Genomic DNA, 143437 nt, shown 5'->3' with positions numbered 1-143437 from the left:
GAATCATATGGTTCTATGATTCTATGTCTCTTAATGAGATGGAAGAGCAGAAACCTGGATTAGTAAAGATAAATCTATGACTTTTTCAGAACCTTTTTTTTTTTTTTAACCGTGAATGAGTCACCATTTAAAAACTCTACAGTGCTCACAGCAGAAGATCTGGATCTGAATGGTGCTACTTATTAGGGAAATCAGCTTATTAGCTGCAATCAGGGAAGTTAATAAGATCTAGAAGAAATGGATTGGGCTGTATATCCATGTAAGCAATACCAAACTAGAACATCTACATAATCTGTAAAAATATTAAAAAAGATGCACTCACTAACTCAGTGAGGGTAGCTCTGAGTTTCCTTGGTTTCCACAGGCAAGAAAAGTAAAAAGTTGAAATTATCTATAATTTTTATAAGCAGACACACACATATTATTTTAAATCCCCACAGGATATTTCACTGCTTTTAAGTGACTCACAATAAATCTCACTTGTTTCTGTTGAAACAAATGAATTAGCAGTGGAAAATAAATTGTTCTTTTTATTGCATCACAGACATTTTTTCTGACTGAACAAGAGCGCATGATTTCCCTATTTCAGTGGCAACAGACCCCATTCTGGTCATGTCTTTCTCTATGAAATGTCAACCGGTGATGTAGTGTAGCAGCCTTGTTGGATTTTGCACACAGTGAGGCAAGAATATGCAGAATCAATGACCCAAAGATGACCTCATCTCCAAGTAGATGAAAAAATGAATTGTAATGAAGCTCAAAATGCTGATCTCTATAAGTTCCTAAAATCTCTATAGCCTGTGGCGCTGCTCAGAATTACCCTCTGTGTGAAGAAAGACTGAAAAAGATATAATTGGGGCTGGGTTATTTACAATTAAATGAGTTTGTGTTTTTGCAGAATGATTCATTATACTAGAAAGCATTCATTTTTTATTTGCAGACTGTATAGGTCTAATCTGTTTGCCCTGCACATTAGCTGTTTGAATACCAATGGTGTGATGTGCTTTACTGTTGTAGTGTCGGACAACACTGATTTCATTCAAGGGAGAACAGCTGAAAAAAACAGTAAAGAAGATTTAAAAGAGACTGCAATTCTTGCTGTGTCATCTGTAGTTCTTGCCATCTACCTAATATTTCTGGTTTGTTTTTGTGTGGCTTTTAGAAAATGCAGAATGCAAAAATGGTAAGTTTTCCAGTCATGAGCTGTGTCCATGCTATTTAGATCCCTTTACTGCACCTTTGAGTTCTCTGCAAGCTGGAAGCAGACATGATAGTAGGACTCAGGCTGTGTAATATCCTGTTAGTTACTATGTCGTACATTTTTTGAAAGATGCTCTCAATGACACCCCTAATCCCCAGTAATGAGAGGGCTGTAAGTTTTTGGATAATGAAGTAAGGCTCTACTCTAAATGTAGAATTAAAAAACTATGTTAGAACGTGGTAAGCACTAGGAGAGGCTGCACATGCAAATGAAAAGGAAATGCAGAAATTATAACAAAATATAAATTACATTACTTCCAAGAGCCTATGCACTAAACTGTGGTAAGATGAGATTTTCCTCTTGTATCAGTTGAAATCTTGAAAAAAATAAAATTCAGTAAAGCTAAAATTCAGTCATTTATTATCCATATATATATATTTGTGGTATCTGTTAAGTTTCCACTGAATCCCTCTAGTCAGAATCATAGCATCACAGAATCATAGAATGGCCTGGGTTGAAAAGGACCACAATGATCATTCAGTTCCAACCCCCTTCTGTGTAGAGTCACCAACCATCAGACCAGGCTGCCCAAAGCCACATCCAGCCTGGCCTTGAATGCCTCCAGGGATTCAACCTCCTTGGGCAAGAATAACATAATTATTTTTGTTCTGTGACTCAGGAATACTTGTCGTACCTTTGGACGCTCATCTGAACAGCAGAGATCGGCAGAAGGTGGGATGAATGCAGATGGCTCACACAGGAAATGCTCAGACTCAGAAACTGTACCTCTTATGCACTCAGTTGATGAGCTATTCACTGCTGTTGCATCCAATCGCAGTAGAACCTCTTTGTCTGAAGACTCAAATTAAAAGTGAAATTGAATATAATCTTAGTGCCAGCCACCGACAAGCTTTAAGAGCTGGCTTATGAGCAACTATGATTCTGGAAATACTGCTTGTGATTCACTGAGTGTGTAACTCAGTATTTCCTGACAGCATGGAATAAATTTTATGTTCTAATAGGAGATGTGGGCAGCTGAAACTGTCCTGACACGAATTCAGCCACCATCAGTGTCTCATGATGAACAGGGCTGGAGTGATGCAATCTCTAAAAAGTACTTATTTTCTGAATAAATATTTTCTGAGCTAAAATTAATGAACAGGATTTTGGAAAAAGAAGTATCCTTTCTTTGGAAAAGATAGAAAAGTATGTGTGCACTTGGAATGTTTTTGCATTAGCAGCTGTGTATTCTGTTTCTATGTATACCATAACATGCAGGCTCAGACAACAGCGAGGCAGATATTCTTGTTAGAAAAAGAAGATCTCTTGGCGTATCTTTCTAATAGAGTTTTTCTACTGTATTTTTCTCTTTCTCCTCTCTTCTGCCATAACATCACACTTCGCCACCCCTACCCAACAGCAGCAATACAGCTGTTGACACTACTGACATGAGGAAGAAAAGTGCTGTGACCCAGAGGTCAGAAGTAGAGGCAGATTCTGCAGAAAACTTCTGTTGAGAAATTTCAAGAACTGGAGCATGAAAAACTGGGTTTCCAGGTCTCTAAATGCAACTGGTTTAGAAAAACTGCTTGGCTGCGGACTTCTGAAGCAAGCTGAAAATGCAGGAATCTTTTGATTAATTTTTGTGATCTTTCATATACAAGAAATTATACATTTTGAAATTATTTCTGTCCCACAATATTGAAATACAAAGTAGTTATGCAATTTCTTCTTTCTGGCATCTAGTTATTAATAGATTTATTTTTTCCAGCCACATCACTAGCCAGCAGGTGGCTGTTAACAGCCCATTTCCAGTTAGTTTCTTCATTCTTTTTATTGTTAGTACTTCATGTTTTCAGCATTTTGAAGTTGTCCTCGGCCATCTGAAATTAAAGTTGCCTTGGGGATAGCACTCAAGCTCATTCGATCTCTATGTGGAAAAGAGTGCAGAACAGCATATAAAAGTGATGGTGCTTTCACAGAATCATAGAAGTTGCAAAAGACATCCAAGATCACTTAGTTATCCCATCACCACCATGGCCACTAAACCATGTCCCTCAGTGCCATATTTCCCTTTTCTTGAACACCTGCAGGGACCACGACTCCCACCTCCCTGGGCAGCCTGTTCCAATGCCTCTCTGCTCCTTCTGAGATTTTTCCCAATATCCTACATATGTTGACTTGATTTCCCAAACTAAACTTGTTTCTGATACTGCTAGCCGTCTCATGAATGTGTTCATGAGATTAGAATGCTGGCTTTCCTAATGGAAGAATTTCGTGGGGAGAAGTTGCACGCAGGCATTTCTTCTTTTTAAATTCTCTACTACCTCTGATTATGTTCCTGATAATTTCAAACTGGAGGTAACACTTAACTGTAAATGGTTACCTGCACATTCTATGTCACATCCAGCTCCACTTGTCTGGAATGCTTTTCTTCTTCCCCAAGCATAAACTTACCCTGAGTATGAGCTTGAGAAGTGTATTAATAGGGAAAGATTAAGGATGTAGTAGTATCAAAAGCAACAAAAGAGCTGAAGACACTGTCAGTTTATGTGTAGAAGTAGGCAGGTGTAAATCAGTAGGGATATACAAAGGATATTAGGATGTGAGATATTTGGAATAATGATTGTTGGGAGTTGGGAGTATTATGTTCTTGATTATAGATAAAGACACTTTGGGGCTATGGAATAGCTATTGTAGGTGACACTGAGATGTCTCCTCTTAAAAATAGGTGCAGTGTTGAAGAAACTATCAGGGTGGAATACAGTGAATTTGCAAATAATCTGTTCCATGATGGTTCCCTGGGCAACATGATCTGCAGCCTTAGGTGTTAGCAACACCAGGGGAGCTGAATGCAGACTAGAGGAGAAACAGCTCTGAAGGTGGAGTGGACTAGAAACAATGTCACGAGGCTCCACGATGACAGTGCAGAGATGGGAACTCAGTGGTCCTATGGAAGTGATAAACTGCATGGCTATTAGTTTGAGCCAGTAGGAGTTCTTCTTGGATTCTGTTGTTGTTGTTGTTGTTGAAAACACATCCCTGGGTGAACTTTCCTCATTATTCATTGTAATATACCAAAGCACACATCCATCCCACACCTCTGCAGACAGTGCATGTATCATTGGCAATCCAAATTGCCAGTCTGTTGCTTCAGTAAACAGCACTGTTCACTAATCTAGCCATGAGAGCCTATCTGATTGCAACTAGATGAGTTGGGCATTAATAGTTCATATACTGAATTCAGCCAGACTTACAGTGCTAAACTGGGCATCTCTCAGGATGTAATCCCAGCTGCCTATAGCCCAGCTGGAATCAGGACAAGCTGGAATGCAAGGGGGTTTATTTTCCACCAAGCCTTTTGACCCTTTAATGCAACATGGAGGAAACATGTTCTGGTGTAACGTGCTGTGTAAGGCAGAACAACCCACTAACAGGTAAGCCAATGCTTACCATGCCTCTTTTTGTCTAACCTACAGACTAGATCTTTCTGGCAGGCAGATACCATTGTTTTCAAAGCCCTCCAGTAAAGTATTTTACAAGATCATAAGCAACCTGCAAAAGGGATAAAATAAGGAAAAGTAAGTCCTGCTTGTATATAACAAGTAGCAATTTATAATTGTGCAGTAAAATCAGTAAAAGAAATGCAAATAGAAAAACAAGTAATGTATATCCCCAATAACGTAGTATATTCTTCTGTCCTACGCTTTGTGATGATTTCTGGATGGCTGCTTCACATAGCATCAAAAACTTAAAAATATATGCTCATTTTTTGAAGTTAGGCAAACAGTGTCAAACTGGACAATGAAAGAACAATATTATTCCTTGTATCTTACAAGTATCAGCAGACTCTTCAAGCAGATAATTCCTACCACCTTACTTTTATGTTCAAATAGCAGTCATAGTAACTAATTGGTGAGAATACTGGATTGACATCTGCTTGCACGTTTCCATTGTCACACTGAGCTTCGCTTTTTTTTTTTTGAATCAAGATGTATATGAAATACTGCTATAAGATACTGACTTTGCTCTCAGTAGCTCTTGGTACGTATTTAAGATGGCAACAGGTGATGCACTACAGTAGATGTAACATATACATTTTGTCTATGTGACTAGAAAAAAGAATACCCTGCATATGAGACAGCAGATTTTATGACTCCAGTCAATTCTTCTACAGCCTGTGAAGGCAGGGATTACTATGTGATGATACCTGTAGTAAAATATCACTGTATTGTATACAGCTAGAGCTACACAGCACACCACATCTTGTTCTCCATCAGGCTGAGTTTTGGTTTTCTTTAATAAAATCATTTTTGAATGAAGCTTTGCTCCTGTCTTAAGCAGCTTCTTCAGCAGAGCAGTCAATGCCTGCATAGGTGAACTTCTCATATAGGGTGGTATTCACATAAGTCTGGAAAGGAAGTAAACAGAAAGAGTGTGACACAAAATGCATTTCTCAGTAATCCTAAACGATACTATTGATGGCCTAATTTTTATCTAGGGATTTGTTCTTACCTTTCTTTCTTCCAGCATCCTGTTCAGTGACACCAGTATCTGAGCAAATGATGGTCTTTCGTAAGGTTTTTCCCTCCAGCACTGTCTCATTAGGTCATACCTTTAAAATTGAACACCAACACATGCTGGTTTAGACACATAGGTGAAAGCTATGAGTTCATGTTTTTTGGAAAATTGTACACGTTCCATTAAAAAGAAGCCCACTTCTGCACTCAAAAAAAAAAAGAAAAAAGAAAAAAAAAAAAGAAGTAACTTTTATGTTTTTTTAACAATTCTGCGATTAGTTTATTTCAGACATTCTCTCCTGTAGCAGATGTGTTACTCTTCTTGTTTTGTTTGCTCAGGGAACTTACACTTCATCATCACAGTTGAGAGGCTTTTCCAGTCTGTACCCTTGAGGCAGTTTTTCATAGAGTTCTGCACAGGTCATTCCACAATATGGTGTTCCACCTGAAGCAGATTCAAAACATTGTTCTGATGCTATTTTTTTTATGAAAGAAAATATAATTTCGTAACGGAAATGAAAAGCAATGTCTAACTCTTATCCATATCTAAAACAAATCCATTAGTTCACTTAGTAAGGAAATCTGATAATAAATTAGACCAGAATTGTTGTCAGCCCAGTGTGCAGTGTGCACCTTTAACAGTTTGTACCTCTTGGCCAGCAGATCACATGGCACACTCAGACACAAATGGAAAAGTCTGTGTGGCAGTCAGAGGCTACGTCACTTACATCACGAATAGAGATATGAAAAAAAAACCCTCTAAATTTGGCTAATGATAAAAAATTTTCTTCAGCAGTGCTGGAATAGGAGACGTGGCAAAAACAAAAAAAAAAGAATCTGGATTTAAAACTCAGGCTGAGCAAAAGGTGCTCAGCAGCCTTATAGCATTTGGAATTAGGACTACTGATCATGTGATGTGCTAAATTTTGTGTTTAGGTTTGGCCTCTGTTTTGCAGTGCCATGAAAATATGGTCATTTAGACTATACCCGGGCTGAAAATGTGACAGCTGTATTTTCAAGCACACTGAAGCTAACTACAATTCTGTTAAACAAAACAGAATAGAAATTAAATGTGCTGCAAAGCAAGAAGCTTTAAGCAGGCTGAGTGGATGGAGTTGGCTCATCCCATGTGGGTTTATGTGTGCAGAACAAAATTTGTATGCTTACCTAAGCTAACAATTTCCCATAACAGGACACCATATGACCATCTGCAACAAAGAAATACTATTGAGTGCCACCAGAATACAAGATGTCATATATTAAGTTGGTAGATGGTTTTGCTAAGATACAGATAAGATAAGGAAGTGTGATTCATTCTTTCTATTATTTTTTCTTACTAATTTTTGTAAAATGATGGAGTTTGTGGAATCAGAATGCATGGAATCAGTGAAATTAATTCCCTATAAGTCCACCAGCTGGAGTCCTTTTCTAGACTGAAAAGCTCTCAGCATATAGTACTGATACAAATTGCTCTGCTGTGTATCTGTTCTGGTTGCCTGACTAAAATGCTGAGTCTGAATCTCTAGAGGAATCATCAGTTTTTCATTTCAGGTGGGAAATGTACCTCTGTTAGTAACCCAAATCGAATCAGTTTCTTGCAGGATTTATTTTTTTCTTGCCATTTGCTTGCTTATGCTGGTACAGCATGAATTCTTTGATTAGATGTCACTGTCCTCACTATCAGACTTTCTTTGATACTGAAAAAATCTTTAATTAAAAAGGACCCCTTAAAACATACTTACACATCACTGTTAGTGGTGTAGACACTGTAATTCAATGATTCAATTGCCATCCATCTCACTGGAAGTCGTCCCTGGAAATTATTTCATGGCAGTTAGTTTTTGGGTGGTTGAAACTATAATACAGAATCACAGAGTTGTAGCATAGTTTGGGTTGGAAGAGACTTTTAAAGATCATCTAGTTCACCCCACCCTGCCACTATGTTTATTAGGCATCATCTTCTTCCACATCATTCAAAGCACTAGCTCTGGACAGCTGTTTTGTCAGCTCACAGATCCCAGTGTGCTGTTTTTTACCATCTTGTTAACTCTGGCCTTGTTAAGTAGAATTAGACTAATTTGCCCCAGCCAGATAAATTCTGGAAAAAAAAAAAAAATTATAGTGTTCAGATATCTACATATCCATACACTGGAAGTAGATTCTCTGTATTTCTGTAGTGCAATTGGATTAAATCTCATGATTGTCTACAAAATTGGTTATTTTGCTGTAATCCACATTCACAGAAATAATTTTCAACTATATTGTATGTAACAAAAACCTGGTATAGAGTTGATTTACAAGTAATGTATGTATATTAATAGTTAATAGAAATCTTTATACATATCAGTGTGTACATTTATATATATATAAACAAATAACATATCAAGTAACTATGAGTTTGCATTTTTCTTTATGTGAAACTAGAAAATAAGAAACAAAACAAAAAATGGAAACAACAGATTATACTCATACTTGATCCTTACCATGGTTTTCTTGACATAAACTTCTTGACCCCTGGATAAGCCAAAGTCAGCTATTTTCGCAACATAATTTTCTCCAACCAGGATGTTTCTTGCTGCCAAATCTCGATGAATAAACTAAAATTTAGAAAACAGAAGTCACCGCAGTATCTGTGAGTTTATGCTTGTTATTTCAATGCTGTACTGAAAATTTATAAACATTCAGAGTAGAAATGAAAACTAAAACAAATAGCTTCACGTGGCACTACCAGAACATTTTAAGCTTTATCTAAAAATTAAAGCAGTTAGGTTCCAAGTCATTTCTGAGTTTTAATGCTTCTTTCACAATTCCTAGTGGCAAAGTATTTCACAGGGCTGAGTGAGCACAACAAAATAATAGTCATTCAGTGGGTGCTGTACTAGCCAAAATTAAATTTTGATTTAATTTTTGATTAATTTTGATTTCATTAAGATGAGTAGTTCCTGAAAAATGAGTACTGTGCTTTCAGTTGGTAAAACATTTAGGACTGACCTGTTTCTGGCTCAGGTAGTCCATCCCCCTTGCAACATCTGCTGCAAAATGGAGAAGCTGCTGAGAGGAAAGTGTAGATGCAGTGCTGTTGGCAATAGCAAATGCTGGATCGGTCTCTAGCACCCTGCTTTTACGAAGGAAGTCCAGTAGATTCCCATGGGGGGCATACTCAATAGCAAGATAAAGATATCCTAGTGAAAATTCAGATAGTTAGCATATCACACAGTAAAAGTTGGACAGCAATAATATTTGGACACTTACACTACTGTATATTAAAAGGAAATAAATCAGATTGGAGGAAATCAGACTGTACTGTGCTGGGTTTGTTTTTTTTTTTTTAAATTGATTTTTAAATCAATTAAATCAGTGTATTCAAGAGTCTCTTACCCCGATGTTCACATGCTCCCAGAAGATTTATGATGTTGGGATGATGACCAAGTTTACAAAGGACTTCGAGTTCTCCAGCAAAGTCTCTGTGGTCATCTTTTGAAGCATACTCTGAAAATCAAATCAGCATGCATTTATGTTTTCGTTTGAACTGAATTTACGACTATTATTAATTATGAGGACCCTGGGCTGCTTGGGGCACTATTGCTTCATCTCTAACAGAAAAAGGAAAATTCTACGATACATCAATATTTATTTACAAGAATACAAGTTTTCAAAGGAAAAAATAAAAGGAGAGAACTTAATGTCTGTAGCAACCATCTACCAAGAATGAAAGCATCTTAACACATTACATCTAGTTTCCCTTATTTGAGAATGTAGAAGTAATAGCAGATCATACTGCAACTAGTCGCCTATGAATCTTTCCTTTGTGCTCTCTGAATTGTTCCTACCTGCACGCAGACCTTGTCATCATATTTAAGAATGTCTTCCAGTTTGCCTAGATTGTGATCTAGTGAATTGTAAGAAAATACATACATTCTTGCAGTATTCTGTGTGTTGTAGTTCTCTCCAAAACAATGCAGTAATGACTGATGAATACAAAGAAATTAAGTCTCATAATGTATTATGCATAGATACATAGATGTGGTCATCTGTGAGTGAATAAAGCAAGCAAGACAACCACGTGCTGTGACCAAAGGCTAACTCTGTGCTCCTGCCTAGCCAAAGCATGTTTTATTGGTTCCTCCTTTGAAAATAAACACACAGATGAAGTTTATACTAACCAGTGAATTGCAAAATACGTAATAGTTAATGATATTAACATTGAAAGAAGAACCTAGGCCAACTTGTCAGAGCAGAAATTGAGTCTTTGGCAGAAACAGTTCCTGACCTAGGAACAGCCATTACGTCATTAGTAATTTTGAATATTTATTTTAGTGTTAAGAGAATGCTACTAAGCACTTCTGAAGAGAGAGAAACCTCTGAAGCGAACAACCAAGAGAAGTCTGTAGTCTCAGAGTCTTTGAGATTTACTACCTTTCATCCTTTTAATTGCAGCATCCATGCGTAAGCCATCTTTCTTAATTCGTGCTTTCAAGACTTGCCCAAAGTTACCTTCCCCAATCACATCTTGAAATTTGATGTCATTCCATTCAAGAACTGGGTAAATAGTGGGATCTGGGCTGTTTTTGGCTTTCCTGCTCAGAGTGAGAGTACCTGAGTTAAACTGTACAGCTGGCTCTTCCCTCTGTAACAGAATAAAGCAAACGACAATGGTTTCTTCTTTATGGAGAAATCCTCAAATGCATGTGTGCTCACTCATGTACTCACACACACAGCCTGATTCATCTCTTGCCAACACACAAATGAGTGCATTGGAAAATTACTGCATCAAGCACATCCCAAATAGTTGGGATCCTAATTTATGTGTAATAAATATTATAGCTTGGCCCACTGAACAATTTTACAATTAATGGAGATGAAGGAGATGAACAAAAATATACTGACCTTAGAACCAATTCTAAGCCTCAGTAGGGTTTATCTATTTACCAAATTTGACTAAATTCTGTGGTAACCAAGCTCAGCAGTAAGACTGAGGAAAGAGGATGCAGGGAAATGAAAAAGAGAGGAAATGATCCACCTCCGTACTTGAGACATCTTTACTTCAGCCACACGTGCCCACAAAACATTCTGGAGAATTTTCAAGACAAGGAGTAATTGCATGGAGACACAGGTCATCTTTTTGAATATGCTCCCTGATTCTGTTTTTAGAAAATGAACTGCGTAGGTCCTTTTGAAGGAATTCTTTAGCCCAGCTTCATTCTCCTTCATGGATTACCCTCTAAAGCGGGAGATGTTGCTGAGAAGCAGCAGAGAGTACAGCAGGGTGCAAGCATACAGAGAGAGAGAAAGAGAGAGCATAAACTCCAGCATTTTCCTCAGAATTGCCAGAACTGTGATGCTACCATTGTTCAATCCCTGTGCTGCCTCCAGCTCAAAAAACCTTGGCAGAAATATCACTGATGCTAAAATCCAGGGCTAAAGATTTTGTAGTTTCAAAACAGGAGAAGCTCCTTCATTCTGCCTGGCTTGTTATTTGTGATACACAGGTAAGGAGACAGAAATGAAAAGGATAAACTGTGTCCATCTTTTTTCAAGTCAGGTTGTAATTAAGCTTGCTTTAGCTCTCTGTCACTATAAAAAAAAATACAGGAAGAGCACTAATTGCACACACAACAAGAAGATTGTATTTGAAAAGACTAAAAAAAAGTAAGTGGAAAAAAAAAAACAAACAACAAAAAACAAGGAAAAAGATGATGCCAAAATAAGTAGCCACACTGACTCAGGAAAACAAGAAACCCACCACTACATTTTGGAAAGCCTGAGCCATTCTGCGCTGGAAGTTGGCTCGCTTCAACTGCAGCATGATGAGAAAGGCCAGGAGAATTGTTACACAGGTCATTCCTGCAGAGCCAAGGATAGCAATGAGCAGCATTTTACCTCCTTTTGATTCATATGGAGCTGTAGAAGAAGCACATAAAGAGTTTATCATTTCCAGCTAATCCTGAAACAGCCATGAGCAACAACATATAGGTAAATACTCTCATCTTATAAACAGTATAAAGACAGAGTTACAACCCATTTGTTTAACAACGTCACAGACACTGTATTGTCCAATTTTCAGGTGTACAAGCACCTGCAGGTTGTGCTGAGTGCAAGCAGAGCGGTGCGGAGGTCACATTCAGTGATCTAATTTGTGAGCTGTTGGGCACTCTCTAGTGAATACATAGAAATGCTTTATGTTGTCACCTCACCAACACCACAGTGAACTGAGAAGAAAATCCCAACGTCGCTGTGTTGTGTGTCAAAATTAAGATAAAAAGGAAACTAAAACAGTATGACTTTGCTTTAGCTAACTGGCCCTGTTTTTTTGTGCATGTCCAGCATGCTAGAATTACCAACCTTTCATTTCTGGAAGAGTCTTCAATTCAAAGGATGTGTTTGGGTTGCTCAAGCCGACGTTGTTCTGAGCATTAATCTGAACCTGGTACACAGTGTTTGGCTCCAGGCCTTTGAGATGGTACTGGGTAATGGTGGAGTTCTTAATGATAATGTCGATGTGATTGTACTCAGCCTTGCCGTAAATTTTGTAGCTGATGATGATAGAGGAGATGGAATGGCCCTCGGCAGTTGTCCAAGAAATGACTGAGGATGTGTCTGTGGTGTTAGAAAACTTGATGTTGTATGGTGCAGGAGGTATTCCTGTGAACAAACACAGAAATGTTGGAGTGAATTTCCACCTCTTTCACCTTTTCTCACTAGGACAAACATTTTGCTCAGTGCTTTTGTTGTGCTAAACAAAAGATAAACTTTGTTGACAAGCTATTGTAACTGAAGGCAACTCTTTTATAAACTTCATGCAGTCATCCATGTTGCAGTACTCCGTCCTTCCAGCAGAGGATTTCATACAACTGTAAGGTATTTAAGTGCATTGTATCTTCTTTTTTTTCCTTAAATGCTGACTCTTTCCTCATTGACACAGCTCAATTACAATGCCAGAATGGTTTTTTGTTTGTTTGCTTGTTTGTTTGAATTAAAAAGGAGCTTGGACTATGGGACTGAATATGTTCATCATTAAAAGAAGAAAGAAATGCTAAACGTGCTAAAAGTATGAACAAGAATGTACAAGAATGAAACACATTGAGATTAAGAAGATGTGGATTCCTTAGCTTTTCATTTCTTTTCCTTTTCTCCTTCTTCTTTTCTGTATTCCTTTTTGTATTCCTTCTTCCTGTTTGTACTACTTCTCTGTAAGAGTGGTTGGGCACTGGAATGGGCTGCCCAGGGAGGTGGTGGAGTCACCAACCCTGGAGGCGTTTAAGGAATGTTTGGATGTTGTTTTGAGTGATATGGTTTAGTGAGGACTATTGGTGATATGTGGATGGTTGGACTGGATGATCTTGTAGGTCTTTTCCAACCTTGGTGTTTCTGTGATTTTTTGGCAGAGAAAGGGTAAATTTTCATCAGTTCCTGGTAATTGTCAAGGTAAGAATTTCTTTGGACATTGAACTGTCTTCATTATAATAATAAAAACAACCACAACAAGTGGTCATTGGGAAATGAGTGTTACCAGAACAAAGGATATCATTTAGTGTTGTCAATAAGAAGCAGTCATTCTGATTGCTGGGGGAATCTGGAAGAACTGACCAAAAAGAAGTGAATCGGCTACTTACTGTCACTGAAAGTCCATGCATACAGGTAGTTGCTCCATTCTCCTTGGGACCTGGTGTTTACCCGTACCCTACACATGTATTGCTGTCTGGGCTCAAGATCTTTAATGATCAGAGTGGACATGTTTCCTGGCACTTGGGTGATAACACTGCTCTCATCACCATTGCCATTCACACTCTTCCTTTCCACTTCAACACGAATGTCATCATCTGTCCTCAGAGTTAAGGGATGCCAGGACAAATTCAATGATGTCGTACTTTTTGGAAGGAGTGTGAGACCTTCAGGTGGTGGAAGACCTTGGAGAAGAGAGACAAGGAACATTTCATGTCTGGCGTATGCATACTAAAATATGGGTACCATTAATTCCTAACCACTTGCCTTAGCTTAGAGTGACAAAAGGCAATACTTAATTTTTAATCTAAGCTGATTAAGGAAAAGGAACGATCCAGTAGAATCACGAGGAAGGGCAGGCACACAATACAAGAGAATTCTATCTCCAATTCTGCTGCTCGTAGTATGCAAATGTTCCTTTCTCGATCCCTCTATATCTAAATAAGGGAGAATAACTCTGTCTGATACACAAGTGCTCTTCTTCACCTGTGATTTTTTTATTTTATATTTTTTGCTTTGCTGACGTTATTTAAAAAAGTTTTATATATTTTTCACAACTAGCTGCTCTTCCTCAAAGGAAAGTGCACATCAGGGAGCAGACCACAGAGATAACCACCTGAAATAGGCCTTTTCTGAAAAAGGACGATGACTTACCCAGCGCAGCTGTTGTGAAGCTTGCCTGTGGTCCAGGATGGCCCTCCCCACCCTCCCCTTGCCGACTCAGCTGAACACAGAACTGATATTCTGTCCTTGGCTCCAGATTGTCCAGTCTTTTGGTTGAGCCCTTAACTAAGAGGCAAAAAGAGAAAGGAAGAGTGAAGCTGAAAAATGTTAAAGAAGAAAATATCCCTGAATAACTAAACACAGATACTAAGATATTCAGGCTCCTCTTTTGTTCCTGACCTACAAAAATGAACTACATAGGAATATGTAATATATATATTTTTTAATGTAGGAAGTGTAATCCCACTGACTGTTTCTGATCCAGCCAAAGGAATGTTTCCATCCATCCTTCCTTTGCCTCAAAGCAAGACTGGCTCCTTAGGCAGTTTGCATTGTGTAGGCAGATCTTTGTTTATCATGAACTAGTATAACAGTTTACTTGTTGAAGTTCCTGTAATGCTTCCTGTAATATTTTAGACCTTGCCTAAAGTATTAGAGTGTCCATGTCACTCACAAGCGGGCTTCATCTTACCCATACAATTCCTGATCAATATTTAGGTAAGATATCTGTCTCACTGGTGGGCATAATAGACATTAAGGAAGACAGCAGAGGCTGAGGACAGCTCCATATGCCTCACTCCTTTTGAAAACCTGGTATTTGCACAGATTTCAGGAGCTGAGTCCAGCAATGTTCACTGTCTTATGGCAGGAGAGGGGAATATTTTGGTTGCTGAAAACTCACTGAACGTACACTTTCAATCACTCTTGGTGTATCACACTCACATTAGCACTGTACAGTACTGTTACATACAGTCACATGGCCAGTGACAAAAGATTTAACCTATCTGGTTTGTAGAATCTTTTGAATCTATGTTAAGAGCAGGTGTAAGTCATGTTTTAGTATGTAGTTGAAGTTTGTGGTTGAAGGAATTAGAGACCCTTACCTTCCACTGACATCCAGGACTGATAACGCTTTGCTGGCTTGTACAGAAGTTTTGTTGACACCACAGGTCCATCTCCAGTATGTAGCTCAGCATTGATATCAATGATGAGGAAATTATGTCCACTGTTTGTCAGCCTTGGGGCATATTGTGGCACAGGAGGAACTGAGAAAGAATGCAAATATTAAACCAGACTTTCAATTCCTGCATTAAACTGGTATTTTCCTACAGAAAAATGGGAAATGCTCATCCAAATTCTAAGTAGACATGAGTTTAGACCCTAAACCTGATGGTTTAGGTCTTTAAAAAAAAACAACTTGGGTGTTCTTTTAACCCTAATGATCATGTTTTAATTTTCCCCGTGCACTCAATTAGGATGCTGTGCATGCCAGGATTCTGTCTATATTCTGTCTGTAAGACATTAATTCGGATACCTTCCTACAGTGCAAGAATGGAACTCTCTGCCATGTTAGAGTTTAAGCTTGCTTTAAGGATAGAAAGGCAAAGAGATTTGTGAAGATTTTTGCTCTTACCTTTAACTGTAACATGAAATGCTTTCTCTGCCATTCCCGCTACCGTCTGCACACTGCAGACCCAGGTTCCTGTGTCACGTGGCAGGACTCGACTAATTGTAAACATAGCTTCAGAGCGATTACTGGTGACAATGAGGGAAGGCTGAAATGACAAAAGACATGGGCCTGAAAAATGTGCGCATTAGTGAATGCTCCCATTCCACCTTTCTCAGAGTTTAGGAACTCTCTCTAGGGTTTAGTGACGACAACTGTGAGGCCCTATAGAGCTCATCTCCATAGTTTCATATGCACTTCAGACAATGAGTTCTACTCCTGTGATTCAGGAAGCTCACATGGTGACAGTGGAGTTTGATCATGTGCCTCATTTTCTTCTCTTTAAATCAAAGGCGTTATTGTTCCTTCCTTGCATCTTCAATACACACTGTGGAGTCAATAACTGAAAAGTTATAAATAATTATTCTAAAACGTAATTAGAAACTTGAAAAGTAAATAATCAAGTTAATATTTCAGAGACAGTGATTAATTACTATTCTATTAAGTAATAAATTTTTCATTTTTACCGGTTGAACCACAGTTGAAGAGTGTAATTAAAATTAACTTACTACTACATATTTCAAAGTACATTTTACTTTTTTAGCAAAAATTAAGATCTCCTTCACATTTTCAAGAATTTCATTATGCTCTTATTTTTTGAGCTGTTCCTAGTCTATGTGAGATCCATTCATCTGTATTACTTCTTTTTATTATTTTTATTTGGTTGGCTTGTTGTTTTTTTTTTGCTAGCCCACATGGATCACAGCAATGTTTTAAATATTTTGAAACAGGAACATGGCAAATAAAGAACAGTAAGCAATAATCAATGTGATCATCTCAGAATGCTGACATTTCTCAACATGTCTGAAAAGCATAGCGTGCATTAATTACAGATGAAGTCAGTACAAATACCAGAAATAATTGGAAGCAATTAATCAAGAGCTTACCCTTAGGACAGTTCCATCGTGCTTCAAAAGTTTAAATTCTTCAGATTTCGGAAGTGGCATTCCAGTAGCTATGCAAAAGGGCTTGAATTCTACACCAGAGTTGAGTTCCACAGGGTCTAGTAAGTTTTCTATCTGAGGTGAAAGGTCTGCAGAGCCTACAGAAGATACACAGTACTTTAATGTCATCCTTCAAGCAGAAGCAGCAAACATATTTTGGCATATAATGCACATATACTCTGGGCAGCATAGATATCTGGTTCTTCCTTCACTTACCTAAGGACAAAGGCAACCAAGGTGAAAGCTGTTATATCAAAGTAAATATGGAAGAAGAAACAACCTTTGTATTCATTCATTTCCTCTCCCTTCCCCTCTATTTGTTGCTCTTTCTGATATTCAAAGAACAGCACACACTAGTTATGATAAAATCAAGGACACATTTTGTAACAAGTAACTCCATTTTATCTTTTCATAAGAGCAGCTGGATCACAACTGTGTGGTTTAGCTGGTTGGATCATGGATCTTTTTTCTCTGCTTGTTTTTGTTCTTGAATGCTTTTAGATAGCAGATTTGCTGCTTTATTTATCAGGCATAAATAATAGTTGCTGAATGCATTTTATAAAATACTGTATGCCAACCCTGCCTGAATCCAAAGAGATTCTGTGATGTATACTCAGCTTGTAACTCTGTGTAAGAGAGACAAGGTAGCTTTAAATACCAAGGTTGTCATGGTGTCTCATCAATTACAGACCATGACTCAGGTGATAAAGAAGTGCATGTAGCTGAAGAAGGGGCATATAATGGTAAAGTAGCATGAACCTATTCAAAAATCATACATGTAGGATGTGCAAGTCCTTTCACTAACTGATACTAGGTTCAGAATCAATGTCTATAGAGTAAAGATTGCAAGTCTACCTCTAAAGAAAGCAAGTCACAGAATCACAAGGTGGGTCCAATCTCTGCTCAAACAGGGATGCCTAGATCAGGGTGTCCCTGCTGTTCAGGTGTCCAGCTGTCTTTTGGAGGTCTCCAATGAGAAGACTCGATAACCCTTCTGGGCAGCCTATGCCAGTGCTTCATCATCCACACAGAAAAGAAGTGCTTTCTGATGTTCAGAAGGAATCTCTGTTTTTCAGTTTGTGCCCACTGCCTCCTATCTTGTCAGTGGGCAACGCTGGAAAGAGCCTGGAACCATTTATAGTGATACTGATAGTGACCATTAATGATAGGATGAGGGGGAATGCTTTTAAACTAAAGGAAGGAACATTTAGATTAGACATCAGGGGGAAGTTTTTTACTGAGTGGTGAGGTGCTGGAACAGGTTGCTCAGAGAGACTGTGAATGCCCCATCCCTGGAGGTGATCAAGCCCAGGTTAGATGATACCCTGTGTAATCTGATCTAGTGCTTGACCTAGGGGCTGGCAAAACTGGCTGTGGCAGAGCATTTGGAACCTTGAGGTTCCAATCCAAGCCATTCTATGATTCTATAGTTTCCCTTGCACACTTCCCTCAGATACTTAAACACATTGCTGAGGTTGCCTTTTTTTCTCCAGGATGAACTCTCAGCTCTTTCAGCCTTTTCTCATAGAAGTGCTGCAGTCCAGATTTGTGGACATCTGTGGGACACTGCAGTATATCCAGGTCTCTCTTGTACTGGGGAGCCTCAAACTGGAGCCATCATTCCAGGTGTTGCCTTACCACTGCTAAGCAGAGAGGAAGGATCACCTTCTCCTACCTACTGTCAGTACTGTGCCTGATGCAAACAACAGATATAAATCTGATGCGAGTCTGATGCAACTGTAGCATACCAGTCTATAAAATGCAGCCTAGGTGGCAGAGACTTAAAGCACTGCAATAAAGGTATACGGATACCTTTATTGGTCTGGGTCCTTGGGATGCAACTGACGGTGTAAGAATCCCAGTCTGGAGTGGAAATGCTATACCAGCATGAAGGTCTGTTTCAATTACACTGGGGAAAAGTCATTTACTACCATGTTACCTTGCTTTACCTTCTTTTTCACATTGCAGACCATGCCATCCATAGGAGCAGATACAGCCCTTATATCTGTCACATGTCCCTCGATTGTGACAATTACATTTGAGTTTGCAGTCTGACCCATAAAAACCAGGTTTGCATTCTGCAAGAACATACATTTCCAGTTAGTGTAATGGTACAAGCAAATGTCTTCCTTTAGTTTTCAATTTCATCATTTTTCCAGCAGGATTTTGTTCCCTCAGTTGGGCTCAGTTTAAAACTACGCATAGCAGCAGTCAGCTACCCTCAGATCATCCAGAGAACAACTAACATGGCAGTCTAGAGCACTTTTGTATCTGTGCCTGTCATTTGTAGACTAGATAAGAATGTTGAAGCTTCTTCAACATCCATGTTGTTTCACTTGCACTGCAATGGTACTCAAAGAGTTCATCAGAGTCACAGCACCATTGAACAAAATAGTACATACATGTAGTATGTGGTATAGTACATACTCATTTATCAAGATGTGCTTTATGTCTCAAAGAGATTGCAGTCTAATTGAAAGTGTCAAGACTAATTATACTTAGTATTATCTAGCAACGGATATATGATTGGCAGTGAATTGCTCAGCGTGACTTATAGACATCCAGCAGGCTTTAGCTGTTGCTGGATTTTCAACATCTCAGTGTTTAATTACTTTACAGAATAATTTGAATAATTTGAAATTTTACTGTATCTGAGGATTTGAAAAACTCCTCTGAGGTAGGTAAATATTATTATCCCTGTAATAGAGAATGGAAAAATTCCAATCTTTTATTGTCGTCTGTTAGACCCCTTCCGTATTTCATAGGTGCAGCACAGTAATGACTTTTCACTGTTATCCATATTTTTTACTATACCTTTATCACATTCCAGTCCCATCCATCCTGTGGCACATGAACAACCATATGGATCTGGCAGGCAGAACATATAGTTTTTGCAGCCATAGTTTTCTTTACAGCTCTCTTCACATGTTTTGCCAAATGTATTGGCTCCACAAGCTATTAGGGGAGGAAAAGAAAAGAGAGACCCAAGAGCAATTAATTTGTAGAAGAGTGGATGTTTCCAATTATACAGGTTTAGACAACAGAAAACTTGAATGAAAATGAGAAATAGCATTTTCACCATTCAAGTACTAGATCTATTAAACTCCATAATATCTTAAGCCGCTAATGCTAAGTTCAAAAAGCTAAAACAAACAGCTTTCTGCCATGTGAGAATCTATCAGCAAAGTATCCATTACTTTAGGTATTTGAGTGTAGAGCTGCAGTGATAAGTTCTCTTACAAGCCTTTCTAATACATAATGGATAAACAGTTCCACGAAAACAAAATCTTAGAGATCAGTGCATATGAAGCTGCTCAAGGTTTTATTTCTCCACTATGATCTCTACTACACTAGAGTAGTTCAGATGTCAACTATTCCGTAGCTTATCTCTAATACTTGCAGTGCTGCACTATGATCAGAATTTTAAGGTATGTATTTAGCACTGCACTCACAAACTGCCTGGAGAGATCAGTGTGCAGTGGGCTCCTTCAATTTCTCCAGAATCCAAACTAATTGTCACCAACATGGATGTGCACTAACACACGTATGTTTCTGGTATGTCTTGCAGAGACAAATAATCCTGTGAGCAACCCCAGATGGCAACTTGTCTAGAAGCAGCCTGGGAATCTCCTGTAAGGGGACTTCACTTCTCTGTGCCAATGTATGTGCAGTGACTTGTAGTCTATCATAAATCTGACAGTCTGTTGGAGGAACTGGAAACATTTATCTTTCCTGACATTATTGTAGTGTGAGGATAGAGAGAGAAGGTAAACTACAACAACAGTTACACTAATTAAATCCTACCCAACACTGGCTCTAAATGCTATATCCACCATGAGTCAACCATGGTTATTACTGAGTGCAAATTAGTAATTAATATTTGAAAAGAATATTTGCTTACCTTTCTCACATGTTTTTCCCATAAAACCTGGAGGACAGATGCATTCCCCTGTATCTTCATGACAAATGCCATTGTTCATGCAGGAAGGGCAGTGGGAGCTACAGGAAGGGCCCCACTTCTGAGCTTCACATCCTTTCGTGAAAAAATATAATGACATATTTGTAGTCTTCTTATTCAGTAACCAGTAAAACAGTAGTGACTGGATGATCCGTATGCCACCCTTCCAAACTATGGTCGTCTACCCTCATGTAAAATAGTCACTTTTTTCATTGTGGAAGTGCCTGTATTTCTGGAGCAGATCTGTTGTGTAGTACAAAGTAATATCGCATAACATTTTCATAGAACAAACTGAGGAAGCCTTAGTTTTTGAAATTAGACTTTGATCCAGGAAACTAAGTATGGAAGTTAGCAAATTCGTTATATGTAGTATTTCTGTTCTTCTAGCACAGATCTGAGACTTACGAAAGCACCAGTGTTCACTCAGATTGGGCCACACCAACAGTAAGCCAACGGGTGCCAGCTTGGCATCACTCCCATTTGGCAAGTCATGATTTTATTCTGCACCAGTATTTTTCTTGATATTAGTTCATTAGACAAAGTTCACTGCTGCTATATCTTTGCTGTCTTCAATAACCTGATGACCTCTTCCTGGACAAATAAATCAGCTTATATGCTGGATTTTAATGCCTGTTATGATTTTCTTCCCCAAATCATAATTAAAAAAAATACCAATACCATTAATGGCTACTTTAAACAAACCGGTGTAGTTTGTCAAATTACAATGAAGTATGCTAAAGATTGCTCTAGGATAATAAATGGAGTTTGAATTCAGTTTTCCACAAAGAACAGATACATTTGAAACATTTATTTTTTGCTCATATCCAGATCTCATATTCATGAGAGACTTGTGCCACCCTTATTTGTTCAGTCTTACTTGAAATTTTAAGTATTTGATATTTGAGAAAAGAGCTATCTCTTCTGGCAATAGGATGAACTGAGCCTAAATCAGCAGATTTTTTTCTCTCTCAGCTGCTTGAATCAGTACCAGCTTATCCCAAAGACTGCTGGGAAAAAATTTCTTCTGACATAATCTGATGGCAGCCTATGCCAAAAAAGATTCTGGCCCGTATTTGGACATAGTCTAAGTTTCATATCACATTCATTACAACATTAAACAATTAATCATTAGCACACATTAATGGAACTTACGTCTTACAATAAGCCTCGTGTAAGCAGAAGTAAAGAGATTTCCTCCTATGTATCTGGCAGAGTAAACACCTGCATCCTGCAGTTGAACTCGGGGATAGGAAACTTCCAGCTCACCTGGCACCTCGTGTCTGGGCACCGAGTGGATGAAGGAACCTGGAGAAGGAGCACAGCAGGCAGAAATCATCCATCCTGTACAACCAGAGCAAGGTTGAGCTGATTGCTGAGGAAGGAAAGCTGGGATGGAGTAAGCAGCAAAATGTATTTATTAGTTATTGACTTGCTGACTGCTCTTTAGCTGTGCTAGTTCTTAGTAATTGGAAAGGTACAAGCGAAGAGTAAGCTGGATCTTAAGGAGATGCAATAGGAGAATGACACAAACATGTCTGAGTTTAGCACTGCTTTACTAGAATGTAGCTAAGAGTTGTGGTTGAAAGTTTTTTGTTCCCTGGCCCTTCCTGCAATGAGGGGTGGCTCTGCAAGGAGTCTGTTGTGGCCAGGAGGAGTAAAACAGCAAGCTAGGTCCTCTGTCATCTCACCAGCTCAAAAATTGACCTCACAGAGGACAGGAAGGAAGAGTATATTGCAGCTTTATCTTTTCTTCCCAGACTTAACCTGTTTCTGCCTCTTCCGTGTTTTCTTACCATGGGAGCTTATCGTGTTATTCTGCAGTTGGTCATACATGCTCGCTAAGTAAGGTGATACCATTTAGTCTTTGGATACCTAGCAGTCAAATTTCAGGCACATGTGAAACATGAAACCCTGCTGAGGATCACCATCAAAAAAGCAAAAAGACATTTAGTCAGACAAGACCATGGCAATACATAACACCTCTTCAAGAAAGCAAAGAAAAAGAGCAAAAAACGACAAGGATTTGTTCTGAAGCTGTGTTTTGTTTGTTTGCTTACATGTCTTTTGAATTACAATCCGTGAAAAATGACGACAGCAAAGTACTGAGAAAGCCTTATGCTAATATTGTGTTAGCAAGGTTCAGCTTTTGTGGCTCATTTTCCATGGCAGCACGTTATGCCAGTGTATAGAAATTCTGTTCAGAACAGCTGTGTTTGCTGGATGGCCTTGTGAGCATCTGCAAGGGGGAAGTGTTACTTTATATGCCTGAAGTGAGAGACAGCAACAGTTGAATAAGTCAAGACAAGGTTTTTCTATTCACTGCCCAGTGCCATACCAGGATGACATTTCTGCAGTCTCAGGTGGAGAACCTGACCTACTGTCCGGAGTTAATTTGAGGCTTCCAGTTAGAGCTCCAGAGAAGGCAGCAGTGGGATGTAAACACTTCTGCTCCAACACATTAGCTGGTTCTTATATGGGAAAATGCTGATAGAGGGTCACAGAATTTCCTTGGGGGCACTGAAGGGACAAGTGATGGCAAACTTTCCCCACTGAGCAGTGTCATAGCTGAATCTAAGAAGCATATCTTTAATAAACTCTGCTTTGTGTGTTGCCCTTTCTAAAAGACACCTTTTGCACTTGCTTCCAAATGCGTGCACTTGAAAAGCAGTAGAAATGCAAAGAAAGATGTGATAAATAAGCATGCACAGAGGTACAGAAAAGAGATAAAAACTAAAATCAAACAGATAAAAATAGGAGAGGATAGGAAAAGAAATGAAAAAGGAAAAATGAAAAATAAAGGAAAGGTGTAGATAGGATTTAGCATTCTGGTGGGAGAGAAACAAGTAGCTCAGTTTCAATATTTAAGTATGGGAGATGGTTCCTTTAAGGGACATTGGATGCATGAGAAATTATGCCTGCTCCAGCTTCACAGTGAGGACATCAGCTTTAAAGCAGTTAAGTGGCAGGTGGCTAAGACAAGGACAGAATGAAGAGACAAGAGAGAGGTTAATTACCATTTTTGTAGATCACCGCATCTTCCTCTTTTGCTGCCATTCTGATGAAGGAAATATTCACGTGCTCTCCCTTGTTTGCTGTAACTGTTAAGGCCACTGGGTGGAATGAAGCTACAAACAAAATAAGACATAAATTTGGGATAAATTGCAGCAGTTGTTATCTGTACCTGGTGTCTGGGCTGAAAGCTGAGATTAATTTATGAGCATGACACTATCTCAGATTCTGATGTTTAAATGTCCTCACTGCACACACAGGCTATTTAGCATCAGCCATCTATGCCATCCCTACGTTTGGCAAATACTGAGAACTCACCAGTAAACTCAAACAACAGAATGCTAGAAGAAACTGAGACGTGGAATTTTTTTTTAAAAGGATTTTGTCTGAGTAATTGAAAACACTTCCTAGCTAGGAGCCCCAACTGGTTGTAAAATGCTTTCCTAAGTTTCTTCATCTCTTGAGACATTTTTAAAGCAGGCTGGATACTGAACTGGAAAATGTCTTGTAGGAAGAAGCAGACATGCAGCCTGCAGGCCTCATTTCTCCTCTGTTTCAGCTTTCTGATGGAGAACAGTTGAGACAGCTCAGAAGATTACAATCGCATAGGGGCTGGGGGAGATAGCATGGCCTGTGCTGGTGTTCATTCACCGCATCATCTATAAGTATTGGGAGTGCTAGCTTGCACCAAGAACGAACGAATAAACTGTATTTAATAAACTCTATTTTGGGAAAAACAACTCATTGTTGCTTATCCCAAAATAGGCCCATCTGAAAAAGTTGTAGGAGACAATTTCTACATGTAGGTTAATGGTATCTTTCAGTTTTCCGCTGGACTTTTCTACTGGATTTGTACTCAACTTTAATTACCGAATTTTAATTGTATTTTTTGGTCGTAAGGGAAACTGGTTTTCCTGCTCAAAGAGAAAAGTAATTTTATGTGTTTGCTTATAGTTCTATTTAAGAAAAATCAGACAGCAATAAAGAGAAGGATTTTCACAGATTTTTTTCCTTTACTTGGAAAAGAAAGATAAAAAACAACTGGGAGGCACAGAAAAATCTCAAGGAATTGTAATTTTTATGGCCAGTTAAATGATCATTTTATCACAATATATTATTTTGAAACAAATTAGAAGTTAGAGATTGTTACCGTTGTTTAGCTGGAAAATTCTTAGTATTTTTGAGAACAACCTCAGATTTTCTGTTCTAACACTGAGTTTTTTTATGCCATGCTGCTACTGACATGTCAGGTGTCAAAAAAACATTTTTCTGTTTTTTTTTTTTTTTTTAAGAAATTTCCTGACTTCTGAAATTATTAAACAATTTTAATTTCAGCTCTTTATCTGACTCTTGTACAATTCTTTCTACAGTTCCCAGAGATGTGAAGCATGGATTTTCTGCAGATCCTTTTTTCCTTCTACTCTGAAGCTGCATAGTCACAGAACTCCTGCTGTGCTTGCTGCTGCTGGCTGAGTTTCTCCCGCTTCATGTTTTTTTCAGCTAATGTGATCCTTTTGCTGCTATTACTTTTCTTGCCTTCCACCTCAGCACTGTTCTAATGACAGAATCACTGAATGGCCTGGGTTGAGAAGGACTACAGTGATCATCTAGTTTCAACCCCCCTGCTATGTGTAGGGTCGCCAACCACCAGACCAGGCTGCCCAGAGCCACATCCAGCCTGGCCTTGAATGCCTCCAAGAATGGAGCATCCACAGCCTCCTTGGGCAACCTGTTCCAGTGCCTCACCATCCTCTGAGTGAAAAACTTCCTCCCAATATCTAACCTAAACCTCCCCTGTCTTAGTTTCAAACCATTCCTCCTTGTAATATCACTATCCAACCTTGTAAACAGCCGTTCCCTCTCCTGTTTATATGCTCTCAAGTAGCTCTGACAAATCTGTAAGTGTTTTTCAACTGATTTCAACCAGACTCCTCCTGCATGGTACAGCAGGAAAATATGAAGGATCTGATGAGTTATTAGGTAACACGGCAGATATGGCACTGGTATCTCAAGTTACATCTCAGAGAATTCCAATATAGAGTAATGTAGTAATTTCTCTTTAAAAACAAAAAAATGAAAACTGAGAGCTCCAATTTACAGTCAGCTATTGAGCTGGACGTTATTTGTGAATAACAAATGCATGTTGAACACTGTGATCTAGTCAGGAAAAATCAACAGCTTTCCCAAAGACAAATGGTTAGATACAAATGATCCTAAGAGAGGTATTACTAATTGGGTTAGCAAGATATTAAACCTTTGTATCCTCATTTTCTTTTCTTTGTATGGTGTTTAGTTTAGCCCCAAGACTTCTTCTTCAAAGTATTGTTGCAATGGAAAGGAACCCACGCTCTCTGGTAGACTCCATTCCAAAGTATTTTTAGACTGTAGCTTGTGTTTTGTGATTTCACATCTTGAGTGTGCCAATTCCTTATAGAGACATCATGAACTGAGTTGCAGGGCAAGTGCCATAAAATTCTTTCAATAGCGATTCCATAATTGTCTGTATGCTGCTCTGGAGAGTTTCTGGGAGAGAAACTAAATAATAATATAAGAAAATACACATAATTTTGTAGAGAAGTTGAACAAATTGCATTTGATTAGATGCAGGACAAGGGTTCAATTCCAGATATGTATACTATATCCAGTATAATAATTACATATAAAAGCATAGTCTGTTCCTTCTTACTGCATGAGTCAAATGTTACATGTAACCATAATGCTAACATACAAAGAAATGCAAAGAATAGATTCCTTACTTTCAGAATGGCACATGTATAGAATAAAACGGGAAAATGAGCCTGTTATCCTTCCTGCTATATGCCAAAAGTGCTCAGTGTATCTACATATCTGTATCATAGCAGATACATAACAGAGTAGAAGACAGTGGGGCCACCAAACTGATTAATACTTAGTGAGTGTTTCAGTAGCTTCTTGGCTTGAAGATGTAAAACAGTGGCTGGATTTTCAAAAGTGCTGCTCTTTCCTGTGTCTTTTGTACGGGAAACTGCTCATTTCAACTCTTGCTGAATTTTTATTGTTGTATAACACTCTGTCTTTAGAAAATATTCAGGCAGCAACAGTAAAGGGCAGTAAGTCCTGTTTTCCAACTACAGATGCTTTGCCAAACAGCACAGTCCTTCAGTGACCTCTTCTTCCTCTTTCTGTGGACTTAATAGCTTTGAGAATTTCTATTGTAACTCTTTCTCACCAGTCTACACTGTTTAGATTACACACATTCACTGATGAGTTATTAGCTCAAACATTTGTCATTCAGAACTTTCTCAAAGAAAATCCAAGAAATAGCTTCAAACCTGGAAAAGATTTGTGGAAACCTACCTAATGCTCATGTGAATGCTGTGTTATTTCTGGTTGGAACAACTTCTCCCAGACAGGGAGCTCTCAAAGTTTGGCTACTTTAAATTCTCTGTGCCTAGGTGCAAAGATGCTAATTGCAACACACTGATGGATTCAGAGGACCCTCATCCTGCCATGGAGGTTACTGCACATGGCAGCTTTAGCTCACTGGTGTTCAGCCAGAGACATAGTCAAGTTGAAGGACTTGTTCCCTCCTTCAGAACCTTCCATGGACTGTTATCATATGTCCTCCTCCCCACTGCTGCCTCCTTTGAAATAACAGTTGTTTGCCCTGAAAAGGAGATGCACATGCAGACCTTTCTTGGTGGCTATCCTGAGCCTTCAAAGAGCACATTTGGTCAGAAATGACAAAAGCAAAATAAATAGGCACTTGTCCTGCTCATTTTTCTTGGAATATTTCCATACTAAACAAAACAAATGGACACTAGTTGTAGCTCACGTGAAAGAAGAACTTTTTTCTAGGTTAGCTGTATAATTATGAGGGATGTCAATAAAGTTATTTCTTCTTAGAAAAACACAGAAAAACAAAAGTGTGAAAGTGTCTACACAGCCTAGCTGCCATGGTGTAAAATGTTACAGCAAAGCAGTAAATTGTGACAAACTCTGCTGAAATTTCGAAAGCATTCAGAAAAAATTCTCTGAATTTTCTTTCCACTGTTGTGATGCTTTTCTTTTCCATACTGATAGAGAATATGCAAATCCAAATTGGCTGACATGGCTTTCCTGGACCATGGCAGTTATTTTCCAGGCTCAGGTTGCCTCTTAAAAAATAAGGATAGCAATGTTTGCTGTCTAGATCTAGACCTCTGAAGGAGTCTCACAGTGAAGGAGTTTCCATTTGTAATGTTTAATGGCATCATTGAGGCCACTGCCACCTAATTTTATTCCTAGCAGCAGCCAAATACAGGTAGAGTACCTGTAGACAACTAGCAGCTAGTATCAAACAGTTGACCCTACACTTTATTTAAAAAAAAAACAAAAAAACAACACGGAATTGAGCCCAGTCTATTTTAGCTGACTCCAGGTTGTCTTGCCTGATCTGGAGCCAACTTTTGTGACCACATCTGTGAAACAGGGATGACTGCTGGAGTGCACACAATGACATGCAAAATTCAGTTTTGATCCTCACACAGTACCTCCCCGTGGCATCTTCATGGTGTGTATCCTTGTCACCTCATCCTTCAGCTTCCCTTCACAGTAGTATGCTCCAATGGTCTCACTGGCCTTTTCCCTTTTCCACATCACCATCTTGGCTGTGGCTCTCTTTGAATCTTCACTGACCTCCAGAGGTTCTCGATGCTGATTTGTCACATCCTCTTGGTCTCGGTCAATTGTGATAGACTCACGGGAGCGCCATTTTGAAGTGATACAGATAAGTGATGTCTCTGAGTTGCCCACCAGAGGGAATGAATTGATAAGGATGAGGTCCAGTGCTGCTTCCACTTTACCTGGGGGAAAAACAGCAAGTGGAAAAAATTTACAGCAGATTTTGAGTATTTGGCTTGTCAGATCACCAAAGAAGGTATTTCACCCTGTCCTCAGGCTTTCTGTCTTATTCAGTCTTACGCAGCCTTACAGCAAAATAAAAAGCTACAGATTAGGCACAGAGTGCACCCTCAGGAACTTTGTTGATGTTCCCAAATTGGGTGGAGTGGCTGACACACCAGAGAACTGCACTGCCATTGAGAGAAACCTCAACAGGCAAAAAACATCGTGAAGTTTAACAAAGACAAGTGCAAGGTCCTGCATTTGGAAGGAATAACCTCATGTACCAGTACAGGTTTGGGGCTGACGTACTGCAAAACAGCACTGCAGTGAGGAACCTGGGAGTCCTGGTGGACAGGTTGACCATGAGCCAGTAGTCTGCCCTTGAGACCAAAAAAGCCAGTGGTATCCGGGAATGCAGTAAAATAAATTGTGACCAGCAGGTCGAGGGAAGCAATCTTCTCCCTTTACTCTGCCCTGTTGAGGCAACATCTGGAGTGCTGTGTCCTTTGTGGGTTCTCCAGTACAAGAAATACATGGAGATCCTAGAGCAAGTCCAGCAGAGAGCTATAAAGATGACAAAGGGGCTGGAGATTCTCCAGAACAGAGAGTTGGGCCTGCTTAGCCTATGCTTATGAATATCTAAAGTGAAGGTGGCAAGTGGACGGGCCAGGCTCTTTTCAGTGGTGCCCAGTGACAGAACAAGCAACAGGCACAAACTGGAACAAAGGAAATTCCATACAGAAATGAAGAAGTAGTTTATTCTGAGGGTGACAGAGCACTGAAACAAATGCTCAGGTTTTGGTGTCTCCTTCTCTGGAGATACTCAAATCTGATTAGATGTGATCCTGGGCAATGTGCTCCAAATGACACTGCGTTGATGTAGAGGCATTGGACTAGATGATCCCAAGTGATCCCTTCCAACCTCAACTATTCTGTGATTCTGTGGTTAATTGTTCTGTTACAGCTAGTAGGATTTTAGAACATACTTAATACGTGAAAAACAGATGGGCTTTGCTCTTCTTGGAGGAGGAAATAAACCTCCCAGACTCATGTAATTACTTCGAGTTGTTGCAGAAGCCCAAGGAAAGCTTAGCACATTGCTCTGTGGATAGTCAGACATGCATAGCAGTGCCTTGAGTATGGTTCTTCGCCATTAAGAGTTGGCTGACAGTTTGATAATTTCTTTTATGTCCTTGACATGGATTTAATATGTATGAATTGACATGAGGTGGATATGTCTTTAGATTTAGTAGTAAGCAGTATTTTGAACACTTGGAATATTTTTTCAGTTATTTTAAGTGTTAGGATTAGTGATTCCATAGCTATTCACATGTTAACCTCTCAATGGACTTACAGACAGCAGCAGAAACCATGGCACTCAAAGAACAAGTCCATGGCAGAAACGGACCAATTTTTTTGGAGTCTCTTATTAATCAACAGGAATACAAGTTTATTTTATAAAGAGAACCACTAGAAATAGATGAAGCTGGAAGTTCTTTCACAATGGTCATCATGATCTGAATTTCTCACAGGGTGCTACAGATTTAGTTGTTCAAATGTGTGTGGTAGCAGGGAAACACAGGTCTCCTATAGTCAACTTTGCAAATAATAAGCATTTCACTTCATTTTTGAAATCCACGGTAAGGAGAAGGGAAAATAACATTTTTTTCTTCTAGCTGAAGCAGGAAGAATAATTGATTATTTTATTCATCACTTTTATATAATTTTCCTGCTTTGGATACAAGCATCCTTTGTACTTTACAGACAGACCCAATATTTAGAGCCATTCTGCTTCAAAAGTTTTCTGTCACTGAAAGAAATGAGTGCAGCCCAAGATACAGGGGGCCAGAAGGTCTGTGTGCTTGCTGCATTCTGCATGCATTCTGCTGGCGCAGAAGGCCAGGGAGAGTGCCTGTTCCTTCTCCCCATGCTGGGGATGGAGGTGTCATGACAGCTTAGTGACTTCACTACATCCAGCCTGGTGCTGTGCCAGCTCAGGTAGTTCTTGGTCACATCATGGAGAAACAAAATCTTGTGGAGAGGATGCAGCAGGCCCTACAATAAGTACTGCATGAAGGTGGAGCTCAGTGAAGTCAGCTCATCCTGTTGCTACGGAAGTACATCCTCCCCATGTTCTCTCCCCTGGTGAGGCCATGTTTAGAATACTGTGTACAGCTCTGGGCTCCCAATTCAAAAAAGACAGAGATTTCCTCAAAGGAGTCCAGCAAAGGGTCACAAAGATGATGAAGGGCCTGGAGCATCTCCTGTATAAGGAAAGGCAGAGTAACCTGGGTCTATCTGTTCAACCTGAAGAAAGGAAGACTGAGTGGGGGGAGCTGATAAATGTTTATAGATATCTAAAGAGAAGTGGGAGGCAAAGCAATGAGGCCAAACTCTTCTTGGTGGTGCATAGTGATAGGACAAGGAACAATGGCCTAAAAGTTGAACAGAGGCAGTTCCATACTAACATGCAAAAGAACTTCTTCACGGTGAGGGGGACTGGTCACTGGGACAGGTTGCCCAGAGAGGTTGTGGAGTCTCCTTCTATGAAAATATTCAAGACCTGTCTGGATGTCAACTTATTGTAAGGTACCTGCTTTAGACTCGATGATCTCTTGTGATCTCGTCCAATCCCTGCAATTCTATGATTCTGTGGTCCTTTGATAAAATTAAAGAGCTATGTGATAGAATGAGGCCAGACGTGCATTCATTTATAGAGCTTTTATTGTGGTTCTTTAACTGAGGAGTGTTTGTACTCTCACTCAGCTATAGGCAGATATAATTCAAAAGCTACTAGCCTTGAAGGCAGAGAGCTTGGGATATGACCCATGACCTCATGTGCCAGGTAAAGATATGCTTAAAATCATAAACTGCAAGATGCTGATTTCATGAAACTCAGAATGAAACCTGAATCCAGACTCCATGATTTGCTTTAAGATCAGGCAGGGTGCTACAGGTCAGAACTGAGCTATTTCGGCATTTCTGCCTGGCATCTACAGGGCACAGAGCTGCCACTGCCTTCCCAATATAGAGAAACGCTCCCAAACTGCTGGAGCCCCTCAGGAGGTACTGCACATGCCAGGCTACAGTTTCATTTTTCTGTTTCCAGTGTTTTTCTGTCCCTCAATTTCCAACACACAGAATCATAGGGATTAGAAGGGACCTCTGGAGATCGTCCAGTCCAACTCCCTACTAAAGCAGGTTCCTACTGCATGTTACATGGGAAAGTGTCCAGATTGAAAGGTGAAAATAGTAGCTCTTCTTTCTCTGCATCTCAGTCTCTCAATACGCTGAGAAAAAGTAGCAGGAGAAGTCCGAGTTTTGAGGCCTAGTTTTTGTGATACCTTGTGTCCCTATATATGATATAGCAAAGAAATATCGTATTAGATTCAGGGCATTTGCTGCTAACTGTCTTTTTCTCTGCAATGATACAAACTGTGTAAATCAAGGTATTGAATAACCATGTCACAGGCCTATTGCTCATCTATACATGTGATTATTCCAGAGGAATATGAACCCAGCCACCAGTGGATAGTCTTCTGATGAACTGTCTAAGCAGAAGTGTCTTGTCATATCTGACACTGCAGAGCAACTCAAGCACATGCATGACACTGACAGAACAAGGCAGATTTTCTAGAGTTTTCTCCAGAAGAACCTTCTGTGACTAAAACGGTATAAGCATGAGCTCTGATTGATTAATTCCCCAGACACGAGCTAAAATTTCACAGCTGAAGTATGTTGCAAGCAGAAATTAAAATATATCCTGGTGAGTTTTGCACTAAGAAAAAGTTAGGCTTTAATGTATCTCAAAAAACAGCTCTCTAGCAGCAAGTCTAACTGAGGGTGTTTCACTTGTGAGCTCAAGGTCCTGGCAGGACTGGCCCTGTGAAGACAGCTACAGGCCTCAGAGGTGACAGGAAGGCTTTCTTTGTCTCCACTGGGAGTTAGTGACTATGGAAAAACAAAACAACCAATCAGAAAAGTGTAAAATCTGCATGTGCTTTATGCTTTGTGCTTCCTACAGCATATCTTCTTGGCAATGCATCTTGGGCTAACACAGCTGTCCTTGCTGAGTGAGAATGGATTTTCATTACCTGGTGGTGCAAAACAGGCAGGTCCCACCCTTGGAATTAATGAAGACTTTGAACCTGCAAGGACCAATTAAGGACAACAGGATTTGACTCTTTGAGAAAAGTACAACAAATAGAGACAGGAAACAGCCTGTCCCTGTGTCAGTGACAATACTCTATGTTTCCTTGGAAAAGTCCTTTGACTCCTGCCACAGTCCTTGAGGAACTGACCTTATCAGGAAGGCAATTTGCTGTGTGTGCAATTAGATTTGCAGAAGAGAGAAGGCGGCTGATGTTGAAAATGGGAGAGGATTCACTGCCTGATATTTCTGACACATGCTCATTGCTACACAGGGCTTTGTGTCCTCCTGGCATGGAGAAAATGGCATCCTTTAAACAGCGTCCTCTAAAGCAGTAAGTTTAAATCATAGTCTGTCCACTGAAATCCGTACAGCAAAACATATGCAGGTAGACCTTCTGGCCCACCCTGAACTACAAGACTGTGCTCTCTCTTGTGTTAAACATTATTTGGCAGTGCTGAGCTGACCAAAGGCCATTCATTCAGCCAGTCACCATGTTTTCAGTGCTGTGTTGCACCAGTAAAACTCAGTTCAGAAGGGCAGAAGAAACGCTTCTGAGAAATTCCCTGGAACACATCCCATGCTCAAAGAACAAGACAGTCTGTAAAAGTTTGAATTATTGCTTCCTCAGATCAGAATTGGTGCTGGAAAAATCATCTGGAAACAGCATTGGGCAATCTCTAGGTGAGACAGTTTATTGCTGTAGATTAATGCAGACAGCAAGAACCATGAGAATGGAAAGGTGTTAGGTTTTGTCCTTGCATCTCAGAAAGTTGCTGCCTGAATATTTGGTGATCTATACTCAACACTTGTCTGGTCCCCAAGAAATCATGGAAAGATTCAAGACAGTTGCTGTCTAACATGATGCCTTTACAAATTTCCCTCTTAACTGGGAAATGGTTTAATCCCTTGATGTGGTTCATAATCCTCCACCACAGCAAGAGTAGTCAGCTCCATCATGGTAAAGGATAGTAATAAACCACTGCCCCCAAACAAGTATTTACTAACCAGCCCATATTTCCAGAGTTCATTAAGAATGTAGAGTTCTGAGTGATCGTTTTAGCTGTTAATTAATGCTGAGTAGTAGTGGAAAGAAAAAGTGGTATTACAGTATTTTGTTTCCTTACATTTAGAGAGCTTTACTGTTAATTGCTTAATGTGACTAAAGGATGGAAGTCCTTCCCTTTGCATCTGGAGTATAACAAAGAAAAAAGAAGAGCTCTGGTAGGAAATGAGTGGAGACATAAATTCTTTCAGAGTATTACTTAAATAAAAGGGGAGGTGAGGGCAGAAAGGAGGAAGGTTTTATTCAGTAAATTTCATCCTTTTCTTCATCAGATTTAGTGAGAAGAAAGAAATGTGATATAATTTGAATTGCCTGCTAGGAGCTACCAGAGAATGTGAGTATAAACCGTACAGTGCTGTACTGCAATCTGTGCTTGGGGTATGTTTTGTCTTACACTGAGAGCAAAACAGTTTCTTACTTTCATTATAATACTAACCACAGAACTTAATTTTTTTGAGATTGGAATGTGAAATTTCTGTGGAAATGTATATCACAAACTGTCAAGTCACCAGCCCTCCTCTCTTTCATGTCTCCTACAAAAAACAAAAAACAAAAAAAAAAAAAAAAAAACCAACCAACCAAACAAACAAAAAAGCACTTTCTCTGTTTGAATGAATACAGTTTTGTTTTAAAACAAACCTAGACTGCAAAATCCTCTGCAGCTAAGGCTTCTCATCCCATCTTGTTTTGTACTCTGCTGTTCATTGGTACCCTCCTTGGTTTTATTTTTCTGTATAAAGTACACATCAAACTAAAATGTAATTCATCTATTCAGGAATACAAATGACAATAATTTAGCAATATTAGTGAAAAAGTGTAGTGTCCAATTAACAGCTAGTGAAGAACTGAATAAATTACATTGAAATTTGTTAACTAATTCACCAATTTGGAAGATAATCAGGATTGAAATAATTAATGCACTGAAATATGAAGAAAAAGAGAAAAAGAAAAAGGAGAGTGCTCCTTATGCTATATTAAAGCTAGTCAGAAACTATTCCAAGGCATTAGCTCTTTGGGGATGATTTTCATGCAGAAAATAGAAAACAAGCCATACCAGAATCTAGCAATCTTTATTTCTTCCTCTTTTCTTTTTTCTTTTCCTTTTCCTTTTTTTTTTTTTCCTTTTTTTTTTCTTTTCAGTACTCTCAGTATTTCTCTTATAAATCTTTTTTTTTTTTTTTTTTTTTTTTTTCTCACTATCTGAAAAAATAAACAATTTGGGGGCATGGGTGGCTTTGAAATAATACATTCACTTCATGAACTCAGTAGTCTCTTGACATCCTGGAAACTTCTTCTGAGATCAAAGACTGCAGCACGTTGAGTAACTCCTCACTGTGAGTCAAATTCTCCTCTGACAGCTCTGTCCTCAACAGGAAAACAGTGCTGAGACTATTGTTAGCCCAAACAGATTAAGTGCATCTGCACTGGGATTAAGTGAAGCAGCATCAGGGTAAAAAAGAGATGCAGAAATGATACTGAAAAACAGCTCATAAAAGACTGAAAAAACAAGTTTGCCAGTAATAATCTTTGTTTGTAATAATCTTTGTGTGGAATGAATTCTACTGGATGTCCGTGGATGCTAACAGGAGGCTCTGGAATGGTTTATAGCTCAATCAATACAACTCACTCTTAGCAACAGGGCATTATTTTGGGAGTGAAGACACTGTCAAGTGAAAAAAGGGACAAGAAACTAGTGACAGAACATCGTTTTGCTACTTACTCATAGTGGGAAGATGTGAGTCCAAGTGTGAGAAATACAACTGCCTGCCAAAGCTTCTGAAACTCATGTTTTCTCATGGGCCCTTGGGTGCATCTGGAGAAGATGAAGAAAATGCAACTTCCCTCTTGTAAGAGGAAGCAAAATCATTTCCTTTACATTTCATTTATTTCATAATCAATCTGAGTAATCTTTTAAGATGCAAGTGATAATGAAAGGCTGGTGCACCTGAGTTTGCTGTGCTCAAGTTGAGAGTGCTTAAACATTTGTGTGTAGAGTAACTTAAGCACAGAAAGAAGATGAAAGACTTCTCCTTGGAGATGGTTTGCCATAAGCAATTAAAGCAGGAAAAAAAAAAAAAAAAAGTGCCAGCAGGGACTGTTTGAGCAACCAGTTGACAATGTACTAGGTAATGCTGAAAAAGGATGAAGAATGTGGGAAAAGTGGAGCAGAGCAAGCCTGCAGCTCAGCTAAATCTAGCTGGATTTGTAGCCAGCCAAATATGGGGACTACCACCAGGAAAGTACTTGCAGGCAAGAATCAATTTGTCCATAAGAGCAACAGTTGTTTTTTGAGGCTGCTGTATATATTTTGTATGTATGTGGTTTGTGTGAAAGCAGTGAGATGACATATGCAAAACAACATATGCAATCAATTCATCTTCACAGCATGATCAGAGCATATAGCATGCAAAAGATTCACAGTGTCTAGAAGTGTCTCTGGGCTCTGGCTACTGGATATGCATACCCTCTTCTAGTATAGTAGTGTACCCTCAAGCTGCTGCTTACTAATTTTTCGGTGTAGGGAATTTTGCTGGTATTAAATACAGTTTGTGATTCAGGAGGCTAATAATGCTGTGCAGTGGCAGGTCAGGAATGAACAGCTCGAAAATAATGCAAGAGAAAATCATCAGCCATATCAGCCAGAAGTGTGTTTGGAACTGCACTGTCTTAGAGAAACGTCTTGTGCTCCAAAATGGGAAATTTACCATGCCATCTCATCGGTCAGGCTGACGTGACACAGAAAGCATAAAAGTAACAGGCAAGCAAAAACTGGCTTTGAAGTAAGAAGTACATTATTCTTGAATAAAGGGTATCTGTCTTTCAAAGGTCCTTTCAAAATTTAGAAAACATCTATTATTCTTGAGCCTAAGAGTTCTTGTTTTTCCCAGTGGTGAGTTAGGAAATGAATTATCTTGGGGGTTTGTTGCTACTTTATGATATGACACTTAATATCACTAGTTCATGTTCTTAGTCTGCATGTTATGTGGACAACAGTCATCAGATCTACACCCTAAAGAAACAATCAGCATTCAAAACTCGCCAAAGGAAAGCCTCCATTTCAGACATATGCTATTTCCTTTCTGTGAGTCTCCTGCAGTGTAACAGTGTGCTCTGAAGGGTAGCTCCTTCAGAGAATATCCTCTGCTGAAGCTTCTTTAAACACTTTTAATTTTCACCCCTTGGGTTCCAGGTGCGTCACACAAATACAGCAGAAGGAGCTTGCAAGGAATTCTCCCAGAAGTAGGCCTTCTGGGATGGGCAGCTCTGTGTGGGAAAGGACTCAGCATCCTCCCTAGTGAGCTCAGTAATACATGGTATGTGCTCCCCGATGTAACATATTCCCTTGCATCATGGTGAGAGCTGGCTGTGGAGCTGTACATCCATCTCAAAGAAGTGGTGGATGCATCCATTTTTGGTATATTTGTTCTGTGCCTACACAACAACCTCCCAGCCACAATAACTGCTGTGGAAATCTTTGTTAAAGAGACAGGCCTGGGCCAAGCAGACTCAAGTGTGCATGATCAATAACAGAGCAGGTTTCCCATACAAGGAGTTCTCAGTGTGGACATACAAAAGTCCAATTCTACAGTCAGCATCTCTGACATCTGTGCTCCATTTTCTCCACCAAAATCCTTTCGGATTAAATTTACATAAGATCAATCATCTCAACAAAATATTTCAGATTTTTTTTCCAGAAGTGAAATTACAGCAAAAAAGTAATCTACCCAACCAACTTAATTATGATCTCCAAACAATCTAATATATATCTGTATAAACTGTATCTAAAGCAATGGCACACGTTAACAAATGTCGATGGTGGGTGATTTCATTTCACCCTTTTAGAAGCTATTCCCTTGTACCTGCTGCAATGCCTCTCCACTCCTGACTGCTCCCAGCTGCTTGGAAGACCTTTACGCATATATGCTTGCTGAGAGATACCCTGCCTCTCCTTGGGGCTGAACCAGGCACATACTGAAAGCAAACTACAGATAAAAAGAAACAATGGAAAAGATTCAGCACCCTTTCATGAGTCCACATAGAGTAGGTGCAACAGGGCTGCCTGAAGTTGTTTTTGGCTTCTAGATTCAGAATCAGGGGGCAGTAATAATGGTCAATGCTTGAACTTTTTTCCTTTGCAAAGCTACAGTCAGCAATATCAAGAAGAGCAGCTCTCCTTTCTCCCAAGATTTAAATGCACTCATTTTGTATTCAATGACAGTCTTAGTGTACCTGTGCTGAGATAAAAGTTGTCAGCAGGTCATAGAGTTTCACTAGTAATACATGTGACAGAACTATCACTTCTGGAGTCAGTGACGGCTCTATTTCAGCAAGAGTCTAAATTCGGTCTAAACTTTAGGCTCCTGAAAAAGATAACAGGATCCTCTGCATAAATGATATAAGTGGCAGGCAGGCTCAGTTCCTGGATTTTACAAATCAAATACATTTAAGGAGTGAAAACCCTTCTTCGCTTTCTCCTGCAATTCACATAAGAAAGTGTTCGATCACTTTGGTGACTGAAATATCTGACATCAATCTAATATCTACTCGGAGTAATTCTAAAATTCCTGAGGTAAAAATTTCAGATGTGGTTTGTGTCCATTAAGCTGTCAGAGGCTCACAAGACAGCACTGTAAGTCTGTGGTCAAAGTTCATGTGCTTTTTCATTCTGGCAGCAGCATGTCCAAAGAAACACAAACCCAGTCCTTCCTTTAACTATGGCAAATTCTTTACTATGAGTGTGGTGAGGTGCTGGAACAGGCTGCCCAGAGAGGCTGTGGGTGCCCCATCCCTGGAGGAGTTAAGACCAGGTTGGATGGGGCCCTGGACAAACTGGTCTAGGATTAAATGTGGAGGTTGATGGCCCCACCTGTGGCAGGGGGGTTGGAGATTCATGATCCTTGAGGTCCATTCCAACCTGGGTCATTCTGTGAGCACAAACATTTGGAGAAAAAGTATAGTAATGTGCACAAGAGAAAATGTAGGTTTTCTATAGGTTAAGTCAAGCTTCAGAAAGAAGAAACAAATCTTGAAATAGAATTGTTAGGACTTTCTGTTCTGCAACCAGAAATTACCATCTCTTCATAGTTCTGAATAGCATACACCATCATAAATGTGCCTGTATGAATTTGGTAATGTATGTTCAAAGCTGCATTATTTTCTAAACATGTAAAGGAATCATATAATAATGATGACATTTATAATTATATCTATAATTTTCACAATAACACCTACTAATTCTAAAGAAAGCTCAACCACGTATAGGGATTATACACAGTTCACATCAAATTCTGCAGTTATCCTTTAAAAGACTAATGCAACCTTGTTAGTCTTTACTATATATGGATTCTGAATCAAAACTACCACCAAAATAAGAAATCCAGTATTTTTAGCAACCTTCTGGATTTAATATTATTAGTATTGTAGAGCTGTAGCACTGAAAATTCTTTCTCTTTGAGAACAGAGAGATTTGACAAGCTAGAAATACTCAGTGAAACGTGCTTGAAAATCATTCTAACTATTGCTGATTTCTACAAACCTCTTACCAGAGGAGGCCATCTTGCTAAAGCAGCACTCACACAGCACTGCTTTTGACAGCCAGCACGCTGCAAGAAGCCGACAGCAAACATCCAGACTATCTGAGGATGTGGTCAGCAAGCAAGAGACAAACTGTGGTATTTGTTCCTTGTTGCGGAATTGGTGGGCCTGCTATAGGAAAGTGTGGCTGTGGAATAGGTGAGCATTTTGAGCATTTCTGTGGTATGCACTCAGCAGAGGCTGCACTGCAGCACTGGGAAGCAGGTACTGAATATCACCACCCAAATCAGGCCTTCAGCTCTGTCCGCTAATGGGGTAACGCTGTTAAAGTTAGGAGATAAATCAGAGGCCATTCCTTGCAGCTGGAGCCTCACAAAGGCAGGCCCAGGGCAGCCCACACTGCTGGGAAAAGGCCGCAGCACCTCTGCTGCTGGGGAGCGTCTGCCCGCCTTCCTGAGCTCCGCCTGTGGTATCGGGAGGAAAGCGGGCTCGTATTGTCGTCCCGCGCTCGCCCCAGGAAACATGATATCATTCTCAAACAAAAGCGGGAAAGCTGACAGATCTATTGAGATGGGTGTGACTGTGATACACACCTAAACCGGCGAGCCCCTGTGGAAAAGGCTGTGCCGGGTGGCTCATCGTGCTCTGTGGTCTGCACTGCCCGTCTGCACTGCTAATCTGCATAGCCAAATTTTTCTTCTCCCATGGTCGTGACTTCATGAAAATTACTTGCTCTCTATAGCAAGGAGGGAAAAGGGGAAGAGCTGGGTGAATTGGGCTTTCTTTCCCTCTCCACCCATAATGGCAGCAGCACCAGTGCCGCCTGAGCCTCCTGAAGCTGTGGCTGTGCTTGGATCAACATGCAGCTAAGCAGTCGTGAAACTTCAGCTGGAGAATAGGAATTAGCAAGAAATATACAGGCTACTGCAGCAATGGCTAAAGAACAATACTCACAAACACGCATTCAACAGATTTTAAGCACTTAATTTTTTTGCTTGTATTAATCTCTCGCCTATTCTCAGTGCCAAAGTAATTAAAAATTCAGTGACATCTCAAAGAAACTAGTTCATAATGTCACTTAGCTAGTAAGATGCTGCTAGATGTGAAAGTTTGAAACTATAAAGTGAGTTACACTACAATGAGGACTTCTGCCTTTTCATGCTACTTTCTGGTTCTCAGTGCAGCTCAATATGCTGTTTTACAGCATCTTACTTTTTTACTTGAAGATGGATTAGAAGGACCTATGTGTATCTTTACATCTTAAGGAGTGAGTTCAGAGCTATTGTATTTCTGTTTTGCAGATTTTCCCTTGCAGATTTCCTTGAAGAAACTCTCTAGAGTATCAAAATATGGGTGGAGATAGTAAAGCTTAAAAGTTGAGCAACTGGCAGCAGCTCAGGAAGGGGCAGGCTTCCTCAGGACTCTGTCTTTGATGGCTTCAGCAACAAATCTCTAACACTAGTGTTCCAGGTTCTACAAGCAAGATTTCTTTAATGCACATGTCTCTTGTGATGAGCTGCTGATTTGATAACTAATCATATTTGCTGATAATGCTGAATTGTTCTTGAGTTGCACTTAAAGTGCTATTGATTGGTCTTACACAACGTGGGTATTTCCAGCCTTTTTGTCCACTGACTTCCATCTAGGTCCAACTGCAGAATCTTGACCAAAAGCTTGTCTAAAATCTAACACTGGAATACGTGGAAGTACCAACATTTCCTGCTGCACAGCCACAAAGTAAGATACAGAAAAAGTCAACATCTAGTTTGCAGTGTGAGTGTGTGCATCAACAAGTGACTTCAGTGCTTAGGAAGAGACAGCAGCAGATTGTGAATACAGAGCACACTCCGTAATACCTTGCTTTCAGCTCTCCTTCCCTTGCCTGCTGTGGGAACAACTCACAGAGATAAGCGATCACACTGAAGCAGACACGGGTAATTAATCAATAAAGAGATTCCCAGGATGAGGAGTGGGGAGTTGTGTGGTTTGCCCACTCATTGCTTGGGAAGCAAGAAGGGCGTGACAAGTCAGCTGTAGATATTAAAGCAAACGCTTACCTGAAATAATCAGGCTGAATCCATAGAGAACCAGAGGTGCCAAAGGGTCCATGCTTTCCAAAATATATCCATCCAGTTCTTACAGCAGCTCATGGAGTATCCTTCCCCTGGTCAAAATTTTACCAGTGGTTCCCCTCTGGCATGCTGGGCTGCAGTGTATTTACAAGACACGGGCAAGGAACTGCAGCAGCGGAGCAGGCTGGAACAGTCTCATTGCTGTCTGAGTACAGGGAGTTTAAGTTCCTTTTTCCTGTTTCCTTTGTAGATTAGGATGGGAAAGGCAGGATCTTAAAGGCATTTTTTATATCAGCGGGACTACAGGGCAGTGCAAGCCCTGTCCATCCAGCAATACATCACAACAGTTATCAGGAGCTGCTGCAGGAGCAGAAGACGGCGGCTGGTTGCAGCCAGCAAAACAGGAACAGTGATGGCATCCCCCGACAGGCGAGTAGCATCCCAGCACTCAGTAATAAAAGCATGAAGCAAACACTAACGAAGCAACCAGTTGAATCCAGCACAGACCAACAGCAGCCCCAGTCCAGCCAACTACTCCTTTACTTGGTGTGCTTCATTGGAAACTATTTTTCTCTGCATCTGACTATTGGAAACAGACTGAAAACTTGTCACAGTAATAAATCATAACCAGAGCTTTTATGACTTCAGCAAATGCCACTTCACTCTGGGGGGGCCTCAAAACTCAGAAGTAAACATGAGAAAAAATGCACAATAAAACCACAAAAGCTGAGTAGAATTAATGAAATACGTAAAAAGGCAGCACTCAGATAAATTAACTTAATTTCAAATAAGTGGCAATCATATTCACCAGCTGACTAAATACAACCCATGGCAATGTAGAATTTGAAAGCCCTGTAGCTCTGACAAGATGCTAACAATCAGAATGACTTTTACACAATTATGGAAAAAAAAAAATGTTCAGCATCATTTTGGAAATGGAGTGTGGGTTCATCATACCTTGATTTAATTTCCTTATGAAGATATGCTCTGCAGTTGCTGCAGATTTTACAAAGGAAGTTCTTGGCACTGAAGATTGAGTGCCACTTGGATAGCAGGGTAGACCCACAGAAGATTCAAGGCATTAAACCAAAGTGGTTCTTCATACCCAACCAAAAATAAAACACAAACCAATGCATGTAGGAGTTCAGATTGGGTGTGAAAACAGAATGAAGTCTGCACACTACTGAAAATCCATTTAAAAGGTTTAAGGAGACAAAACACAAGATGTTTCCTATGTCTGGTTCCTATGCACATGCATATTTTCTCCACACTTGATTTCTGAGAACATTTTCTTCCTCTATTAGACACAAAGAGAAGGTGATTATTCAAACTGCAGTTGCAGGTTAGCCAATATAAACCTTCTGGTGTAGGTCCCTCCTGTGGCACAACGCTTTGTGTACTGCCAGGCACTGAGTATTATCACACTTCACATCTAGTGCGTATCTCTGCTCTGTTGCTCATTTAACCTTCTTCTGATTTGGCCTTTCCTCAGATTCTTTTTTTTTAATTGCTGAGCAATGAGGGATCAACCAACATTAGTCAAGGACGTACATCTGCACATCTCCAGGCTGTCATTCTGAATTTAGTAGATTTTCTTTCTTTCTTTCTTTCTTTCTTTCTTTCTTTCTTTCTTTCTTTCTTTCTTTCTTTCTTTCTTTCCTTTCTTTCTTTCTTTCTTTCTTTTCTTTCTTTCTTTCTTTCTTTCTTTCTTTCTTTTCTTTCTTCTTTCTTTCTTCCTTTCTTTCCTTTCTTTCTTCCTTTCTTTCTTCCTTTCTTTCTTCCTTTCTTTCTTCCTTTCTTTCTTCCTTTCTTTCTTCCTTTCTTTCTTCCTTTCTTCCTTTCTTCCTTTCTTTCTTTCTTTCTTTCTTTCTTTCTTTCCTTCTTTCCTTCTTTCTTTCTTTCTTTCTTTCTTCTTTTGTAATGAACATAGATGGAAGACAATGCTTGTGGGCTGTTGCTAACACTGATTTTTAAATAGATGGATCAGCTACAGTGGAAACCCACTTTTTAAAAAATAATTATCTTGAGCCTACTGGTCATTTAATATCTTGTGGCAATGTCACTAACTCTAGTATAAGAACAACCAGCCCTGATATGCAATACTTCATATATACAAGAAGACTGCAAAGTATTGCAGAAGCTGGAAGAGAGGAAAGATCTAGTTATCCAAGTCGGAATTTGACTGGGAGACCAACTTCAGCTGGTTCATGTGTTTGCTTGTTTTGGTTCATTCCATCTTTCAATTTTTGAAGAAATGTAGAATAACATCTATTCATATATATACACACACGTATTCGTTACTGAAAAGATTCAGCAAACAATTACATAATGTTTAATAAGAGTTTAACAAATCTTATATTTGTTTCTGTTTGGAAGACATTTAAGTGTCACAGTTTGATTATTGCTTCCACTGAAGTTAAAATTAATCAGATGACAAGTTATTGCCAGACTGCAGAGTTTAAAGGATTTCACTGTTCTATCTTGATTTACTCATACGTGTCTGCCAGCCCCCCTTCCATGGTTTGATACTTACACGTCAGGGAATTAGACACTGACAGTTTTTGAAAGTGGCCATACATGTCTTCTGTTGTGTGTTCTATAAACTCTACAATTTGTTCGTCCCTCTGACTACTGAAAGATACAGAAGTGGTAGGACTGTCTGTCCTCCTCAGCAGGCAGCAGTAACATGACAGCAGGATCCCCAGTGCTTGTCCATCCTCTACTATCCAGTCCTCAGCTGAAGCTGATGGATCTACAAACAGGAGGATCATAAATCTCAGCCTACAGTCACAGTTAAAGAGTAGAACTAGAAGTAACCTGTTAACACCAGATCATCAACAAAAGAAACTGGGCTGAAACTGAGGGTATAAGTAAGTCTAAAATATAATACTGACTTACTCCATGTTTTGTTGCACATTGAGCCAGTTGAGGCTGTTAACTTCTGGATGAGTCTATATAGTGAAGCCATAGGCATGTCCTCACTGAGTCTTGTAGCAGTATTAGCACCCTGTAAGCTACACCCTTCTGCTTTTCTAAAGGTGCCTGGAGAGACTCAGAATGGCTCCCTGCCTCATGTGGTTTCTGAAGTTCTTCCTTGGGGATGCTGGTTTTGTTGGTGGTTAGCTGTTGGTTTGCACACAATGAACTGAATAACCATCAGCATAGCATGCAAGAGTTTTTAAACTGTTAAAGCACGAAAACAAACTGTCTTTGAACATGTAAATATAACCCTAACAGTAAACATTGGTTTTCATAACTCTGTTTGCTGAAGGCTAATTTTACGATATGTCAAGTGCTGTGAACTCCTGACACCAGGCTTTCCTCTTTAGATAAGCAGCACGCTTGTCTCAAGGACAACCCATTCATACATGCTGCAGTGCATGGAGATATGCAAAGAGGAAAAAGAAACAATGCCACTCTGCACTTCTTTAATCAGGTAGATGTGTTAGCAGAAAGCACATATCCTCTTGGAGTGTCTGGCTGCATTATGCTTTTTTGGAAACAAGCCATTGCTTTGTCCTTGACTTGATGTTAATATGTGACAGTAAGAGGCAGTAAAGCACCTTCAGGAATTCTTACTCATGGTAATCAGCTAATGTGAAGCAGGAGGACCATAAATTACAGAGCTCGGGCTTCTTTTCTTAAACAGACCCTGTTTTGCTGCATGGAACATCCCACACCATTGGGGTTAACCACAGCCACTGCTGCCTTGTCCTGGACTTGTCCTGGCCCACCTGGCCAGGGGAGGCTGCAGCTGGCAGGAAAGGCCAGCCAGGTATGAGCACTGTGCTGTGGTCCAGACGGGTCTGCTTTCATACAGTGTGGAAACTGGAAGTGCAGACTTCTGCAGTATGTAGTTAAAAGATGAGTAATACCAGTGTGAAAGTGTAGAGGAACTGGTCATATTGTAGTGGTGGTTGTAGGGAAACTTTAAGGTGGGAAGGAAAAGTAACAGTCTGGATATTTTTTTGACAGTTCTTTCTCTTTCCTTGGGAGCTTGTGCTGAGGAGGTGCCTTGACTTCATGCTTTTTTCTCCTGTTTCTCAAGTTTATTTACATAGTTAGGGGTTTTTTTGCTCAACGTTTTTGTTTTCTTGTCAAAAGTCCTTCACTGTATACAGAACATACCTTAGTCAAAGGGATATTTTGCTTCTGTGACTTCCTTGTGAGTGAAATGAAAGGGCATTTTCTACAATGGATCTGTGGAAACCTCGGTTTTCTCTCAAGGGGAAGGAAGGTTCAAGTGATGAAAGAACACAGCAGCCCTTTAAAGCCGCAGTATCAGTACACTGTGAGAGACATCAGCTTGATTAAGGCCAGGTGCTTGTACTCTGCTTTGTGAGCCTCCTGTATTTTGCTGAAATGGGCTCTGTGTAGGTTTTATTGTGACTAATTGTGTGCAGAGGAGAAATTAATTCTTGTTTCTTAATTCTTTGCTGATAAAAAGGGACCGACACTATTTCAAGATCTTCTTGGAGAACAAAACTATGTGAAGTGAAGAACCAGCATAAATAAGAAGTAACTAAGCTGCCTGCCTTTCCCACTGCCTGTGTGAAAAGGAGAAAACTACACCCTTGATGTCAGTGCCTTTGAACACCATTGTTTTCTCCTTTGTTCTTTATTGCTGTTTTTCTTAATTTTTCTATGATACATTTTGAAGGATGAAAGGAATCCATTATTTCCCATTAAACCATCTCACACTCTTAGTGTGATTCTCAAGAAAACTTTGAGTGACTGCATAACTGAACTTTACACTGATTTCACCCACGATGTGAATCTATGCTTAGCTCATTCATTACGCTGCCAAACATTTTTCCCAAAATATGAACTCTCCCTTTTTCAAAGTACTGTATTAAAAAAAAAACAGCACAGGTCACCTGCCTTCAGCACGTGCAGCTTAGTGAGAAATTGGCTATTTACGTGAGAGAAATGCACGTCTCTTCTTAAGAATTTAAAATCTAGATTTATGTACAGAAAAAGGACTTCAGTATTTCATGCTAATGTCAATAGTTCTGAAAATGATTAAATACAGCAAATCTGAGCACAAGTCCAAGTTGTTAAACATCCTCTCTTTATTTTATTTAGCAGAAAAATAATGAACAGGAAGGGAACTGAAAAAGTGTAGGCTTTAATCTGGAATTTTATCTATTATGTATGGCTATTGGGGTGAATGCTATACTGTTTAATGCTTCCTACTACAGCCATGTCCTTTTTTCTCTTCTTCTCTGGTTTTCAGATATGCTGAGTCCCCCTCGCCCCACCAGAAGTAGTTTCTATGGCAAATTCATGTTTTGTGTCCAAGAGAAACCTTTTGCACCTTACTTGCTCTGCTGCTGAGCAGAAAACTTGAGCCTGATCCAGAGATGCTAGTGGTCAGCGAATCAAGATCAGTCACTTTTAATGAGTGTAGCTTTCAAGGAATTCATTTCACAAGAGAAATTGAGCAGGTCATTTTACATTTCTGGCTCATTTTTTAAAAATGTGGGAGGCTTCCCTCATTTCATGAATTTGGCATCTTGTCAGGTTACTTCTCCTTCCTGAAATGAAAACCAGCAGTGCAAGCTGCAAGTAAGGGCAAGAACTTTGCTCCAAATGTTTGCCAATCCCAACAAATGACTGATCAAAACTGGAATTTGAATTCTGATCGTCTATGCAGTTATGTTGAATGGCTCCCTTCCTCCTTAATGGAGAAAAAAATATGAAAAAACTATTCATTTTAGAAATCATTCAGATCTCCTTCAAATTGATTAACCTGCATTTTGTAACACTGCTTTGGCTGGAGTTGCCATCTACTACTGTCTGTATTCAGCTGGAATATATTGTGGATGTAGTCATCATGTAAACTTTGGTCTTATCATTTCTTTCAGGATTCCTTTTTTTCATTCCATACCATTGTCATATTCATCCCACCCAGGTGCCTTATCAGTGTGAGATGAATATGTTTCTAAGGAGCTCACTTACAGCAGGTACCTAACAGAACCATGTAAGAAGGGCATAAAAAGAGAGCATCCAAAGGAGGATCTTGAAGACAAGATGTTGCAAGATGTTAAGTTTGAAATGGCTGTTTCCATGCAGTGTGTCACCAAAGTGGGGTTTGGAGTGAAAGACTATCGTTCCTAGTATCCTAACATCCAAGTGGCACTGGAGAAGGACCAAATTAGGAGGAATATTTTAAGGCAACTGAATGTACATGAATCAGTGGGGCCTGCTGGAGGAGCTGGTGAATGACATTTATTTCATGGTGATTGAGGGAAGCTCTTGAGATGCACAATGGTGCAAATACCATCTTTTTTTTCAGTGTCCTTTATGATGGGAGTGTACCATCAATAAGTTCGCAGATAACACAGATCTGGGAGAAATGGCTAATAGGCGTGTATGCTTCTGGGCAGAGACACCTTGATGGGCTGTAGAAGTGGGCGGAGAGGAACATCAAGGAGTTCTAGAAGAGTAAATGCTCATTTTTGTACCTGAGGAAGAGCAGCCGAGGCACCAGCACCGGCTGTGAGCTGGCTGGCTGGAAAGCAGCTTTGCTGGGGTTCTGGAGGACATGAAGCTGGCTAGGAGACCATAATGTGCCCTCACAGCATAAAAAAAGCCAACAGAATCCTTAGTTGCATTAGGAATACCATTGTCTTCAGTGGGCTGAGGAAGGTGATCCTTCCCTTTACGCAGATCTTGTAAGACAAATGAGCAGAGCAGTTTTTACATTTCTTCACTGCATAAATGCTGCCTACTTAATCCACATCGCCTCACTGTGAAGGCACAGTATAAAATAGACAACAGATAGTCATATAGCAGGAACCGTGCTATTGAATTACAAGACTTGATGTACAAGGAGCTCTGGAGAAAAAATGCTGTGTGTTTGGTATTTAAACTTGACTGCAAAAAACAATAAGGTTAAGTGAGACATTAGAAACAAACTAGATATAGGTGCAGTGATCTCAGGTCAGAACTGGGAATGATTTCTCAATGAGTACATTTAATCTCCCACCAGGAGATAAAATGCTCCCTTTGTGGTTTATTCATTCCAAATCTGTCAGTTTTTTCAGCCAGGGATATTATAAGGAGTATGACTAAAACTGTAAGAGTGATTTCTTAAACAGAGGAACAATCAAGAAGATTCTTAGACAGAAACAGGCAATCTGGATACTTCCAACAGAAGAAGAAACAAATCAGCATTTTAGAGAAAAATTTTTTATCACAGGCATCTCCTGGGGAACACAACCAAAACCTATAAACTTTACCCCACTATCCTACAGAATTGCTGCCAAGGACTAAAACCATACCCTGCCCTGAGTGAAAGGGAATTTAAAGCAGCCTGTTTATTCAGCATGCTGCTTCTTTCCATTGTTCATTAAAACATGTTATTGTAGAACAAGTGGAATTCAGGAGACGATCTCACTAGTTGATGGTTTGATTGGTGAGAATATTAGGCTTCAACTTTATCTCAACAAATAATGGGCTCTCTCTGGAATAGCTGAAACTTTGACAGGAAGGAAGAGACATTAGTGGGAATTTCCCCTAGATAACATCCCTTAGTTTATAGAAATCCTGTTCCATTATACCTAAATATTATACAGACATAAATTTAGAGAGCAACAGCATCTACTGAGCTGAATTTGGAAACACGGTGTTCTCAGCAAGAATCATCAGAATGTTTGTTTTACATACTTCTCCCATATACTGAAAACAGCAATCACAGATTTGAAGAAATTGAAAGACAAAAACACACAACTTCTATTTTAACAGAACATTGTCTGCTACAGTTTTATGAAGTCGAGCACACACTGCACTTCTTTTGCGGAACTCTTCTAAGTCAGTAGTAATACTGGCCCCCCTCTTTTGGTTTGAACTATTTTTTAAGATTACTTCCTGACTGGGATTCACACCTAATACTCAACTCTATCTTTTTTTCTCTGCTCAGCACTATTTTACAATGTGCAAAGTAGATAAAATTATCAGTAGTTTATAATTACATTACAGGTATTTTAAGCCTCTATTCAATGTGTTTTTCTAGAAACTGAATTTACATATGACACTACAGTTTGAAACCCGCAGAAGAAAAAACTACACAGAAAATACTTCCTTTATTGGTGAATAAAAATTGAAGAGCTCTGCACAAGGTTAATGCTAGCTGCATTTTGCTACATTTTCCCACATGTTCTTATGTTGAAGATGTAATAAGGACATGCCTTAGAAGTTAATCAGTTCTTGAGTGGGAAATGAAAAATTGCAGACAGATCCTTAAAGAAGATGTGCTTTTATTTTAATTTATTTTATTTTAAGTCTTTAAAACATGAAACAATTCTGACTTAAGAGAGTGCTTGCTGTCCTTAGATGCTTCCTTTAGTTGTTGTAAACTGCTATATAAATAGGGAAGGTATACTGATATGAGACAATTACACATCCACCGTGTAAAGCAGACTGAGGCTTCACATCTGAGATACAACCCAGCAGCAGGCCTTGGTAAAATATTATGGTGACTTCATAGTTATTATGGAGTATTTCCTTTTTAGTTCTATATGTTTATAAATCTGGAAGCTTATTTCTGAATATTTTCAAACGTTGCAAAAAGAGGAGAACTATTAAAACCTAAGATTTCTATAAACTTGGAAAAATATTTTTTAAGAACATGTATCACAGTAGTGGTGAACTAATGAGCTCAGAAGTCCATCTTTTTGTGCTGCCTATGCACATCACTCATTGTTGGTCCACTGGTCAGGAAGGAAGTGCTGGGGTTCAGCTCTTGGTGTTCTGTAAAGCTTCTATGAGTGCTTTGTTGTATTCTGTAACCAGCTTTCTCACGTTCTTCCTTACTGGCTGGTAGTCGCTCTCCTGACTTTTTGTTGCTATGACTGATTTAAAGAATTAAGGAAACAAGCTGCCAGTATAAATATTAGCATAATTAGAGATCATAAGGGAATCATAATACAGTAAGTTTCCTTCTGCAAAAACTATCAAGAGTTGCAAATAATGGAAAAAACTCTAACTGGATGTAAAAGATTTGCACCAATTTACCAGCTGCCATCTCATGCCAAATATGATAAAAAAAAAAAAAGAGATGGCACACCCAAGTCAATTTTATTTTCATATACGTAGGCAATAAGTTTCATGTGGAAGACTGCCCACTGTTATGCTGCAAACAAAACCATTCCAAGGCACTTGGCTATTTAAAGCCATATCTTTTGGCACTTCAGTTCTGTGGCCAGAAAAATCCCTGTCCAAGAAAACAGTAACTGAAACAGATGTGCAACTCTGTGTAAGAATCTGCTTGCAAAAGTAGGTAATACAATTACAGCATGTTAGAAAGAGCTTTTAATATCCTGCACATTTTTTTCCTCTTGCTTTCTTTTAAAGCTTTTCTTTTTAAAATATAATAGGATAAACGTTTTTTGCCTTAAGAAAATATTCCTGCATAGCTTCCTCCACAGAGAGAAAGGGCTGCAATTCTATTTTGCTAGTATCAGCAGACTCTTCTGGTGAGTCCTATGACCTGCCAAGGAGTGACCATGTCCATGCAGAGGTGAGCTGTAGCTCATCAGAAAGCTTCACATCACTAAAAAACCAGATTCTTGTTATATAAGCCTAGGAAAGGTCTGTATACATTTTCCTACTCCTATTTCAAAGAGCAGCAGGATGCCCAGAGGTCAAAAATAATCATAAAGTAGCTAATCTTCTGGCAGGAACCTGAAAAGGCAAAGCCATTAGCATTTGGTCTTCATTGCTGAGTAAAAAGAACAGCCTAAGCCAATCTAAACCACCTATTATCAGCTGTTTTTCATGTAAAAAGGAATTTATTTTTTCACTCAAATTAAGTCATTCTACTAGCCTTCAAGTGCTATTATTAAACAAATGCATTTTTTCCATATAATATTCTTAAAGAATTTAAAATGCAAAATATATAGATATATAATAAATTCACTATATAGAGAGAATAAAATACATTTTTGTCCAAGAACTACTAAGTCTTTCTCTAAGAATTAGAGTACTCATCAGATATAAGAAATGGGATATCTGATATATGAAAAAACAAGACTAAATACAGATCCAAAATTGCTTTTGTTGTTGTTGTTGGTGGTGGTGTCCTGATGGCTGGACTACTATATATTTGTCTGAAATACATTATTTTAATATTTTCTCTGGTGTTTAGCAAAATCCATTTCCTAAAACACAATGCTGATAGTCTACATAGTCTACTTTTGGTGTCACATTTTTACTATGAACATATAGCAATGACTACATACATCTTTGAGATTTTGGATTTTTTGTTTTCTAAGTAATTTTTAAAAAGGGATTTTACTATAGTGAATATAGAGTGCAACCATGCCTTACTCAGACCTCTACAATAACCATGGAAAATAGTGCAAGATAAGAACTATCAACTCTAAATAAAACAACTTTGCTGCTTTTGCTAGTTTTAAGAACTATCTTGTGAAAGTCATTTACAGCAAATAAGATTTTATTGGTGTTTTGGAAGCTCTTGGATGGAAAGGATTAGTCAGAGATAGTGGAACACACCTCTAATTAGCACCATGCAATGATGGAGGAGCACTATAGTTCTCTCACTTGAGCCCATTTTGCAGCTAAAGCATCTCCTTGTCACATTGTATCACCTGTATCTATTTTACCCCCCATTGCACATTTCCTCTTTTATATAATGAGAAATATTTAAAATGCGTGAAATCTGTTGTTTACTTTTTATCATTTACCATGCCACATAAATTTTAAAACAATAATATGCTTGATGGATGAATTCAGACTGCACAGATATAAAAACGATCTTTGTAAGAAACCTGGTGGCAAAATTGAGCCCACAGGAAAAAGGTAAGTCTACAAGATAAATCTTGAAATTTAGGACACATTAAAGTTTCAGGCCACAAATACAAGTTTTGCTACATATAATAGTTGCCATAAAACAAGACATTTGCAAAGCACAGCCTTTCCCGCCCTTCTCTGTCTTCTGCTCCCCATTCTGTCCTGTCTTATTTTGCTGGAGGAAACAGACTTCTTCCTCAATTACTACAGTGTGAGAATTTCACTGTATTTCTTAAATAAAAGGATACATTCCTTCATCATAAAGTTATTTTGCTCTAGGTGCTGCCACTTCCTCTCCAAGTTCGTAAGCTGAAAACAAAAAAAAAAGTGCCAAAAATGAAAATAATTACACATCTACCTTGTATAAAGAATCAGTCAAAAACACTTCAGTACTTTGCAGTCTACTGCCTGATAAGATCAAGGTTATTTCACAAAGAAAAAAAAAACCAACCAACCAACCAAACCCAACAGAAGATTTTTAACCTGCCAATGATTGATCTGTATATAATTTAGCACCTCATACATTTATTTTTTGCTATTTATGTGGAAACGTTGCATATAGATTCAATAGTACCTGGGGAAAAAAAAAAACAAACAGACTGAGAACTTGAGATTATAGCTATGCAGGTAAATGTCTGAGGTAAAAAGATGAACACTACAGACAGATATTAATTCTCATCCTTTGTATCATTAAAATGATCGCTTTTTAAAATCAGTAAGATCTAAAATCACCAAAGATACAATGTTTCCTGACACTGTCTTGGACTTTGAGCTACAGGGAAGAAACTTCCTTTCTTCCATAGTTAAGTTTCCTGTCTGATGCCAGAAGTTGTGATAAGAACAGAGCTGCAGAGAAAAGATTGTAGGAGTGTGGGTTAACTGCTGGCACTTCTTCAATACATTCAGCATCAACAGGAAGCTAATGTGGACATTATATCGATGGCTGCTTCCTTACAATACGATTTTATAATATTTGTTTTTCTGATGCTACTGTTCAAGATTCTGCATTTCAAGATATGAAATGTTATTTCTAAATACAAAAAGCGAAAATCATTCTGAGACTCAATTTCCACTTCAGTGGAAACTACAGCAAGAATTTAGGAAACTATTGCTACATTTTACTTCAAAGCTTATTCTTAAGCTAGAAGATATGAAGTAGTTGCTATCTTATTCAAATTTCATAGTGAAGAACTGGTTTTCTAGTGCACTGGTTCACAGCGCTCATGACAGACATCCATTTGCATGGTATTTCTGACTAACAGTCTTTACTGCATCTTTGTAGATGTACCCACCTACAACATGGCTAGGAACAGAGACTAGTTTTAAATACTGTGTGACACATATCAAAGAAAATATTCAGTGCATCTTAGTACCAGTTCCTTGAAGGTCAGAACTTAACACTGCTTGCAAAATTACCCAAAGCCTCAAAATATGTAAATGCTAACTGTGCTTCTAAATACTTGATGCATATCAACTAATCAGCTGCTCCCAGTTTATACCTTTGTCCTTGTGACTTTCACACATATGACATAAAAAGCAAAGAAACAAATCCATTTTGAACAGAAATGGAATGGCTGCAGCCTAACAAACTGAAAAAAATAATGTACAATTACCCCTGTATATGTTTTTTTGGCACCACTCTGCAAAAAGTATTTTAAAGCTATCAAGTGTTTAAAATCTGATTTTGGTATTAAAAACATGATATTCTGAAGTTTTGCAGACTTTGGAGATTTGTATCATCATCACAATAATCACATGCTATATGTGTAATGTGCATCTTCTTGATTGGAGCCACCTTCATGTCTTCCCTTGTTTGATCCATAAAGTTCTTACTTTACTCACTTAGAACTTAGTAAGTTCTCAATAACCTAGAACAATAAAACTGAGTGAAAAAGAGAAAATAAACAAATCCCATTCTCCAGATTATTTTATTTTGAGGTCATCCAATTTCCCTTCTGTGCATCCACACCTGTATGCCAGTAAAGTTCTTTTGCCAAAAAGACAAGAATTAATGAGAGCTTATAACGGAAGAATCAGAGCTGCTCACAAGTTTGAAAACAGCTTCCTTCGTGATTCACTTCTGAAATGTACACATACACTGAAGTTGCTTGGGCTTAAGAAAGCCCAAACAAACCCTGTAAGCTCAGCATACTGCCAAGAGCACAAGGACTATGAAAAGAAAATAACAGTGTATGTTGCAAAGAAAAAACTTACCAGCAGAACTTCAAAAAGGAAAGTGATCTGATCTAACTAATGGGAATTCTTTCTTTCTTTCTTTTTACTTTCTTCCTAAAAGAGTTCTCAAAACTTTGCGAGGGGGAGGGGTAGAATTCTGAGCAAAACTGATGACAACAGTTAAAGTATTCAAAACTTCTAAGCTTTGAAAGACTCATGCTTAATAATTTTGAAATCCAAAGCTTACAATAAATTTATTGGTACAGTATTAATTTCTGTTTAAAATTGGAAAATTTGGCTATGCATTTGCAATGCGTATTTTAAATTCTTCCCAAGAAGGAGTAAACTGATTCAGTTCATACAATGCTTCATGTGTGTGAGGAAATGAAACTGGGATAGAAACAACAGAAGTGATGATCTATAGCGTGAGCTGTACCTGAGAATAGGTCTCACTCTCCTGCAGCTCTCTTTTTAGGGTCTCATATTCTGCATTCAAAGTTTCCATTATTTTCTTGAAACCATGGCTAAGTTTTGTTAATTTTTCCTTCTCCTCCTGTAGTCTCTAGTTGAAAAAGAAATACAAACAGATGAATGGGTGAATTTATTTGCTCTGAGCTAGAGACAAATTATTTTCATTCAACTTTCAAGATGGTAACTTCTCCTTTTAGAACTCCTAAAGAAGTTATATTACTTTTCTGTAAACAATGTATGCCTTATCACAATGATAACATTTAACAGTTATGAACAAGTTGTAAGTCCAAATAGTACTCTATCTGGACAAGTATGAATACCAAGAATTAAGAATTTGTAGGAAATTTATCACCAGTGAAATAGGAGCTGCTCTACATGAAGTTTGTTTCCAAGCAAATTATGGACAACATAGTTATTTTCTTTTTTAGTGTGAGTTTTGTTTAGATTGCTAAATCCAAGCTTACAGGTAGTCATAAGTTACAGCAGAGAAGATCAGAAGAACCAGTAAAATAAAAGGGAAGTTCTGTGGGAAGGAAGTTATCAGAAGGTATCCAGCTGCCGCATGTACCTCATTAGTAAGTGTGGATTACAGTTTTCTAAGTGCCTGTAAAAAAAAAACATCCCCATATATTCTGTATAATTCCAAGCTTCACTCCTATTATTACCTTTTTCTTCTCTTCTCCTGATGCTTTCAGAGCTGGCAGATCTTTATAAACCTCCAAATCTGCTGTGGTTTTTTCAATTCTCTCTTTAAGCGAAGCCAGTTCATCAGTCATCTTGCCCTCCAGAAGTTCCATCTTCTGCAAGTCCATTTGCAGCTTCTGGCTTTCTGTAACACCAAATGCACAATCACTAGTGACTTTTTATGTGAGCAATATAAATGGCTCCTGCAATCTCCCTGATTTTGACATGCATGGAAACGTTAATGTGAATGAAAGTACAAAATTCAATATTCACAATCATCCTGAGCTCCAAACTAATGAATTATCGTATCATATTCCATAAGTGAAGAATAATGGAAATACAGTGATTTTCTGTATCACAGTGTAGTATTTCTATTTTAAAGTTGCTTGTAGCATCTGTCAATTTAAAGTTTTAAAGCAGTGGGAATACCTTACCAAAAGCTGGCTGTAATAATGTGATTTTAAAGATCTGTTTATATTAGTTTTTTTAGTCTGGTACTGCTTTTTTTGTTTGTTTCTATATGAGATTTTATGAGATTAAATTGCCAGTTTTTCTTTGAACACTGACTCAACCAAGGAAAATTCTTCCATATAGCCACAGAAACAAGAATTGCCACAGCTTACAAACTGAGCATGTGAGATAATACACAGCATTTACTTCTGACAGTTGGTTAGAAAGGAACAATACAGGTAACGAACGAAGTTAGGAGTCTTCTAGGAGAATAGAAGGTCTAGATAGAGGTAGATGTATTTTTGGACAGCTGTCTGCCTTCTCCTTCTTCTGTTTTCTTTATAGTGTTGCAATTTTAAGCACATGGATATGCAGTCTTACATGACAGAGCTCACATGACATGTGCCTCACTCAGAATATTAATAATGCAGATCTTTCTGCTTTCTAAAGCATTGGGCAAAGTGAGCTATTGGAAGACATGAGAACTCCTGGCACAGGCTCAGCATCATGTTCCATATTCAGGTTTGTGCTTATTCGCTAGGAAAAGAGTAGGAATATTTTTTTCCCAACTTAACCAAGGCAATAGAGATCTCCACAGCAGAAGGAAGTGGAAATGCACGTGTGAAAGAGGAAGAGCTCACTTTTCCAGAAACTGTGGGTATGTTTTCCTTAGCAGAATTATTTGGGAAAATCTTACCTCATTAAAAACTTAATAGAACAAGATTTTGGTATTCATTTCTTCTCCTCTGTAGATATGCCATATATGCATTTCTTTAGAGTGAAATATTGGATTCAAAATTTTTTGCTCACAATAATAAATTAAATGATTTGAAAACAAAAACAAACAAAAAAAATAAACCACATGTGTTGAACATGCAAATACCCAGAGGAGCCTAAGGTAAATTTTCCTTCCATAAGGTAAAACTGAAAGGGTCCTTTATATGCAAAAGGCATTTATATAAATTCTAAAAAGTTCCATTCTGGCAAAAAGGAGGATTTAAAAATAAAGGGTTGGAACTGCTTTGGTTGTCTTTGATTCAATGTTTACGCATCCTTCCAATATAAAGGACTTAAGAAAACACTTTCTAGAATATTCTATAACTGTCTATACTTGGTGGTGGCTGGTACTGGTCAGTGTGAGACCCCAAAGCAAAACTGAACAGACCACCACACTATTTCTCATTTCTATGGCACTGGTGGGTTAAAAACAAACAAATACTTATGAACCTCTATAAACCAGAGCTTTAGCATTAAAACCACAAAAAAATAAAAGTATATTAAAAATTCAAATTAGAGGGAAATAGCTGCAAAATATTTTTAGATTTTAAATACTTACTTAGATCTAATCACAACACTTTCACTTTTAATACAGTTGCACTAATATTAACATTTTATTACTTTAAAATTGTTGACTTAATGGAATTTATAATATGTAATAATATCACATGTGCCAAAATGCCTTTAAGGACTTTTCTGTCCGTGTACTGACAAATCTACGGTGACTCAGCAATGGGCTCCACTTACCCACTCACAGTTTTTGGAGAAAAGGAAAGAAAGTGGAGAGGGCAAATTTTATTCTTATCTAGCAGCAGCCTCAGTGAAAACAAAAGAAAACACCAAACCTAAAAAAACTCAAAACTTCTCTCAGGGAAGTGACAGGAAGAGGATGCAGCCCAGTTCCTTCTGATACGCCATGCAGTTGCAGCATCTCGCAGGCAGTGTGTACACAGTAGCAAACTCTGAGACCAAACTATGGTGACCCAGGGAAATGTTTTTGGGAAACTATGCCATCAGCACTTTTGTTTACTCTTCATGGTTTCCTTTCTTGCCTTTTTTTTTTTTTTTTAATTACTCTGCTGATGGACTTTTCATATCTTTGCTATGGCACGAAAATCCAGGTTTTAATAACAATAAAATAATCCTGAAGATGACTGTACTATAAATCAGGGACTAAGAAGAACTGAAGCTATGCAAACTGAACAGTCACTGTATTTTTTACAGAATCTGAAGTTGCATGTTATAGTATCTGTGACTGCTTGCATTCAGAATTTTACTTCTAAGTTGTTTAAATTATCTGATGAAAATTATATACTGTAGCTTTCTTCGCTCCCCTCACACAGAATGAACTATGTTCTTCCATTTCTTCTACACTGCTTGTGTTTCCTTATACTGTAAAATGTAAGAATTGCTACTCACATGAAAGAACAAAGTCTTATTAGAAGCTGTAATGTCTGGATCCGTTTTTAAAACTAAGCTAGAGCCACAAAGTGCGTATTTGCAGGCAAGTGAATGCTAAATGTACAAATGGACAACAGAATAATCAATTTCTGTAATATTTTCTGCGTAACAAATTTACAAATATCTGCTTTGCAGTTACAGCATAGGCTCCCATTTTGAAAATTTCTAACAAGTCCAGCATGTAATAGCCTTCTAACAAAAAGATTTATAGTTCTTCATTCCTTCCCCTTCCTTTCAGCCAAACAAATAAGGGAAAGCTTGCTGAACCATTGATGATATTGGCAAAGGCTTAAAATTACGAGAAGAATTCCACTCTAAACTGTATTAATAAAGAGCTAAATAGATACTTGATGCAGATATTAAAGGAAAGCACTGTCTGCTTTTTGAAAGCACGGTCCTGCAAATTCCTAAAATTTAAGTGTTTGAATATTTCCAAAATGAAGTAAAAAATTAATATTCACTTAGCAAAATCAAAGCCTGAGAATGTGAATTTGTGGTAGAGATAATTCTCCCCTGGGACAGACCCCATTAGACTTAGACAGTCTGTGTCTAAGTGCTACTAAGAACTACATTTACAAATAATAAATGGTTAGATTGTGAAGAAAATTATTTCAGGGTGAATATTAATAACATTAGACTTCTAGCTTAAGGAATTTTATGCATATATATTAAAATATATCCATTTAAAATACACTTGAACAAACAAGCTGATGATTTATAGATAAGAATAAACAAAATACTTTTGAGAAAAATAAATAACCTGTTACTCACATGAGTTTAAATTTATCAACCTGACACAGTGTTTCACAAGATTTATAGATCACTGATCTTATAATTATTAATGTAACAACTTAAGTTATTTTTAGTTTTTAGTTTTTAAAGGAATGAATTTGAAAATCCATTACTGATCTCACCTGTAATCAGATACTTAGCAGTGTTCTGTGACTTCTGCATTTCACTTGATTTGAAAGTGAGGTCTTCCTGCATAATCTTCAACTCTTGATAGGTAACAGATGAAATTTGTTTCATGTGGTTCACATTCTGTGCATTACCAACAACAAGAATACACTTTATCTTTGAATCTACAAATGTTAACTGGACAATTGAAAGTCTCCTCTGTCTATTATTTGGCTTTTCTACTACAAAGACTGAAACAGTGCAACGATTTAAATGTAATGAATTTTCATTCGGTCAGTTTTCAGTAAAAGATGTAGTGCTAAATCAATGAAGATTAAACAAAAGTTTATCTTTTTAGTTTTAGGGATAAACTGTGTTGCCATATCAATCTCTTCTAAAGCAAGTGTTACTGCCTAACATATTCCTTACAGTGTACTAAACTGAAACAAGAGACAATTACAGTGTTGATATAATCAAAGCATTACTCAGCTGAAAGATTTCTGTAACAACAACAAAAAAAGTCTACAGGAACCAAAAATGTTAACAGGAAAAGTGTTTTGAAAGTGCAAAGAAAGGCAGATGGCAAGGGGGAGCAATTTTCAAAGTATTTACATGAAATATTACATAGCAGGGTATATCACACATAATTAAATGCATCAGAGAGACAACTGGAATACTACCAGTTTTACTGGTTAGTGGTGACAAAGTATCTTTGAACTGAGTATATTCATAGACTTTAGATAAACAAAGCACTGCAGCAGTTCTAGTTTGAAAAGTTTATAATGAATAGAATAACGTCCTAGTACAAGTACATATGCACTTGTTTTTCTGGTCACAAATATTCAAAAGTTGTTCCCCAGAAATAAAGAGAAATTAAATACGTATTTTTACTACAACTATATGTGGTAGTTTGTCTTGTTCGGTCATTATAAGAGATTATTATGCATACGTAATTCTCAGATACTTACTGGGAAAAAAATACTAAAAACATCACCTTGCTTTATCCATTCATTCTACTGTTCCACATTTCTAAACACCTATTTCAGACAGGAAGAGGAAAATGCACTTACCCTACTTGAGTGCTCCAGAAGTGCAATAATACTGGCTTCTATTTGTGCTTTTCGATCCAGTTCCTGATTCTTCACCTCCTCAAAATTTTCAAGAAAATCTACATATCAACAAACATGATAAAGAAGGCCGGTGTTTACAGGGATGCATCATAAGCCCTTGTAGTTCTCTCTTGAAGCTTTATATTAAATAGATATGATGTACATGACAGGCTACTTTGATATTAGCAGTCTACTAAAAAAAGCAAGTGGTACAGTCTTTGAAACCTGTCAAGGGGTTGGAATGAAAAACAGCCATGTTTTCTCCCTATACACACATTTGCCTAATGATATGATGTCACCATGAGGTTTAAGGTGAGTGTTTCCATTCCAGAGGACAGGACTTTCATCACTATCACTTTTGATACTTTTTTTGAATGTCCAGTCCAGCTTGCTGGTCTTCATTTTTCTGAAAGCAACCAAAATAGGCAAGCTAGTAAGGGTAACAGGCAACTTTACTGTCTCCAATGGCTTGAACTAAACAACAAACTCTGATAAAGACATGAGACTATTATCCATCTGGCATTATCTCTTTCTTGTTGTTTATTGTCCTTTTGCTACTTCTCAGTCTTCTGTGGTCATTCTTATAAGCGTGCAAGTGAATCTGACAAGACAGCTGTAATGTGTTCCTATGATGTTTGATGAAAAGTTTTGAAAGACGTTCTGAGTACTTGCAAATGTATTGCAAGCCTTAAGATATCAATTACCTTGTCCTGAAACAGACTACAAATTTCTATGCAAAGACTAGGAGATAGCTTCTCTTCAGCTCTATTTTTATTGTTAACAATACATTAAAGCCTGTATTTTAATGTTGACTATGCCTAACTGATGTATAGTAGATAACTTACTGTCCATGCTTTCTTCTTTCTTCTTCAGCTCCTTATACTTCCAGTTTTCCTCACCTACAAGAGATGTAACATCGAATTAACATTCTATCATCTCAGTCCTGGATAAAATGTCCAAAAAAAAAAAAAAAAATCATAATGTGTAATAGTAGAAAATTCATTCGATGTCATTTAATATTTTCACATCAAGTGGTTAAAAATATATACGTTTATATTAAAAAAGATAATTATCTAAATAAACCAGTCTCTATGTAATTTTAAAAACCTTTTGGAAATGAGAATTTTTGATAAATAAGAGTAGGATAGGTACTTGGCTTGAGAAAGGAAGGTGGCAGGATTTTTCTGAAGTAAGGTGAATTTCAATAATAGAAAAAAGTGCTTTCCTGTCCTTAGGTACCAAGATTTGTTAAACTTTTTGCAGCTTTGTTTAACATATTGGCCATTTCACTGACACTGTCTTGTATTAAAATGGACTTTCATTAGGACATGTAGCCTCTAAGCTACAGTGTGACAATCTCAGGGAAAAATAAGCAGGGAAACTCTACAAGCAATGGGATAGGAGAATGAAACACACAAATTTTTCTACAGTTATGTTTAAAAGATCTTTTCCAACACATTCTTCACAGTCTATTAGGAGCAAAGAATATAATACAATATAAAATTCAGTCCGTCTTTTCATTCTAGCAATTGACTAGGTGTGGGACTCCTGAGCCTGGGGAAGAGTAGGAGGGGATCTCATCACTGCTCATAAATATCTAAAGTATGGGAGTCAAGTGGATGGGGCCAGGCTCTTTTCAGTGGTGTACAACAACAGGACAAGGGGCAGTAGGCAAAAACTGGAATACAGCATGCTGCATACAAACACGAGGATGAATTTCTTTACTGTCAGAGTGACAGAGCATTGGAACAGGCTGCCTAAAGAGGTTGTGCAGTTTCCTTCTCTGGAAATATTCAAGATGCACCTGGACACTCTCCTGGTCAACCTCCTGTAGGAATGTACTTTAGCAGAGGGCTTGGTTTGGATGATCTCCAGAGGCCCCTTCCAACCCCTACAGTTCTGTGATGCTGTGAAGTATACTAGTAAAATGGAAGACCCATGTTTTGAAATATGCAATTTAAATACTGAGCCAGGAATAGACTGGGTGGAAGAGGGAGGTCAGGAATTTCAAGGACAAAGAATAAGACAAGAGAGAATCTGAGGTGCCTTAATGCATAAAAGAATTATTAGTTCTGCTACCAACTTATGAATGCATTGGTTATTCTTTTTGTTGCCACATACACGATTCATGTACACAATCAAGTTACATGTTATACATTTCCATAAATTTGCTATAGGCACACAATCCTTCTGCTGAAGCAAAGTTTAAAACAAAAGATAAAAACCAAAAGAATACAACTCATTATGTATAAACAGTGTATAAACAGTAGGGGGAGTGGCATTTTACAAGGGTGGAGAGCAACAGGACAAGGAGGAATGGTTAGAAACTAAGACAGGGGAGGTTTAGGTTAGATATTAGGAGGAAGTTTTTCACCCAGAGGGTGGTGACACACTGGAAAGGTTGTCCAGGGAGGCTGTGGATGCCCCATCCCTGGAGGCATTCAAGACCAGGCTGGATGTGGCTCTGGGCAGCCTGGTCTGGTGGTTGGTGACCCTGCACATAGCAGGGGGGTTGAAACTAGATGATCATTGTAGTCTATTTCAATCCTGGCCATTCCATGATATGATTACTAGCACAACGTCAGCACAGCCAGATTGTATGGTATGAACATGTCAGGAGCAGTATCAAACATTAGGACAGCCAAACTCTGAAAGCAAATGCTTTCCCACTCAAACACACTGCCCCTTTCATAGACATACAAGACATTTGACTATCCCTTATCTATTACATTGAAGTAGACCTGACAGAACCCACTTAAAAGCTGTAGCTACTTGCAACTGGAGTGCTTTAAACCGAGAATCAAAGTACTATAGAATCGTTAAGATTGAAAAAGGCCTCTAACATCAGAAGGTCCAGCCATCAACCCATCGGTACCATGCCCACTAAAACACCATCCCTTGGATGGAGCCCGATCTGGAAACATTCAGCCCCATTGGGGTGGTACCAATATTCCTCTGTCCTAAGTTTACCTACCTGAGATCTTCACTTGCTATTTGGACTTTTACTAGCAGAAAATCACCCTTTTCAGAAGCCAGCAGTAAAGCTAAGCTTTTTCTTGTCCTCACATAAAGGCCTGAATGAAATTTATGGGCTGCAGTGCCTTTAGCTGAATGACCCTTTCTACATTACTTTTTAAGCACATGTTATTTTTAGAAAGACAGGCTTATTTTCTCCAATAACATAGTGACAAACTGTTACTCAATAAATTCTTTCAAGATCACAAGGTAGCTTTACTCTTTATATCCGACTGTTACTTAACATGTTGATAGAGAGCATGTGCTTTCTCCTACATATGCTTTAAATCCTGTTTTCCAACAGAAAGTTTTTTTTTCTAGAAAGGTGAAGGAAGTACAGATTAGTAACGAATAACTCACAATATGTGAATCTAACTATAAATCGTGAAAAATAATTCAATTCTACCCTTATGCATTTCTCCAAAGAAATAAAAATAAAACCAAAGAGAGTTGCACAAGAGAAGGGAAAAAAAAAAGAAAAAATAAGAGCAGGATTGTAAAATAGAATATGGAAATAGAGATGTTAATAAAACACTCTATAAATTATTCACAAAAAATAATGAAATATCTGGAAAACTATGAAATACTTTGTAATGCAAAAGATGGTAGACATAACACTTGTTTACACTCAATTTTAGAAACACTTATTCACTCTGAAGAAATTCATTGTTAAAATTCACTATTGCTAATGAAAATGCATAAAGTAAAAAAATTCCCAAACACATTAATTTATCAGTTCTATAGAAGCTAAACAATTCAAAATATATGCACATATTTTTGTAACATCTATATAAACAGAATTGTCTATAATTAGAAGGTTTCCTATGGAATTCCCATTTTAAAGAGAATCTTCCACAGCTGTTTAAAGTGTAAGCTATTTCTTTAACAACTACAACTTTCAGTGCTAGTACAAATCCAGATCTAACATAGCCTGATATACTACAGCAGTTGCTTGCTGGAGATAAGCTTCGAAGCTAACAACATTTTCAGGCAACTCCCAAGCCCTCCCTGCTGACATCAGCATGAGACCTTTACAAGACAGATAAAAGAATAGCTGAGTTCTGGCTGCTTTGCATATTAGCAACAATTTAAACATTCTTTATTCCACATTCACTGATAAAAAATTGGACAGAAAGCCAGACAGCTGTACTACTATCAATTCGATAGTTTTACCAATCAAACAAACTTGATGAATGCTCCTATCATCGTGTTGTCATTTCTTGCTTTCTCAGCTTCTCATTTTTCAGCTTCTGCGAAAAGAGAAGTCTGCAGCTCTAGATACCCGCCCATGTTCTGATGGTGAACAATGAATATTTGCATGAGCACAGAAGTTTCAAGTACATATGTCATGACATGATATATTTTCCAGATGCAGGTCTGCATCACCTACCATCACTGTGAACTGATCCTACCTTGATGCTTCTCCAAATCCATGTCAAGTTGTTGAATAACCTTTTTAAAATGATTTGTTTTCTTTCTTACATCTGCCAGCCTAATAAGCAGATAATGAAATCCAAAGTTAAAACTGCTTTGTAAATTACTTTTTTTTTTTTAAGATAGAGAGAAGTATTAGAATCAAACCAGCAAAATGTAGTTTCTCAAAAGCAAAATAATATTAGAATTACTATTATTATGAAAGGTATATGTAATGTGGCTAGTCTACATTAGGTGTAAGAACTGTTGCTCTTTATAATTAAAACCTTTTTTGTGAGTCATCAGTAGCTTTTCTCTTACTCAATTGGCCCCTCTGCTGGCCAGTTTTGGAAGAGACTCAACTATGTGAGATGCAATGTAATTAACAAGAGATGCAATGTAATTAGCAAACTGCAACAAAATTACCTTTCAAAATGTAGAAATAATCTATGTGATCACTAAAATCTTCTAAGAAATTGCCAGATTAAACATTGTATGACATAATCCGTCAAAATGAGAAAGAAAGCTACCTCAAACATTCTTCTGTAACTTTCTACATACAATTCTCTGTCAGTTTTTATTATGAAGAACTCTGTTAAATAACTTATTAACCAATCAAAAGTTGTCAATGCATTAAAAATTACCAATGATTAAAATCAGTAATACTGCTTAGAAGAATGTTAAATTGTTTCTAGGACAGTTAAGGTATCATTTCAAATCTTCCGTAAATAAAAAAAAAATCATAAGGCTCAAAATGACAAAAATTATCAACCAGAGTTTACGGCAAACCATAAAAAAGATATAGTATCCAAGAACCAAGAATTAATGCCCAGTTACTCTTCAGAATTGAAATCTGTGTAAAAAAACTTTGTAACTCTAAAGTCTTAAGAGAGCATAAGAAAAACTTAAACGTATCTACAATGGATAACTCTTTAGGGATGAACCTGTTTTACAATCTTAAAGAAGTTTATGTCAGTGTTATTAAGAACTTATTGTTCTTAAGGCATGTTTGTAATATTTTATGCAGACCTAAACTGTTGATCACTACAAAAATTACTTAGCTGAAGCAGAATATACATTGTTCCCTGGGGAAAGTTAACACATGTAGAGGTTGCAGCATGTGATGAATATGTGATAGATTTAATTATTTCTCATTAGGCGCTAAATGAAATGTGTAGCAACAAAAAAATGGGATTACTCACTGTCTTTCCATGCTTGCTACTTCTTGACTATCTTCTTTAACCTGTAAAAAAAAGTACAGCTTTGGAAGATGAAGTAAAATCTACAAATGAAGAAAGGAAAAATCTATAAAATTATTTCTTAATTCATTACAGCAGAGAATAGATTCGGCATATGAAAACTTGCTGCCACATTATTCAGCAACAGTTCTTCACTGAATAAAACAGGAACAATCTATGCTTGATTTCTTCCAAGTGCTCCTTAGCTTTCTGAATACTCTCTTAACTATGTGATACACTCATTAGTAATGTTCAATATAACAACCCACGTATGAAAGGCTCTATAATACAGTGAAGTTCCTTGTAAACTAACAAACTTTTCTTTGATTAGTACATCTGTAAGCCATCTCAAAATTATAGTCTGGAGTTATGCTACAGTAAATAGGATCAGCTTTCATCATACCAAAATAAACGATGAACTGGAAAAAGTCAACCAGATGAAAAGTTGACTGTGATAATTTTGTTTTAGCTGAACCCGAAACATCTCTTCATCCCTTCATGTATATAATCACACGGTTTGTGCTAGTTAAAGAGCAAATAACAACAACACTCAAAGAGAAGTGTGTTCAAATATTCTCATTCCTTAATATACCGATTGACTCAGAGATTCCACTAAATAATATGATTTTATGTTCTTGCCTGCTTTAGTAATCTCTCCCTTTCCTCCTGTGGAGATTCCATGTTCTTGTCCTCAGCAATCATTTGATTCCGACGTTCTTCAAGCTCACTGAGCTTTTCACACAGCTGCACTGCCTCCAGTTTCACCTGGGAGTGTGCTATTTCCTGTTATGAAAAACAAAGCACCTACTAGCAACTTCCAGACTGCAAAAGAACATTGCAGAAATTATGCTCTAATTGAACAGCACTGCTCATTGTCTCTATATAGAAAGTGAAGCTTGATTGTTACAAATAGTACAGAGGTAGTATAAAGAACGTACTCTATAATCTAGAATCAACATTGTATTTTTTTTGAGTGGAATATACCAGTCAGCATTTCTTGCTCTGAGAGTTCATCCTCAGGCCAACATTCTGATTAGGCTTACTGCTATTTTATAATTTCTAAGGGTACACAAACCATATAGAGCATTCCAAAAGACTTGAAAAATGTTTGCAGGTATCCAAAAATGATACTTGTGGAAGACAGACACAACTGTATGTTTCAGCTTATAGATCCTTTTATATCTGTAAGAAAGCTAATGTGAGAAACTTTTTGCTTAGTATTTTAACAACGTATGAAAAAAGTTGTTTATGTGGGAGAAAAAATATTTTAGGAGGTACTACTTTAAATTTCATACTCAAATGTCACTCACTTGCAGCACAATTGTGAAAGAAGAAAATAATTCTCGCACATCCTGAAATCATGTTGAAAAATTAAATATCACAAATTCTTAAGAATGTGAATGGTAATTTCACATTTATCTTCAGAGGATAACTGCAAAAAGTCACAAAACATTTGACAACTAAATGAGGAAACCTCATTACTGCCATCCAAATTTTGTTTTTGAGATCTAGTAAAAACATGTTAACCCACAACACATTATAAATGATTGGTGGAAAATAGAGAGACAGCTTTGACATCCACTTCCAAGGCATAATCCTATAGCATATAAAAATTTAAAGAGGAGGGTATTAATTTTTTACAGTGGAATTATGCAAACATTGGTAGTCAGGCTTGTTTTTATCATACATACAGCTCTCAGAGACATCTCCTTTATGCTTAATGCATCCAATTCCTGCTGCTGAGCAATCAATTCCTAAACAGGAAAAAAAAACACCAAGAGTTAGATTAAAATTACTACTTGATTAAATTACTTTTCATTCTGCAGTCTAGTATCCAGAAAATGCTGTGAAACATCATCTTCTTTGGATAAGCTCAGCTTCTCCAACTAGCTTACGTATTATATTCACTTCACAGACACAGAACAAGAAGCAAAAAAAAAAAAAAAAGAAAAAGAAAAAAGTCAGATTTATTCTTGTGCAAAGGATGAAAAAAATTTGCTTTAGTGCACATAAAACCACTGTGATTGCTTTTTACCTTTTGTTCACTTTTCCCATGTGGTTGAGCACCTAAACAGTACAGAAGACTTAAAATCTGCTTGTTGGTCTCTGTATGGGGCTGCTGAATCATGACCTGAACCTCTGATTGATCACCTGAGGTGAGCAATGAGTCAGCCACAGGAGCACAGGTGAAGGCAATTCACCTGTGCTGCAGGAAGGGGTGGAGCCTGGCTCCACCTCTTCTAGACCCATTTAAGAGCTGACTGCCAGTGGGGAAGGATCTCTCTGGAGGTCTGCTCCATCAGGAGTTCATCTTGCGAGCCCAGGACAGGGTGAGTGACTTTCTCTTGTTTCTCCAATATAAATTATATTAGCCAAGCTCCTGGATATAGATATAGATATACACATAGATACACACACACACACATACCATCTGTATATCCATTGATTAAACAGTCTTCAACTTCAAAAAGAAAATGATGAACTCAATTTATTTCTAAGAAATTCTAAAATGTAACATATTTGTTTTCTATGTATTTTTCAGGCACTCCTACAATTGATCAATATACTGGCAAGTTTGTTATTGTATTACTCAGTTTTTACTTTAATATTTAAATTGTACCTATAATGAATGGAGCCAAAGTAAGAAACTTTTTAGGTTAAATACTAAGAAATAAACAAACCTGGGACAACTTTTCATTTGCAGCCTTCATCTCCATATACTTAACTTGATTTTCCTCAGTCATGTCTTTTATTATGTCATCTGCTGCAACTTTTTCATGTTCGATATTTTCTTCCACAGCTTGAATGAACTTCTCTGTGCTGTAAGAATAGCACATTCTTGTGACTTTTAGAAGTCTATTTCTACTACTATTTTTCCAACCCCACTGATATAAAAAGTAGGAGAAGACACATTACAAAATAGTACCTTTACCTGCAGTAAGTCTCTAGTGTTTAATGATTTAGACTCTGGGCTAGATACCTCAGTATGAGACTAGAAACGATTGACTTAGCTGTTATGCATTGTCTCTGGTAGTTGTGTTTTGAAAGAAAGTTAAAGCTCAGTGCTTTTTTAAGAGGCAATAAAAATATTAGCAATGGTTGTCACAAAGGATTCATTATTCAAGGAGCATAACACTATATTACTACGGAAACTGAAATAGTGTTGAGGCTTGGAAGTCACAAAACATTCTGAGATATTAAGTAAAAAAATCAAAGCATCAACACAAAAGAGAGCTACTGAAGTAAAAAGGTTTCTACTCAGCTACATAGTGGAGAATGAGAGGAAGGCAAATCTTTTCTAGTTTCAAGCTATACACTGGGTAGAATGAAGCCTGCAGAATAAGCACCATTAGGAGAAAAAATTACAGGACACAATGTTTGTGTATCACTACACTGTCTTTGTAAATATGCATATAAACATGGTTTCTGATCATAGAGTCATAGAATCACCAAGTTGGAAAAGACCTAAAAGATCATCCAGTCCAACCGTTCACCTACTACCAATAGCTCCCACTAAACCATGTCCCTCAACACAGCATCCAGTCTTTCCTTGAACACCCCCAGGGTCGGTGACTCCACCACCTCCCTGGGCAGTCCATTCCAGAGCCTGACCACCCCTTCTGAAAAGTAATACTTCCTGATGTCCAACTTGAATCTCCCCTGCCGTAGCTTGAAACCATTCCCTCTGGTGCTAATCAGAACAAGTTTTGATCAGAACAAGTATCTTCCTTTTCTTCTTAGGGATTTCTTCCTGACTTACAGCCTATGCCCTTAAATGCTTGTAATCTTTATAAATAATGAACTTGATATATAACACTCCACAGGTTGTTTTTTGTTTTTTTTTTTCCAATGCTTCTAAACCACAAGAACTTAACAGAGACTTAAGCAACTATTTAAGCACAGCTCTTTACCTCAGTATGCAAATCTCTCAAAAAATTCTTAATTTCCTGACAAGTAACATTAAAAAGTACAAATTTTTATCCATCTCCAACATTTCTTTAAGCGACAATAATCCATCTTGCTTGTAAATATCCAGTGGCATTTTAACTCAGTGCTTCCTATATGATCTGGAACTTGACACTTGAGCATACTACCATCAGGCTTTCCTATTGGCTGCAGAACCAATTAAATTGAAGATGATTATACAAAATTACTCAACCTAGTCAATCTTTTGCTAAGGATATTCCAGTTTCCTTATTTTTTTTTACATGGCTTGCTTATTCATTAGGTACAAAGGTTGAAAAAAAAAAAAACAACAAAAACAAGTGCTGTTACATGATACTATTTCTTGTCAGTGCATTGAGAAGTCTGTGTGGGTATATGGTGCTCCAAGAAGCAACAGAAAGGTAAGACACGTGGCACATCTTATTCAAAATGTAGGCAAAGGTTTTCTTTTAAAGCTTTTCTGCTAGACTGGAAATAAATATATCTTGACATACATTAAAAGTTCAGGAATTGCTACGAACCTTATATGTACGAAGTTGTTAAGTAAATTGTGCTTCACTAAAAAGCCAGAGTACAGCCTGATTCACTTCTAAAAACCACAGTACCTGATTACATGGGCCTCATTGCCTCCCAGATCTGCTATTTTATTCACAAATGTAACAAAAGCAACAGGAGTTCATTACTACTGAATGGTTTAAATTGCACAAAATTCTCCAAGGAAATCTTCTGAATAAAACATTTTGGAGTTGAAGTAACGAGGACATGTCAAGGCTCAGTTTCTTTCCAAAATAATTCCCTTAAGCAGCAATTTTGGTTTTACTGAAAAGCTAAACTGCAACTAAAATCATAGATCCTTCCTCGTTCTTCTGTTGCTTACAACTGTTCCTCCATATAAATGCAGGAAATCAACTTTGTAAGAAAAACTCTATAGATGTTAAAGAATGGGGACTGTATTTTGACTTGGACATATTTGCAGTGAATTTTTAGACAGAAGTGATTTTTCCTGTTAATGGCACATCCCAGTTACTCAGATACGTTAACTCTTTCCTTGAACTTATAAAAAACATTTAAATTAATTTTCATTGTTAACTTGATTGTTATTAGATTACTAGATTAGACTGAGTATCTTTTAAAATAATATCCAATATTTTTTCCTCACTCTATTAATGACAGTATATATATATTTTAATCTGAAAACTATGATAATGCTATTAATCGCATTCCTAGACTGCATGGTTAATGCAGTGCTCAGTTTCTGAACATCTTTGAGGAGGTATCTCCTCAAGTGTGCCATTAAGTTCCAGCTTAAACACAGTTGATATGGGGAGTTTTCAAAAACCACAGCATGTTTTCCACTGCCTCAAAAAGTATTCAAGACACCAGCAGCCTTTGACTACAACAGTTCCTAATTCAGCAACATACTACCACTGCTGTTACTAGTACCCTCATCCCTGCCACTTACTGTGTCTTTTTGTGTTCGATGCAAATTTCCAACAAGAGCAAAAATACTCAATGGTTCAGAGAGTATACATTCCTCTTTTGAGGAAGTCATAAAAGTGTACACAATGAGTCAGATAGGTGAATGAGGCCAGTCCTCAGAGATACAAACACACAAAAGCAATCAGATCAGATTGGCCTGTGACTTCATCTACTCCCGGTTTATCAAAGGCTTTGTGGCACTCTTTTTTAGGATTGATATATTTCTTCTTTTTTTTCTTTTAAATCTGTCTGGCGCCTACATTTAATATTCTTCCTTATTTGTGCAACTGAGCTTCCTTAAGTAGATTGGAACCTATAAAATTCAGTGAACACTCTGCAAGAAGCACGTTAAGCAAATATCTCAATTCTTGTTTTTTGACCTTCTTTAATCTAGAAGATTGAAATGTAGGAAGGAGATACTGAGGTTTCACTCAGTCTATTACCTTTTCTCCATGAGACTTCTTACACACAAAAGACTAAAAACATCACAAAAGGGATAATCTATTCTTAGCATAAAATTCTACTTCAAATCTTGCATAAACGTAGATCACTTTAACTTGTAAAAGTCAAGATTTAACACTCCTGCTTAGTAGATCTTGCAAATCATGGCCAGTTAAAACAAGAAGATAGGTATGTTTTACATTTTCTGAGAGAAGTTAACACTGCAGAGAATACTTATCAAAAAAAAATCTTCCCAACTCTCAAAAAATATGGAACAAATCTGTACAAAAACTCCAGCACAAGAGAATGAAGCATACTTCCTTAGCAACAGCTATGCCTTCATAAAACAGAAGGACACTACATATGTCATATGTTATACTATGGATAATGAAGAGATTAGAAGATCTAATCATTAAAAATTCACAAAAAAACCCTGTTAATTCATATAAGAATATATGAGCTATCTGTCCAAATAAACCATCTATCTAATACAGCATTCTGCCTCAATCAAAGGAAACAAAAGAAATTATTTAGGGAGGGCGTGAAAGCCGGGATACTTTCTTCAGTCAATTCCTATCGTGGTCCTCCAGTACCCATTGCTGCTTTAAAGGGATATTACTAAGTATACATCAGCCTATTCCATTTGTGAATCTGTTGTCTATTAACCTTCAGATCAAACAATTTTCTGTCTGCTGGTACTGCCCACTAGATTTTAGATTTGCCCTAGCCCATGAAAAGCTCAATGCATTCCAGCTGATAACATGTTTTTTCTGTTGATTTTACATTTTACAGTATTTGTGTAAAACAAAATGTACTGAGTTACTATTTATTCGTATGTTAAACCACAACTACACTGATATCTTCACTGAGCAGGTGGTGAGGTGTTACCACAAGAGAGGTTGTGGATGTCCCATCCCTGGAGGTGTTCAAGACCAGGTTAGATGAGGCCCTGGGCAACCTGAACCAGGACTTGATTTAGCAGTTGGCAACCCTGCCTTTGGCAGAGGGTTGGAACCCAATGATCCTTGAGGTCCCTTCCAACCCAAGTCACTGTATGATTCCATGAGTCTGATCTCAATATTGAAAAGCGTTGTTTTTTGCTAGACTCTGAAGATGAAACTCTCGTGGCTCATAATCTGGGCTGGAATGCTGCTTTGGAATCAAGTCACTGCTGACTGCAACATTACTTCTCAAACTGTAAGTTATGTGTAAGTTATCCAAGTTTGTTGTGAAATAGGAATTAGCTCCTGGAAATCACATTAAGTGGTGGAGCAACACTAAAACATGTATATTTGGTCAAATCTCTCTCTGCCACTTTGGGACAGGCCTAAATCACAACAGGACAAGACTCAAAAACTGCTCAAGTGTGAGCAACATTGTGTCAAAACTTGCCCAAGTCAGGATCAAATGTGCATAAGATATTTAAAAGTACTCCTTACTTTAAGATATTTTAAGATATTATTTCAAATAGTATTTTTTCAAAATATTTGACAAAAGAACTCGCAAAGGATATACACAGTACAGAACAGACCCTTAATCTAATTTGTTTTTAATAACGCAAACTAGATACAGTCTGGTCTCAGCAGTAACAGTTTGAACATAGACTAGAAGGAGAAACAACACAACCAATCTCTTCCTAATAATCAGAATCTCATTTAAATCCAGTGCAAGTACCCTGCCAACAAACGCTGCAGTAATGCATTAGTAACTGCAGTAAGCTGCAGTGATGCATTAGGAAATCTACTTTTTTCAGAAGAGAAAAATGTTTCAAGGTATAAACACTCTCAAACCTGAAAAGAGTACAGCAATGCTAAGCTTCAGCACAGAAAAATCAAAATTAATTTAAATGCTATACTATAGCATATATATATATATATATAAAATATATATATGCTATAGTAATATAATATAATAAAATTAAGTGCTCAAGATGGTTGAAAGCCTGTTCCAAAGATGTTTTCAGTAGTAAGCATAGCTATTCTGAAATAAAATAATACATTAGAAAAAGGTAATTTTAATTAATTCTTAGACTTGAATCCACTTTCTCTGTGTCACCCTTGCTTGGTGTTTTCTTAACTATGTGGCAAGGAATCCTTTTCTACACTGTCAGCCCTCACATCACAATTTCAATATAGATCTAAGAACAACAAAATGGCATGCCTGCTCAGTTCTATTTAGAATGGTAACCACATAAGTCTTGCAATTCTATCAAAATTTAAGAACTAAGTGTCCTGACCATCAGGTCCTTACACACTAGGACAGTTCATTTGCCTGTATCATTAATCTACAAGTATGTTATGGAAAGCATTAACAAAACAGCACGTATACCAGTAGAATTTTTCTTTCAAACGGCTGCCATTAAAAAGTATCCTTTTATTCCCATTAACAGTTATCACTGGAACACCTTCAATGGACATCTCTGTTGTATTTTAATTGTTGATACTATCTTTTTTCTACAGGTCATTTGTGATGAGTCTGGAAAGAACCTCTCTAGCATCCCCACTAATTTGTTGCAAAATGTTACTAAATTAAATCTCAAAAATAATAAAATTACTTTAAAACACAATGACAAAAACATTCTTATAAGGCTTCCTAACCTCACTGAGCTTTATCTGAATGAAAACATGATTACTCTACTGTATAATAACAGCTTCTACAGTTTGACAAAACTTGTGATTCTGGATATCAGCAACAATTATATTAATACAGTTGATCAAGCAGCATTTGCAGGATTATATCAACTGATAGTGCTGAATCTTTCCTACAACAGGATTACTCAATTAGATTCAGATATATTTTCTTCTCTAAAAAATCTAAGAGTTTTGAATCTGCAGAATAACCTTTTGGAATCTTTTCATATAAAACCATCTTTTAAATTGACTACAATTACCTTAAATGGAAACCCATGGAACTGCTCCTGTAGCCTCCTTGATTTACAAATATGGCTAACCGCTTCTAATGTCACAATGGGTAAGTTCTCGTAAGAGCAGCATTTCACACCTGATGCCTCACACAGTCTTCCCTTAAGTTTTTTCCTGATCTTAATAAAATTCACCATCAACTTCTCTGTGTTTTAGATATCACTGATTTTTTTATGATCTTAATGCCAGTTAGCTGGCGATATTACAAACGATCTCTATTGCTCCTATTCACAGAAAATGAAAACAACACTGTGTGTACATTCCCAAACATAAAGCAAAAATTCTCTATCAAGACTGCAACTATTCAACTAGTTGACTGCGAAATTGAAAAACTTTCTGAAGAATCCACTATGCCTTCCACCTATGCCATTAAACATCAAAGCACAGTCTTTCTAACAGCTCTGACTTCAAACATCACTGGAAACAATGGAACACATGCAGGTAATACGCCGTTGTTTCTCTTCACTGTTTGCAATCTGTTTTATTTGCTGTTCCATAATTCATACATTTTACATTCCCACTACAGTTACTCTTTCATCAAAGCATTAGAACAAGTGAATTTTCAGGTTTTATATAACTCAGTTACCCCCCCATCATCTTTTATGTGTTCTCAATCTAACTATTAAGAAATTCATACTAGAGTTCTTTCAGATATTACACATAAAGATAACTATTTTTTTTCTTCTGTCTGTTCGAAAAGAATTTCCAGTTCTCGGCAAAAGCTGGACCTTCCTCGTGGGAGTGCTAGGGTTTGTCCTAAGCACTACACTCCTGATTTTTACTGCCATAAAATGCCCAACATGGTATCAGTATTTGATGAGCTACAAACACCGTCGTCTGGAAGAAAACGGCCCTGAGATGTTTGAACAGGAGTTCTCAGCAGACATGAGTTCTTTTCCTGCAGTATCAGATACAAACAATGAGGATCCCATAATAATATTTGACAAAACTAACACTTTTGAACCTGAGGAAGATGGATTTATTGAGGACAAATATATAGATACTTATGTAACTGAGCAGAGCTAATATCTTAACACAGTGGACAATGAACTGACTTTTCTACCCTTTCAGCCTTCCACATTACACTATTTAAACACAGTACAAAGTGAACCTAAGCAGCCTTGCATCTCAAAAAATTTGTAACAAAGTACTGCTGCACGAATTGTAAAGATTAAAAACTTGATCATGTTCACATGTTAGCGTCACAGCAAATATTTTGAAACATGAAAGAATACTGATCATCCATGTTTTAGAAAAAAAACTATAACATACAGGAGGAAAAGAGCTTACTGTACACTGCCTAAGATGACAAAGTCCTTAAAAAGCAGGTTGTGAGCCTGATATAATTACTGACACTATAAAGATGAAGTCAAAGACAAAAAGCCCTTTTTTAAAACATCTGAAATAGAACACAGTCGGACCGGGGGACTGAACCCAAACTAACGGCATCATAGCTCAATGGTTTAAAGGCAAAACAAATGTCTACAAATATTTACACTGAATCAGTAGGCCAACTTAAATGTGCCTACATACAGTAAAATGATAACCAGCACCATTTATCTGACACCTTTGTGCCTTAGATCTTGATCAAACCAAGTCTCTGCACATTTTGTTAATACTTAGAAATGTATTTAGAGTTAAATCAGACATATTTATGAGCTGCTGAAAACCACAATAATAGTGAAAAATGAGTTATTAGATGACAAATTGCTATTTTAAAACTCACCCTTTCAGCCTATCACCACACAAACTGTTCTCAGGACTTACAAATTCCTATTGCAAACAGCTCACTTCCTTTATATACATCTTTACTCATTTATATATACATATTTCTTTATATACCTCCTTACAGGCAGGAATTGCTGTTCTAGTCCCCACTTATTCTTACTTTTTCCCCTCTGCTACTACAACACAACATCCACAATCTGCCATAAGTAGGTCTCTATAAACCAGGAGACTTCTATGCCACCCACCTTTTTCTGGATGACAAGGTAAGTTATCATCATAGCAACTACTCAGAAGAATTTAAAGACAGAAACTCCAGGTTTGACTTGATATTGGTATATGATCTAAAAAGTATTTGTATATCATTTGTTTCACAGATTACACTGCTGACAAATTTCTGAATTCAGTAGCTTCTCCATTTTACTGTTTTCAGGTAAAGAGGTGGCAGTACTTGACAGGCATATACTTTGTGTACTTACGCTTGTCTTTCTGTGAAAATTTTATCCACACTTTGAGCATCTCGGTCATTCTGAACTTTTAACTAGAAAACAAAGAAAAAAATATATATTTGAATATACTATATAAGAAGAAAACATACTGTTTGTACAAGTTCAAGGTTTTCTGTAATGGAGAAAGAAGCTGCTCAGAATGCAACAGAGAAAGGAGGAGCAGAGGCCTGCTGCTCCAGAGGTGTTCTCAGGCTGGCCTGAAGAAACAGTTTCTGAAATTGCAGTCTTCCACTGCACCTCAGTGTTTGAAAAACAAGTGCAATCGAGTCTGTAACAAACCAATTTGCATACCCTTACTATGGTATTCATTAGTAAAATAGTGTTTAAGCCCACAGATAGAATGCAAATGTAACAGAGCACTCTTCTCTTTATGTCACAGACAATGAAACTTTATTTTTCAGTGAAACATGGAAAAGAAAAAAAATTGGCCAAGAAATATAGGTGGTTTTTCAAGCTGCCAAAATAACAGAAAAAGTAACCTCAAGAAATGGAAAATGCTTAATGCTGTTAAGGCCTTAATACTTGTATAAATTGTCTCACTTTCTTGGAAAATTAAGAAAATTAAAAAGAACAAAACTGATTGATTTTGTCATTGGCCGCATCACAGACTTGACTGGAGTTATTTAAAAGACAGAAAACAGAAGAGATTTCTAGAGCATTAGCAAGCTTTAAGTTGCAGTGCAGAATTTGCCTTTCATAATGCATAGTGTTCTATGCTTTTTAGTTGGATAAACAATGTATTGTAACACTTGCAATTTCAGTTGAGAATGCAGCCTTCTGAAATTTAAGACACAGATTCACTATCATCACAGAAGCACTATCATCTGTCCATACTTTGGACAGCTGTCTCACTGCAAACACATGATGTTGCTAAGATTTCGGTCCAATTTAAACTGGAGAAGAAAGTATATATTGTAAATCAGTACCATGCTTTTCTATATATGTAACGTGTTCAACATTACATCTAATATTTACCATTTCATTGATTAAATTAGCAAATATCCTAATTCTTACCAAATTGTATTCACGAATCACTTCTGCTATGTCTGTATTGGTGTTAAGTAGATCCACAACCTGAAAATAGACAGAATTCCAACCTGTAAGGTTCCTCACTTATTAAAAATAAAAAAGACAACAATAATTACACATACATAAGCACGCAAAAAAAAAAATCAGAAAAATAAGTAGCAATTCATACAGCATTCATGAAAATACAGTATTTATCTATTACTGCAAACAGAAAAAATTTGAATTTTAAACCTGAACAGATAATACACAGTTCATAGAAGTAATTCTCATTTAACGTGGCTGTGCAAACTCAAATATTGTACAGCACACATTTCTTAATTGCATATGCAACAGCTTATCCTAATACATACTAAAAGTTCTTGTTTTGTTCTCCTTAGCTACTTTTTCCTCTTCTGGCAACTGAATAAACTCATCATTATTAACCACTACACTTTTAAGGAGAAACAGCAATGAAAAAAGAAGTTGAAGCAAAGCAAAATCAGTAGTAAACAAAGGAAAGAAGAGCAAAATGTGTTTTCAGTATCAAAAGCTGAATGTAGCATACCATGTTGTAGTCTTCTAGCTGACCTTGCCACTCTTTGATTTCACCAGCTAAAGCCTCTGCCCTGAATACAAAACAAGAAGCCAAATTTAAAACAGGAAGTGTTACATAATAAAAATGAAATAATAAAAAAGATTAATTTAATTGTTCCTTGAAGCCTGCACTGTAGCCTGGTGACTGATAAAGTTAACTTTATATTAGTTGCCACAGAGCTCACCTTCTCTCATATGACAAATAAGCAGATTTCTCTTGCTTGTACATTTTTATTTCTTCCTGCAGCTTGTTAATTTCTGATGTGAGTTCACTGGTTTTGCTTCTGCAAAAAATAAAATTAAATTACATTTAAGTATACAACTAAAACATAGTGAAAAACAAAATTTTACTCCATGCGATGCGGAAACACTATCTTTCTCACACAGTACCATGTTTCCAATAAACTATTTCTAAGAAAAGCTGTATAAATAAGGAAAAATTAAAGTAGCTCTGCCAGAAAAAGTCATAAGCAAGTATTAGAAAATCTGGCTATGAAATTAAATGTTTTCATTATTTTTTTTTGTTCTGGTTGAAACAGTCATGAATGTTTCTGAAATGCACCAAAAAAAAATCATAGCATCCTTTCACAGAATATAGATATTATTCATATAAAAAAAGCCAACGCCATCTTTCAGGTCTGATCATGCAATCCTGTAATATGATCTGCTGACAAAGCAGCATGCATTTTTACCAGTGCCACCTAAAAGTACAAGCTCAAAGCATACACTAAAATGTACTTAGTTTGAGATTCTATCTCTTACAACTGAAGCTATCAGACCCATTAAATGCCACAGGTGGAAGCTCAAAGTCACTGATGCTTCTGTAATGAATGCTGTGGGAGAGAACTGAACTTAGCTAGCCTACAAACAAAATGTCAAAGAAATGTTCTTCTTGGGCACAAGCATAATATTCCTCTCCTCCTACAAACTATCTGCAAAATGACTTTCACATCTCAAACAGGACAGAATTTATTATCAGTTAACACCAGTTATCTCAAACTACTGCTAAGCACAGTAGATGGGAAAAGAGGGAACAGAGCTTTACACCTTCTGCGCTTTGAGTTTAAGACATACCTCAGCAGTCCAAGATAATAAGTTTTATCCATTATCTGTCTCTGAGGACCTGGGAAAGGAGAATAAAATGACATTTCACTATACAACAACTCATTCTAATTTAATAATTTGCAGATTTTACATACAGAGAACCATCATCTTCTCAGTGCTCTTGAACAGATTTTACTTTACTGAAACAAATGAAAGCAGAAATTCCTTTTAGACTGTTGTGTAGATACAAAATACTGTCTCAGCTATATTAAACACTTTATTTACAAAGGTACGTTGCAGAATCTTAATTACTTTGCAGCCCTGGAAGAAGATACAATTTATCCTATTGTTCCTTTTAAATTACGTTTAAATAGATTCGAAAGTCCTAAGCAAGCTCAGGCACTGAAAAAGCCTTTGTCTACACTGAAAGCCAAAATCAAAGGACAGGATGTGCTTTAATTTTCCTCTCCTTCCCCTCTCTCCTTGTAGTCATATCAATTCACAATTTTTCATAGGTGTGTACACCTATGAAATATTTTCCTTTAAATGCTCCCTAAAACTTTTTCAGACACCTTGATACCTACTTTCTACAGAAAAAAATACCTTTCGTTCCAGTTTTCATTCCACTTAATCCCTGCTGTGTGACTGGGCGGTCTGCCACTTTAATGTGAGGTGACAAGATTCCGCTTGCAGTTGAAGAACCAGCACGAGAACCAGGTCTTGATGTGCTGGGAGGCATCTAGAAAAACAAAACCAAAAAAAACCCAACTCTGAGTTATGAATTTTTTATCTTCATGCAATCACCAAAGCAATTACAAACTTAAGAGGTAGTCTCTAAGAATCTTTCAGTGTGTATACCTCTTCAGCTAAACAGAACTTCAGTCAAACATCTGCTGTAGAAAGGTGAGAGATTGCTTTTGAGGAGTTATTCACTGTTGTTTTTTGCTTGACACTGATACTATCCTGATTTCCCAGATGAACTCGTGATGCAAGACCTCACTGACCTCATTCCGTCAGAATGAAAATCTTTCAATTCTTCCTGAGAAAATATCACAGAATCATACAATCATAAAATATCCTGATGATCATCAAGTCCCACTCCTGACTCCACATAGCACCACCTAAAAATCAGACCGCATGTCTGTGAGCACTGTCCAGAATCTTCTTGAACTCTGAACAAGCTTGGTGCCTTGACCACTGTCCTAGGGAAGCTGTTCCAGTACCTGGCACCCTTCTGATATCCAAACAGACCCTCCCCTGACACAGCTCTGTGCCATTCCCTCAAGTCCTGTTGCTGGCACCAGAAAGCAACTTTCTGTAAAAAGCCGTAGGCTGCCATGAGGCCTCTCCTCAGCCTCCTCTGCTCTGAGTTTAACAAATCAAGGAGCCACAGCCTCTCCTCACACCTCTAATCCTCTAGACCCTACACCATCTTTGCAGTCTCTCTCTGGACAGTTTCTAAAACTTTCACGTCCTTTTTGTACTGTGGCACCAAAACTTCACACAGTGCTCATGGTGAGTGCAGGCACTGAAGACCGGTACAGGGTAGAGTGGGACAGTTCCCACCACCACCCGAATGGCAGTCTCTGGATATGTTTGGCCTTCCTGGCTCCCAGGGCACAGTGCTGACTTGTGTACAACCTACTACAATCAGAACCCCCAAATGTTTTTCAGCGGGGCTGCTTTCCAGTGCCTCATCCCCTCCATCCATGTATATACACATACAGTCTTTATAGACAGAGTTGCCCCTTGCCAGGTACAGAAATTGGCACTTGCTCTTATTAAACATCATGCAGTTGGTGATACCCTTATTTGTCTAGATTTCTCTGCAAGGCCTCTCCGTCCTTGATACAGTCAACAGCTCCTTGCAAGTCAGTATCACCAGCAAATTTGCTCCAAACACCTTCTAGTCCTACATCCAAGCTATTTATGAAGACATTCAAGTGAACTCACCCTAAAATGGAGACTGGGGATTCCCATTAGTGACCAGCCACCAGCCTGATGCAACCCCATTTACTGTAACCATTCTACAGCATTATGCTTTTTGTATATCCCTCCTGAAAAATTATGAAAGTCTGAGTAACAATCTAAAGATACCCGAGTTGGTTTTGTTTATTATTTTTTTTCTTTTCTTTCACGTACCCCTGTTCCTATCCTGGCTGCTGATGGAGCCCTTACTGCAGAGGATGGCCTTGCTGGCAGCCCTACTCCTGTTCTCGAAGGAGGACGGCCTTTGGGAGTTCTGTGGCCGCTCGCCATGCCTGTTTTCTTTTGAACTTCTCCCTGGAAAGAAGGATAAGCAACAGTCCTTTCACAACGACGACAGAACAACTCGCTTAAAGTTCATTCATCTTTTTTACATTTCCTCCGAATCCCCCAAAGCAGCTGCCCTTTTAGAAGCGGGGCATAAAGCAGAGCCTGTACTCAGAACAGACCGAGTAGCCACAGACCTGTTCCCACGCTGGTGAAGCCCCCTCCCCTCAGCCCCGCGCAGCCATGATGCCTCCTGAGGCCACAGCAGCGGTATCGCAGCAACAGCTCAGCTACGGAGCTCCGTATCGCGATGCCCAGAAACCTCGTTACCAACCCCTGCTGCTCAGCGGGAACTACATCTCCCAGAACGCATCGCGGCGGCAGCACGACTGCCGCGCTCTCTCCCTACGGCGCGGCGCCTGCTGGACTTGTAGTCTCGGCTCCTCCCGCCGGCGTGTCTGGCGGCATTTCTTCCGGCGCGGTGCAAGGCAGCTTCCGGCAGTTACGGTGGCGGTGGGGACGGGTACCGTGTCAGGACAGTCCTACCTTTCGTTATGGCGGGTGACGGCGGCGCCTACCGGCTTCGCTGCTCCCTGCTGGGCCACGAACAAGACGTGCGGGGCATAACGCAAGGCTTCTTCCCCGAGGGCGGCTTCGTGTCCGTGTCTCGGGACCGGACTGCTCGGCTCTGGACGCCAGACGGGTGAGTGCTGGGGCGTTCCGCGGCCTGCTGGCTGTTGGCTGGCCCGGGGGGTACGGCGGGCTCGCACGGCTGGCTGAAGGATCGCTATGGGGCGAGGCGGCAGTGCGGGCTGCTGGTGTTGTCGTTTTCAGGGTTACATCGGTGGTGGCTTTTGCGAATCGTGGGAGGTTTTATCCGGGTGATGTTCAAGCTGCTTTCTTCTCTCTCTCTGTCAGTGTAGAAGTAATCTTAGAAACGTCTCGGTTTTAGCAGCGAAGCAACGTACTTTGAATGTTTTTGGAAGATCTTTTTTTATTCTCCCTGTGCAGACAGCACTGTGAGGCTGTCTTGAATGCTGTGCCTAGTTCTGGGCTCCTTTGAAGGAAGGTGGAATCTTCTGGAGGGAGTCTAGCAAAGAGCTACTGGGATGATTTGGGGCCTGGAGAAAAGCCCTTCCCCATATGGGGAAAGGCTGAGAGATCCGCGACTGCGTGGCCTGGAGATTTGGGTGGATATCATTCCTGTTTGTAAATATCTAAAGTGCAGGAGTTGAAGGGTGGGGCCGGGTTCTTTTGGAGGTGCCAAGCAGCAGGACAAGGGATAACAGGCACAAATTGGAACATAGCAAGTTCTATGCAAATATGTGGAAAAAGTTTTGAGGAGGACAGAGCAGTGGAACAAGCTGCCCAGAGAGGTTGTGAAGTGCTTTGTCTGGAGATAAATTCAAGATCTATCTGGATACTTTCCTGGGCAACCTACCATAGGGAGCTTGCTTTATCAGCGAGGTTGGACTGGACAATCTATGGAAGTCCCTTTCCAACCCCTACTGTGATTGTGATTCTGTGTTGCTGCAAGGGATTTTCCTCAGGGAACAGGTCCTGCAAAGCAGTGTGAGATGATGATAGAGGTGCTGGAGGGACCTGCTCAGCTGCTTCTTCTCTCAGTTCTGAACCATATTCTGAAGTTATTTTCCAGTGGCTTTCTGTGAAGCAGAGGTAGTTGGCAGATTTGTGTGAATACTCACATGTGTTTCAGTTGGTAGTCCTGCAGTTGAGATGGAGAACATCTAATTGCACTAAGTGTGGTTTGTTAGGTCTCTTTATCATTTCAAGAAGAAATTCCAAAATTGCAAAATAGAAATTTATTGCAGGAAAGAAATTTTCATTCTGACCCCTGATGTCAGAGGGTTGCTAGAAGGAGGTATGGGGTGATTTACTCAGTAGCATTCTTTTTCAGTCAGCAAGCTTTCTTCACCTAGCCTTTTATTTTGGGTTATACTGGGGTACATAATTGAGATTTGACACAGGAGATTGCTTCACAAAGGCAAACTGCAACTAATTGTGATTAAATTCTTATTAAATTCCTTCCAGTACCTAAAAGAGAAAGGCTGGTGAGAGTGACTATTCAGAAGGAAATGTATTGGTAGGGCAGGGAGTAATGGCTTTTAACTAAAAGAAAAAATATGTGGATGGCTTTAAATGTTGCTTTCTGGGTTGGAATGCTGGAGTATAGTTTTTCTCAAAGTTTTTCATCCATAGTAAGCACACTGCAAAGGTTGTTAGTAAGTCAAGAGCTGGAGTATAAAATGCCTGTTGTAACTCAGCACCTCAGGTAAGTGCTATTTCTGCTTTCAGTGCTACGTGGAGACAGGACAAGGGGAAACAGATATAAGCTGCAGCATAGGAAGTTTTGCACGAATGTGCGTAAGAACTTCTTCACGGTGAGGGTGACGGAGCACTGGAACAGGCTGCCCAGGGAGGTTGTGGAGTCTCCTTCTCTGGAGATATTCAAGTCTCGCCTGGACGCCTACCTGTGCGACCTGGTGTAGGGAACCTGCTTTGGCAGGGGGGTTGGTCTCGATGATCTCTGGAGGTCCCTTCCAACCCCTACAATTCTGTGATTCTGTGATTCTATTTTGACACTGGACTGATTATCATATATGTTTAGTCTTAACAGGGGATTTACTGAAATGCACTGTATGCGTGGCCACTCAAATTTTGTATCTTGTGTGTGCATCATACCTCCAAGTGACCTCTATCCTCGTGGGCTGATTGCAACTGGTGGCAATGATCATAATATTTGCATTTTCACAGTTGACAACACAGCTCCTCTTTACGTCCTTAAGGGTCATAAGAATACAGGTATGTGCTTTTTTTTTTTTTTTTGAGTTTGTTACACAGAAATTAATGTGACTTATTAGGAAATTGAGTTGAAGTTGTAAAACTCAATTTTGATTTCTTTGATATTTACTATGTGAACTGTTTAATTATGGCCTCTACAAGCAGCATTCTATAATCTCAATTCACGCAAAGGCAATTTGATGTAAGGACTTACAAATTTATGTTGATCAATATTTGAGCTTGTGATCATAGGGCAATTTGCAGAATGTATAATTTTTATTGTTTTTTTTTTTTTTTTTAAGAAGAAGTTAATTTAATCCTCTGTGTATTGTGTTAAGCTTAGTTTTGGTGTCTGAGTTCACGGAAGTACAATGAAGCTTCCTGGGATAAACAAACTTGCAGTGCTCATTTTATTTCCTAAGGGGGCTGCAATATTTACTGGTGCTTTAAAAATCTGCTGAATTCTAAAATGTCACTGCAGAAATTTCACATCTTTAGATAAATCAGTGCAACATGTGACATAAAAACAATATTATATACCCTTTTTTAAGCCATAAAATGAAAGATTCAGCAATCCTTATGTTAGAATGCAAAGGTTTTTTTTTTTTTTTTTGCTTGTTTTTTGTTTGTTTGCATTCATGTTCTGATGTACTATTTCATTATGGAATTCCAGAAGTAAACATTGCAAATCTTGGATGTTCAGGATCTCTTAATGGGTCGAAGGATTCTGGGGATCAGTTTGAAAACCTTGACTACTACACAGCACCAAAAACTTATAAATTTGCATTATAAACGTCTTGACTTTCCATGATAAAGAAATTAAATAATGTCATTGTGTAGGAAGGTGTGGAATGCCTTACATATTTAGTGTGAAATATGGGCTCGATGAGTAGATAAAAGAACGTTTGTTATATTCCCTTCATGTATGTAAAAAGACATGCTGTTATATGAAGCAAGTTGGATTCCCCTATAGAAAGTATTTTTTATAGCAATTTTTATAGTAATGCAAAACATAATTTTTTTTAAATGTAAAGTCATATTAATTGTAAAATCTGTTTCAGAAGTGGGGAGAAACTGAGACATGACTAACAATAGACTTGAGCAGAATACTGTCCAGTTTTGACTGCTGTGTGAAACATGAGGCCCTACCTTCTTTAATTAATTCTCAGATGGACAACATATTCTAACTCGGCTCTTTTTGTATGCTTTGAATAGCCCTTATTGCTGCTGTGCCTCTTGAGTTTTATAGCTGTGCATTACTGGAGCATTTGCAGTTTGTATTCCTGTTAAATAACTTATCGTATGTCAGTATAATTTCTTGCTGATAGTATTTTGTCTTCCAAGAAGATGAGCTAAGTATTTTTGGTATGAAAACTTGTTTTGTGAGAATGTAAGCTAATAATGTTGATGAAATCTTGTTTCTTTCTATGATCTTAAAGCTAAATCTTTGCATTAATTCTGTTTCTTTACTAATTATCTGTGCTGTTGGTGAACATATTCTGACTTGAGATCAGATACCAAACTTAAAATGTAGATATATAAATGACAAATAGGAGTGAACATCTGTCATCTAAAATGAAGAGATTCATAAGCAGTTCCTTTCTAGGTGGCTATCAACTACATTTTTGCTTAATTTTTCTCCAAACCCCTCAGTGATAGCTATGCTGCTAATGCCAGATTTATCTCCTTAAATAATTTAAAATTATTGGCATAAGATTGGTGACAATACAGGAAATGCTGTTGTTAATCTGAAAATACATTTCAGTTTGCAGCCTTTCTTCTGGGAAATTTGGCACACTATTAAGTGGATCTTGGGATACAACTGCCAAAGTCTGGTTGAATGACAGATGTATGATGACATTACAGGTATGAAGTTCTTCTGCATGAATATTAAATAGGTACTGAATTTTACTTTAACAAACTTGACAATGTTGTGGGGTTGTTTTTTTTCAGGGTCACACAGCTGCAGTATGGGCAGTAAAAATACTGCCTGAACACGGATTAATGTTGACGGGTTCAGCTGACAAAACTATTAAACTGTGGAAGGCGGGCAGATGTGAAAGAACTTTTACTGGTAAATATTGCTGCAGGTGGTAATTTAATCAAGGTCATATGCTTTATTAAAAACGGGCAAAATATAATCAGAAACCACTAAGACTTCTGTAAACTGAACAATTTTTAGGCAGGATTTTAACAATCTCTTGAATTGTATACCCATAAATCCCATTACTTTTAAAAGACTCAAATTTCTTTCAGTGTTTCTATAATGAAAATTGGTTGCTAGGATTTAGATGCGAGTTAAATAGAAATAATATACTGCTGGTAATTGAAAAAGTTTTCTTCTACAAAGGACATGAAGATTGTGTAAGAGGTTTAGCTATTCTCAGTGAAATGGAATTCCTTTCGTGCTCTAATGATGCTAGTGTTCGAAGATGGCGTATCTCTGGCGAGTGTCTGCATGTATATTATGGACATACAAACTATATATACAGCGTATCTGCCTTCCCTCACTGTAACGGTAAGTTTATCTTTTGTAAGTATTAGTCAGCACTATTCCAAAATGAAATGGTAAAGTAGGCATTCGGTAGTTTTGTGAAACTGCCATAACCTAAGAACTCAGCATTGAATTTGTTTGTTTGTACATTTTTGATTTGCATTAGTAATTTTTTTCATTAACTCCAAACTATGTCTTCTGCGGAATTGATCTGATAACAAATAAGATGAAAGTTCATAGGCAGGAAACTTTGATAAAGTGGTACACAAAATTATCATCAATAGCAATACTGAAATACAAATAGCTGTGGAGTACTTAAGTAGTATGCATGGCTTAGCAGTTTGAAATTACATACATTTCAGTGAATAAGGAATTAATAGAAAAGTCATGGCTTTGTGGTCCATGGCTTTTTGTCAAGGAAGAGGGTGGTGGTGAGTGGTGTCCCCCAGGGATCCATCTTGGAACCAGTACTTTTCAACTTCTATATCAGTGACATAGATGATGGGATGAAGTGCACCCTCAGCAGGTTTACTGATGATACCAAGCTGAATGTTCCAGTTGACATAGCAGAAGGAGCGGGTACCACCCAGAAGGGACCTCAATAAACTCACGTGAAACTAATGAGATTCAAATAAGCAAACTGCAAGGTTTTGCACTAGGCAATCCTAGCTATGTATACAAGATGGGAGAAGAATTTCTTGAGAGCAGTTTTGCTGAGAAGGACTTAAGTGTTCTGGTAGACAAAAAAAATTAACAAGAGCTAGCAGTGTTCAGGCCAACAGTATCCTAGGCTGCATCAGAAAAAGTGTGGCCAGCAGGGCAGGATGGAGATTGTCACGCTGTAATCTGACCTACGTGGCCCCATTTGAAGTATTGCACCCAGGTCTGGTATTCCCAACACAGGAAAGATGTTGAGCTTTTGGAGAGGGTCCGGAGGAGGGCCATGAAGATGACCCCATTGCTGGAGCACGTCTCCTATGAAGACAAGCTAACAGAGCTGTGCTTGTTCAAGCTGCAGAAGAGAAAGCTGTCAGGAGACCATATTGAGGCCTGCCAGTATTTAAACAAAGCTTATAATTGGGAGGAAAGCAAACTTTTTACATGGGTAGTTAGTGGTAGGACAAGGGGGAATGGTTTTAAACTGAAGGAGGGGAGATTTAGATTTTCACTGACAGGAGGATGAGATGCTGGCACAGTTTACCCAGAGAGGTTGTGGATACCCCATTCCTGTAGGTGTTCAGGGCCAGATTGGATGGGGTCCTGGGCAATCTGGTCTGGTACTTGATCTAATGGTTGGCACCCCTGCAGCAAGGGGTTTGGAACTTGATCCTCGATGTTCCACCAACCAAGCTATTCTATGATTTCAAAGTATCTTGGAAATAGTTTAGATCAATGACTTTATGCATGCAGTGTATGTATGTTTTAAGATTGAGAAGTTTGGAAGTTCAGAACTAACTACTGCAGACAGCTGAAAAATAAATTCAGTCAATGAACTTTGTTTGCTGTATGAGGTATTTATGCATTTGTTCCTCAGATAAAGTGGCTGTGTATCTCAAATCTCTTCTGCACCAAAACTCCTCATAAGAGGACATGCCTGAAGTTAGATTTTGGTTTTTGAGCAGGCTTTATGCACGCTTATTGAAATAGCAGTCTGACTTTGCAAAAATCTGATAGTTATAACAGTTATACTCTGGAAACTCTAAAACAAAGCAGTTATAATTTCAAGTTCTTTGTTTAAACTCTTGGAAGGAGAAGGCAATCTTAAGTTGCAAACAACTGTTTTTTTTTTTTTTTTTCCCTATCTGGCTGCTCAGCCTGCAAATTATTCAGTTTTTTTTTTTTTTGACCAGATGACTATGTAGTGACTTTCGCTGTTTTAATTCTTAGATAACAAGTTGTAGAGAGGTACCTACTAACATAGTATGCTAAAAATCAGCTTTAAAAGCTTTTATGCTTTTTCTTTTCAGATTTTGTAACTACTGGAGAAGATAGATCTCTTAGAATCTGGAAGCAAGGGGAATGCACTCAAACAATCAGACTCCCAGCTCAGTCTGTATGGTGCTGCTGTGTGTTAGACAATGATGACATTGTAGTTGGTGCAAGGTATCCATGTCTTATTCTCAGTGTATTTTCAGATTTAGATCTGAAAAAACCCAGGTGAAATGGTGTGCATCTCTTTGATTGTCATTTCCCACTATATTTAAAAATACAGCTGTGAAGATGCATGTGGAAATTAAATTTGTGTGCTGTGTTTCAGCCTAAAGATCATTCTTTTGATATGCAAAATGCAGAATAAAAAAAATTGTTTAGGAATGTGGTAATACTGAGACTATACTGAGTGAACAACCCATTTGATAGGCATATCCTACCTTGGCTTGTATTATGGAGTTTCAAGTTAACTTTTTTAAGTCCTGTAGACCTTCTTTAGCATAAGAGCAAATTAATTAAAAAAAAAAAAAGGGGTTGGATTGGGGGGGGAAGAATTGCTGGAAATAATGGTTTATTGTTGGTTTATCATGACGTAGAAGTCAGTATTAGAATGTATGTAGTTTTGATATTTAGCATACTATTTTTCTTTGAATGTTTTCATGCAGTGATGGAATCATAAGGGTATTTACAAAGTCTTTGGAAAGAACAGCAAGCGCTGAAGAGATACAGGCCTTCGAGAATGAGCTTTCCCAAGCATCCATTGACCCTAAAACTGGTGATTTAGGAGATATTAATGCTGATGATCTTCCTGGAAAAGAACACCTTAAGGATCCTGGTAAGTTATGTACAATTCTGTTATGCTAGAGGTGCCTCCAGATCGTGGCTATGACATACTGAAACTTTCCATCCATTCCAAAATACAGGTTTGAATCACTTTGAGTAGAATTGCTAAAGAAAACAGCTTGATTTTTTTTTTTTTTTTTTTTTTGTTCTGCTTTCCTTGCACCGATTCTTTTATTGGCAAGACTGTAGTTGTAAATATTTTCGTGTGCTTGTGTGTATTTTTTTTTGTATGCTAAAAAGGTAAAAAAAAAAAAAAAAAAAAAAATTCTGCAAAATAATTCAGAAAAAGCTGGCTTTCAGTGTGCTGCAGTGCATTGAAGATGTTCTGGATCTACCATGCTAGCTATGGCAAAAATAAGAGACAGCCAAACAACTTTCACAAGGACTACTAAATTTCCCTCCCCTCCAACCTACCCAAGATCAAGTTAAAAATAAAAAATACTACATTCTAGTTCTCAGCTTGAAAAACAGTTTTTCTCAGTCAACTGGAGTTTACACTTTCCAAGTGCTCGGAAGGTTACTGAGGAAAGTAGTGGGAAAATTGGTAGTTAAGATTACTCTTAAATATGCAAATACTTTTTCCCAGCTGAAGGAATCAGTGACTTAAGCTGTCAATTCTAACCAACAAGTCGTATAAGTCTTAGAATCATATAAGGCTTCCTATCTTTTTAGACCATGAGAGAATATCACCTTTCTTAATTGTGACCTCCCTGGGAAAATGGTGAACTTTTGAAATACTTAAGGACTGCTTTTGCAACTGTCTGGTGGCATATACCATTTCTATAACTGTAAATTGCTATTGTCAGGTATTCTGCTATTTTTGTTGTGACATTTACTATCTAGTTTTCTGTGGTGTGACTTCAAATCTTGAACTATTTCTTCATCTTTGTATTTGATGTTAGACTTTCTCTTTCTTCAAGTAAATTTCATTTTTAAATTTCTTAGATTTCTTTAATCTGTTAAATATTCATGCCTGCAGGAACAAGAGATGGACAGACACGGCTGATTAAAGATAATGGGAAAGTTGAAGCATATCAGTGGAGTGTTAGTGAAGGAAGATGGATAAAAATTGGTGATGTTGTTGGTTCTTCAGGAGGCACACAACAAACATCTGGAAAGGTTTTGTTTGAAGGAAAGGTTTGTACAACATTTAATAAGCTTTATTCCTTTTTAAGTTAAACGCTTGATTTCACATCAGAGAAAAAAGATTAAAAAATAGGGTTTTATTTATTTTTCTTTTTGCACATTTTTGATTTAATAAAACTTACAGGTAGGACTGTTAGTTTCTGTTTTACTTTTGGAATGCATTTTGTAAAATCAGTAAACAAATAGAAGTTACTTTGTAGGAAGGCCACCTCCCAGCTAGTAACATAAGAATCAAAATCTCTACTATTTATTATTACTACACTGAAAAGTTAGGTATAACTGCCTTTCCAAAGAGGGAGAAGCTTGCAGTGTGTAACATCAAGTCCATCTGAAATTCTAGGTACCAGGTTTTCTCTGTCCTTTTTTTTTTTTTTTTTAAAAAAAAAAAATAACTTTGGAACGTAAAGATGGATAATCTGAAAAGTAATCATGTCATTTATTGAAGCATACACAGAAAAATTTTTGCATAGCGAAGAACTTTCTCTTGTATGCTTTAAAAAACTGTAGGGCTTTATTCTTGTGTAGTAGTAGTGTTTTTCATCCTGATGGTTTTTTCAGATGCCTGACTGCCCTATACCTTCACAGTTAGTCAGAGCTGTCTATGAGTTATTTTGTAATATATAATGACAGTGTATGTACAGGTATATTATTCTAGCCTGTTTTTCTCAAAATACAGAATTATGGAAAATGTAGGATATAGTTATACATAAGCTTCCACAAATGTAAGACTATGCGACTACTGTTGATACAATCTGCAAGTTGCAGTTTTAAAGTTTTTTGGCTTAGGCCTGGACCTTTATCAGTCTATATTTGATGTCTTTATGCAAAAATGTGCTGACAACTGCCTCATTTGTTTTTGTTTTTATTCATACAGGAATATGACTATGTTTTTACTATTGATGTAAATGAAAGTGGACCTTCCTACAAACTGCCATATAACATTTCTGATGATCCTTGGCTGACTGCATATAACTTCCTGCAAAAGAATGATCTAAATCCAATGTTTCTGGATCAGGTGGCCAAATTTATTATAGACAACACTAAGGGGCAAGCACCATTGAATACAAATACTGAATTTTCAGACCCGTTTACAGGTAAAAAAAACAAAACAAAACTTGTAAACAACCAAGAAGTTAAGCATCTGGGATAAAGATGTGTACTTTTAAATATTCTTAGTATGCTCTGATGTTTTCTGTAAGTATATAAGTATGAACTTAGAATGGTTTAGAGCATTTTGTGTTCTATAATGCTGCTGTAAGCCTGCTATGTTTACCTGGTAGCGTAGGTCACTTTACATGCAGACTTGAGAGTAGCAGAATGGTTAAAGCTGGAAGAGATCTCTAGAGATTACCAGGTCTAACATGGGGAGCCAATTTGCTCAGTATCACATCCAGATGGCTCCTGAATACTTCTAGGATGGGAGACTCCACAGCCTCTCGGGGGAACTGCTTAGTCACGTGCACAATTAAAAAGTGTTGTGTCCAGACAGAACTTTCTGTGTTTCAGTTTGTTTCGTTACTGGGCATCCCTTGGAAGACACCGTATTTGTTGTCTTTGCATCCTGTGGCCCTTCATTGTATTCTCTGATATGTCCATCTCTCTTGTATTGGGGATCTCAGAACTGGCCAGTTCTGTACTCCAGGGGCAGCTTCCTCAGTGCTGAGTGGAGAGGAAGGCTCACCTCTCCACCTGCTGTCAGAATTTTGCCAAGTTAGCCCAGGATGCCATTAGTCGTCTTTGCAGTATAGTCATATTGCTGACTCATAATCAGTTTGGTGTCCATTAGGACTGTGAAGTTCTTTTCTGCAAGCTGCTTTTTAGTAGTCCCTAGCTCGTACTGGTGCCTGAAGTCGTTTCTCACCAGGTGCAATGCTTTGAACTACTCCTTGAATTTCAAGAGGTTCCTGCTTAGCTAAGTCCCCTTAGGTGGTAAGACAACTAACCCTCTGGATATCAGCTACTTTTAGCATTTTGTTGCTCATGCAGGTTTGCTGAGGGTACACTGTGCTACATCATCCAGATCATTAACGAAGGTGTGAAGCAGGACTAGTTCCAATAATTTGACATGTAAGGACCGTTGCCATTTAGTAACTTCCAACTAGATGTTGTGCCACTGATGTGTGTCACCTTCTGGGCCCATGTCTTCAATCAGTTTTCAATCCATCTCACTGTTCATCAAGACTTCAGTGTCCTAGTTATTGCACTTGTTTTGTGTCCTCAAATGGTAGAGGACATGGCACAGATAGACCTGACAAGAAGCTTATCAAATCTGGGAGGCTTTCGTCAGAGCAAATCTTTGGACAAAATGTTAATCAAGCCAGCAGTATCTTTTTTCAGTCTAATCTTTCTTTTCTAATGTAAGAAAATCCAACCTTTTTATCCAACTAGGCTAATAGTGGCCTGATGCTATTAAGGCACTGGATAAAATACAAAAATTTAACTAGAGAAATAAATGAAACTGAGTAAGATAAGTAACTAACTCCTTGTCAGGAAGAAAATGAAAATTATTTTTAATTTATTAAAAAGCATATTTAAAAGTTAATTAATCAACAGCTGAACTTTGATTACATCCTCTGTTGCATTACAAATGAATCCACTATTCAAATAGTTCCACAAAGTTGTAGGTAGGAACATAATGTCATGAAAATAATTAAGCTAAATCTTTTTTTTTTTTTTTCTTCTTGCAGTGAACTAGAAATGATTTTAGAGGCCATCAATCAGGTTCAGATGCATCTCATGGAACTGCAGTTGTATAAACCTATGCTCATACCTTTTAACTTGACTCTGTCCAAATGTACAATGCTTATGTTATAGAAAAAAAGTTCTGACTCTGAAATAATCAGAATTTTCTTGAGCACTGGCGGAACTAATTTGTCATAATGCCACAATAAGCCATAAGACATATTTGATGTTTACCTTCATTTTTCAGTTGCATCTGTCTGAAAATACTGATACTTTACTAACACCAAGGTATGCATGTTTCACTAGGTGCTGGGCGTTATGTTCCAGGCTCTTCATCTCTGTCAGATACAGCTCCTGCAGCAGATCCATTTACAGGTAATATAATATTAATAATCTTTACTGTAATTTGTCTTGCCAGTGTTCGGTTAGAGTTTGTTTGGCTCCTGAACCCTGTCTCTTACTCTCCTCCACTTGGGGTAGCACTATGGGGACAGATTGATTGGGTGGAGCCTGTCCAGATCTGTTTAGCAGAGGAGAAAGCCCTCTGCTTGTCTGGTCTGCTTCATCACTCTGTCCTCTACAGCAAATCAGTAAGATATTAAATGCTATGTTTTGCCAATCTTATAGCCATGGCCAGCTCAGGATCGAGCATTTTCATAGAAGACTTTTCTTTTTTCTCACTCTCTTTATCTTATTATGTGAATATTATTGATACCTATATATGCTAAATTTTAGATTCTAATCCCTCCTCTTATAGCTTAAAATCCTTCTCATTTGTAATAAGCTTGTTTCTAAAGGCATCTCATCCTGCCTAGTAATTCTTGATCCTCAGAGAAGGGTCAGCAGTCACAGAACTTCCGTCAAAGCTCTCTAACTACTCTTAATGCTCTGCAAGTCTTTCTTGGCAGTATCACTGATGTGTAGGTGGAAGAATAGCAGGGGTTAAAATATGAGGGCCAGGCAAGCTTTGGCAATCCCTCTGACGTCCTGTATCCTTACTCCCAGCAAACAACAAACCTCCCAGGATAACAGGTCACATCAGTAGATAGGTGTTTTTGTGCCCTGCTGGAAGAAACCTCTCACCACTTCTGCTTTCCTTTCTCTATTTTTGCACATGCTAGCTACAGTCTCAGCTGGCTCTGATGCATCCTCTTTTGTGTGTTTGTCCTCATTACTGCCAGGTATAATATTTGTCCGTGTGGAGCAGAAGCCTTCCTGCTCTTGCTTGAAGTTAAAGCATTTCCCATCTTGACAGTCCTTCTCCATACCCTCTCTACTGTGGTCTCCAGCTGTCCCTCTTCCCCTTTTTTCTTTTTTTTTTTGTGTCTCAGTTTTTCGTCTCTCTAAAAACCTTGACTGTCTCCTGAACTCTGCTGGTGGGTCACAGCTTTGGCACCTGACTACTTGATACTACATCCAGAACCCACCGTCCTTCAGAAGAGGCCATCACTGCCGCAGGCAGAGGGAGAAAGCAGGCCGGGGTAACAGTTTCTCTGGAGCTCTTAATGGTCACAGCACGTTGTACCAAGGGGTTTGGCATCAGTGGTCCCAGAGAAACTGCCTGAATTTCACTGAACAGTCACTTAGCTTGTGAGTGCCATTACTGCCACCAGCACTACCCTCACACACACACACACATATATAGAAAAAATCTGTAAGTTTCAAGAAGAGTTAGAGGACTTTTTTCCTAATTCTGTCAGTGCAAAATAATACCCTTAGTAGTGATATTTCAAAACTACCAATTAAAAGCACATATACACTACCTCTTTACCAGCGGTGGTGATGAAAAAGTCTAACCTCTCCATTCAGGTGCTGGTCGCTATGTTCCTGGTTCAGCATCAAATGTAGTAACTCCAGTGGGTGGGCATGATCCATACACAGGTAAGAGTGAGGCCTGCCATGTAAAGAGCATTGCTGATCTTTTTCTTTGGTTGTTGTTTTGACGTAGATTTCATACTGTTATCAATTTTATATTTAAGCATTATAAGCAGATCGAAACTGCTTATATTTCAGAAATTATTAAAAAAAAAAACAAAAACTAAAAAACAACAAGGGGAACAAAGCCTTCTTTTACACTTAGGAATTGTAGAATATCCTGAGTTGGAGGGGACCCACAGGGATCATCAAATCCAGCTCCTGGTTCTGCACAGGAGCACCCAAAATTCAAATCCTGTGTCTGAGAGTATTGTCCAAACACTCCTTGAACTCTGGCAGCTTGGGGCCTTGAGCACTGTGCTGGGAAGCCTGACCACACTGTGGTGAAGAACCTGACCCTCCTTTGATACAGTTCCATGCAGACTTGTATGAGTGCAGTCTGCAAACTCTTGTTCATCAGTGACTAAATTGCATAGTCAGTGGTGGTGGCTGTGTTGAAAAAGAGTGTTTTGTTGCTGAGAATTTGCTCTATCAAACAGTGTTCTTGTGCTTTTTGCATCTGTTGTAGTTTTCATGGAAATGAATACAAACCATTCCTTTTGGAGTGACCTCCATGCTGTAGTGCCAGATGCATGGAAACTTTATAATATACATTAGGAATCTGCTTATTGAGAAGATTTTTGGTATGCTAGTAGCTGTTGCACAAAGAAATAAATATATGCAGTTTTAATGGAAGTTATACAATGTAATCTACCAATTAATCTGTGATTCTAGAAAATCATAAAGTTTTTTATTAATATTGTGATGTTGGTTTACTCTTGTATGTGATGTAACTTTGTCATATCTGCAGACCTAGATCTCTGCCTATTTATTATGTAAATAATGAGCAGGAGAAACTTTTATTCTAAAGCCATAGAGTTTTCATGCCTTAATTGCAGTATCATTTCCTATGACTGTATTTTTGTTTCAGTGTAATTCAGATATCACATAAAAATTCATACTTAACAAATTTGTCATACAGGGAAGAACAGCTTGTGAAGGATTGCTTCAGGTTTTAACCCTTGCACATAAAATGTACATGAAAACAGTGTAAAGAAAGACAGCTATTGCTTAAGCATTAAGGTTTTTATTAAAAGAAAAAATCTGAGTGATGAACAGTGGGGAAAGTCTTACTGGTAGGGTAATAATCTGTATCAGATGCTTTGGTATACTGTTAAACTTCTCGTTCTTTGTTTATGTAGGAATGGGTGCCTACCAATCAGCTAAAGCTGAAAACATTTATTTTCCTAAGAAAGATGCTGTCACCTTCGACCAGGCCAATCCTACACAGATTTTGGGTCAGTATTTTAATTTCAAGGATTTTTTTTTTTTCATCTGTTTAAAAGAAATAACTTTTTTTTTCCTTCAAAAATCTAAATATTTCCAATTGTTTTCCTGCTCTTTCTCAGTTTTGACCTCTTAAAATTAAAGTAATTGCTTTAATGGTGAATGTATTAGGAGGCTTAGGAAGGGGAGTAAACTTGAGAAGAATTCCTATCTAATGCAGATTATCTAGTTTTTTCTTTCTCCTGCTGTCTGCTTTTGTTCAGTGTTTTGTTTACAAAGCTGGTACATCTGAGCACTGAGATTTTTTTCTCCTAGCTGCTGGATATGTGGGTCATATGCAATCCCTTTCCAGTTTTGCTTATGAAAGTTTAAAAGCACTAGACACTAATACCGTGTAATCTGCACTACGTGGGAGGCATTCTCTAGTTTCATAGAGTCGAGTGGTCTCTTCTGTGTTTAATCAGAACACTTTGCGTTACAGAAAACGATACATTTAGTATTTAGTGTATTTAGTAGTAATACACACTTTTGATGAATATTGCTGTTGTTTTTTTTCTTTCTGTTTACCCATCCATATTCTTGTTCTGTAATGTATCTATTTCACAGAATCTCTACTTGTGTCCAGTTTTTTTTTTTTAACAGTATGTTCTTGTGGAGCCCCTTAATGCAGTTATGAATTTTGTAAAACCAGTTTGTATTCACACTGTAGGAAAATACAATACCTGTTCCAAACATCTCCAGATTAAAATGTTTTATTCAAATATTTTTCATTTCTTCTGCATCTTTGCTTGCACATAGGCTAAAATTTGAATTCTAAATCAGCACTATAGTACTAAGGAGGCTTGATAGTAATATTTGTTGTGACGATCAAAATTAGAAACCTGAAATTGTGAGAAGTAATGTTTTTAAATGATCACAGCAGTTGTAACTTCTTCAGTAAAATAGTGCAAATCCAGTTTTTTGTAAAGAGTTTTGTTAAGTTGAAAATTATACTTCTTCAATTGATCTTACAGGTAAACTAAAGGAACTTAATAGCAATGCTGCTGAAGAACAAAAACTTACAGAAGATGATTTGATTATCCTAGAAAAGTTACTGTCTGCAACATGCAATACCTCTGCAGAAATGCCTACAGCACAACAAATCCAAACTTTATGGAAAGCGATTAACTGGCCGGAAGGTAGACATTTTTTTATATTGTTGTCTCATCAGTACTTCGCTATGCACCAGAACTCTTGTTAATGCTGGAAGTTACAAAGTCTGTCCCAAAGAGTTTATAACCCAGACAGAACCCAGTGGAGAACATAACAGGGGTAGTAGCAGCATGAGCAGCAGAACTGTTAATTAGTTGTCAGATGGTTGCTGGCACAACAACAAAGATAAAAGAGAAATTTAATACAAACATCAGTCACGGTTGTTTTCTTAGCAGCAGCTTCTTCAAGAAGCTCTGAGGCCTGTTAGGAAATAAAGCAAAGTTAGAGTTCTATCAAATGAGAGGTAAAATTATGGAAATGAGTTATTTAAATACATGTGAATATATATATCACGAAACGTCTCCTATGTAATATGATGGGAGTTACTGAAGTTAGCTTATGCAGTCTGCATTAGTTAAATAACATTCTGAATGAATGAATGCAAGTCGAGTGATACAGTGTCATTAGATTGTCCGTACTGGTGGACTGGCTGGAAAGACTATCATGTTTATGAACATATATCCTGGAAGAGTTGGATGCATTGCATATACAAATACCTAAACATGCAATGTTTAAGATGAACTGCTTTTTTAAAGTGAATCTTAAAAGCTTATTAACAGGAGAAATACTTTTTTTTTTATTATTGAAAATTGCTTACAGTATAGAAGTAGAAGTTGGTATGGCTAATATCTTTGTACAATACAAGAAGTCTGATATCAAGTTCAAGTGTTAATTTTACAGATACTGCATGTCTGTGGGGAAAAAACTGCTCAGTGAGTTGCTAAGCAGGTTCAGTTTCCTTGATATGGGTGTAAGCTTAGGATACTGGTAACAGACCTTAGGAGCCAAATATATTTGAAATTTAGGGAAGTTGAGAGGGAAGTACTGAACAAACTGTAAATACAGGTTCCTTATAGTGATACCCAGCTAATCAGTTGAATGTATTTTATTTTTCTTCTAAACTATGTCTGAGAGATGAAGTTGGCCTAAAAACAACCTTGCTTTTCTTGCTATCAGTTCTGTATCTATACTAAACTCTGAGATACAGCATGAAGACAAATGGTGATGGTATCTGCATATTCAGTCACTGGGAAGCTTTGAGAAACTCTGTGGAGCCTATATTCTAACTTAAGCAGCATAAAAAAATATATATTTTTATATTTTATATAATATATTTAATATTTTATATATTTATATATTTTATATATATGTGTTTGTCATCAATGGCTTTGTTTCTATATTAAATTGTTAGTGTGTTCCCAAAGTTAGGGATTTAAAAGCGTCTGCTACTGAAGCAAACTCACTAGCATGTTCAAACCTAATGCAAATTTAATACTAAAATATATTTTTCTTGTTTCTTAGATATTGTCTTCCCAGCCCTTGACATTCTTAGATTGTCTGTAAGGCATCCCATTGTGAATGAGAACTTCTGTGGTGAAGAGGCTCACATGGAATTTATCCATCTCCTCCTCAAATTTCTGAACCCTCAAGGAAAGCCAGCAAACCAGCTGTTGGCACTTAGAGCTCTTTGCAATTGCTTTGTCAGCCAAGCAGGCCAGAAGCTCCTGATGGAACAGAGGGATGAAATAATGACACAAGCAATAGAAGTGAAATCAGGCAATAATAAGAATGTCCACATTGCACTTGCAACACTGACATTGAACTATGCTGTATGTTTACATAAAGTGAACAACATTGAGGGCAAAGCTCAATGTTTATCAGTTATCAGCACAGTTATGGAAGTTGTTAAAGATCTTGAAGCTGTTTTTAGACTCCTTGTGGCTCTGGGAACACTAATCAGTGATGATAAAAATGCTGTGCAATTAGCTAAGTCTCTTGGAGTTGACTCTCAAATAAAGAAGTATGTCTCTGTGTCAGAACCAGCTAAAGTAAAGGAATGCTGTAGGTTTGTTCTTAATCTGTTGTAATTGTTTTACTTAGCACTTCAGCAACACACCATATACAGAAGAACATATGCTTTTATTCATATTTTGTGACAGAATATAATGGAGAAAATACTGTGGATGACTTAAACTTGACTTGTTGTGAATTTCAGAGCAAATAAAACTTCTCACTCTCTTCACTTGACTACTTTTCTAAAGTCTACTAAGCAGAATTGTTTCAGAAAGCCCTTCTGTAGTAGCTTAGATCAAAGTAGGTCACCAAGTCAAAAAGTCTCATTCCCTAAACATTATCTAGATAGAAATGTAAGAGATGGCTGTGATCCAGAGATGCCACCTTCCTTGCCCACCCAACCATGTTTCCACATTTCAGTGCAATGACTGGTTTTTGACCATGCTATTTGCCAGCAGAGAAAGGGTCCTGATGATACAGGGTCTGTTGAATAGTGCTTTTTACCAACTTACAAATTAACATTGGCTATACTAACTGGTCAAATATGATAGTAAGGAAGTGACATTTATATGATTTCCAGCATCTTTTTTCCATTTCTTTTAAAACTTTGGTATCTTCTATCTTTTCCTATTGTTTGTTTGTTTGTTTAATCTTGAATTAAGTGACTTTTTGAGGAGTGGAATCTTGAACTGCTATATAGACAGTGTTTCAGTAGTAAATATTTTTCAGTTTGCAAAATTGCTTAAACAAACTTCTTAGGTTACTTTAACTTTTCTTGTACTGATTTATATAAAAACTCTTTCTTTGAAATATGTTAGAATGCATTAGATGATAAAAAAGAAAATGAGACTGTTTGAAGAGAATGGGGGAGAAACTTAAATGCAAATAATGTGACAGGCAATAGCAGAAACTAGTTAAGTCAAACTTTATGAAGTGGTTTCATAAAAATCATTGTGGTGTCTTTGAAAAGGGGAATTTATAAGTTCCTCCTTATGTTTGTGTGGAACATCCTGCTTTCCAATGTTTTCTTGTTGCCCCTTAATCTATCGCTCACCTATGAAAAGAGCCTGGCCTCAAAACTCTTACACATCTGCCCTTTAGATATTTGTAAGCATTGGTAAGATCTTTCCTCAGTCTTATCTCCTCAAGGGTGAAGAGAGCCAGGTCTCTGCCTTTCCTCATACAGGAGATTTGTCAGGCCCCAATCATCTTCATAGATCCTAGTGATAGTTCTGTTACCCTGTGCCTGCTGGGGAATGAAAAACTGCAGAACTCCCACAGATGTGCCATTGTTGTTTAGAGCTAGGATGGCCAAAGTTCAGCACATTACTTATTTAAAATAAGTAATTATATTACCAGAATGGAAATTGTTAAAAAAAGGTCAAGCTTTTCCAGCACAGGAGTTCTTCATCACAATACATGTCTGCATCATCTATGCCAGATTTTGTGGCCAGGAGCTCTCGCTTTTTCTGCTTCATCTCAGCTCAACTTCGTTGGGTTTCCAGGAAGCTTGTTTGTCAGATCAGTATACCTACTCAGCTCTGTAGCTGCACGCATCCCGCTGCAATTCTGATGAATTTTCAGATACATATAATCACAAACAGCTTTGATCAGGGCCTTCATCACTGTCTCTCACACCTGATCGATTGTGGGTGCAAGTACAAGACAGGCCATGACATTTTATGGGATTTAAACAGTTTACTAATAGATCAAACCACCCCTGGGAATCCATCCTAGAATGCTACCTTCAGGAAATATTTCAGTGAGTTCAGGTGCCTGTATGCAATTGTTCTTGACCCTCCAGCTTCCACAGGTTGTACTCTGCAACTGTTTGTACAAGCGCTATTCTAAGAAATCTATACTCATGTTTTGATTTTGTTATCGCGGTCTTGCTCTGTTACGGGAAAACTGCCCTGATATCCATAAACACGCTCTGGAAATAATAAGAAATGGTGTATTAAGAGATCCAGCCCGGCACATCGACACCAAAAACCTCGCAGAGGAACGGAAGGAGAATGCGCTCAGCCACCGCGGCGGGCGGCTGCACCCCGGAAAGGGCGGGCTGCGCGGCGGAAGCGGCAGGGCCGGGCCGCGCCGGGGCGTTACGACGCCGCCGCCGAGGCGCGGGCGCGGGCCATGCCGGGCCGGAAGGAGAAAAAGCGGCGGCGCTCCCGCTCCTGCTGCCCTGAGGGAGCGGCGGGCGGCGACAGGAAACGGCGGAGCGCCGAATCCGGCCGTGCTGCGCCGGAGGTAACGGGCAGAACAGTGGGGGCTGCGGGAGGGCGGGCGGGAATCCGCTTAGTGCCTTTTTTCCTCAGGCGTTTCGCGCTGTAACGGGGCTGCTCAGTGGGCGGCTCGTGTGGTGTCATTGCAGGTCCGGGCTGACCTTCCTTGCGGTGATGCCTGTAGTTGTTTGACAGCCTGCGAGTTAGTGCGAAGGGAGGTTTGTTTCTTTGTCTTGTCACTGTTTCACTTAGCGCAGCAATTTTTGGTAACGTTTTTGGTTACCGAAACCTTTTGTAATGCTTCCGAAGTTAAAACAGTATTTGAAAACTCAGAATTCCACTTCGAGGTGTTTCACGGCTGTGAAGCAAAAACCTGTCGCTGTCGCCGGTAAAGTGTTGAGTTTCTAGAAGAGGTGAAAGCTTGTCTTTTGGATTTCAGGAAGCAAAATGCAGTGTGCCATCTGGAGAAAAAACAGAAGAACCTGAGCAACTCAGTGATGTAGAGGAAGGGGGATTAGATCTCAGCGTGTCTCTCAAACCAGTCAGCTTCTACATTGCAGACAAGAAGGAAATGCTTCAGCAGTGTTTCTGTGTCATAGGGGAGAAGAAACTGCAGAAGATGCTGCCTGACATTTTAAAGGTACTGAAATGGCTTTTTGTGTGTGCTTTGCAGAAGCTTGAATGCTCATGTAGCAAAACGCATTTCTCTCTCAGGTGCAGTGGACTTTCAGCTTAAAATTTGCCTACATATTTCTTAAATAAAGATTGCATCAGGTCTTTGAAAGGGAGACTTTTTAAAGATTTCATGTGGTTGTTCCACAGCTTACTCTTTTTTTCCATGCTGCTGTAACTGAATTGGGCAGCTATTTTTATAGCACCTGTCTGTATTTGTTATTCAAATGCAAAAGGAGTTTTAATTGCGTGGAATGAGTTCAGTCATGTTCAGTAGTAAGTATTCTGATGTGTTCAGTAGTAAGTATTCTGATGTGTTCAGTAGTAAGTATTCTGATGTGTTCAGTAGTAAGTATTCTGATGTGTTCAGTAGTAAGTATTCTGATGTGTTCAGTAGTAAGTATTCTGATGTGTTCAGTAGTAAGTATTCTGATGTGTTCAGTAGTAAGTATTCTGATGTATTAATAAAAGCTTGATTTGTGTTTGTGCTATCCAAATTTCTTAAAATCATAAAATCTCTTCTAGATAAACAGTTCCTGGAAGCTGTTACTTTTCTGGATTTAATAGCAGTACCTGTAAAGTTTTATTGACTTAGAATGCTTTTTGACTGTTGTGAAGAGCAGGACTTGGTGGAAATACGAAAGGCTACCAGTCTGTACAGAGGGAGAGGCTGCAAGTGAAGTGCTATTTTTGTGCTATTTTAGTTTAGTGTTAACTAATAGGTTTTCAATTTTTGTCTTATTTTTTATTTTAATCTATAATCACGTTATTGGTACAAGTGAGGCAGGACAGATGTTTTAAGCTCTTAGTAAATTGCATGCAGTGTAATTCATTTCTTATCTGAGAGAGGTGAAGAGGAGTAGTGTGACTAGAGGCAAAGGCATAACTGATATGGAAAGGAAATTACACAGTAGTGTTAGGACCAAACTGACAGTGAAATCATGTGTATTAGATAAGATGTTCAGCACTGATTAATTTTGGTACATGTAAATGGTGTCGTAGTTCATTTAGAAATGCAAAATTATTTTACCTTGAGGACACCAAGAAGTACAAAAGATGTGGAAGTAGCTGGAATATCCATAGGCTAAATAAATGTGTGATATCAAGCATGAGAAGTGAATCACAATTTATGTATTTTTACAACTTCTTTTTTTATGGTAAACAGTGATACATAGTTCCTCTTGGTGCTTTGTCAGTACCATTGTTGACTTCTATTTGTGAACTTGGATTAAAATTCAACAATTGGCTTTGGTTTTTACAGTCTTAATTATGTAGTTCACCTCCTCCTGAATGACAGAGAAATACCAATGATCTGGGCTGCAGACGGTTTGCTCTTCTGTGCTTTAAACCTCTGTCCCATTATTTCTACTGATCAATATTAAAGCTGCAGTGATAAGTCCTAACAATCAAGTAACAAATACTCTGTATTGCTTGATTTTTTTATTTTTTTTTTTTTCAATCAAAATACGAATGAACTGAAAATCCTCAACTGTTTTTGGTGGTTGTTATACCAGAATCAGCTATCTGATGTTCTTCAATAGTCACATCAGTGCAGGTTAGAACAGTGAATAGACTTATATTCTGAATTACTATGTAGGGCTGGAGATCTACTTAACATTAGTAATTATTCTTTCCTCAGAAATGTTTACTAGCCTGTGGCCTGCCTGTCTGTCTGTCTGTCTTAGAGCTGTTCCATGGATGAAATCAAAAGGCTTTGCTTGGAGCAGTTGGAGATGTTGTCTGAAAAAAAACTGTTGAAGATACTTGAAGGTATGAATGAAACTTTTAGGCACCACTGTACACAGAGAATAAGGAAAGCAAAAGTAGTCTGCCTTTAACTGCGCCTGTGTTTCCAGGTACTGCTATGTATGTTTAAATATGTGTGTGTATACGCTAGTCTTGACCTTTTAATCTTGGGTAAAAAAATCTAGTAGTTCTGAAAGTGTTAGGGACGTGTTCAAAACATGACTATGTAATCTTCCTTTCCTTAGTACCCAAACTAAGAACAAAGGTTTTGACTTGAATGTGCTAAAGCAAAGCCAGGAATATGGAAGCACTGTTTGGAATCCATTACTTTTGGTAAATTAATGTTAAGTTACGTCCTGGTTCTTTGCAAGGGAAGTCTTGTGTACCACAATACCAAATCAATAGTATTAACAGTTGCACTAGATTATTCAGGGTAGTTAAAGAATTCTTAGTGCATGTCTCTGCTTACTGAGACACACAGTTTCTACTGTTCATACAGTTTTATTAAGGATATGATGTTCCAATGTTTCAGTATCTTACTGGACTTCCACTTAGTTTTTAAGGACTCCATAATTTATTTGTAGACTTGTTACTGTCTTCTCAATTAAGTGGAACACTTGAATCCTGAACAGTAGAGAGTACCTTCTACTACTTACGTCTCCTGTGCTTTATTTTTATTGCCTATCATATTATGGTAGCAAGAACAATTTTTTTCATAATATAGTGTAACTGAAAAATGTTAGCCACATGTTAGCACGTGTCTTGCTTTTTTTTCTGTCCACGTCTGACTTCACAACATCTGATTCAACTGTTTCAGATTTCAGTAGAGTTAATCGTTAGGTATATAGGTAACTATATAGCATTAATTGTGCTAGGTGCCTAAACTTGCATGTTTGAAATTGTGTATATCTAGGCAAGAGTGGAGCCGATTCTGATACTGACGAGGATGGAGACGGAGAAGACAAGACTGGAGGTGAATCAGTCAGTCAGTGAGTAAAAGAGAATAGTTCAAAACTTAATTTAGAATTTAATTTGAAAACAAAACTGGGATTTTTCATGAAGAATGATCAAATGTAGTGTTGAGAGATTCAATTGATTTAACCTTAATTATATAATTGCTTTGGTAAAATGGCAGTGAGCTGTTAGTGCTAGCAAGCATTTTGCATCCAAACATATTTTGATAATGTTAGGTAAATGAGTTTCACACTGGCATTATTTCCTGTCAGTTGAGTTGTGATAACTGAACATATGCTGTAAAAGTGAGGTTGTGTGATTCATGTTAACATTTTTCAATTGAACTACAGTGGATTGGATAAACTCTTCCCACTGAAATCCATGAACTTCTTGTAAAGAGTTCTTGGTCTGAGATGTATTGCTTTCCTTCCATCCTTATTTCTGGTCCTTCATTCCTCTCCCAGTTGGAGCGGCACTGACACTTAACTGTTCCTGTGTTCCTGTTGAGGATGTAGCATAATGTCTGAAGTATGAAGTACCGAGGTTTGTAGTTGCTCATTCTTAGGCTGGCATCTGCAGTTTTGCAAAGGCCAGTTTTTTTTTTTAACCTTTTTAAAAAAATACTTGTTTTTAAGGACACAAGTCTTGCATAGTATGTTACTAAATGACTTCTATATTGAAAGAGTAACCTCTTTCTGACAATTCTGAAAGAAGTAGTCAAGGGGAAAAGAGTGTTAATAGTTGTCACCCACAGTGTATCAAATTCTAGGAATCTAAGTCCATAGGAATCTGTAGAAGTTAAAACTATTAGCATGTAGGAAAGCTAGAAGTTTTTATGTTTTGATTGCTGACTTGTTCACAGTCAGGGTTGGAAGTGACCAGGGTTGGAAGTGACCTCAAGGATCATGGATCTCCAATCCCCCTGCCACATGCAGAGCTGCCAACCTCCTCATTTAATACTAGACAAGGCTGCCCAGGGCCCCATCCAACTTGGCCTTGAACACATCCGGGAACGGGGTATCCACAACCTCTCTGGGCAGCCTGTTCCAGCACCTCACCACTCTCTCAGTAAAGAACTTCCCCCTGACATCCAAACTCAGTCTTCCCTCCCTCAACTTAAAACCTTTTCCCCTTGTCCTGCAGTTATCTACCCTTTCAAAGAGTTGATTCCCCTCCTGTTTGTAGGCTCCCTTTAGGTACTGAAAGGCTGCAATGATGTCACCCCGCAGCCTTCTTTCCTCCAGACTGAACAAGCCCAGCTCCCTCAGCCTGTCTTCATAGGGGAGGTGCTCCAGCCCCCTGATCATCTTCATAAAGATGGTCCACACATACACAAACTTAATAAGTCCCTTGAGACATTGTGGTCTTAATACTAGTGTCAGCTTGTTAAGGTACTTACTTGTTAGTTGCTGTTTTGGTAAGTTCATCCAAATTTACTGAATAGGAACAGATTTGGGAAAGATAATGATAATACTTTAAATTGCATGTCTAGTCAGTAGTTCTCATTCAACAGAAGCCTCACATTTTTGTTCAGAACAAGTTATAAAGTCATTAAAATTGTTTCCTTTGATCGGATTTCATCACACATCAGATTTTTAGAAAATTGAGTGAGAGAAGTGAATTTTCAGTATTTCTCCTGTGATTTAATACTTCATAAATCTGTTTCATCTGAAGTTCTATTTGGAACTGATTTGAGACTGTGTTCCCTGCTTTGCTGTTTTTATATGGTTTGTGAATGCTGTCAGTTCAATCCTTTAGTGAGACTATTTTTATCTTTTGGTCTTTAACCCTCTGTTGGTTGTTGAAAATATTAACTATAAAAATAGAATGCTATTTATATAAGTAATTTAAATGTATTTATCTCTTTACTGATGATTCATGTTTTGCCAGTGAACTTTAGAACTAAATGGAAAGACAACCTTATTGGCTAAAGAAACTATTGAAAATGTTCAGGGGTTTGAAATAGTATGATTTTTTTTTTTGTAAAAATCTAATTCAAAAAAGGTATTTACTACTGCAAAATAGATGTAATATTCAAATTATTGACAGTAGTAATAAAACGTACTAAACAAACATATTACTATAATTTACAGTGATTGTTCATGTGTATAATGTGAGCAAACAGTATTTTGCTTTGAAAAATCTAATGTGCATGAAAGAAGGGGATTTTAAATTTATTTGTTATGCCTTACTTTTAGATCAGCATATCCTCTGCTGACTTTAGTGGAGGCATGGTATTGTGCTGCCCTTAAACACGTGCCCCAGAATAGATCATTAGGAAAAATATTGTAAATAAGCCATGTAAGCAATATTAACAAACTGAGAATGAAATTGAACTGTGAACTGAACTGATTCTGATGGCCACAAAATGGCGTGGAATGCTTACCTGTTAAATGAGACAGTAACAGTTCACTATCAGTCCAGACAACTCTGGGAAATTAAAACAAAACAAAACAAAAAAACACAAAATGGACTGTGAAAGCACTGTAGGGATCCAGAGTTCTTTATTGACAGTAGTCTGTGTAAGAATGTGCTTCTGCCACAATCAGTGATCCTGTCAAGACAACAGGAAGAAACTTTACAACAGTTTGTGATGTGTGATTTCCATTTTATAACTTCTTTTTATGTAGCTGTTCATATAGATATAGGTAAGTTCAAGCAATTGTTCAAACCCATAGAGGTCACTCTTTTCTGAGAAATGAGTGATCTTAATTCCTCAATGAAACTTGGCTTCAGAGCTTTGGGTGATATTGGATGTGAAATCTCTTGCTTTTGTTCCTCATGAAAACTTTTTGTTTAAACTCAGACTTTTCCACGTAACACATTGCTTTCCAGTAGAGATGTGACAAGATAGTTCAAAAGAATGAAGAATGTGCAAGGGAGGGTGGAGTGTGAACAGCTCTTAGCGATGAGCAGGTGTTATGGGGACATCACAATCTTATTTTAGTTGGGAATTGAGTGACTAAATATTAAAAAAAAAAAAACAAAAACAAAAATCGTTAGGAGTTGCTTTTAAAAAAAGACATGGATCCCTCCAGGGGCAGGTTTGTAGCAATTCTTACGTCCCTCTAGCTGCTGGCTATGCAGGTTTCAAGGTTTGCAGCCCCACTTCTATTGCTGCTCAGCACTCTTTGCATACATGGAGAACTTTTTAGCAGTTCATCCTGTCCCCACTACCTGATTCAGGCTGTTAATCTCTTGGGTTTCTATCAGGGCTGTGGGCCATCAGTTTGAGTGCTTGCAGACTCTGGTCTCTCTCCCAGGTATTTGGCCTTTAATCTTATAGTCTCTTTGATATTGTGACTCTCAGATATCTCATCCTATTTGATAGCTAGATTAGCCTGAGGTACTGTATGCATGTTTTTCATTATATTTTATGGCAGCGCAATTCTGCAGGTCCTTGTCAGATGTAGTCCTCCATGCTGTTGTGGCAGTTACATGTATAGACAGTGGACTCCTGCCACTTGGGAAAATGGTTGGCACTGGAATTCATCAAGGGAGCAGAGTAGACTTGATCAGGTGCAAGATGTATGTACTGCCCAGGAATCAGCTGATGATCTCCTGGCCCATTTCACCTCCTTTTCTATTTCCTATGTGCTTGTTCTTCTCCAACCTTCCCTCAACTCTCTCTTTTCCTATCTTTGATCTTTTCTCCAAACATTGTAAAATGGCCTGCACAGTCCCCTCAAACATGTGCTGCTCTAAGTTTTACACAGTCCTGAAATGTTCTTTCCCAGCACCCTGTACAAACCCCTTGCTGCTGCAGGCAGAACCTCACTGCAGGCCGCAAGGTGCCCTTACTGCTCTTATCAGGTAGATTGTCTGGTTGCTTTCCTCTGACAACTCCAGTAGCGATTCAAACAGCGTGATCCCTCTGTGTAGATCATGTTATTTGTCTGCTTGCCATTGTTCTTCTCACTGGATCTTTGTGTTTATGGCGACTTACTGTTAAAAGCATAAACTAGTGGACAGAGAGCACAATCAGGAGTTGAGTGTGATGAGCTCAGAAAGTGATAGGAGAACAAAAACCTGGAATTTATGGGAAAGTGTACTGTAATAGTGTCTTGGACAAGTTTAACTGGTGATCTTTGCTAACATGTGGCCTTAAAAAACAAAGGACTACTGAGGCTTAGGTTCTGAGTTGCTGGCTGAAGCTGATGCTGGAAGGATTGTTTTCCCCATAGTAGTATACATGGACTCGCTAGACCATTGCATACAGCAAACCTGATTTATTTGTAGAATTCCTGGACTTAACTTACTTTTAGCTGGTGAGGGCTCTAAGCCATCTTGCAACACCTGTGGCTTTTGTGGTATAAGATGATTACTTGGGTAGAAAATAAATAAGCAAACTTTCTTTGTAAAGAGGCAAAGTGTAAATTATTTTGTAAAGGAATTGCCATACATATACAACTTCCTGTTTGGCATTTGAACATCTAGTTTGCATTGAGTCTTTCTTTTCCAACCTTGCCTAGGCCAGAGAAAGTGAAAGGACTGGGTGAGCACTTTTTGCATTGACTGAGTAGGAAAGTGAACTTAAAGGATGCATACTACTAAGATGTATCACAGTAAATAATTTTTTCCTGTTTTATTATAATGACATTGAGCAGTGAATTTCTTTTAAGGGGTTCTTAATTAAGGTGCAGAACTTTTAGAGATCTTTCTTCAGGTATTTTGTAGCTGTTTTTTTTTTTTTTTTTTAACAGGCATGTTCTCCTTAATAACTGTACTATTCCACACACATTTTAGTTGCATTGGGTGAAAACAAGGGAGAAGCAGTGAATCTGTTGACTTTTAACCTCTACTAACATAGGAAAGGAGATAGTCATCAAAATAACAGTCTCTCAGACCATGTTGGCAAGAACTTTTATGACACACTCTTTTTTGTTTGACTTGCTCACTGGACACCTGAAAGAAAAACCATCTTTGAGAGCATGTGGAAAACAGGTTTTTCTTTCCAGTTATGGGACATGCCTACAGGGTATTACTGAAAAGTTTTTGAAGTCGTTATGTTTAAATCTATGATGCCAGAATCTTTCTGTCTTCTCTGTAGTGCTGTTTAGATCCAGCAGGTGGAATGGTTGCATTTGTCTGAAACCAAAGCCACACTGACATTCAGGGTAGAAAATTGGGAGCTATACTGCCAAAATGCTGAATGAGCATGGCAACTGAACTACTTCTGTGATTTTTTGAGTCCTTTGTTGAGGACTGTCCTTCATTCTCTTTCTGTATATTTCACTATTTTCATTTTGTCTATATGTGTACAGAATGTGTGAAGAATGTGAACGCTTCACACAAGTGTCTCTTCCTTATCCCAAACATAAAGCATGTGTAACTTTGCAGGTCATGAGCAAAAATCAGTAAATTGAAGAAATAAACATGTAAGTTGAATACTACTTAGCAATTGAGTTTCATTTCCTTTTAAGAAGCAGCCCTTAGTGAAAAAGTGATACTGTATTACAGAAGAGGTGGGTGGTGGTGGGGTGACAATAACTTAATGAAAACAGCTTCTTAATTGAAATGAGGAGAGTAAATATGATCTAAATGCAACTGAAACTATAGTTTTTCAAATTATTTAACTCTGACATTTTATGCTGAATTTTACAGACAAAATTCTATGGTTAGGGAGACACTATCAGTAAGAATTGGTATCGTGCAAGACAACAGTGTACTGAAAATAGTTACTTCATCCTTGCAGCTCAGAAGACATAAAAAATGATAGCTTGTTTTCAAATGCTTAGAAGAGCTGGGTGCTTTACCATCATGTAATTTCTTTAGTTAATGTTTCTTTGAAAAGTACTCTTTACATTGTGAAAAACATAGATTGAAATGTCTTTTCTTTTGCTTCCAGGCAGGACAACAGCATAGACTCCACTTCTTCTTTGAGAGAAGACAAGCTGGAAGGTCAGGAATCAAAACAAGGTATGTAGAGTAGAAAATTTGTCTTTTCAGTTCTGTTAGACTGAGATTTTAAAATATTTTTCTGGTTAGAAACAAACCACAGCTATTCAGAATTTGGTAGTTTGGCTTCCAGAAAATGGCTGAATGCTTTTGCAAGGCTCATTTTTCTCTTAATATCTCGTGTTTCAGCTGAAGAGGAACTCAGTTTATTTCAATTTTTTTTATATGCAGGGGATGGCTAGTACTGCCACATCTATTCAATTTGATAGTTGGTTTTACTTTGTATTGTGAGACTACATTACTCTGTTTTGACATTCACAGAAGAACATGATAACTGCTGAAGAACTGCTTGTAACTTAATCATGTTCAGTCTTTTTGATACTTTGCTTTGAATGATTATGCAGAGCTGAGTTCTATGGAAATGCGCTTGGCAGTCATGAGGAGTGGTAATTGCTATCTTTTATTTGAAGTCATTGCCTTCAGAAGTGTTCAGATCTTCAGATCTCTCAGAGAGAAAGTTTGTTCTTCATATCTTCTCCATGTCTATTCTAGCCAGTTTTCTCATTTATCAGAGTTCTCCTTGGTCTGCCTGTTCTCAACAATGTACTAGAACCCCTTCTTGTTGTTTTTCACATCTATTGTCAAATCAGTTCATTCTGTACCTTGGCTTTCCTGATCCCATCTCTACATGTCCAGACAGCATTCCTGTATTCTTCCCAGGCCGCATGTCCCTGCTTCCACTCCCTACAAATGTCCTTCTTTTCCCTCAATTTGACCAGTGGGTCCTTGTTCAGCTATGCCAGTTTCCTGCTTACTTTGCTTGTTTTTCTGTACCACAGGACAAAGAGCTCGTGTTCTCAGAAAGGCATCCTTAAAGAGTTGCTAGTTCTCCTCCTCTCCTTTTTTATGCAAGGACAGCTTCCCAAGGGATTTCATCCAGTAAATTGTTCTCCCAGAGCATAATTACTATAGCCCCAGTCTTAACCTCTTTAATGAGCTCCACTGCACTGGTGAGAACCCCAGGTCCAGCAAGACTTCTCTTCTGGTTGGCTTGTCTAATATGTGGACCAGGAAGTTGTCCTCAGTGCATTCCAGGACTGTCCTGGATTGTTTGCAGCCTGGCATGAAGCAAGAAAGCTCATCCACAGGCTCCCCTTGCTCAGCTGGCATGTGGTAGACTCTGGCTGCCAGCTGGTCTTTATTGGTCTCATCCCTGATTTTTCACCCACAAACTCTCAACTTGCTCATGACAGTTTCTCAAAGGCAGCTTTTTGCACTCTATCCACTTTTTAACGCAGAGATCAATTCCCTTGACCCTCTTTCTCTGTCTTTCTCTTCTGAAAATCTTGTAGCACTTGATTGCCATTCTTCAATCGTGGGAAATCATCCCACCACATTTCAGTAATCACAGTTAGATCAAAGTATTCTAGCTGTGCTGTGGCTTCCAGCTCTTCCTGCTTATTTTCCAGGCTGCATTGTAGATGCACTTCAGACAGGCTGTCGGCAGTGTTACCTTCTCAGAGGATTCCTCATCAGATCCATTGAGACAATTCTGAGTTTTTTTTCCCCACCATTTCCTAAAGTGACAACATTCCCTTCTTGGTCACATAGAATTCCATCCCCTTCAAATCTACTTTAAAGCTCTGTTAATCAGTCCAGCTGGCTTTCTTCCCAGAACACTCTTGTCCTTTCTGCTCAATTTTTGTTCTGTCTGATGCTCACGTTTTTGGTCTCTCAGAGGCCTGTCCAAGATTATAGAAACTGAATCTCTGATTGTGACACCAGTTATGCAGCTAGTCATTTACTCGACCCATATTCTTCCTTCTTCTTGGGTCCCAGACTCCAAATGAGAGGGCAGAGGAGAAACATTGCTTACATTCCTATTTCCTTCACTTTCTTTCCAAGGGATGTAAAGTCTCTTTTAATGTTTTGTGGTTTCCTTATAACAACCATTTGAGACCCAATTTGAATGAGTGGATAATCAGTTAATGAGTGATAATAGGTTAATCAGGCCTGATTAACCTATTATTGATGTCTCTGATGTTTGTCCCTGGCAAGAAGCAAACTTATCTGTAAAGATTATACAGGTGGCAATCCTAAATCTAGAATCTCTAAACTATAGTTTCTTCTTCCCATAGCCCCCAAATGTAAAATTTACAGAGGTTTTGGGACCATTCTTTTCTGCCTTCAGTGGTCCCTGCTGTGATGAAACACTGTTGCCTCATTATTACAAATGGCAGTCATGTTCTACCATGACACCATTCTCTGCTGAAAGAGTCTTTGGTGCATGAAAGCATCCTTAATTTTCATCTTTTTGAGGTATGATTCTGTATTTTTTTCCTTTTAAATGCAAAAATGCAGTGGGAGAGACAGTCAAGCACTGTGTTGATTGGCAGAATAGGAAAGTGCAAAAGTGGGTAAATTAGTGATATACCTTTAGGTACCTGTTGTGTAAGGAAACAGTTTTCTTTAATCAGCAGCAGTGCTATTCCAGTCATTCAATGAATACCATGTAACAACTACCCGTGTTAATTTGTAGTTGACACACTGGATATTTCTCTCTGTCATCCTAATTTCATTTCGACTGTCTCTGTGCAGTAACATGAGAAACTTGGTCTGTAAATTATGTTAGTTCACCCCTTTATTGAGAATATTTTGAGGTGTTCTGAATTGGTATGTAAGGGGAGGGTGTCCCTTGTGGTTGGAGGGCTGGGCAGAAGCACAGTCCAAGGATACCGGAGTGGCCAAAGTCAGCCCCAGGGTTCTTTATTTCATAGGAAATCCCAGTTTGGCAGGGACTCCCAAGGATCACTGAGTCCAGCCCTATCTCCACACAAGAATTCTAAATGCTTGATTTGTCCAGGCCATAACACCTGAGGAAACATGTAATGCTACCAGAGAGCGCCCAGTGGCTGTCACCATACATGGCTGACAAGTGCTGTCTAGTGGAAGAGCTGGTGGATGGTCTTCTTTGGACCTGTCTCAGACAACAGCTCCCACAGCTTCACACCCTGGCTGCAGAGGGCCATTGGAGTGGCCTGCACCTACAAAAGATGGAGTGCCCATGGGGAAAACGTTCTCTACTGCTTGAGCCCCTGAGGCCTCTTCTGGGCTCACCTTACATCTGGAGCTGGATGATGTAGAGGAGGTGCCAGAAGGATGTCTTGCCTGCACGTGGGACTGGAGTGTATCTGTGCAAGGGAGCAGCTGCTGGGGGATGTGCTCTGTTTTCTCCACCGTGCTCAGGATGAGCTGAGGGGGAAACAGGAGGCAGCCTCCTCGACACCTTCTGTGAGGGCTCCTACCTTCATGTAGGACCTTCATGAACCAGCATGTGCAGAAAACCACATGCTGGTTCCAGAAGCAGGTAAGAGCAACTGGAGATGTCTGCCTCAGTCATGTGATTACTGCCTGATGGTGCTGCTCTCACACAACTCCTGCAAGCTCAAGCTGACCACTCCCTCCACAAACACCTTCTACATTGAGATGGAACTTTGGTGCAGTTGAATGATTTAAACACCTATATTATCAGCATTAGTAATACTCAGAATATTAAAAAATTGTAATTGCCTGGTATCTGAAGGCAGCAGTCACAGAGGGATCACTTGCTTGGGTTTTGTGTATGTCAGTAGTTCTGTTGTTGTTATATGATGCATACAAATCAATGATTCTTCTAGCCCTATAGATAAATGAAAGGTTCAGGAAACAAATTTACAGATGGATTAAACTAGCAACCCCAACCACGAGCTCTCCTCCAAACTAAAAGTTAGGAGAAAGACAACCGTTTAAAGCCAGATGTGGAGACATTAGTTTTAATGATCACAGAGTCACTGAGTGATTTAGAGAAGTAACCTTTTGAAATCATCTGCACCCAATCCTCCTGCTGCCAGAGCAGATTGCCAAGGATTGTATGCAGGTGGGCTTTGAATATGTCCATGGCAGGAGACTCCTTGACTATTTCAGGCAACCAGTGTTTAACTGCCGTCATGTTAAAATAAATAAATAAATAAATAATGCTTTCTTGTGTTCACATGGAATTTCATGTGTTTTACTATTTGCCCATTGCTGTTAATGTTGTCATTAGTGTGCATTACTGAACTGAGAAATTTTTATAACAAGGTTTGCAGTACTGTCTAATAAGTTAACTTAATAAGTGATTTTTTGCTACATATCAGTCATTATAGATTACAGTAGTTCATAAAGGAATGAAAGCTTTCTGAGAATATTCATGATAAATTATATATATTTCAAAAATACTGAGCCTAAATCCCCACTATTCATTAAGAGGGAACACAGCTGTGCCTTTGTGCAATTAAAAAGCCTGTAGAATCAGTAATTTTCATCATCTGGCTATATGATTTTTCTTTGAAACAGTGAACGGTAGACTAATGATTTCTGAGGCCGAAGTATCAAAAGCAATAGTTTCTCTATAGCCAAATTCTGAGATCAGTTACACTCTGACTGAGTTTTGCTTTTATTTTATCCTTTAATTTATTGCACTGCCTCTTCTAATTCATTTTCTTAGTGAACTACGTCTTTTAGCTGACATTAAAAGCGAATACCATAGCTTTTCCTATGTTTTTTACTGATGTAACTTAAATATTTTGGAAATCTGTGGCAGATTTTGAATTTATATACTGTAGTAGGAGTTTCTACAAACTTTCAGTACTTTTCTTGACATAGTATTTAATTCGTTTTAGACTAAATAAAATAGTTCTTAAACGTTATTTTTAAAACTGTGTATTGAAAACTAAGCTTACTTTAGAGATAACAAACAATAATCAGTTCTGCTTCGTTGTGATAATAAAACCTGATGGCATTTTAATTGGGAAAATCCATCCATATGAAGGAATACATTTTCCTAATACTGCAGCTTTGCTATACTGTACGTTCTTTTAAATTGGCATAAAAATGCATTTACACGTCTAAATTAGATCAGCTTTTAAAGATGAGTAAGAAAAACAAAGGGAATTAGTTGTCTCAAATTTTTAGATTTTTTTTGCTGCCATTGGTATACTCCATAGGGAGTGTTTTGAGCAGAATTGATTTTTTTTCAACGTGAAGAAAAATCGCTGTTGGCTGTCTGACTACAGTTGTTGCATTTGTGTTGCAGGCAAAGGAGAAGATAGTGATGTCCTCAGCATAAATGCAGATGCATATGATAGTGACATAGAGGGCCCATGTGATGAAGAAGGCAGCCCAGATGTGCAAGAAGACACTGTCAGAAGTGGAGCTGGTCAGATTGATGACCTTCAGAAGGACATTGAGAAAAGTGTGAATGAGATACTGGGATTGGCAGAATCTAGCCCAAAGGAGTCTAAAGCAGCAAGCTTAGCTGTTCCTCCGTTAGAAGATGTTCAGCCATCAGCACAGCAGCTAGAGCTCCTTGAGCTTGAAATGAGAGCCAGAGCTATTAAGGCTCTAATGAAAGCTGGTGATGTAAAAAAACAGCACTAAGATTGTTTACAATAAATTCTCAGTATCTTTTGAAAGATGTTGTGTTTATTCATATAGTTGTAGGGGTTGGAAAGAACCTAAGGAAATCATCTAGTCCAACCCCCTTCTAAAGCAGGTTCCCTGGTTGCACAGCCAAGTCTTCAGGAACGTTTTGAATATCTTCAGAGAAAGAGACTCCACTACCTTTCTGGGTAGCTTGTTCCAGTGTTCTGTAGCCCTCAAAAGTGAAGAGATTTTTCCTCATGTTCATATGAAACTTTCTGTGTTCCAGTTTATGCCCATGACCCCCTTGCTGGGTGCCACTGTAAAGAGCCTGGCCCCAACCTCTTGATATCTACCCTTTAGATAGTTGTAAGCATTAATCAGATCTTTTCTGAGTAATCTCCTCCAAGGTGAGGAGTCCCAGATCTCTCAGGCTTTCCTCATAAGGGAGATGCTCCAGACTGACAATCATTTTTGTGGCCCTTTGCTGGACATTCTGGTTTTTCCCTGTCTTTTCTTGAACTAGGAAGACTAGAACTATATATAGTAGTCCAGATGCCATTTAGCATCAGCCTCACCAGTACAAAAGGGAGGGGGATGATCACCTCCCTCTACCAGCTGGCCACGCTCCTTTTAATGCACCCCAAGATCCCATTGGCCTTGGCCACAGGGCACACTGCTGGCTCATGGGCAACCTGTTGTCCAGTAGGGCACTTGAGTCTTCTCCACAGAGTTTCTTTCCAGCAGGTCAGCTATGTCCTATATGGATGTGTATGATCTCAGATCTATGACTCTACACTTGTCGTTGTGGAACCTCCTAAGATTCCTCTCTACCCAACTCTCCAGCCTGTCCATTCTTGTAAATGGCAGCACAGCCTTGCTAAAGTTGGGATAGACAACATCCTCTGCTCTCCTCCCATCTATCCTGCTATAGAAGGCTACCAAGTTGGTCAAGCATGATTTGCCCTCAGTGAATCCATGTCAATGCCTCCTGATGATGATCTCTTCCACTTGCTTAGAGATGATATCTAAAAAAAGTTGTTCCATCACCTTCCCAGGGGGAGAGTTGAAGTTGGCTGGCCTGTAGTTTCCTTAGTCTTCCTTCTTGCCCTTTTTAAAGGTTGGAGTGACACTGGATTTCCTCTCCTCAGACACCTCTCCTGTTCTCCATAACCTTTCAGAGGCGACAGAGAGTGGTTCAGCAATCACTTCTGTCAGCTCCCTCACCACTCATGAATGCATCCCTTGGGAGCTAGTGGATTTGTGTTTATTGATTCTGCCTAGAATCATAAAACCATAGAGTGGCTTAGGTTGGAGGGGACCTTAAGTATCATCTAGTTCTAACCCCCTGCCATGGACACGGTGGTCAGCCAGCAGATCAAGCTGCCTGAGATCCCATCCAACCTCAACTCAAATTTCTCTAGGGATGGGGGATCAACAGCCTCTCTGAGTACCTACCCTGTGCCAGCGCCTCGCCACCCCATGTGCAAAAAATTTCTTCCTGACATATAAGCTAAATCTCCCCTTTTTAGTTTGAAGTTATTACCCCTTGTTCTGTCACTAGCAAACAGTGTAAAAAGTTGGTCCCCCTTTGCTTAGAAACTCCCTCCCAGTACTGGAAGGTTGCAGTGCAGTCTCCCCAGAAACCTAGACAATCCCTGACTAGATCCTCCCTGACAAATGAGAAGTCTTCCTTTCGCCAGATTCTCTCTCTTGTCTCCGGAGTCTGGGATTCCTGAGGGGCAGTAAGTAGTAAAGATGAAAGCAAAGAAGGCATTCAGTAACTGCCTTCTCAGTGTCCTCTATTATAAGGGCACCCACCTCATTCAGTAGCAGGCCCGCATTCTCTGTAGTCCTTCTTTTGCTATTGATAAATTTAATGAAGCCTCTCTTCTTGCCCTTCATGTTCCTTGCAGGATTTAATTCCAAATGCGCCATAGCCTTCCTTGTTGCATCCCTGCATGCCCTGACAGTGTACCTATATTCCTCCCAAGTGGCCAGACCCCTTTTTCAAGCCTGTAAACTTTTTTTCCTATCTTGAGTTTTTCCGTGAGCTCCTAGCTAATTCAAGCAGGCCTTCTGCCACCTTTGCCTGATTTCTTGCTCTTGCAGATGACTAATATTGAGGTTGGAGGAAGTGGTGCTTGAGTGTCAACCGTTACTTTCCAGTGGGCCCTTTTACCTTCCAATGCTCTGTTCTCTTTGGCGCTGAAATGTATTTGGGCTGGGTGTATGACATTCCTTATTCAGACTCTTACGATATTGTTCACTGTTTCCATTGCCTTTGGTGGGCTGCTTCATGCCCAGCAGAAACAGAATGCTGCACAAATGAGTTGGTTTGATGCTGCCCTGAGCACCCAGCTGCCTCTGTGCATGGTTATATCTTCAAGGAGGCTCAACATATACGGATGAAGAACCTGGTGCCTTCAGGACAAAATAGAAGAAGTAAGTTCTTTGTATCTTCCTGGCTGGAAAATAACCAACTATTTTATTTATTTGCATCTTTTTAGCTGAGAAACTTGATTTGTCTATTTTTTATTAGAAGTCCTCTTTCTGGAGTGGTGTGACATCCTTCAGAATTCTTCCATGTGATCTGAGGTGCCTTTTTCTCTTTGGGTCCAAATCATAATAATGCAAATGTTCTAGTTAAATTAAATAGTGATTCATTTTGAGAAGGTTAAAAGTGTGGCTGATTTGCTAAATGTGTTGTTGTGGTGGTTTTTTGTTTGTTTGTTTGTTTTGGAAGCTGTGTCACTGAATTCCTCTGTGTGGAAAAAACTCACTGACATTCACTGATACTACATTTATGAAGTCCAACCAGTGGGTGTGAGCACAGTGAGGTGATGGGTGATGCTTTTCAGCAGCGGCCACAATGGGTCTCATCCACGGGTGCAGACTTATAAAAGTATGGCATGCAGGCTCTGTTCACTGCTGGTGCAAATGCAGAACTAACAGTGTGATTGTGTTGAGAAGGAGTGATTTGTGGCTGAGTTTCCTTTATCAAAAAGTCTTACTGTGCTCTTCGTATCAGTTGCAGTTTTTATGGAAATAAAGAGGAGGCATTACTTTTGGAGCAAGCTGCATGTGTGTGTATATGTATACACTTATGTATATGCCTTCAGAGAGACCTCATAGGATTGATGGCAGAAGTGCTAATCCATGTTGATGGTTTTGTACTATTGTTGCTCAGATTACAAATCAGATCAGCTGACTCGAGCTGGTTCCTGCACCAATTGTGTGCACAGCAAACTGATCAGTCTGCAGTAAATGATAACAGTAAGAAAGCTGGTATATTAAAAATTTGCAATTTGTATGTAAAGTGCAGTCATTAATTATGTATGAATTCTTAATTTTACAGGATCAACAAATTGGTTGGCAGAAAGCGTTGTACACTTATGCTGGTCAGCATAAGGAGAAAGATTTTATTCTGCACTGGAATAGAAATGTTTTGTAACTATTTTTGTCTGTCCTATAAAAGGAAGCACTGTGTGTTTCTGGGGAGAAGGGCTGATTGTATTTCTATTTGGTGTGATTCCCCAGAAAGCCGAACTTTCTATTACTGCTGTATGCTTCTATAATAACTAGACTTCCAGGTGCCAACTTTGAGTGACAAATCACTGGCATCTCTTGAGGAAAATTCAGTAGAGTTTGTAACACTTTTCATTACAGTATTTTCTTTCTCAGAAAAATGTTTTGCCTGAACCACTGAGAGCCTTGCACATTTTTTTAAAGACTCTGTCATAAAAGGTTTTTTTTTTTTTCCTGTTTAAAGTGGTTATAATTATTAATCACAGTGAATGAAGGCTTTGATAGCTGAGTTCAAGTTATTTCTAAGCAGATAAAAGGGTATCTCATAGGATGTCTGATCAACTGTGTATATGATTTAAGATGTTCCAACAGTTCAAATACTGTCTTAAACATGAGCAGCAAAGAACTGTGCTGTGAATCTCACCATGCTGCTGTAATAACCAGCCTTGTATGTATTCACAGGAGTATGGTTTGAGAAGGAGCAGCCACCACCTGAGAACCCTCCAATGGGACACAATGTCTGCTAGCAAGCTGGGTCCTTATACAGTCAGAGCTACAAAGATCAGAGAACCATAGGATGGCTTGGGTTGGAAGAGTCCCTAAAGCTTACTCAGCTCCAACCTCTGCCATGGATTGGCTGCCACCCACTGGGTCAGGCTGCCCACAGTCCCATCCAACCTGGCCCTGAGCACCTCCAGGGATGGGGCACCCACTTGCTTGTTCATTAACATTAGTCTTTAACGTTAGCCTACAAAAGAGGTTTTCTTAACTAAAAGCACTTCATTTCCATCTGTGGATAAAACTTACAGAGTATTTTCTGTAAAATAGCTAATGAAGAAAAGTTTTGTGCCCATGAATATGTACTAAGTTGTTATATAGTATTTTATACGCCTGTGTTGAATTCATAAGCACTGATACAGTTTTATAGGATCAGTGAAGAAGGTAGACATGCCCCTTACACAGAAGGTAGTTAAGGACGAATTGAGAAAACCCATTCCTTACTAAGGAAGGGAGGTGAAGTGGTTAATTCATGCAGCAACATAGCAAACACAGCACGAACACCAAATTAAAAACTGATTCTGAAGTCCTCCAATTGAGTCACAGTAATATAATACTTAATGCTTATTGTGAAATTAATCTGCAAGATATGGTGATAAAAATGTTTACCTTCTTTATAACAAAATCTAAATGTTAAAATGCTACAGGTTTGTTTTCTTAGGTTTGTTTGTTTTCTGTTTTATGGTCCTCTTTTTGCCATTAATATTAAAATATGTTAACAAGATATAGAAGAGGCTTAGAAAAATCTGAGGTCAGTAAAGGCTGAGATGTCTACCACCAGTTAATCAAACTGTAGGGAAAACAGAACTATAAATATTACAATGTTGTTAAATTATAGAGCACAAGTAATCATCACTATTAAAAAATGCACGTTAACACAGTGCACCATCACTTTCTTAACTGTTGAAAAATTTCATCCTTTCCCATGGGATCTGCTTGATTGCTGCCAGACTCAAATACGAGTTTTTTTTATTTTGTTTATTTTATTCTGCAAAACTGTTCTTGAATCTATGATCTTCCATTCCACCTTCCATTTTATGATTCGAGTCAATCTATTTGTGTTTGCCAAATCCCAGCTTTACTCCCCTGAACCGCTGCATACAACTGGTGCAGTTTTGCATGTCTGTGTTGAGGATGTATCTATTGGAACAAATGCAAAGACTTCTAAGTTAGGTCACTGGAGGAACATAGGACGTGACACGTGACCACCAAAGGTAGCTCAGTAAAAAAAATATTGAAGTATTGAGGGAGTATGTTTCCTGTACAAGAAGACAGGAAGAAGTAGAACACTGGGAGTCTGTTTAATCTGAATAGGAAGCTGGTGAAGAACAAATGATTATAATGTGTTTATGAAGGCAGTTTAGTTAGATTATTCCATCTCCTCCCTCCCATAACATTATTATGCCCCTAGTATTTGCATGGAATCCACATCGGAAAGCAGACCTAACCATGTTCTTACTACACCCCATTAAGGTCAACACCTCGATCCACTTTGCCACGTTGGCACAAAGAAATGACAGGCTTGAACGTGGAAGCAGAATTGGGGCTGCATAACCAGCCCTGCTGCTGGAGTACTATGTGTTGTGTGGGCTTGGAATTTGGGGTTTCAGTAGTCTCCTACCTGTGTAAAAACCTAACTGAGAATGGCACTAGGTTGCCTCATAATAGGATGATAACTAGTCTGGCTTCTTCCACTGCTAGAAATCTGAGGCATCAGAATTAAGGTCCACAGTTTAATACTGTCTTGTTGGAGTGATATATTCACTTGAGAACGGTAACAAAACCACTCAGATTTAGATGATTTTATCTATTAAATTTTCCAGTCTATGTAGTACTTACTGATTATTGATGTGTTTTTAAACAGAGTAATTGTAATTGTTACCATATGCAGTCTGGATAAAGTTAGCATTTCATGGCTGGATGGAAATAAAGCTTTTAAATAGTCCACACTAGGGGGCTGTCTTGCTTTAACAATGTCAGTTTCAAAAGAGCAGAACCAGAGCTGTATAAACAAGTTATAAGCACATTTATTTCCTGCTTAAAAAGGGTTTGGAAAAGAATAAAAGGGAATGACTTGCAATTTTGAGAAACATAAAGTAGGAGCAAGGTCATTTTATTACATGTATACTTAGATGAGATATTGAAGATTAAGAATGAAGAGTTGAACATACTGTCCTGACTTGAAATTAGTGAATCCTGGTTTAGCACTTTGGTCCTAAAGTGGCCCCTGAGATGAAGGACACAGAGCTCAGCTTGTTCTGACCTGGTCCAGTTTCTTTCAGTCCCTGCAATGTTGTGAGATTGCTCTGTTACAAACACAGGCAGTCCTTTAGGAAGATATCTCCCAAGCAAGATTAAGATTAGTTGTTTAGTATTAGATATTAGTAGTTAATATCTTTTCCATCTTACTTGCCAGACCTCGTCAGAACATTCATAACAACAGATACTGAAACTAGAATGGATGCAGAATTAAAAAATGTACAGAAGGAACCTCTTGAAGTTGTAAAAGCATGTAAAATCTTTTCTATAATTTCAACTAACCATTTAAGTACTTAGTGAATCTAAGCAGCACAGTTGGAATCATAGAATTATAGAATCACACAGGTTGGAAAAGACCTTAAAGGTCATTGAGTCCAACAACAACAACCTAACCATACTAGTCTAACAACCCTCTGCTAGATCTTGTCCCTCAGCACCACATCCAAATGGTTTCTAAACACATCCAGGTGTCTCAACCATCTCCCTGGGGAGCCTATTCCAGTGCTTAACATCCCTTTTTGTAAAGAGTGCTTCCTAATATCCAACCTAAGATTAGAGATAGAGGACTGACTTTTTGTTTGACTGTGTATAAAAGGGCATTTTAAAGAAATAGGTTTCTTGAGGAGCTTAAGACTTTACTAAATACCATCGAAATATTAATATTGTTCAATGGAAGTTAAAATGTCTACCAAACCATCTACCACAGTAGGGCCCTATTTAGACAGTCTAGTTCCTTTTAAATTCCTGAGCCTATTGTTTTGTGTTGTTTGGGTGTGCCTTAAGACCTAGAGCTGACTAGTAGGAACAGTATTAAAATTTGGGGGATATTTAGGCCTTTCAGACTTGTCTATTCTTGCTGAATACTGGTGCCAGGCCACATAATACTAGAACATTAGTTGTTTCATGGACCAACTTGCATACACCTTCCAAAAAATGGGATGGTTGTAACTGATTTGCAGGAGAGGTTTAACAAACACTGCAGCAATTATGTGCTCCCACTGTTTTAAGAATATGTCTCTATACAGGGGGCCTGTAGGCAGGCTTGAGCAGTGGATGCAGAGTTTCAAGAGGTTCAACAAATCCTAGTGCAAGGTCTTACATCTGGGCCTTGGCAGCCCCTGCTATCAGTACAAACAGGGGGAAGTAAAGATGGAGCCAGCCCTGCCAAAAGAGACCTGGGGATGCTGCTGGTTGGGAAGCAAGACAGGAGCCAGCAGTGTGCTCTCACAGCCCAGAAAGCCAACCGTATCCTGGTCTGCATCAGAAGCGTGGCCAGCAGGATGAATGAGGTGATCCTGTCCCTCTGCTGCATGCTGGTGAGGCCTCACTTCTGGAGCACTGTGTCCAGCCAGATGTGGAGTCCTCAGTACAGGAAAGACGTGGACCTGTTAGAGTGCATCCAGAGGAGGGCTGCAAAAATGGTCCAAAGGATGGAACACCTCTCCTATGAGGACTGGCTGAGAGAGCTGGGACTGTTCAGCCTGAGGAAGAGAAAGCTCCAAGGTGTCCTGGTAGTGGCCTTTCAATATAAAAGAGGGAGCTACAGGAAAGAAGGGAACAGGCTCTTTAGAAATGTCTGTTGTGATAGGAAAATGGGAAACGGCTTCAAGCTTAAACGTAAATTTAGGTTGGATATAAGGAAAAGGTCTTTTACTGTGGGGGTGGTGATGCACTGGAAGAGGTTGCCCAGAGATGTGGTTGATGTCCTGTCCCTGGAGACTTTCAAGGCCAGGCTGGATCAGGCCCTGGGCAACCTGATTTAGCTGTGGTGGCCCTGTTCATTGCAGGAGAGCTGGACTAGATGACCTTTAAAAGTTCCTTTCGACTCTAAAAATTCTATGATTCTGTAATTCTATGATTCTTAAAAATGGATGTGATGTTGCCCTTATTCCAGTCACTAGGGGCTTCACTTGACTTCTATATCTTTTCAAATATCATTGTGAGTGGCTGTGTGACTACATCAGTAAGTTCCCTCAGGGCTCAGGGATGCATCTCACTGGGACCCATAGATATGGAGATTCAGGTTTCTCAGCCAGTTGCAAGCTTGATATTCACTTACAGCGGGAGGGGCATCTCTCCTCCAGTTCCTACCTTCCAAATCATCTGCTCAAGGGCTGTGTGTAGAGCAGTCGCTACTGAAGACCGAAGCAAAAGTGTTGTTTAATACCTCAGCCTTCTCCTCATCCGTTGTTATCAGCCTGCCTGTAGAGCTTACCAGAAGGAGTTTTCTGATTGAGGTACCTGTAGAAGCCTTTTTTATCCTTCTTTGCGACCCTTGCCAAATCCAGTACCAGCTGGGCCTTGGCTTTCTGTCCCTACACAGCCTAGCAGCTTCTTTATATTCCTCCCAGGATAATTGTCCCTGCTTCCACTACCTGTGCATTTTCTTTTTGTTCTTCAATTTGACCAGCAGGTCCTGGTTCAGCCAAGCTGGTCTCTTACATTCCATTCCTGACTTCTTACACCTGGGGATGGAGAGCTCTTGTGCCCTGAGGGAAGTTTCTTTAAAGATCTGCCAACTCTGCTCTGCACCCTTGCCCATGGGAACAGGTTCCCAGGGTGTGTTCTTGATTCCTTGAAGAGCTGGAATTTAGCTTTCATAAAATTTAGCATCCTAATTTTACTTTTTGCCTGTCTCAAATTCTTCCAGAGCATGAACTCAACCATAGAATGGTCACTACAGCCTCCGATTCTGATGTTGCCATTCAGTTCATTCGCATTGGTGAGCAAGAGGTCCAGTACTGCATCCCTCCTGATGGGGCTGTCTATTTCCTGGCACAGGAATTTATCTTTGATATATTCCAGAAGCCTCCTGAATCACCTACAGCTCACTGTGCTACTTTTCTGCAGACTTTAGGGTTGTTGAAGTCCCCCAGCATGATAAGAACCTGCAACTGTGAGCCTCCTATAAATGGAAAAAGAAGGCTTCATCAATAGGCCCTGCGTGATCAGGCAGCCTGGCACAAAGACACCAAACACAAGGCTCCCTTTTTTGCTTTGGTCTCTAACACTCACCTTTTGACTTGCTTGTCAAGGGACAAGCTCTTTGCATGCTATTTCTTTCTCAGTGTAGAGGGCGGTAGATCTTCCCTTCCTTTCTTGCCTGCCCCTTCTGAATGACTTGTAGCCATTGATAGCCACACACTAATTAAATCCCTGTCACTGAGCTCCTGGCAGAGAATCATTCCCCCATTTGAGATAACTGAGACCCATCTGCAGCCATCAGGCCAGGTGCCAAGTGGACTGCCTACGGTCAAAACCCCCAAAATCCTTGCATTTGCACTAGCCTCTAAGCCATGCATTTATGAGATGGTTTTTCCTGCTCCTCTCAGTGTCCTTCCCAACCACTGAAGGGATAAAGGAAAGTACGACTTGTATGCCTGCTCTATCAACTAACCACCCCAGTCCCCTGAAGTCCTTCTGGATAGTCCTCAAGCTTCTCTCAACAATTTCATTGCTGCCAGCCTGAACAATTAGTAAAGCATAATAACCAGGAGGGTGAATCAGGCAAGGGAGTCTCCTAGTGATGTCCCTGACCCAAGCAGTGGGAGGCAGCACACATCCCTACGGGTCTTGCTGACATATAGGGCCCCCTGTTGCTCTCAGGAAGGAGTTGCCCATGAAAATCACCCCTCTTTATTATCTGGCTGTGGCAGTCTTGAGACATGGAGTCGATCTCATGGACAACCTAGGTGGACCTTCTACCACATCCTGACTTACCTGACCCTCAAACATTCTGAGAAATGGCACCCGGGAAGGCAAGATAGGGATGAAAAGGTTTTCTTGCAATGTACATTTCCCAATAATTTGATAAATGAAATTCATGCCCAGATCTAAAAATTAGTTTCACTTTCTTAATCCATTGTATGCCAAAGAGAGAAAATGAGTACTGTTTGCTCTTTATTTTTGTTGACAAAATGTTATGGTCAACACTTGTTTCACTACTTAGTATTTTTTTTTAATATGTATCTCAAGGGGGAACACTAAACTGTATTTTCACAATGTCCTCTCTCTCTGCTTTTATTTTTAGCTACTGAAGAAGATTAATAATCCACATATGTTAGCTGCAGTAGTTTAATAAACAAAGCTTAATTAAAACAAGAGAAGCACAATAAACCCAAAGAGATCTGATTTAGCCCTATAGATTTATGTCATTTTTCTTGTTTGCTCTATGTTTTAGAAAATGGGGGTGGGGAAAGGACTGGAAGAGAATTTCAGGTTTTATTTAGTTGAACTAACAACTTGTGCTGACAAGTAATAAGACATAGAGTGACTAAATAAATTGGTTTCCTCAAACAGTGATTCATTTGTTGTCTTGCATTGCCATCAGGTTAAGACAGCTTCTTTTTGTCAGCCTACAGGAGAAATATTTGATAGTGTAACAGCCTTTCCATTCCAGTCACCACAGCCTTTTTAAATGAAAGGAATTAGTACAAATAAAAATGCAGTAACTGAGCAAAACTTGTGCTCATTGACTTATTGACTTATAAAAAAACAAAAACAAAACCAAAAACAAAGCCAACCAACTAAATCTCTGCAAAATCAGTTTATCAAGGAGGCATCTAGTTGTGACTCAGTGCACTTTATAGGAAGAGAAACCAGCTGATAGACAAAGTTCTGTTACTTTTGCAGAAGAAAGACTGCTGATACTGAATCATGTGTAGTGTCCATGATCTCAGCAGGCTTCTGCTTGGCACTCATCATTCAAGGACAGGATGAGTACAGGCCACATTCTCACTAAAATTCTTTGCTGTCAGACCTGTACCCACTTACAAAATGGATGGGTCAATTCTTTAAGGGCACACCCAGCTTTTCCGACCTTCTCATCACGTAGCCCCGTTGCAGGAAGATAAAGTGGCCTTGAAGGGATAAAGCCGCAGCGAAATTTATGGGGTGATTGTAGCTTGCACTCCTAATTCAGGCTGAAGGATTTATTGCATTTACTGTGCTGATATTCTGCTTGTTTCTTACACTGATTTCATTTCAGGACTGTGGTTCTGAATAGACTATGTGGTCAAAATACTATTTTCCATCAAAGATAATTGGAGCAGCTGGGATAGTACCCCTGCAGAGGAGAGGCTGGCAGTTCACAAGTTGCCCTTATGGTTGGTGGCCTGTTGCAAAAGTCTTTGCTTACTCTGACCTCTTGCAGTGCTAGGGATTGACCTGTCCCAGGCCTCCAGAACAGCTCAGCCTTGTACCCGCTCGGTATGCACACAGCTCTTAGGGAACAGGACGCATTGACCAAAAGGGGGGAACTCAAACATACCTGCCCTTCAAGATAAAGCTGCTCTTGCCAGATGTCTGTGTAGATGTTATGGAGGGCATTTTAAATGCTCAGAAGGCATCCTCAGGGTTTTTCACAGCAGACACCACAACTATGACGAATTTATTATTTTGGATAAACTCTAAGGTTTCCTTTGCCAGAACTCGTTTCTGCACTTGCTCGCTGTGCTAAGGTCCCTAATAGAACCACAGAAGCATCCAGCATAGGCTATGATGTGAGGACAGATGTTTGATACTTATTTTCAATGAATTTAAAGACCAAATCTTACTCCTAATGCCACTGCATTATTAGGACAGGTACTGACTGTAGCTCCTGCTCGTAGCTCAGCACTAGAACTTCACACACTGTTAACACACCTCACTAACCATGCTGTTCCTCTCAACTGGCTGTGCTCTGTACCTACAGTTATTGGTACCACATTTTCAGATAATTATTGCTCTCTTCTCTTGTGTCTGTAATTCTTAGAGCTGTTATCTGCCTGTCGTACTTACCTAACCTTCCAGTTCATCTTTCCATCTGGTTGTCATGAAGTTGTGAAGGGCAGTTCTGCTCTGCAAATAATTGTTTTAAGACAGAGAAACAATAAAGGACTGCTATGCATGCACTCAGTTGGAGATGCTGCTGCAGTGCCTTGACAACAAACAGAAATTTTGCTCCTATAGTGACACTGACAAGCTGCAGTGCTAACAAGATAGCACCTTTCTAAAACAGAAAGATGGTTTCTGACTCATGTAAATTTCTCTCTTGTTATACATTGCAAAGCTGGAGTTGCAAGGCCTGATTTGCTGATGATCTTTGTTTTTGTTATCTCTGTAGACCTATATCACAGGAAAACCGAAATGGATTGTATTAATGTAGTCTCTCTGAACAAATCTTTAGTATAATGTCAGTTTATAGCTGAACAAGTACAAAATGGTATTTTTTTTTTTGTTGGCCATAGGCTTCTTTTACTCCATAGGCTTTCTTCCTACACTCTGTATTTACATCTTCTTATTCAAAGACTGATAAGCATCTTTCATTTATTTGGTCAGATTTTCTTTTTTTCTGTTCATTCTTCTCGAAAAAGATGTTATCCTCTGCTTGAGGCTCCCAAATTAAGAGTTAGTAGAATTGAACCTGCTTACATTCTGTTGAGACTGAAGGATTTTCACAATAATTATGTTCACTTTACTAAATGACCGTGTTTTGGTGGTTGTTTTTTTTTTCCATCTGAGACTTTCTTTTTGTCTGTTTCTATTACTAGGCTTGTGTTTCTTAAGTTGAACCTACAGACTGTGATCAGTGCATCCACTGCCTTTCTAATGAGAGAAAAGGATTGAAATCCTTAAAATCTTTCCCTGTTCTGCATCTTTTCCACTTACTTCATTCACCCTTCATTAAGTGTTCCATAAATGATCTCCAGAATTTTGATAACTGTGATTTATTAACATTGAATCATTGTGCCTCAGGCTATTGGGGACCTGGGGAGATCTCCAGCCAAACCCCTGCTCAGTGCAGGCTCAGCCCTGAGGTCAGACCTGGTTGTTAGGGCTTTATCCAATGGGGGCCAGAAGACCTTCAAAGAGGGAGGCAGCGTTTGGGTGCACTGAGATACAAAGGCCGTTCCTTCTGTGATTTATATCACAGATATCAACTAGATTTATAATGAAAAATGTCCCTCTTCCTACTTCATTTAGAATGAGCATGAATCTTAATGAACTGCTTTGCAGAGCAAGACAATCTTATGATCTTGTTTACAGCTGTGGCTTAGAGATTTGGAGTTTGATCTACAAAACTGCCTGGTCATTGTGACTTTGAATATTAGACTGACAAGATTTTTAGCTGCTCCTCTGTATTAGCTCAGAAGTTATCATCTTACTTTTCATTTTCCCAATAAAATAGGTTGGGATGTCCTTGTACCTGTTCCTTGTGTGATTTCCTGCTGTGCTCTCTTGCTGTTTAGTAGAATTGAACATACCTCTTTTGCATCTATGGGAGAAAATGACGCTCTTTTTCGAGCAAACTCTGAAATATATAAAGCTTCTCAGTCCAACACATTAATTTAGGTCTTGCAGGCTTGCCTCTGACGCTGCAGCAGGTACAGGAAATACTAATGAGGTCTTTTTAGAAATAGAACTCGTGCACCAACGCAGTGCTGTTATCTCCAGCCTTGAGCTCAAATCAGTGTTTATTCTTTTCTTTACCATTCCTTTGCCTGTTTATCTGACCTCCTTGCTTCCATCTCTCTGGTTTTAGGCTATGGGTCCATCCTTCTGTGAAAGCACCTTTAGCACTCTTCTGTTCTCTTGGTCTGCCTGAGATGACTTACTAGATAACTAGAAATCTTTCCTTTGTCTTTGGCATGTCTGACAGTTCTTGGGGGTAATACTGAGGCTCACGTGGAGGAAAATAACTACAAATAACTTCCTTACCTTCTAAATACTTTCCCTACCTCTTTCCCTTTCTTGCCCTTTCTCCCCTCCCATTGTGAAGCACAGCCTATTTGTAATGAGCCCAATCTTTCCCTTGGTTAATGAGAACAGAAAGGATTTGTGTTGTTCACAGAAAACAAGTATTTTATTGGCAGCAACTAAAGGTTGTTAACGTGCTTTTTGGTCTGTGGGGAAAAAGGAATTGAACAGGTGCTTTATATGTGTTGTAAAAGGAAAGAATGAGGATATATATTATACAGAGAATTTGTTGGTTTCGTGACTGAGGTTGTTGCATTCAAAGAGGTTGGTAATCCCATTTCTTGGTGTATTGATATAATGTTGTCCCTATAGCAAAACTGAAAACATCTGATATGCATCTACATTTGGAAAAATATACTTTTGTAGCTCCTTAAGGCAACAGAGCTCTTCTTAGATTCCAGTATAGAAAAGTTGCTTTTCTGTTGCTTGCAGTTGATATTTGACTTGACAGAACTGAAAACGAATGTCTCAATACTTTGCCCAAAGGGTGCAAATTTTCAAGCCTGAAGAAAAGCTGATCATGAAGTAGGAATAAATGACATTAAAAATCTCTTTACTATCAAAGGGTCCACACTACTTTTCCTAAAGATCAGAAAAGTGAAAGCGTCTTTACAACTGCTCAGCACCCTTCGTTTTGAAGATCTGCAGTGCTCTCACTCTCCATTCTGCACATTTAACAAGAAGATTTGCAAGTTAGCTTGTGTGCATATATTATTAAATAAAGTAAAAATAATTGCCTGAACAGTGCTGTGCCTGTTTGTACCATATGAGGCTCTGGCTCAATATTTCTGTTTCATTTGATATATTTTAGTTATTGAAAATATTTATTTTGTTAACACTTCTCATGAATGCACTGCTGTCATGCCTGGATGTAATTTGCTGGGCCATCTGCAAAGAATGAAGAGCAGCTCTCTAAATAATTTATTAGTCTGCCTAAACTTGTATGCCAGTCGCATTGCAAAATCTGACTGAGGAGTGGTTTCTTCTGTCTGGTTTTAGGCCTACTGTTACTCCAGGGCTGCATGTTCTTCTAACTCAGAAATGCAGCAAAACTGTTGGCTTGTGAAGGTTTTGCTTTTGTGAAGGTGTTTAATAGGGTGTTTCCAGGTGAAGAAAGAGAATTGGAACACCCTGCTATTATTTTATGCGTGTGCATATAGGCACAAGCATGTACACATGCATGTACATCAATAGGAAGAGTCTATTTTTTATTTTTACCAGTAGATGGAAGTAATGAAGGCCATCTCTGGGAAAGGAAAACTGGCAACAACACAGGATAGTGGGAATTTAGAGTGGGATCCTAAATTCCTGTGTAATCTACCCAATGATTAACGTGGATTAGCCAAGGGCAGATTAACTGAGGCAGATTCTCAGGTCTTCACTCTGATATGTTTGCATCCCAGAGAAGCTTGTGATCCTGCATGAGTAAGGCATATTTTGCACTAAATGGGTGGGCTTTAAGGTTCTTTCCACCCAAACCATTCTATTGTTCTACAATACTGGTTTATAGGTTCACTCAGTGAGGTCTAAAGTACCTCATTTGGAATCTGGGAGTGAGATTGCCATTGAAGAAAAGAGTGTTTCAAGGAAAACAAGCAGACAAATGCAAAAAAGTAGAACAAAAAAGTAGAGCAAGCCCTCTAATTGGGGCTACATTCATCCAGAATCTGCAACTCTTTGAAACCATTGGAAGGTGTATTCTTAAGAAAATCTGGTAGTCATCATAGATATTACAAATTGCATTAAGTGAAGAATAAAAATATTACAAGATCCAGATACTATAATGAAAAATTATAATGTAATTGAAAAAAAAAAACAAAACCCAAAGCACTGTAAATCCCACATCACCACCAAGTCTTATGTTCTATAAGATATTTTTGTCCTTATGTAGTGGTCTTCATGCAACAATCCTAGGCATAGTTTAGGTTTTTGAATGTCTTGAAAGATCCAGGCATAAAACAATAATAACAAATGCAATAGATTTCTAAATTCTTCTAGAGAATCCTCAAGCAGTGAAAAGAATGTGTAAAGAGAACTAAGAAATTGGTTTTCCTTGCTTTCGAGTTTGTTTTTAGACATTGGTTTTTAATTTCTTGGGCAGGAGTTTTGTCTTCAGTTCTTCAGTTTTCTTTCAGATTTATCCTTTTGTGGTTGTTTTTTTTTCCTTTTTTCTTTTTTTCTTGCATTGGTGAACAGTATTCTGAGTTATAATTTTCACAGTGCATTCCAGAGGTAGTTTCTCCACTGTATATGTCAGCTCTAAACCTGGTTAAATCAAGGCAACACCTAAAGTCCTGAATAGCTCTATGCAACTAAAGTTATATTTAAAAATTCATCAGCACTTTGCTTTCCAGCACTTCAGCTTTGCAAGAAGCTAGGAGAAACATTACCTTCGTATCTGTCACAGGACCAGCAAAATGAGTAGATATGTTGTTCTAAGCAACATACATGTCTGCTGTGAAGTTAGTCTTACTTTGTACACAGAGCAGGTAGAGCTGTTGCAGACCTTGAAGAAAAGCCATGGTGTTCTTAGGAATGGTGTGGAAATGGGGAATATCTCAAATTTAGCGATTGCTTTGTATAGTTAATGCTTGGGTGGGAGCCTTGTTCTTCTGTAGGAGAATGGCGGATGTCTGCAGAGAGTTCATGTTGATTTTTTTTCAGGGCAACTCTTCCCTTTCCGCTGAGGATTGCAGCTTTCATTCGTTCTGGAAATTCCAGGAAAAGAGAGTCATGGACATATGGGAGAGACTCCAGAGCGAGGCCACCAAGACGGTGAAAAGACTGGAGCACTTTTTCCTAAGAGGCTGAGAGAAATGGGACTTTCAGCCTGATGGAGAGGAAGCAGGGGGATCTCCTCAATGTGCATGCAAATCTGAAGGGAAGGTGCAGAGCGCAGTGCTCAGTGATGCCTCTTGACAGGACAAGACATAGTGAACACAAACTGGGATACGCGAAGGACCATTTAAATGCCTGCGACAGAGGGTTGGAGATTCACAATCTTTGAGGTCCCTTCTAACCCAAGTCATTCTATGATTCTATGATTCTATGGAATGTGAGAAAACACATTTCTACTATGTGGGATTTTGAACACAGCAACAGGATCCCAGAGAAGATGGGGGGTTTCTAGTCCTTGGAGATACTCAGCATCCCACTACATGCTGTCCTGAGCAACCTGCTTTAGCTAATTAAGGGAGCTGGACTAGGCAATCTCCAGAGCTGCATCCAACCTCTGCCAATCTATTATTTTTAACACTTCCATGCATCCTCACCATTGGACTACTTATGCTCTCAATTTTTCATAGTGAAATTACCAACGAGTTTTGCTAGCAAGCAAAAAGTGGTCCCAGATAATCTTTTATTATTGATCTCAGATGCAGTCCCTTTATCCTGCTGCTGCTCTGGTCTCTTCTAAGTGGAACATGCATATTAATCCTGGGAATCCTGAAGACCCAGTTACAAGCACTGTGCTGGGGAGAGAAAGGGTCCACAGAGCTGCTGCAGAACTGTGTGGGTGCCTCCTGGTTCCTTTAGAGATTTGCTAAAATGTGTGTTTGGCTGGCATGATTTTGGTTTTTTTTTCAGTTCTGTTATTGGTAATGTTCCATGTGGCAATAACTTTACCAAGAAATACTTAATGATCTTTAAAGAAGTTTTGAATATAAAGGTTATATTATCAACAAATGGTGGTTTGGAAGAACTAAATAGGTTTATGAAGATTATCCTTCTTTAACAATGCCTTAAATTTTTATCTCCTTATCCCTTTCTCATTGCTTTCTCTCTCAAGACATTATGGTTTATTGTGTCTCCACTAGGTGCCTTGCATATGATTTACACGTTGAATGGCTCTGCTTTGAGAACAGGGTAATGATATAATTTCCCCATTTATATTCAGAGCAGTCAAGACTTTCTAGCTCTCTGAATAATAAAACCACCTGCATTTAATATACATGGAAAAATGGGTAGGCAAATAGCAGATATGGCACAATCAGATAAGTGTAATCAGATAAAATATCACAATATTATAGCAGATCAGCATCTGGTAATGACTTGAATTTTAAAAGACTGACAAACAGCATGGCCTAAAGCAATCAGGCATACCTCATTTGGAGCTACTTATCCCAGATTTGATTGCTCTCCTCGTATGTTTCTGGCAGATTAAACATTCAGTCTGCCTTATTTTAACTATTCTGTGTCTGTGTCTGTCTAAATGAAGAAGCGCAAGTTTTTCTCCTTTCTCCTGCAGGAAAATATGGTTAGGAAATAACCATAAGTGGTGTCACCAAGGAACAAGCCTGCTTCCTGGGTGCTGCAGTGCTCTGTGCCAAGAACTGTTCTGCAGGGTGAGCACTTGTGCAGCAGCCCACATCCTTTGCCTTTGCAACTGCTGGCTCGGTGCTTTAGTGTCTCCCTGGGTTCCTGGAAAACTGGAGAAATTTGAAGGTTCTTTTCTTCTGACTGATGGCCCTTGGGGCAGTGGGACACGGAAGATTTCTTTTCTACATGCTGCTGTATGCTGTGGAACACGTGTCACCCCTGGGGGGTCCTGACCCTACGGTAGGCAGGTAGAACAGATCAGTCAATGTCACTGTCATTGCTGCTCTATGTAGGTGAGACGTGGCCCATTCTGTAGCTGTTTCTACACCCACATCAATACCGTGTCATGTTGGTTCTTAATGCAGGTCCTGCAGTAGCACCCAAACGTGACATTTGGAGACGGTTTCTCTCTCTTCCCCTTTTCCTTGCTTTCTCCCTGACCTCTTTGTATTTTATTCCCCAATCATTTGCAGAAACCTTTCTGGTTCTGTTACAACTGCTGATTGCGTGCAGTGAAATATCACTGCAAGCTCCCTTGTGTACAGTGAGGAAAATGCAAGGCCAGAGAGTAGGGAGTTTGTTTGCTCCTAATTACTAAGATTGAGTTTGGATTTTGCACTCTGCAGATTGAAATGCTCTGTTTCCAGAATATACTGGGAGCTGCATGCCTTTCTATACATGTGTTTATTTTTAAATCACAGTACCTTGAACTTACATTGTAGCACCAGAAATCTTTTCACTATAGCTAAACTAGAAGTGAAAGAAATGTAGAAAATACCCAGAAGAGCCCTAATACTTTTATAGACTGATAATAAAGTCAATGATTCAGAGGCTACAACAGGCTACACTGATTCCTTTGAGTTCAAATCAGTATGTGTTAGATCAGTGCACAATATCTCAGATATTTTGCATGCAGACGGAAGGAAATTCTGCAGTCCAAGGCTACTGACACGCTTTGTAAGTAAAATCTGAAAGCTGAACACTGCTTTTAGGCCCCAGTACACAGTTCTGTCCAAAGATAGGCATGTACCTTGGAGAGCAACCTACAGAAGATATTTTTCTGCTAAGGACAAGGTCAATTCAATATCAGTACAGGGTAAGGGCTCATTCTAGCTCAGAAGTCTGCAGTAAATGATAGCAAGGGTTGTTCCTACAAGTGAACCAGAAGGTGACTAAAGGTGAGACTCTTCCCTGTTCCCTGAGTGCTTATGTCCTCAGATGGTATCACTGAGAGAGGAGGGAATAACAAAATGAAGCACGTGGTCCATGCAGCTCAAGAATCTGGAACTTGAAGCTTACTGCTCAAGTATATGGTGCACAAGGAAATAAAGGAGGGATGGTTTGTCATTGGTTCCTTCTTCATATTGTGTGGCATAGAGATGAGATACAATCTGTATTTTTGTCTCCTATCCCTCAAGTGCTTGTGATTCCTGTTTCACTGTCCTCATGCCTTCATTTGGCTCCTTCAGTCTGCAGCATTCTTTTGCAATGTCTTTGTCTTCCACACTTATTTATTATGACATTACAACTGGCCTGAACAGTAGCTGAATCGGTTTTGGGGGATCCAGTGTAACACCACTGCTGTTCTTTGCCATGATTAGATGTAATTGCAGCCTATAAATTGAGTAAAGAATGTACCAGCCAGAACACTAAATGTGCTTGGCAGAGGCCATCAAAATTAAGGTTGTGAAGCCCTGGCACTAGTGAAACTGGGGACAGATCTTTCACTTTTTCACTGGAGACAGGGCTTTAAGCAAAATGTGTCTGCCAGTGTGACATGGCTTTAGGAATGAGGTCTAAGGACTGTCCCAGCAACCTTTCCTCACAGGGGTTACCTCATGCATGCATTCAGATGGAGGCAGATTTTTTGATCTTTAACAAGTGAGAAATTGTCATTTATACTCTTATTTTCTGTAGAATGGAGAGAGTACAACAACTGATAATCAGTATAATCATACTGCAGCTTTTCAGATATGAGGGCTACTCCAAAAGTAATGCCTCCTGATCTGTGATGTTGCCCTGTGACACCAGAGGTGGATGTTGGCAGTAGAGGTTGATCCTTCTTGCCAGTATTCCCTTCCATTTTGTTGCCTTGTGACAGATAGCAACAGAGGGAGGGGCAATCTGACAGAAAGGTGTCTGACATGGAAGTGCATGTAGAACAAAGGTGCATCACTGAATTCCTCCATGTAGAAAAAATTGCAGCCACTTACATTCTCTGGCACTTGTGAACATTTATGGAGTCCAATCAGTGGATGTGAGCATGGTGAGGTGCTGGGTGCTACATTTCAGCAGTGACAGAGGGTCACCTCCACTGCTGCAGATTATTCTGAACATAGCACGCAGGCTCTTGTTTCATCACTGGTAAAAATGCATAGCTCATGGTGTCACTGTTGAAAAATAGTTTTGTAGCTGAGAATGTTATTGTGCTCCTTGTATCTTTTCTGGTTTCCACACAAATAAATAGGAGGCATTACTTCTGGCGTGGTCTACATACAAACAACCAGCCCTGGTCTGCCCTTGAACACGCTGTTATCCTGCAGGCATCAGTTTGTTAACACTGGCTGTCATGTTCTGAAGCTGAACTTCCATGGAACTTGAGTTGTACCAGACCCCTGAACTTTTCCCAGGCTAAATGCCTAGGTCACAGAGAAATTCTATGTGGCAGATACTGCTCCTCTGAGAACAGCCTGCAGGAGCAAGATTGCCTCCATTAGAAATCCTGAACCCACACCGTCCTCTTTCATTTTTTCTTTGAAAGATGATTTTTTTAGTTCTTTGTCTTGTGAACTGGCACATTATGCATATGAGTATGTGCAAAATTAGCGTGGTTTGGTATGCCAAGAAATTAGATTTTTCTACACAGCTTGAATGAATCAATTCCTACAGTGTCAGAGATGGGAAAGGTACAGGAACTTGGAGAGGACACAAAGAAGTAATATGATGATTGTTGCTTATTTTAAAGAGATTTGCCCCCTTGAGTCCCCTGTTCTCCCATGTTGCTTGCATTCACTATAATGTGACATTTATTGATTTGTTAGTCAAAGGGCTGCTGTCTGTTTTCATCACTTGAAAGGGAACTTTTTTAAATATAATTTTTGTAGATAAAATTTCATGTGGTCCTGAGGATATTTCAGCCAATGAGTATCAGCATATCAGAACAGGAAACTTGAGATCAGAAAGCCAAAAAAACATTATACCACACATCTCTGCAGAAATCCACTCAGTGTCCCCCTCAAAGCCAAAATGGAGTTGGACCATTTGGTGTTTCAGGTTTCCATGCAGAGAATAGAAAGCGATGCCTTAAATCACAGTGAATATTCGTAAGGATTCCTTATAAACCCTAATATGCTGTAAGACTGTCAGTTTGCTGTCTGAGGGGAAAACACAGTCATTATTGTACAGGCATGCCTGTGTTAGCATTAGCAGCAATTACTCAGGTTTGCCATTTTCTGTTTCACACCTACCCCAGACATTTTGCTTTAGAAGAGTGACTGAGATGTTTGCAGCTCTTCTGGATCCAGGATGAGAACGGCTCATACTGAAAGCTAGTTAGCACTTCAGCTGAGCTCAGATAGCTAACTTTCATTAGGGCTGACAAGCAGCTGATAACATGTACCAAATGTACATTAACTTCTGTCTCTGATTGGTGATTTCTCCATAAAAATCCCTACAATGCTTTCGTTTTCAATTAACAGCAAAACTTTGGCATTTGAAAGGAATTCAGAAAAGGTTTTTAAAATGTTAAATATCTCTCGTGATATGTATTTAGAAAAACCATAGTGGAAAGTAGCTAAGTAGGATGATTAATGAGGAAGACAATTAACGTATTTTCAAATGCATCAATATTATGGCTTGACATATCCTTGTTCCTGCTTAACATTAGTAATGATAAATACAGAGACCCTATTAAACTCTTAATAGTCTGATAGGCACAGCTGAGTATGCAGTGGAGAATAATATAAATTAGTAATCAGGTTGAAAAATCTGTACCTTATTTGGGATGATGCAAGTGAGAACACAATGACAAAAGAGAGTAGATGTGTTGAAATTAAATCCCAATATCTTAATTTTCTTTTCTCTATCTTGTGAGCCCTAGGGAATATTGGAATCAACTTCCAAAATAGTTCTCTAACTTTTCTTTGAAAGGAGTACAAAACCAAATCTAAGCATTGTGTTGCAGGACCATAAACTTAAGTTTATTTAATTCTCTTCTGCAATTTGAACCATGGGAGATGTTCAAAAGTTAGAAGTTCCTGAATAATTTTGTAAGATCTATACTGTGATGTCACAGTGGGAAAGTGTGTTTAGGGGGAACAACAACAAAATAACCTACTAAAAAAGTCCTAACACACTCAAATCCTATAAAGAAATTGTGAATGTATTCATTTTGGCTTTCTTACTGCCTGTGTATACTTGCTTTCTCATCTCAAAACTTAGCAAGGATGTTCAGAGAGCTGAAGGCACTTCTGTTGGTGATCAGCAGTAACAGCTGAATAAAATGAATTCTAAAGTTTTGCCTATGGCTACAGCAAAGATATTGTACCATCATAGAAAAACCCACACTTATTTCATAAACATGAAAACATAGTCACTAAGTTAATTTTATTACTTGTAACTTTATTTTTCAAAATACAACAGTGAGGCAAGAAAACAATTGTGACAGAGAGGTGGAGTGGAAGGATAGAATTAGTGCATCCAATATCCCTAGGTCCTACCAGAATCGTGGCGGACATCAAGTTGAACATGAGACAACATTGTACCGTTGTGGCCAACGCTAGGGACTGCACTAGCAGGAGTATTGCCAACTGATCAGTACTCTCTGGTGGGACAAGAGACAATGGGGAAAGACTGAAAAGGTGGAAAATCCATTTAAACAGAAGAGAAAGCTTTCTCACTGTGAGAATATTCAAGTAATGGAACAGGTTTCCCAGAGATCTTGCGGATTCTTATCCCTGAAAATACTCAGAACCCAACTGCATGTGACTGTGGATGATGATCTGCTCACTTGCCCTACTCTGAGCTGGGGAAGATGGGCTGGGTGATCTCCAGAGGTTCCTCCAACCTCAGCCCTGCTGTGATCCTGTGATTCTTGGTAACATCCATTTCTTGCCTATGAAAAAAAGATCATGACTGGATTTTGGTCGTTAAGATTCCCCAAATTCTAAAAGCCGATGGTAACATCCTAATGGTAACATTTATTTCAGCACTGAAGTGTAGTCTCTTTACAGGAAAAAAATGATAAAAATGGGGATATATTTTAATTCCTGAAATTTCCAGGATAAATAGAGATCAAACACGTATGCAAATGAATCACTTTAATGAAGAGCATCTATTTTTAAATAAGTGCAAGAGCCCTGTATTTGTTTAAACAGATGTCATGCACAGACTAAAGTTAAAGCTGATTTTACCTTTCACTTTGGGTTTCTTAAGGAAATGTAAATGGCATGACATGTCGGAGCTCAGTTTCTTGTAGCATCCGAATAGTTCTCCTTTATTTTGTTCAACATACATCTTATATACCATTCACTCCTGTTCTTCTAACAGTTCCTCTAATTGGTCCTTAGCTACTCCCAAACAACAGTGATAAAGGATGAAAGGTTTCTCAATTGTGACAAGATTAACAATGCATACAGAAGAACATCCTGTTTAACCTCAGGTGCAAACAGACGCCTTTTGCTCTCTGTCTTACACTCCAGTCTCCCAAGGTTTCACAATGATAGGGTCTATCAAGGAGTCTGATAAGCTCTTTGGTGACTCGCTCACAGTAACATCTTCCCCCGCAGTGACATAGCTGTCATTTTGCTACTTAGGACGAAAATCTAAAAGTTCAAAATTTAACACTTATGCCTTGTTATTTGTTTTTGGATTGGATTTGATTTTTGGTGGACCTACTTTATTCTTCTGAAAGCCATTTCAAGCTAATTGAACATTGAGGTCTGTTTTCAATACACTTCGGTTACAAAGACACAGCAGGCACCTTTACAATTTTCTTTTTTTTTTATTTAATTTACTATAATTTTCTGTAGTATCGATGAACTGAAGTGAGCATGTATACAAAAAGTGACTTCGGATTTTATTTTCTTATTCCTGAAGGTGAGAAGATGTTTCTAGCAGACACAATGCATGCCCAATGCACCCCATTTGAAAAGGTATTGAGCCTTTTTCTCTGCAGCAAGATTCCTTTTGCCTCTTGTTTTTATGGCACATAGCACAAAGGGAACCAGCTCCATTATGCAGAATACGAAAAGCAGTCACTGAACCCGCAATACATTAACCTTACTGTCACTGTGAGTTAGCTCAAATACAAGGTAATCCTGCTCACTTCTGATCTGTGATGCTCTCCACAACCTTCTCCCTTCTGCTGATGCTTGCTTTCATGCCCTTAATTCTACTGTACAAGAAAAGCATCTGATCCCAAATGTGTTGTAGAATTTTGCTGTATATTTATCATATTTATTTTATTTTTTCATTCACTCCATCTTAATTTTTTTTTCCTTTGCAATGTGAAGGCTGAATAAACTGGAGACCAGTGCTTAAAGGTCCAAATTTCAAGGAGAAGAACATACTGGTGCAAAGTGCCCCAGAAGAAGGGGTGGCTTGGGAATAGTTTCAACGATAGACTGCTATACAAAATTATGTAGTAAAAGGCTATACTTTGTGCTTCTGCTCCTCTTTTGACTCCAGTAACGGATTTGGGTTCATAGCACTTCACTGCTCTCTCTTGAGAGTTACACATACTAATTGAGGTGCAGACCCCTTGTTCAATGAAGCCCTTCTGATTTAAAGGTGTTGCTAATTAAGATGAAGATGAGCCATCAATGGCGAGTCAGTGCTTTACTGCAGCTGTGGTGTGACACGAGGGTATTTGTAATGCCTGCCATAAAGCTTGTTGGAAGTCCAGTCATTAAATGCAGTCACTGATCCTGCTTTCTCCATTATTTGTATTCTCTCATTCCAGATGACAGAATCATTTTTTAAAAGTACATGCCGTGTGAGCTAGTGGAATGGGATGCTAAAGGCATTAATAAATTAGAGGTGGATTTATTAATTCTGCTCAGGGCCATACTAACAAAGCTGAACTGAAGGGAAATTGAACTTGTCCTTTTAGATGAGACAGCACCTTGTATTTAAAAACAAACAAACAAACAAACAAACAAAAAAACACTGAGAAAATAAAAGTAAGGTCTGTTGTCCATCACAGCTGCATCCCAATTTCAAGATTAGTAAGCTTCATTTTCTCATCTAGTGAATGACAGTAGTTACCCACCCTTTATTGGCATTGGCCTTCCAACAACAAACAATATGGCAGAGACAGGAAATGTGTGCAGGGTCTCGCAGACAGCTAATGGAAAATGATGCAGTTTTCTACAGTATTTTCTTTTTAAACCTCTAGGGTAATGTTTTCCTACTCAAAGCACCACAGGGGAAAGCTCATATGCTCCACCAAAGTTTTTGTGAGATTTGGACGCTAATGTTGTGCTTTGCTTGCAATAGTGAGTTACACCTGGGCTCCTGGGATACTCTTTCTATTGGATATAATACACAATTTTCTTTCATTTACATGAATTTTTCCACATGAATGACAGTGAGCTGCATTAAACTCTTAAATGCAGACAATTCCCAGCTGATATGATGCAAAATAAAAATGCCAAGTGAATATGTACATATACCTGTATACCTGCCTATCAACTAATCTACATATCTGCCTACAGATTTAAACCAATCTGCTTAATATAGATGTTATTGGCATGCCAAAGCATGGAACTGTGCTAATAGACCCCGCTACTGACTTTTCTGCAGTACTTTGCAAATGTTTGAAGGTCGTTTTTTTGTTTTTGTTTTTGTTTTAAAACAGAAGGTATGTTAGTGACACAATGACTGAAGCATTAGAAAATGAAAACCCTCACTGGGATAATCCCATTGCAGGAGTGGGAAGGCTGTCATAAAAGCACCTTCCATTTGGTTCTGAAATGTATTTTATCTAAGATAGCAGAGGGCAATACTTGGTTTAATTTATGCATCTCTCTGCAGTATCAGTTATAGCTGTCTGTGCCTGAGCTACCTGTTACTGGAGGAGGCAGCTAGGGAGCAGTGTGCTGCAGTAAATAAAGTAAGTAGGTGGTGAGCAGATTTAGGAATGAGTGCAGTCTGTAGCAAAATGAGACTGTCTGTGATTAAAATGAGGTTAAACCATGGGGGTCAAATCAAGATTATACCACTTCTCCAGGATTCAGGATACAGAATGTGTATGTTGGAGGTGGACTT

At 38.6% G+C, this 143437-nt stretch overlaps 6 protein-coding genes across 10 annotated transcripts in view; 4 read left to right on the top strand and 2 right to left on the bottom strand.

Moving 5' to 3' along the window:
* LOC109364099 (uncharacterized) overlaps positions 1-2300 on the top strand; it is a 6892-nt gene extending 4592 nt beyond the window's left edge. Inside the window, exons 5-6 of the mRNA XM_085214102.1 lie at positions 899-1183; positions 1881-2300. Coding sequence (XP_085070228.1) covers positions 899-1183; positions 1881-2070 — 475 coding nt within the window. The 3' untranslated portion in view covers positions 2071-2300. The remainder of the gene's footprint in view (positions 1-898; positions 1184-1880) is intronic.
* Positions 2301-4793: 2493 nt separating this feature from the next.
* TEK (TEK receptor tyrosine kinase) lies at positions 4794-41508 on the bottom strand. The gene is made up of 23 exons (XM_010726162.4): positions 41256-41508; positions 28096-28407; positions 23590-23700; positions 21728-21880; positions 20519-20650; positions 19432-19572; positions 18567-18695; positions 16561-16715; positions 15581-15722; positions 15051-15212; positions 14098-14232; positions 13335-13628; positions 12064-12363; positions 11465-11622; positions 10138-10348; positions 9100-9210; positions 8713-8903; positions 8205-8318; positions 7464-7534; positions 6889-6929; positions 6070-6166; positions 5717-5816; positions 4794-5612 (listed from the first exon to the last, which is right to left on the bottom strand). Exons 1-23 carry the CDS (start codon positions 41305-41307, stop codon positions 5538-5540), a joined length of 3387 nt encoding a protein of 1128 aa, XP_010724464.2. The 5' UTR covers positions 41308-41508; the 3' UTR covers positions 4794-5537.
* Positions 41509-49514: 8006 nt separating this feature from the next.
* On the bottom strand, positions 49515-82140 carry IFT74 (intraflagellar transport 74). 3 transcript variants are annotated; one of them, XM_085212667.1, is made up of 20 exons: positions 82029-82140; positions 81584-81724; positions 80045-80180; positions 79472-79520; positions 78583-78681; positions 78369-78429; positions 77810-77869; positions 76766-76827; positions 68457-68595; positions 67467-67529; positions 66415-66558; positions 65740-65780; positions 64537-64616; positions 60955-61008; positions 60071-60168; positions 59018-59144; positions 55397-55560; positions 54697-54822; positions 52334-52394; positions 49515-50125 (listed from the first exon to the last, which is right to left on the bottom strand). In XM_085212667.1, the coding sequence occupies exons 2-20, from the start codon at positions 81698-81700 to the stop codon at positions 50010-50012; spliced, it is 1797 nt and encodes a 598-aa protein (XP_085068793.1). In that variant the 5' UTR covers positions 81701-81724; positions 82029-82140; the 3' UTR covers positions 49515-50009. The 3 variants fall into 3 exon arrangements, with proteins under 3 accessions (XP_085068793.1, XP_085068792.1, XP_085068794.1); XM_085212666.1 differs by lacking the exon at positions 82029-82140 and adding an exon at positions 81892-82025; XM_085212668.1 differs by lacking the exons at positions 81584-81724; positions 82029-82140 and adding an exon at positions 80300-80418.
* LRRC19 (leucine rich repeat containing 19) lies at positions 70020-76591 on the top strand. The gene is made up of 5 exons (XM_085212669.1): positions 70020-70121; positions 72745-72837; positions 74100-74610; positions 74796-75002; positions 75262-76591. The coding sequence occupies exons 2-5, from the start codon at positions 72754-72756 to the stop codon at positions 75585-75587; spliced, it is 1128 nt and encodes a 375-aa protein (XP_085068795.1). The 5' UTR covers positions 70020-70121; positions 72745-72753; the 3' UTR covers positions 75588-76591.
* A 13-nt stretch (positions 82141-82153) lies between the features above and the next one.
* PLAA (phospholipase A2 activating protein) lies at positions 82154-100070 on the top strand. Of its 2 annotated transcripts, XM_085212664.1 has the most exons (14): positions 82155-82397; positions 84324-84517; positions 86262-86362; positions 86450-86570; positions 86847-87014; positions 88958-89093; positions 89585-89754; positions 90742-90899; positions 91783-92002; positions 93897-93965; positions 95400-95471; positions 96707-96802; positions 97805-97969; positions 99345-100070. In XM_085212664.1, exons 1-14 carry the CDS (start codon positions 82249-82251, stop codon positions 99908-99910), a joined length of 2385 nt encoding a protein of 794 aa, XP_085068790.1. In that variant the 5' UTR covers positions 82155-82248; the 3' UTR covers positions 99911-100070. The 2 variants fall into 2 exon arrangements, with proteins under 2 accessions (XP_085068791.1, XP_085068790.1); XM_085212665.1 differs by lacking the exon at positions 95400-95471 and having other exon boundaries at positions 82154-82397.
* A 1816-nt stretch (positions 100071-101886) lies between these two features.
* CAAP1 (caspase activity and apoptosis inhibitor 1) lies at positions 101887-116823 on the top strand. 2 transcript variants are annotated; one of them, XM_010726154.3, is made up of 7 exons: positions 101887-102086; positions 102211-102279; positions 102501-102701; positions 104419-104503; positions 105393-105468; positions 111282-111352; positions 116445-116823. In XM_010726154.3, the coding sequence occupies exons 1-7, from the start codon at positions 101973-101975 to the stop codon at positions 116786-116788; spliced, it is 960 nt and encodes a 319-aa protein (XP_010724456.3). In that variant the 5' UTR covers positions 101887-101972; the 3' UTR covers positions 116789-116823. The 2 variants fall into 2 exon arrangements, with proteins under 2 accessions (XP_010724456.3, XP_085068796.1); XM_085212670.1 differs by lacking the exon at positions 102211-102279 and having other exon boundaries at positions 101888-102086.
* The last annotated feature ends 26614 nt before the right edge of the window (positions 116824-143437 follow it).

This window comes from Meleagris gallopavo, chromosome Z, assembly GCF_905368555.1.
Source record: "Meleagris gallopavo chromosome Z, MGAL_WU_HG_1.1, whole genome shotgun sequence".
NCBI classification, from domain to species: domain Eukaryota; kingdom Metazoa; phylum Chordata; class Aves; order Galliformes; family Phasianidae; genus Meleagris; species Meleagris gallopavo.
Note: the sequence above shows the minus strand (reverse complement) of the source record. Positions and strands in the feature narration are given on the sequence as shown.

Coding starts and splice junctions, on each gene's coding strand:
- LRRC19 (XM_085212669.1), top strand. CDS start 72,754: ATGAAACTCTCGTGGCTCATAATCTGGGCTGGAATGCTGCTTTGGAAT. Junction 72,838..74,099: donor GCAACATTACTTCTCAAACT/GTAAGTTATGTG, acceptor TTTTTTCTACAG/GTCATTTGTGATGAGTCTGG. Junction 74,611..74,795: donor CGCTTCTAATGTCACAATGG/GTAAGTTCTCGT, acceptor TCCTATTCACAG/AAAATGAAAACAACACTGTG.
- TEK (XM_010726162.4), bottom strand. CDS start 41,307: ATGGACCCTTTGGCACCTCTGGTTCTCTATGGATTCAGCCTGATTATT. Junction 19,573..20,518: donor GGGAAAAACATGTGAGAAAG/GTAAGCAAATAT, acceptor CTCCCCTAATAG/CTTGTGGAGCCAATACATTT. Junction 12,364..13,334: donor TGCATGGACTTTCAGTGACA/GTAAGTAGCCGA, acceptor GTTTGTTCACAG/GAATACCTCCTGCACCATAC.
- CAAP1 (XM_010726154.3), top strand. CDS start 101,973: ATGCCGGGCCGGAAGGAGAAAAAGCGGCGGCGCTCCCGCTCCTGCTGC. Junction 102,280..102,500: donor GCGAGTTAGTGCGAAGGGAG/GTTTGTTTCTTT, acceptor TTTGGATTTCAG/GAAGCAAAATGCAGTGTGCC. Junction 105,469..111,281: donor GGAGGTGAATCAGTCAGTCA/GTGAGTAAAAGA, acceptor TTTTGCTTCCAG/GCAGGACAACAGCATAGACT.
- IFT74 (XM_085212667.1), bottom strand. CDS start 81,700: ATGGCGAGCGGCCACAGAACTCCCAAAGGCCGTCCTCCTTCGAGAACA. Junction 80,181..81,583: donor CAGCCAGGATAGGAACAGGG/GTACGTGAAAGA, acceptor TTGTTTTTCTAG/ATGCCTCCCAGCACATCAAG. Junction 60,169..60,954: donor GAAAGAAGAAAGCATGGACA/GTAAGTTATCTA, acceptor GTTGATATGTAG/ATTTTCTTGAAAATTTTGAG.
- PLAA (XM_085212664.1), top strand. CDS start 82,249: ATGGCGGGTGACGGCGGCGCCTACCGGCTTCGCTGCTCCCTGCTGGGC. Junction 87,015..88,957: donor TGCCTTCCCTCACTGTAACG/GTAAGTTTATCT, acceptor TTTTCTTTTCAG/ATTTTGTAACTACTGGAGAA. Junction 97,970..99,344: donor AGCGATTAACTGGCCGGAAG/GTAGACATTTTT, acceptor CTTGTTTCTTAG/ATATTGTCTTCCCAGCCCTT.